The 144,179-nt window shown below is 42.4% G+C and overlaps 6 protein-coding genes and 1 long non-coding RNA gene across 13 annotated transcripts in view; 3 read left to right on the top strand and 4 right to left on the bottom strand.

The window, feature by feature from the left end:
* The window catches only part of LOC129838174 (ETS translocation variant 1-like), an 18,630-nt gene extending 8,136 nt beyond the window's left edge, over positions 1–10,494 (top strand). For 4 of the 6 annotated variants that reach the window (XM_055904951.1, XM_055904953.1, XM_055904948.1 and 1 more), the window contains 8 exons: positions 2,858–2,987; positions 4,043–4,225; positions 4,496–4,743; positions 6,622–6,693; positions 6,796–6,864; positions 7,000–7,169; positions 8,458–8,559; positions 8,731–10,494. In XM_055904951.1, the coding sequence (XP_055760926.1) occupies positions 2,858–2,987; positions 4,043–4,225; positions 4,496–4,743; positions 6,622–6,693; positions 6,796–6,864; positions 7,000–7,169; positions 8,458–8,559; positions 8,731–8,958 (1,202 nt within the window). In that variant the 3' untranslated portion in view covers positions 8,959–10,494. The remainder of the gene's footprint in view (positions 1–2,857; positions 2,988–4,042; positions 4,226–4,495; positions 4,744–6,621; positions 6,694–6,795; positions 6,865–6,999; positions 7,170–8,457; positions 8,560–8,730) is intronic. The other 2 variants (XM_055904952.1, XM_055904950.1) reach the window with 1 other exon arrangement.
* Positions 10,495–51,073: 40,579 nt separating this feature from the next.
* Positions 51,074–52,886, top strand: LOC129837635 (lipid droplet assembly factor 1-A-like). Its single transcript, XM_055903948.1, has one exon. It carries the CDS (start codon positions 51,182–51,184, stop codon positions 51,623–51,625), a length of 444 nt encoding a protein of 147 aa, XP_055759923.1. The 5' UTR covers positions 51,074–51,181; the 3' UTR covers positions 51,626–52,886.
* Positions 52,887–66,194: 13,308 nt separating this feature from the next.
* Positions 66,195–68,741, bottom strand: LOC129837458 (ADP-ribosylation factor-like protein 4A). Of its 2 annotated transcripts, none has more exons than XM_055903623.1 (2): positions 68,638–68,741; positions 66,195–67,623 (listed from the first exon to the last, which is right to left on the bottom strand). In XM_055903623.1, exon 2 carries the CDS (start codon positions 67,520–67,522, stop codon positions 66,920–66,922), a length of 603 nt encoding a protein of 200 aa, XP_055759598.1. In that variant the 5' UTR covers positions 67,523–67,623; positions 68,638–68,741; the 3' UTR covers positions 66,195–66,919. The 2 variants fall into 2 exon arrangements, with proteins under 2 accessions (XP_055759598.1, XP_055759597.1); XM_055903622.1 differs by lacking the exon at positions 68,638–68,741 and adding an exon at positions 68,090–68,565.
* A 14,358-nt stretch (positions 68,742–83,099) lies between these two features.
* Positions 83,100–105,570, top strand: LOC129837704 (von Willebrand factor D and EGF domain-containing protein-like). The gene is made up of 31 exons (XM_055904083.1): positions 83,100–83,479; positions 88,540–88,730; positions 90,180–90,411; positions 91,033–91,098; positions 91,761–91,993; positions 92,432–92,521; positions 92,699–92,861; positions 93,087–93,304; positions 93,784–93,857; positions 93,997–94,270; positions 94,592–94,794; positions 95,157–96,022; positions 96,247–96,383; positions 96,624–96,788; positions 97,083–97,187; positions 98,819–98,933; positions 99,497–99,759; positions 100,135–100,354; positions 100,671–100,805; positions 100,962–101,225; positions 101,506–101,925; positions 102,061–102,156; positions 102,295–102,390; positions 102,638–102,733; positions 102,885–102,980; positions 103,094–103,189; positions 103,361–103,456; positions 103,652–103,747; positions 103,858–103,953; positions 104,071–104,168; positions 104,264–105,570. The coding sequence occupies exons 1-31, from the start codon at positions 83,404–83,406 to the stop codon at positions 104,276–104,278; spliced, it is 5,391 nt and encodes a 1,796-aa protein (XP_055760058.1). The 5' UTR covers positions 83,100–83,403; the 3' UTR covers positions 104,279–105,570.
* Positions 105,561–107,922, bottom strand: LOC129837705 (von Willebrand factor D and EGF domain-containing protein-like). The gene is made up of 5 exons (XM_055904084.1): positions 107,538–107,922; positions 107,255–107,350; positions 106,904–107,008; positions 106,522–106,617; positions 105,561–105,881 (listed from the first exon to the last, which is right to left on the bottom strand). The coding sequence occupies exons 1-5, from the start codon at positions 107,776–107,778 to the stop codon at positions 105,769–105,771; spliced, it is 651 nt and encodes a 216-aa protein (XP_055760059.1). The 5' UTR covers positions 107,779–107,922; the 3' UTR covers positions 105,561–105,768.
* An 11,703-nt stretch (positions 107,923–119,625) lies between these two features.
* LOC129837234 (transmembrane protein 106B-like) lies at positions 119,626–128,587 on the bottom strand. The gene is made up of 8 exons (XM_055903234.1): positions 128,446–128,587; positions 125,803–126,019; positions 125,464–125,527; positions 125,174–125,333; positions 123,506–123,646; positions 123,068–123,117; positions 122,914–122,967; positions 119,626–121,176 (listed from the first exon to the last, which is right to left on the bottom strand). The coding sequence occupies exons 2-8, from the start codon at positions 126,005–126,007 to the stop codon at positions 121,056–121,058; spliced, it is 795 nt and encodes a 264-aa protein (XP_055759209.1). The 5' UTR covers positions 126,008–126,019; positions 128,446–128,587; the 3' UTR covers positions 119,626–121,055.
* Positions 128,588–139,500: 10,913 nt separating this feature from the next.
* LOC129837975 (uncharacterized) lies at positions 139,501–140,557 on the bottom strand. Its single transcript, XR_008756794.1, has 2 exons — positions 140,381–140,557; positions 139,501–139,767 (listed from the first exon to the last, which is right to left on the bottom strand). It is a non-coding gene; the product is annotated as an uncharacterized LOC129837975 (long non-coding RNA).
* Between the last annotated feature and the right edge of the window lie 3,622 nt (positions 140,558–144,179).

The following is a 144,179-nucleotide window of genomic DNA, read 5'->3' as shown; positions in this document are numbered from 1 at the left end:
AAATGCAAATACACTCAAATCTGTATTTATAAAAATCAATGATCAAAGTGTTGTTTTGAATCAAATGTATGGTTTGGTTTCTAAATAAGGAATAGGGCCAAACAAACAATAGTAATTTGTTATCAAAATATTAAAATGCAATTAATGTGGGCAAGCATAACACATGTTCATTTTGTACAGAAAAGCAGCCAAAGAAGTTGACAGAATATTTGAGAAATTCAAATGGAAGCATTCAAAATTATGTAATTAACTGTCAGAAATGCTTGTTCTTAAAAAACACAGTCATTTAGATAAATCAATCTGTAGATAATCACAGCAATTTAACATTGATGGACCTGACATTCAAAAAGGTTTATCTGTTCTCGTTACAGGTGATGTCTTCCATATTGATTGGTGTACCTTGGCACCCCACTGATAAATCTATTGTGACATTTCCATCTCTATTTTAGGTGCCTCTCTTAGAGAGCATGAGCTGTTCTTAACATTGTAGTTCATTCAGTTCATTTGCATATTAACCTACTGTGTTGTATAACAAAAACATAATTTCATAAACCATAATTATAGTGAACAAAAGTATAAATGCAACATGCAACAATTTAAAAGATTTTACTGAGTTACAGTTCATTTAAGGAAATCAGTCACCTGAAATAAATAAATTAGGGCCCAATCTATGGATTTCACATGACTGGGCAGGATGCAGCCATGGGTCGGCCTTGGAGGGCATACTAGGCCCACCCACTGGGGAGCCAGGCCCAGCCAATAAGAATGAGTTTTTCCGCACAAAAGGGTTTTATTAAAGATATAACTACTCCTCAGCACCCCCAACCCCACCCCCCTCAGACGATCCCACAGGTGAAGAAGCCGGATTTGGAGGTCCAGGGCTGGCGTGGTTACACGTGGTCTGCGGTTGTGAGGCCGGTTGGACGTCAAATTCTCTAAAACGATGTTGGAGGCAGCTTATGGTAGATAAATGAACATTAAATTCTCTGGCAACAGCTCTGGTGGACATTCCTGCAGTCAGCATGCCAATTGCACGCTCCCTCAAAACTTGAGATATCTGAGGCATTGTGTTGCGTGACAAAACTGCACATCTTAAAGTGGCCTTTTATTGTCCCCAGCACAAGGTGGATCTTTGTAATGATCATGCTGTTTAATCAGCTTCTTGATATGCCACACCTGTCAGGTGGAGAGAAATAAGCTTTTTGTGTTGTCTGGGATGTCTGGGATTTTTTATTTCAGCTCATGAAACATGGGGCCAACACTTTACATGCTGCGTTTATATTTTTATTCAGTGTATGTCCATTGATAAATACATGTACATCACAAAACAGTAAACAATACGTCTCTGTTACTTATTGTCCCTCTGCCGTAAGCCTTTAATTAGCCAGATAAGGCTGCAGCCTCTGTGTCTGCGACGCCTGTGACGCCGTTCGACCTCGTCAAAGGTCTCCCCTCAGGAGGTACCACTTTGACCACCGATCGATGACCCATAAAGGTCGCGCCCCACCAAGGCCAGCGAGACCTGTGAACATCCCCTGTGCTTTGCCCCAACGTGCCCCGTGCATCAGTCCCCTGGGACCCAGGCGTCAGATGGGGTGTTGACAGATCGCCTCCTCCACACAGAGAGACTGTGACACTGTCACACAGGCCAAGCTGTCAGTCAGCAGTGAGAAACTCAAAACATCCGCTTCTCTCAGCTCCTCAACCCCTAAACTACTTCCTCAGTCATCAGCCCTGGAAAGGACTTGTTTTTTAAGGCCCATTCTAAAAAAACATACACTGGCCCGGCAATCCCCCAGGTAGACAGTTGAGCATGGTTCTAGCCCTAAATAACCAGAGAAAAGACAAGCAATTTTAGTTTTTTGTCTAGTTTGATTGATTTTCACTTCCCTTCATGATCGGTATCTACTTTGTTTTGACGTCACAGTGTGTCTGATGCAGATTTTAACATGAAGATTGACAAACCTCTTCCTTTCAACGGTAACGAGGAAATGATTTTGCCCTATTCTCTGCATAAGTAAAGCACTTTGAGTTTATACTCTCCTCAGTAGTTGTGCATGTGCCTGGTGCAACCGCGTGTGCATGTTTGTGCACGTACGTAGCCTACGTGTGTTTATTAGCGGTGACACGCTAGCTCTCCAGGTACCCAGGACTGACTTGATCCTGACTGACTGGGTTTTCATCACCGTGGCCAATTGAATTAGTGTTGATCATGACTCAAGATGATGGGATGTTAATCAGGACTGATTTGGCACTTAACAGCTTCTTAAATGCACAGGCCACTGTGGGAAACTGGGCATAGGTACAGAGAGTGGGTTCAAATCAATGGGCCTTGTTAGTGTTGTCTGGACAGTATTGGCAGTTAGCTGAAACGTGATAGGGATTTAGTGGAGTCTAGCCCTGCTTTGAGATTGTCATATTTCAGGAAGGAAGAGACTCCCATTGTGTAACTGCGAGAAGTGAGTTACAGTGAGTGATGAAGACTGGGATTCTGGACTTAGAAATAGAAATAGTCTGCATAGATATTCCCGGCCCTGTCCTTAGGGATAGCAGTGGAGTAAGATGAAGTACTGGACATGTATACCTATTACCCAAATGTTGAATAAGGATTTTGTATGTGGTGGAAGGGCCTTTAAAATAGGTTTACTTTTCATGGGGACTATATGACTCTTGTACATTTGGACATATAGCGTACTGATAAATAATGAATTAGTTACTGAAAAAATGTTTCAACGTCACCAATCTAATGTCTCCCCTCCCTCCCTCCCTCCCTCCCTCCCTCCCTCCCTCCCTCCCTCCCTCCCTCCCGCCCTCCCTCCCTCCCTCCCTCCCTCCCTCTCACACATACATGTCATAGTGGCATTCCACGGACTGCAGCTGAAGATCAAGAAGGAGCCCCACAGCCCCTGCTCCGAGCTGGGCTCCACCTGTGGCCAGGAGCGGCCCTTCAAACTCCACTATGGGGAGAAGTGCCTGTACAACATCAGGTAGGTAAGCCACAGCACCAGTCACTTTCCCCTATCTGGAACCAACAGAGCCAGATTACATACAAAGAAATAGACTAACACCCAAAAATGAACATCATAGGTTTTGGTGGTTTGTAAAATATCCTTTGGGATATTGAAGTAGTATTTATTTTACCTGTAGCGAAATCTCACAAGGATTCTGCAGGTAAATGTGGTTTGATGAAAATTTAAATGAATCACATTTTGTACAGTCTTTTTTCATCTCCACAAGTTGTCCAATATATCTCCACGCTGTTAGATGGATAATGACTGCTTCATTATGATTACTTGATAAACTACAGTATTACTGGCTTCCCACCCTGTTTTCAAAGTTGTATTACTTCCATTTTGAGAATTCAAGACATTGGAATTGCAGCCATTCCCTGTGAAACAAAAGGCCAGGTGCTGTGCTAAATGTTTCAAGTGGGATGCACTTGACTTGGGGAATAGATCTAGGATAATATACTGTCTACCTAAGGTGCTTTTTCAAATGAACCAAAATGCCGATGGCACAATAATTGCCTAGTTACGTCAAATCTTGAATTGATTTGACTTGTGATATATGGCACTGTGGTATATGCTTGCGATATTACAGTGCTGTGTACGTCAAGGGTCATCTTGAAGATGTATTCTAGAAGAGGAAACACAAAAGTATTTTAAACCCTAAACATACGCTAAAATATCTATATTTTCTTAAAGAAGGAAAATGTGTCAAAATTCAAATTCAAAATTTGGTGCAAAAAGTTTTTAAACTGTCATTTTGACAATAACTATTACATAAAAGACGATTGGATATGTAAAAGGATAGCGTTCAAATACTAGGCCACACTAATCAAATCAAATTGATTTATATAGCCCTTCTTACATCAGCTGATATCTCAAAGTGCTGTATAGAAACCCAGCCTGAAACCCCAAACAGCAAGCAATGCAGGTGTAGAAGCACGGAGGGGGGGTACAATGGCTTCTGTCAAACGGCATGCGTCGACATAATGTAAAAACAACAACATACTGATCCCTCCACCCCGTGTGTCTCTCAGTGCCTACCAGCAGCACAAACACCCAACAGGCATGAAGCCCTCCAGCCCAGCGACGCCCCCCTGCAGCAACCCCGTGTCCCCCCTTCATAATGGCTCCCCCACGACAGTCCCCACCCCCAAACCAGACAGGACGTACCCCCACCTCCAGCCCCTCCCGGACAGCACCTACTCCATGGACCACAGGTACTGTACTACACAGCTACTGTGTACTGTAGGCTACCACTACAGCATCTTTAAACTGGCACTAACAAAACATGCACATTTTAAGTTTACTTGATAATTTTAGTACATTCAGTACAGCTTACCAGAATCTAGATGTATCATTCTAATTATACACAACGGGTTGTATAAATTGTCAAGCTTTAGGTATAAAAATGTGTATTGATGTCAGTCCATCTGTCTCAATCGGTTATCATGAGAATTTGTGAAAATGTAATTTTTTTGCCTTTTCAGATTTCGACGTCAGCTGTCGGAGCCCTGCCACTCGTTCCCCTCCCCACCGTCGATGTCTCGGGACGGAAGGCCCATGTACCACAGACAGATGTCTGAGCCCAACATCCTGTTCCCCCCACAAGGCTTCAAGCAGGAGTACCCCGACCCCTTGTTTGAGCACCCTGCCATGGTGGGGGCGCCCATTCCCCCCACGTACCCCCCGTCCATGATGATCAAACAGGAGCCCAGGGATTTCACCTATGACTCAGGTGAGTGGGTGTGTTAGTTGTCCTCTTCTTTTTTGGGGAGGAGGTGGTGGTAATAGAGATACAGTAAAATATGTTGTATTTAATATTGTGGTCTTTGGTGTTTTATTAGGATTCCCATTAGCTGTTGCGAAAGCAGCAGCTACTCTTCCTGGGGTCCACACAGAACAAGAAACATGAGATAATACAGAACATTAACAGACAAGAACCGCTCAAGGACAGAACTACATACATTTAAAAACGACACACATAGCCTACGTATCTATACATACAGCCTACAGGACTTGCTTTGTGGAGTGTGGTGTCAAAAAAGCATCTCTTTATTACGGACAGATCTCTCCTCATCTTTACGACCATTGAATCTATAACCTGGGTAAGAGCTATAGAAAAATGTAGCCTACTGTATATTTATATTTTAGAGAATCATTAGAGAAATATGACATATTCGACCAAAAAACACAAATTTCACTCAATAATATAACCAAATACTTGAGCATTTGGACCCACCACAGCATCAAGTCACCCTCTTTTTAATCAGACCAGATAGTTGTCATTTGAGGAATGGGCCTGTTGATTGGATTAACCCATTATTAGTGCAGGGGGTTCTGGTTTGGGTGTCTGTGCCGGGCTCCATTTCCTGTGGTGCTCTAATGTCTGTGCCTGGTCACAGTCCGCCCCCGCAGAAGGGGTGGTGGGGTGTTCTAATCCTGCTGGCTTCATTCATAAGCTAGAGCCAAGGAGAGATTACTGTGGAGTGGTGTAATAGTGTGCCCAGTCAGGGTGGAATGTGGCGTCCACTCTGCTGCCTCATGTAGAGAAATATTTCAATATAAACAGCACTGAGCTCCCTTTGAGTTGGCCTTCTCTCTGTAACATGAGCCCTTTTCAACAGGGACATGTTCATAAGAGAGCGCTACAGAAAACATTTGCAACAGAAAACAAACGTTTCTATATCCCGGTAGTCTTCACTATTTACATTTGAGTTATTCAGCATACTCTCTTATCCAGAATGACTTACAGTAGTGAGCACATACATTTTCATACTGCTCCCCCGTGGAGTAGAACCCACAACCCTGGTGTTGCAAGCACCATGCTCTACCAACTGAGCCACACTGGACAGGTCTGTTATCTTCAGTTTGGTGCCTAATGAACACTACCCTGCAAACATTTACACAGGTTTCCAAGTATCTCGATGGTGTGGATGAACAGAGGGAGCCCTTTTCCAGCATGTTTTATATCCCAGATTGACCATTTAGGGGAATTTATTAGCAGTCATTCTGCAGCTTGTTTACTAGACCAGGCCTGTTGAGAGGATGGGAGGGGAGCCTGGTAATTTCATTAGCAGTAATTTCCTCTACAAGCCCATTACTTTGATGAAGTTCAGAGAAATGTTGATGGCCCTAAATTAACGGGGTTAGTCATTTTATTGACCATTCACTTTGTAACTGTTTCGGCCCTTTGATTGTAACCAGCAGCTGTAATGTTATAGGAGGGCCAGACATATACAGTGCAATATTATACTATTGTAAATAGTACCAGTGAAGTTGTCGGCAGTGAAACAAAGTCATCACAGCCATCATGCTTCACTGCTGAAGAAACAAGCAGAAAACATGCCAAACATTTTATGCTACATTTACTCCAATGCTGCTAATAGGTTATTTTGAGCTTAGCCTAGACTACGACACTGCACTGTTCAGTACTAGTGTCATATTGTGCGCTTTAGTGTTGGCTGAGATCCAGTGTCATGCTAGAAGACATGTTCTTTAATCAGGGGCAGTGGTGCAGTGAGTGAGCAGTAACTGACTGCTCTCAGATAGCTGATACTGTCCTAATGCTCCACTGTCCTAAGGGCTTCTAACACCCATTCTTCCCTGTCTCCAGCAGAAGTGCCTAGCTGCCATTCTGTCTACCTGAGGCAAGACGGCTATCTGGCTCACAGCAGCAGGACTGAAGGTGAGGGATGACGCTCGGAGACATGTATGTTGGTTGGGTTATTCATCCCGTCCAAGTTTCCGTTTTCCTAACGTGATTTCTCAACACTGTCTCGTCTTTCAGGCTGCATGTTCGATAAAGTCGCAAGACATTTCTACGACGACACCTGCGTGGTCCCCGAAAAGGTTGAAGGTGAGATGTCCAAGAGGCGACACATAAACTGCTGCTTTCACTTGTAATTTCAATCAAAGATATTAATTGAAACGTGAAATAACAACCTCCTCCCTTCCCTCCCTCCATCCCCCTGTCCCTCCATCCCCCCTCTAGGTGACATAAAGCAGGAGTCAGGTCTGTACCGTGAAGGTCCAACCTACCAGCGCCGAGGCTCACTGCAGCTCTGGCAGTTCCTGGTGGCTCTCCTGGACGACCCGTCCAACTCTCACTTTATCGCCTGGACCGGCCGGGGCATGGAGTTCAAACTCATCGAGCCAGAGGAGGTGAGAGCATGTCTGTCTCATCATATTCCACATGGAGTATCTTAGTCCCTTCAAGCAACAGTGACCAGATTATTCTGATCATTGAAGTGAGTTTGAGGTGAAATCTGTTCTTCAAACGGTCAGAATAATGTTTTAGGAAACGTTTGAACGAGGCAATGTACCGTACTGACGTTCCTTTTTTATTGCCTCACCCCGTGCTAAAAGTATGAAATCTGATCAAATCAAACAAACTGTCAACCAGAGAGTGGCGTACTAAATATTTCAATGAACCTGTTCCTAAAAATATAAACGGTGTTGACGGTTCTGCCCTTTGAAATGGAACAGGTCTGGGTTTGTGAGCTCACATTACAGACAGAGAGGCACAGTCAGTGTCCGGTGTGTTGGTAGGGTAATGGTTAGAGGAGTGTGTGTATGTGTGTGTTGGGGGGGTAACTTGGCATCGGTCCACATGGCCCAACTCAGTGGAACCAGTCAGCTGCAGCGAACAGGGGGGGCATTCATACCATCAGGTGACCAAACGCGCTAACTTTGGGCTTTGGGTGGCCGTAAATTCTGCCTTTGGCCCGGGCAGGTGTAACACATGAATGAGCATGAGGACATGAAAGGGGGTGCAACGTTTTTAGTGTTGGGTCCAGGCAGAGAGGGAGAGAGAGAGATACAGGGTTAGAAAGAGAGAGAGAGAGAGAGAGAGAGAGAGAGAGAGAGAGAGAGAGAGAGAGAGAGAGAGAGAGAGAGAGAGAGAGAGAGAGAGAGAGAGAGAGAGAGAGAGAGAGAGAGAGAGAGAGAGAGAGAGAGAGAGAGAGAGAGAGAGAGAGAGAGAGAGAGAGAGAGAGAGTGAAAGAGAGACAGGGTTAGAGAGAGAGAGAGAGAGAGGGAGTGGTATACAGAGACAGTGGGAGTAGGGCTTTAGAATTGAGGGTGGGAGGTTGTGTGGTCTGGTAGACAGGTGCTGTAACATCTGCTGCCTGCTCCACTGGGTGACAAGTTCCTAATGAACACATCCCTGTCAAGGGCTGTGGAGTCTGGTTCCACTCTAATTGCTATTAGGAAATATGGATTAGTAAGCTTTGACATTTAGACAACGTCATTGCATTCTTACCGGGAAGTTGTGCAACAGGGGGTGGTTATGTTCTCACCTCTTATTATGCACAAAGAATATGTTACAAGACTGAAGTCACTAATCTGTACAATGTGATCTTTCTATGACATTCTGGTTCTATTCATTTCACCATAACCATTTCCCCTTTGTTTATGTGTGTCTGTCTGTTCATGGATGTGTGTAACAAAGGTTGCACGTCGATGGGGAATCCAGAAGAATCGACCTGCTATGAACTACGACAAACTCAGCCGATCGTTACGCTATTACTACGAAAAAGGCATTATGCAGAAGGTAAAAGAGGCCTAAGGCTGCACCCTGACAAGAGACATATGACGATGGTTCTGCGTTTGATTAGCTGTAATACCTTCTTCTCCATAGTCAACCATGGGCTCTGACAACTGTCCCTTTGGGGACAATAAAGTTAATCTCATTTTATCTTATCTAATCTTATCTTATCTCCAGGTGGCAGGGGAGAGATACGTGTACAAATTTGTGTGCGACCCCGAGGCTCTGTTCTCCATGGCCTTCCCTGACAATCAGCGGCCCGTGCTGAAGACGGACATGGAGCGACAGATCAACGAGGAGGACACAGTGCCGCTGTCACACTTTGACGAGAACATGGCCTACGTGCAGGAGGCGGGGCCCTACTGCAACCCGCCACACCCGTACAGCGAAGGCTACGTTTATTAACGTAAATCCCCAAGACGCCGAACTGGTGTACTTCACAGTCGCTACGAACGGGGGGGAAAGACTTTGTCATTCAGAGGACCCCGAGTCACCCTCTCTCACAAACTCCACCTTTTTTCTTCCATTTCTTTTTTACGTCCAAGCTGTGCTGCAGGTTGGAGAGAGCACTTTATGGACTGACTGACAGTGTGTGAACCTGCGGGGGCTAGCTATGTAATTGGGTCGTTTCAGGTGTTTATGTTGATATTAAAGAAGGGACCCCCCCCCCCGAGCATGCCGTATTCGTATGAGACAGGACTCAAAAGCCAAAGGTCACATATGGACATATTCCTGCAGTCTAGGCAGGTGAATCCTCAGAGCTTGAAGGAAAAAAAATCCTCCTGATCTTTTTGACAGCTACAGGAAGCATCCTCAATTATTTCTTTCATTCCTCTTTTTGTTCAATTGCCCTTTCATCTCCATCATGTGTACTTTCTTACTCATGTAAGTGATTAATGCAATGTATTGTAATGACATGCTTTTAAGATACTTTTATGGTGAAGTGACATAATTCTAGACTTGAAACAGTAATGTAATTATAACAATCTTAGTTGACATCTACATGCTGCCTTGCTACCAGTTTTAAATGTGCCCCTTTGCCAGTACTGACTGACCCACAGTGCATCATGATATGACTGAATGTTGGGTTCCTTTTCAAAACTGCATTGACTGTGTAGACCTGTAGGAATTCGACACGAACGGTCAGATGCAATCAAATTCACCCTAAACATACTTTATTATATGTAATGCAAATGACCTGTATTTAAAAGACAAATGAAGCAGAGACTGTACCTTATTTAGTCTTTGCATTGTTGTGTATATCACACCAGCGGTCAACTTAATGAATTACATATTTATAACAAACATTTCATTCTGATTTGTCCTACATTATATGACACAAATGTTTTTTATGTTAATGATGTGTATTAATTCAGCCATAACACTAGTTATCCGATATTTCAAGGCCACAATGTGGGAATTGTACAAAACAAACATTCATTTTAAATCCTATCACACGATGTTGCCGTCCCCTTTTAAAATCAAATGTAATGTGAGGAATGCATACAAAAAAGAGAAAAACATGCTAACTGAATTCAAATCATATCTAACTTTTTCCTTTTTGTTTGTAGACAAATTATGTACGTGTTGCATACGGGGGTTGCATTTTAATAAAAAGGTATCAGAAATATTTTTTATTTTATAGTATTATAAAGATCCATGTTATATCTGAAATAGGGTTTCCATGTATAATCAGGTAAATGCACATTGGTTGCTGCTTCTAATTGTAACTGTCATTTTATAGTCTAAAAATAATGGCAACTGCAATCTGCAATTCTGCGTTCAATGTTTATGTGTTTTGTTTAGTCATATGTTTTGTTTTATATTCTTCAAAAAGGAAAAAAATTAAGTCACCACGATGAAGTTCTGTAAAAAGTATACAGGTTGGGATGGAATTAGCAATAGCCAAAATTCTGTAATAAAATAGTGCTGAAAAACTGGTATATGCGTGATTGTCACCCATGAAAATATATACATATTTTTTTACCATGAATACAATATTTTCAGATTTATTAGCAAGTAAACATATTTAAAGAGAATTGAAGTATGGGATCTTGGTGAGCTATCTATGGCAACTACTGAAATAGAACATATCATTTTTGTTGTCATTTCCACAGCCAATCTTACCACAAAACCTCGTGTTGCATAAAACACAAATATTCTGTAAGGTTTCAAAACCACATTACTCAGTAAGGATAAGAAGTTGTAGTTCATAGATTTACTGACAGGCATAGACAAATTTAGACCAGTTCAACCAAGCATGAGTGGGTTGGTGTAGAGAAGTGCAATGGAGAAAAGTAACTCGTCAATTTCCAGGTTGGTGGGGATACTCTCTACCGCAAAGCATTTAGCCAAAAGTGACACCCAAAGAAAAATCAATGTCTAATTTAAGACAGTATTTTTTTCATGTTGGACAATTGTTGGTGTCTTTTGTTCCTACTCTTAAAAGCTGGAGTGTCAGTAATGAAAAAGTAACACTGCCTTAAAGTTATTATTGCCTCTTGTAAAGTGTCACTTGCAAAAAATCAATGGCTAATTTAAGGAAGCATTGTTTAATTGGTTTCACTGGGGGAAAAATGAAAACGGATGTGTAGGTAATGAAAAAGCACAGTTTGGCTTAATTTGTCAGGCCAGGTTACAGGCAAACCCTATTATAGGTCCTAGTCTTAGATGTTTTTATTGATTGCCTATAGTGCAATGTATTGCCCCTTTAACTTTATCCATCTGATTGCTTTTTTGAAGCATTTACTAACACCTAACTTTTAATATGATGAATGACATATTATTTGATTACATGGTCGTTCCACCAATTCAGTGCTTTGAGAAGTGTAACTTGGTAAAAAACAGTTGATTTGACATAATTTTTACATTCTGTCATAAAGAACAGATGTTCAAATACACTGAACAAAAATATAAACGCAACATGTAACAATTTCAACGATTTTACTGAGTTACAGTTCATAAAAGGAAATCAGTCAACAGAAATAAATTCATTAGGCCTTAATCTATGGATTTCACATGGGCGCAGCCAATCAGAATGATTTTTTCCCCACAAAGGGCTTTATTACAAACAGAAATACTCCTTTTTGTTCAGTATACATAAAAAACTAGGTTGACCGTAACAGGGTTGGAGATTTCATCTTAAATCAGCCATAAATCCCCTCGTGACAGGAGGAATGGAAGCTTGTTGTGTGCAACAGGGAGTGGCAATTGAATTGCTAAAATATTTCTAGCCTGTCTATCTATGGGTAACAGGGTTAACGTGATATGCCCAACCCGCTCAGTTTTTCACCACAAAACATCAGAAAGTGGCCAAAAAATTGATTTGACACTATGATTTTACTATTGGATGTTCAATGTTTCTTTGGAAAAAATTTTTTCAAAGGAATAGTTTCACCATATTAAAATGAGTGTTCAGTACATGTAACAGGGTTGACCTTAAAATGAGGGACAGAGTCACTAATCACATTAAATAAATAATAGTCTTCAGAAATGACTTTATCAAAGCAACAAAATAACTAGGGCTTTGCAATGATGGCGAAACTTGGACCCTTTTCACTTTAGCAAGCCCTCTGTTCATATTACAAATGTGATTATATGGTCTATATTAAAGGTAATTTCATATAATATAACAGGCTTTTAAAATTAAATATTGATTCACAATTTCTACTTAAAATATCAAAAGAACGTAAAAGGCACTTTTTTCGTGGACCGACCATATAGTCAAACTTGTGCTTCCGGAGAAAATACTTTTAGTTTTGGTGCCTCATCTCAGTTGTATGTTTCCAAGGCTGTGGTTGACTTTGGCTGTTGAAATGAACTTCACGGTTCAAGAGCGGACACAAATGACTGTGGTTTATTCAAAGTTCCACATTGAAATCCCATGCAAACCTCTGTGTTTTAAATACGTGGTGAGCGTTCATGTCATCAGGGAAATTGAATGCCCTACAAAAGAGCACTAAGCAAGAGAGATTATAGAGATCCTATAACATTTTATTTCACTAATAAATAAATAGGTTTCAGAGAAAGGAGTTAATTTTGTGAAGTCCTCTAGGCTTCATGTATAGGAGCTGAAAATCACCATGCTAATCCTGTTATCTGGTTACAATACATAGAACATGGCTTAAAGGGATAGTTCAGCTAATTTATCATATTTCTGTCATTGTCCATATACTGCTTTTCAAAGAGAACGCGTATCTTAATATGTCAAATCACTAAACTATCACTTTAAGATTTTCATTTTTTTTAAACCTTATGCATTGTGTGACAGTAGCTACATTTTCCCCTTTACTACCAGTCATGCTAATATGGGATGATTCGTGTGTCTCTGAACTGTGATTCTGTCCATTTTGTCCTCCCCCACTGGAGCAAGCAGATGGCCCTTGGTTCTTGAGTCATCACAAACCCATTACGGGAGTGACTCGTGTTCACCGTGGCTGCCTTGATTCGTGCCCAATGGTCCTCGCTATACCTCGCCGGTGTTTGCAGAGGCTGTAAGTTCTCTTTGGGCTTCATGACACGCCGTGTTTGCTCAGGTTAAATGGCTTGTGTTGCCAGCCGAGTCGCCTGATTGGCTCTGACACTGTGGTATTTGACAAGTGAAATGACATTGGGCCACCCCCATGTAGCAAATGTGTTTGGGCTTTCGAAACAAGTGTGCTTTTAATATGGTGTGTTTACCCATGAGAAAGCCCCTAAGTGTGTTTCTATCTTTCCTGCCAGGGTGTCTTTCCTGCCAGGGTCCATCAGTGACCAGACCAGTGAGCATAAATCCTTCAGGGGTAAATCAGAGGAACAACAGTAGTTTTACAAGGAAAAGCAGGGAGATAATAAAGCCTCTGTAATAGCGGCCCATTTCAGCTTTTGGTACAGTTAAAGGCACTGTCTGCTGATTCAAAAATATATATTTAATAGCGTGGGAGGGTTGAGGAGGAGGCTTGAAGTGCTTGGCATCTTGCTATGACATGCATTATATGAACTAGGTCTACAGAATTATACCTAGGAGAAGCCACTTCTATAGAGGAACTATAGATGTCCTTTGAGTCAGCTAGCTAACAAGTTTGAGCTAGCTAGCTAGAAAGCTTGTGTGTTCAGAGCGCCACCAGAATTAAAAACACATCTTACCTTTCGTAGTTAATAAATCCAACGTTAAAAGTGATAACTTGACCTATAGTATCCTTAACTAACATTGAAAAAGTTAATCCATTCTTCTCTAGTTTATAAAAAATCTCTCTCCATAATCTCTGACTCATGCTTGCAACGTCAATAGCTACATTAGCCTATGCTTCGGAGGGGGGAGGGGCAGGTAGCCTAAACACGCACAGGCAAAGATTTTCAGCTTGCAGGCAGACACTAGAATAAGTTTCTGATTGACAGAGTGAGGGCTTTACATAGGTGCTTTGTTGTGTTTTGTTGTGGGAATATAAAAAAAATGCTTGGAACATAAAATAACATTATTATCTGATTCCTATGCTTTTAAAATAACGATTCTGTTCCGAAACAGTATGGATCACTTTCGTTCCAGGTTCCATTTCTGTTCCTTGAAAAATGTCATTGTTTGCCAGTTTTTTGTTCTGTTCCCTGAACGGGTTCCATATACAGTACCAGTCAAAAGTTTGGACACACCTACTCATTCAAGGATTTTTCTTTATTTTAACAATTTTCTACATTGTAGTGAAGACATCAAAACAATGAAATAACACATATGGAATCATGTAGTAACGAAAAAAGTGCTAAACAAATCAAAATATATTTTATATTTGAGATTCTTCAAAGTAGCCACCCTTTGCCTTGATGACAGCTTTGCATTCTCTCAACCAGCTTCATGACGTAGTCACCTGGAATGCATTTCAATTAACAGGTGTGCCTTGTTAAAAGTTAATTTGACAAATGTATTTCCTTCTTAATGCATTTGAGCCTATCAGTGTTGAGCCTATCAGTGTTGTGACAAGGTAGGGGTGGTATACAGAAGATAGCCCTATTTGGTGAAAGACCAAGTCCTTATTATGGCAAGACCAGCTTAAAAAAGAAAAGAGGAGGCCTCCCGGGTGGTGCAGTGGTCTAAGGTACTGCATCGCAGTGCTAGCTGTGCCACCAGACTCTGGGTTTGAGCCCAGGCTCTGTCGCAGCCGGCCGCGATCGGGAGGTCCATGGGGTGACGCACAATTGGCCTGGCGTCGTCCTGGTTAGGGAGGGTTTGGCCGGTAGAGATATAGGTGTACGGTGTTTCCTCTGACACATTGGTGCGGCTGGCTTCCGGGTGGATGCGCGCTGTGTTAAGAAGCAGTGCGGCTTGGGTTGTTGGGTTGTGTTTCGGAGGACGCATGGCTCTCGACCTTCGTCTCTCCCGAGCCCGTACGGGCTTTGTAGTGACGAGACAAGACAGTAACTACTAACAATTGGATACCACGAAATTGGGGTAAAAAAAAGAAAAGAAAAAAAAGAAAAGAGAAATGACAGTCCATCATTAATCAATACAGAAAATTTCAAGAACTTTGAAAGTTACTTCAAGGGCAGTCGCAAAAACCATCAAGCCATCAAGATGAAACTGGCTCTCACGAGGACCGCCACAGGAAATGAAGACCCAGAGTTACCTCTGCTGCAGAGGGTAAGTTCATTAGAGTTACCAGCCTTAGAAATTGCAGCCCAAATAAATGCTTCACAGAGTTCAAGTAACAGACACATCTCAACATCAACTGTTCATTGGAGACTATGTGAATCAGGCCTTCATGGCCAAATTGCTGTAAAGAAACCTCTACTGAAGGACACCAATAAGAAGAAAAGACTTGCTTGGGCCAAGAAACACGAGCAATGGACATTAGACCGGTGGAAATCTGTCCTTTGGTCTGATGAGTCCAAATTTGAGATTTTTTGTTTCCAACCACCGTGCCTTTAGGAAATGCAGAGTATGTGAACGGATGATCTCCGCATGTGTGGTTCCCACTGTGAAGCATGGATGAGGAGGTGAGATGGTGTGGGGGTGCTTTTGCTGGTGACACTGTCAGTGCCATATTTAGAATTCAAGGCACACTTAACCAGCATGGCTACCACAGCATTCTGCAGCAATACGCCATCCCATCTGCTTTGCACTTAGTGGGACTATCATTTATTTTTCAACAGGACAATGACCAAACACACCTCCAAGCTGTGTAAGGCCTATTTGACCAAGAAGGAGAGTGATGAAGTCCTGCATCAAATGACTTGGCTTCCACAATCACCCGACCTCAACCCAATTGAGATGGTTTGGGATGTGTTGGACTGCAGAGTGAAGGAAAAGTAGCCAACAAGTGCTCAGCATATGTGGGAACTCATTGAAAACTGTTGGAAAAGAATTCCAGGTGAAGCTGGTTGAGAGAATGCCAAGAGTGTGCAAAGCTGTCATCAAGGCAAAGGGTGGCTACTTTGAAGAATCTCAAATCTAAAATATATTTTGATATATTTAACAGTTTTTTGGGTACTACAGGATTCCATGTGTTATTTCATAGTTTTGATGTTTTCACTATTGTTCTAATATGTAGAAAATAGTAAAATAAATAAAAACCCTTGAATGAGTAGGTGTGTCCAAACTTTTTACTGGTACTGTATATATATATATTTTTTTTTACACACCAATCATATTTCATCCACTGATCATGGGGAATAGAATGAAAGTAAAACATGAAAACATTCATTTTCATAAATACACATTGGCCCTTCAATGTACAATGTAGGTGGGTCTACATCTACAACAGTTTCATCAATTGCATCGAGCCCATCCAGGTCGTGGACTGTATAGGCTGACGTAATTGTTTTCTCCAGTAGCCACTCACTCACAGCGAATGGTTCAAAGGTTTCAGAGAAGCTGCTGACTCCTGAGACGAACAGCGTCGTCTGTAATTGACGAGGAGCCCTCTCAGATCTAGGCATCGCCGGTGGTTCCATCCACACTCATTACACTGTTCCCCCTGTTGATCTGGTTGCCATCTTCCTGTTCTGGACCAGATGAAACACAAAGAGCAGACTGACTGACAGAAACTGACACCAAAATCATGGCAGTAATAAATAGGGGTGTGATCCATGTTTAGAAAGCTGTGAAATCAGATATTGAGATGCTTTTAGGTGGGAGCGTCGGGTCGAAGTAGTTTCTGACTAGACTGTGGGCACAAGATGATCGGATCATTGGGAATGTAAGAAGGGGTAATAATCGCTTAACGGCCCTATCCTTTATCCAGAGGGTGGATCTGTTGTAGAATGGATGCCCTGCTTATTTTCAATGGGGACTTCTCACAATCATCTAATTTTGTCTACTACCATTAAAGGAAAACAAACGTACTTTGCCATTCAAAGTCTATTCTCAATATGTAGGCCTATCTTTATTACCGTTTACACAATATCCTTTGTCAAAATGGGTGATGTGTTTAAACAACCCCTTACTGACACTGTGTTTGTGTCTTGATGATGATCTGTGATTGTATGGCAGCATGGCATCTATTGTTCACATAGCTTTGAAGTCATGATTACTGCCTGCATCTGCAAATTGTTTTTGCGTTTAGTGATGAGGATGAGGATGATGATGATGGTGATCATTTGTTGTTGTACTTATTGTTAGTGTGGCTACTTTTTTTTGTCTCCTGCCTGCACTACGAGTGGTGAGGGTTAACACTCTCACACGACAGCCCCAACACGCCATGTGGTGTGCCACATTCACCGCCAGCCAACGCTCGACTCCGGAGACGTTTTGTACACACAAACGGAAGGCTGTCAAAACCAACAGTCGAGGCAGGGTTGCCACGACGGCGCCTCGTCTCGCATCTCCTTCTCCGGGTGTCACACTGTTGGCCTGGCGCTCGACCCGTCTCTTCACCTTCCACAATGTCGTTTGATCTCTGCCACGCCAACACCACAGATCAGTCTCACGACAGACCCTAGTACACAAAGCCACCCAGTGTCAGTGTGGTGGCCAACCATCTGTCGCCGGGCCCAGAGACCTTAGCAGCATAGGGCCCAACCTACTCACGCACAGTTTCCCCTCCCCTGGACCATTAGCTCTGCTACATACAGCGAGTGTACCTCAGAGGGGCTCTTAATAGGCACAAAATGGAGTCCTAGCTACATAATTCCCATAAGGCTGCTTTTCAGTGTATACATACATAATTCATTTTTCAACCATTTAAATGCCTTTTCTCAGCCGTTTAACAAATATTTTCTGCCATATAGACAGTAGCGTAAATAATAATAATGACAACGCTAAGAAAAATGTATCTGGGAGAAGTAAACATTTTTTAAATAAAAATAAGTCTTAATATAAGAGTCAGGGAATCCACTAATTTAACTCATAGAGAGAGTTTAGTCAGTGCAGAGCCTGGAAAGTACACTAATGTAGTCAGATGATGATAGATGTTGCATGGCTAAATGTAGACCACCTCACATTTATAACGACCTAATGCTCTTAAAATAGACTTAAGAGGAGAACTAGAAATAGGTTCAGAGAAAATGATCAGTTTCTTTCTCTGTGGAGTTTTTACAGACGCGCTCGCTGTGCTAATACATGGCAGCCATATCAAATCTACTAAATAATGCACCTATTAAAATACACCTTAATTTCTTTATGATGAGAATTTATGGGACATTCACCTGAGATTGAGTACAGGTGGTAGTATTCTAGTCATAACTCTCTTAAAGTTATCTTATTCTTTTGTAGCTCAATGTTAAAGTTTCCCTAGTGTTAAATAAGGTAGGCAGAGAAAAGTTTGCTTTGGATTGTTAGCTAAATCCAGGATCTGGCAAGATTCTAAAAATTTGCAGATATTGGAACCTAACAGAGTCAATAAAGTAAGAGAAAACAAAAATAGAAACACTATGATTTTAAGCTTAACAAAATGCTCCAAATAGTGTACATATGAAATGGCACAAGCAAACAATTGTCTGCGGAGGCCTACACAGACCCTGGCCAATGATATCTAAAGATGAAAAATAAACCCAAATGTGGCGCCTGTCAGATTTGGAACACAATCTCAAAATACATGTCATAAACAAGGGAGACAAATATATTCCTGAATGTGTTTCTTTCAAGGTGTAAACAGAAGACAGAAGACCAAGAACCCTCCTCTTCTCGTCAACCATATTGGGAACAACAAAGGCGTTGTGTGATATTGTAACTGGCACACCCAGGCTCCTCCACAAGCTTACATGATGTAACGTCATATATATATGACACTGTAATATATGCCTATAAATGTCACGATCGTGTGGCGGATTAATGGACCAAAATGCAGCTTTTGGAAAATAAGCCATCTTCTTTTTATTATGAAGAAGGCAAGAAACGAAACAAAACACTGACACACTATACAAAACAAGAAAACAACAAAACGACCGTGAAGCTACAAACGTTGTGCACAAACATACAGGCTACTAACGTTCTTACATAGACAATTACCCACAACCAATGAGAGCCTATGGCTACCCTAAATAAGGCTCCCAATCAGAGACAACCGAAATCAGCTGTCTCTAATTGGGAACTCATTCAGGTAACCATAGACTCTCCTAGATAACTAACCAACATAGACAACGCTAGACATATACACTCAACACAAAACCATATACTCCACCCCATAACCCCTTTACCAAATAAACACCCAAAACCAACAAAAACATAAACATTCCCCATGTCACACCCTGACCTAACTAAAATAATAAAGAAAACAAAGAATAATAAGGCCAGGGCGTGACAATAAATGGCATATACAGTATATGATATATACACAAAACCTGAACAAAGCCTGAGAGACAGCCATGGCAGTGAGTTTGAGTTGACCATTACAAACCCACTCATGTGAGAATCAATTCTGCTGTAGACCCCCGTCGTCTTGTTTTGGCAACAGAGGGCCGAAGGATTGGATGCCGAGCCAGGACAATATGTTTTTTCAAATGCCCCTCAGCCAATATTTATTTAGCTACAAGCTGGCATGTCTGAAGAGATTTACAGAGCCAAGGCTACTGTGGAACCATGGTTTAAACACAACGAGACATTAGGATCATCAGGCTTCAAAACCCTACTTGACGTTGACCACAGTAATCTACTGCTCAAAGACTCTGGCAGGAGTCTGTCATTTCTGCCATAGTAAGTAACATGACAATGAGACAAGAGACAACAACACGTATTGTGTGAAGTCAACCAATGAATAATGTTGCGGACAGAAAAAGAGAATCTAAAAAAATATGGGAGGTTAAATAAAGCCTATTAACCAGCGAGGAGAGTCCTGAATCAATGCCATCTAGGTGTCGAGAAGTACTTGTTAAGTCATTCCGTTACGATAGAGACAATAGGCACATTAGTCACTTTTAACGCTATTTCATTGGCTATTCAGTGAAGTATGAGGAGTAGCCCTGTTGTAAAACACTGTTTACTGTAGCATGGCCATAGAAGGATGGGAGGAGGGAGGAAACGGGTGGTATAGAGAGGCTCTTTATTTATTTATTTTTTGCCTTTAAACAGATGGTTCCTTATGTGCCGAGCGGAAGTGTCTGTTAACTCAGTTGGCTCGCTATAGTGATGGCTGCTGGCCAACGCCAACAACAGGATCAGGGAGTGCGAGCAACAGTGCAGTTTGCTATCTTCAGATGCACTGCTAACAGAAGGAAGGCAGGCTGTACATACTGTTGCACGGCCATCCCATGTCTATCTGTGCCAGGGGGACTCACTGTGGGCAACGGCTCATCTTCACTCCTCCTGCAAGTCCAGGCAGGCAAAACAGTGGAAATGGGGAAAAAATAGTAAAAAGTGATGATGATCACAACACTTTGTGCAGAATGTGGGCCAAACATGTCAGCATTAAGTCTGTTGGGAGGCAAGGAGGTTGTTTGTTTTGTCTCTGGCTCTGCCCTTCAGTGTCTGTAGGCTGGAGAGGGTATGATGTGTGATTACTTTATGTGTATGGGTTTATTTTCTAGTGTAGTGAGAAGTAAGTCAAGTATTTATCTACAGATGTAGGATCTTAATTTGATTACTCTTTTGTTGCTGAGAATTTTCTTTGCAGGAAATGCAGATGAGCTTCATGATTTACATAAATTCACTGAACACCCGCACTTCAACATGCTTATATTAACAGTATTGCACTTTTCATGTAGCCTACTTTTGGCCAGCTAATAGCCTAACACTGATCAAGCAACATTATGGACTAAACGTTCAAATCCTGTTGCTGCAGGATTTTGCTGTGACAATATAGGTTAAATTAAGATCTTACATCTGTAAACGTCTTATCTTTAGATAAGATTTCATCATATAAGAAAGATACAGTTGAAGTCTGAAGTTTATATACACCTTAGCCAAATACATTTAAACTCCATTTTTCACAATTCCTGACATTTAAACCTAGTAAAAATTCCCTGTCTTAGGTCAGTGAGGATCACCACTTTATTTTAAGAATGCGAAATGTCAGAATAATAGTAGAGAGAATTATTTATTTCAGCTTTTATTTCTTTCATCACATTCCCAGTGGGTCAGAAGTTTACATACACTCAATTAGTATATGGTAACATTGCCTTTAAATTGTTTAACTTGGGTCAAACGTTTCGTGTAGCCTTCCACAAGCTTCCCATAATAAGTTGGGTGAATTTTGGCCCATTCTTCTTGACAGAGCTGGTGTAACTGAGTCAAGTTTGTAGGCCTCCTTGCTCACACACACTTTTTCAGTTCTGCCCATAACTTTTCTATTGGATTGAGGTCAGGGCTTTGTGATGGCCACTCCAATACCTTGACTTTGTTGTCCTTAAGCCATTTGCCACAACATTGGAAGTATGCTTGGGGTCATTGTCCATTTGGAAAGACCCATTTGCGACCAGCAAAGCACCCCCACAACATGATCCTGCCACCACCGTGCTTCACGGTTGGGAGGGTGTTCTTCGGCTTGCAAGCCTCCCCCTTTTTCCTCCAAACATAATGATGGTCATTATGGCCAAACAGTTCTATTTTTGGTTCATCAGACCAGAGGACATTTCTCCAAAAAGTATGATCTTTGTCCCCATGTGCAGTTGCAAACCGTAGTCAGGCTTTTTTATGGCGCTTTTGGAGCAGTGGCTTCTTCCTTGCTGAGCGGCCTTTCAGGTTATGTCAATATAAGACTTGCTTTACTGTGGATATAGATACTTTTGTACCTGTTTCCTCCAGCATTTTCCTTTGCTGTTGTTCTGGGATTGATTTGCACTTTTCGCACCAAAGTACGTTCATCTCTAGGAGACAGAATGCGTCTCCTTCCTGAGCGGTATGATGGCTGTGTGGTCCCATGGTGTTTATACTTGCATTCTATTGTATGTACAGATGAACGTGGTACCTTTAGGCGTTTGGAAATTGCTCCCAAGGATGAACCAGACTTGTGGAGGTCTACCATTTTTTTTCTGAGGTCTTGGCTGATTTCTTTTGATTTTCTCTTGATGTCAAGCAAAGATGCACTGAGTTTGAAGGTAGGCCTTGAACTACATCCACAGGTACACCTACAATTGACTCAAAGTATGTCAATTAGCCTATCAGAAGCTTCTAAAGCCATGACATAATTTTCTGGAATTTTCCAAGCTGTTTAAAGGCACAGTCAACTACTGGAATTGTGATAGAGTGAACTATAAGTGAAATAATCTGTCTGTAAACAATTGTTGGAAAAATTACCTGTGTCATGCACAAAGTAGATGTCCTAACCGACTTGCCAAAACCATAGTTTGTTAACAAGAAATTTGTGGAGTGGTTGAAAAACGAGTTTTAATGACTCCAACCTAAGTGTATGTAAACTTCAGACTTCAACTCTACATGTTCAAGCCAGACGCTATGAATGAGTCATCTTCATCTTATTTGAGATTTCACTCATTAAAAACGTAATTAATCTCTATGCTAATGAATTAATATTGATACACTTGAACCTACAGTATTGGTCCAATAGCAACAAAAAAAAACTGGCATCAAATGTGTGTACTGGGACAGTTGCTTCGCTAAAGCTTGATTGAATCAAACATCTCCCAATATGTGTTCCCCCCACATTGAGAAAAACAGAGTCTCTCTCAATTCAATTCAATTCCATTTCAATTCAAGGGGCTTTGTTGGCATGGAAAACATACGTTAACATTGCCAAAGCAAGTGAAGTAGATAATATACAAAAGTGAAATAAACAATAAAAATGAACAGTAAACATTACACTCACAGAAGTTCCAAAAGAATAAAGACAATACAAATGTCGTATTATGTATATATACAGTGTTGTAACAATGTACAAATGGTTAAAGTACAAAAGGGAAAATAAATAAACATACATTTGGGTTGTATTTTCAATGGTGTTTGTTCTTCACCGTTTGCCCATTTCTTGTGGCAACAGGTCACAAATCTTGCTGCTGTGTTGGCACACTGTAGTATTTCACCCAGGAGATATGGGAGTTTATGAAAATCGGGTTTGTTTTCGAATTCTTTGTGGATCTGTGTAATCTGAGGGAAATATGTGTCTCTAATATGGTCATACATTTGGCAGGAGGTTAGGAAGTGCAGCTCAGTTTCCACCTCATTTTGTTGGCAGTGTGCACATAGCCTGTCTTCTCTTGAGAGCCAGGTCTGCCTACGGTGGCCTTTCTCAAAAGCAAGGCAATGTTCACTGAGTCTGTACATAGTCAAAGCTTTCGTTAAGTTTGGGTCAGTCACAGTGGTCAGGTATTCTGCCACTGTGTACTTTCTGTTTAGGGTCAAATTGCATTCTAGTTTGCTCTGTTCTTTTGTTAATTCTTTCCAATGTGTCAGGTAATTATCTTTTTGTTTTCTCATGACTTGGTTGGGTCTAATTGTGTTGCTGTCCTGGGGCTCTGTGGGGTCTGCTGGTGTTTGTGAACAGAGCCCCAGGACCAGCTTGCTTAGGGGACTCTTCTCCAGGTTCATCTCTCTGTAGGTGATGGCTTTGATATGGAAGGTTTGGGAATCGCTTCCTTTTAGGTGGCTGTAGAATTTAACGGCTTTTTTCTGGATTTTGATCATTAGCGGGTATCGCCCTAATTCTGCTCTGCATGCATTATTTGGTGTTTTACGTTGTACACTGGGGATATTTTTGCAGAATTCTGCGTGCAGTCTCAATTTGGTCCCATTGTCCCATTTTGGGAATTCTTGGTTGGTGAGCAGACCCCAGACCTCACAACCATAAAGGGAAATGGGTTCTATAACCGTTTTAAGTATTTTTAGACAGATCCTAATTGATATGTCAAATGTTATGTTCCTTTTGATGGCATAGAATGCCCTTCTTGCCTTGTCTCTGTCACGTCTGCTCCCGCTCTTCCCTCCCTCCGACGCTTGGGGCCGCCAGGTTGCCCTGCATCACGCACTCCTACCATCCATCACGCACACCTGCCTTCCCTCGTCACGCGTATCAGCGTTATTGGACTCACCTGGACTCACTTATCACCTGTTTATTTCCCCCCTATATTTGTCAGTTCCCCAGCTCTGTTCCCCGCTCCTCCATTGTATAGTTTTTGTCTTTGATATTAGTTTGCTTACGCTGTTCCTGTCTCGTTCAATATCTGTCTTTATTAAATGTTTTACTCTCCGTACCTGCTTCGTCTCTCCAGCGTCAACTCATGTGACAGAATGCAGCAGCCATCATACGAAGCATTGGGGAGTACTGGCATTCCGGTTGGTATGGTGACAGAGGCTCTGGGTTGCCACCGATGGAACCGGGGTTGCCTAGCCAGCTCATTGGGCTTCCATGCCCTAGCTGGCTCGAGAGGTTTCCTTGCCCCAGTTGGCTTGGATGGCGCCCATCCCACGTCGAGCCTCAGCCGGATCGTCAGTTCTTGTTCGCCCAGCCGATCCAGGAGTTTCTTTTGTTTTTTGTTTTGTTGGTGACGTCGGGGTGGATTCCGCCGCCGATGGAACCGGGGGTGCCTAAGTCAGCCCGTCGGGCTTCCACACCCTGGCTGGCTCAGAGGTTTCCTTGCCTCGGTTGGCTCGGCGACTTCCCATCCTACGTCACTCTCCACCAGATCAGGCTCTCACACTCCTGCCGGTTTGTCGGGCTTCCACTCCCCAACCGGCTTTCCCAGCGCCCATGTCTCGGCCGGTTCGTCCAGGTGGGACGCCGGGTGACGCCCCAAGAGGGGGAGGCACTGTCACGTCTGCTTCCACTCTTCCCTCCCCCTGACGCTTGAGGGCGCCAGGTTGCCCTGCATCACACACTCCTACCATCCATCACGCACACCTGCCTTCCCTCGTCACGCGTATCAGCGTTATTGGACTCACCTGGACTCACTTATCACCTGTTTATTTCCCCCCTATATTTGTCAGTTCCCCAGCTCTGTTCCCCGCTCCTCCATTGTATAGTTTTTGTCTTTAATATTAGTTTGCTTACGCTGTTCCTGTCTCGTTCAATATCTGTCTTTATTAAATGTTTTACTCTCCGTACCTGCTTCGTCTCTCCAGCGTCAACTCATGTGACATTCTCTCAGATCATTCACAGCTTTGTGGAAGTCACCTGTGGCACTGTTGTTTAGGCCAAGGTATGTATAGTTTTGTGTGTGCTCTAGGGCAACGGTGTCTAGATAGAATTATTATTTGTAGTCCTGGACCTTTTTTAGAACACCATTATTTTGGTCTTACTGAGATTTACTGTTAGGGCCCAGGTCTGGCAGAATCTGTGCAGAATATCTAGGTGCTGTTGTAGGCCCTCCTTGGTTGGTGACAGAAGCCCTAGATCATCAGCAAACAGTAGACATTTGACTTCAGATTCTAGTAGGGTGAGGCCGGGTGCCGCAGACTGTTCTAGTGCCCTCGCCAATTCATTGATATATATGTTGAAGAGAGTGGGGCTTAAGCTGCATCCCTGTCTCCCTCCACGGCCCTGTGGGAAGAAATGTGTGTGTTTTTTGCCTATTTTAACCGCACACTTGTTGTTTGTGTACATGGATTATATAATGTTGTATGTTTTTCCCCCAACACCACTTTCTATCAATTTGTATAGCAGACCCTCATGCCAAATTGAGTCAAAGGCTGTTTGAAGTCAACAAACTTAGCCTTTGTCTTTGTTTCGGTTTGTTTGTTTGTCAATTATGGTGTACAGGGTGAATACGTGGTCTGTCGTACAATAATTTGGTAAAAAGCCAATTTGACATTTGCTCAGTACATTGTTTTCACTGAGGAAAAGTACGAGTCTGCTGTTAATGATAACGCAGAGGATTGTCCCAAGGTTGCTGTTGACGCATATCCCACGGTAGTTATTGGGGTCAAATTTATCTCCACTTGTGTGTATTGGGTCCTTGGTTCCAAATATTGTGGAAGATGCCAGAGCTAAGGATGATGTTAAAGAGTTTTAGTATAGCCAATTGGAATTTGTTGTCTGTATATTTTATAATTTCATTGAGGATACCATCAACAAAACAGGCCTTTTTGGGTTGGAGGGTTTTTATTTTATCCTGTAGTTCATTCAAGGTAATTGGAGAATTTACACCTTCACTATTACAGTGGAACCTTTTGTCCAGGAAGTTGCCTAAAAGGGATTTAATTTGTTGTTGCATAATTGTTTTTTGGTAGGTTTCCACACTACATTCCTTCCAGCTATAGCATTTCTTAATATTACTCAGTTCCTTTGGCTTTGATGCCTCATGATTGACTATTGCTCTGTTCAAGTAGGCTGTGATTTTGCTGTGATCCGATAGGGGTGTCAGTGGGCTGACTGTGAACGCTCTGAGAGACTCTGGGTTGAGGTCAGTGATAAAGTAGTCTACAGTACTACTGCCAAGAGATGAGCTATAGGTGTACCTACCATAGGATTCCCCTCAGAGCCTACCCTTGACTATGTACATACCCAGCGTGCGACAGAGCTGTTTTTGTGCTGCATCTGGCCCAGTGAGCGATATACAGTTGCCAACCTATATTTCCAGTTGTATTCTCACCTCGCGATGCTGAGCGGCAAAGTGAAAATTGAAGGCAGAAGGCTCATGTGACAGGATTAATTAGACAGGGCCAAGTGAAGTCACACTCCTCATGGCAAACACACTTCAACCTTCAATTACACACAGTGCACAAAGCAATTAAAAGCTCCTTCTACCCTCCTTCCTATGGAGTTCTACCTGTGACTGGCTCTCAGGCTCCAGGTCTGTCTATAGCACCGGCCCCAGGGGCCTAAGAAGCAGCACTAGCAGCGCTAGGCTAATCCACAGGTAGGTAATTACAATTGATCAATTGGTGTTGGCGGTGTAATGGCTTATGGTTATTTTTAGCAAGCGTTCACCTCGTTTTGGGGGGATGTTGTTTTGCAGGTGAGGATCTGGTGGAGACGGGTGGGGGGATTCAGAGATAACTGTGTTTCTCAGTTCGTGAGACTTTGTTGCTCTAATGGGCTCTGCCTTTGAGTGTGGTAAATCTCATGTTAGGAAACATTTTTATTTTTACCATGTAGTCTATATTTCACCTTTCTATTCATGGCATTTCAGAGGAATGGAAAAATAGTATTTCCACTGTTTTGACTGAAGTATGTACAGTATGTAGGTTCATCATATGTTCATCGATGACCTATTACCACATATCTGTCTTCACAGTATAATGACAGAGATCATGAGCCCACTCTTGCTAAGTCAAACAGCAACTTATTATAAGACTGTAACATGGACATGATGGCTATGACTACCATAAAGTTAAAGCTGCTAAACACAGCAGTCTATAAAACAGTCTCTCCCCCTCTTATCTACTGCACAATACAACACTAATGTAAGTTTTACACTGTGCTCTTCTCATTAGCACTGTCTCTGCTATTCCTCAATAGGGCGATTGACACTGTGCACCATTCACCCTCTCCCTTGGTCCCCCTCCCATGCCCGTGGTGACCCCTGGGCCTGGGGCTGGGTACACCCTGTTACCACCCGCCCACCCTCCTCCCCACGATTGATTTAGATGTCTTGCTGGTGCTCCACCGCCCCTCTAGTGTTCTAGTGACATGTACAGCGCGGAGCTAGACAGACTTAGACAGTACCGGATGGCAGTGATGATGTTTACTATATCAGGCGCCTTTGCACTCTTTCTCTCTCTTTCTATTTCTCTCCCTCTTCTGTTTCTCTCTCTCTCTCCCCCTCTATTTTCTTTCTTTCTCTCTCCCTCCCACGTCCTCTCCCTCTCTTTTCTCTTATTATTTTTTCCCTTCTGTTTCTTGCTCTCTTGTTCTCTCTGTCTCCTACAGCGATTCTTAGCTGGAAGCTGTTTGCAGTGTCTGTCTCCCTCACAAATAGAACGCCTTGGGGAGAAAACCAGTTATCTTACAGATTTACACCTCAAAGCAGTGTTTTTAGAGATTCTGAAAGTCCAGCCAAAAGCGCCATGGGTCCTTTGAGTCTTTATGGTTGTTTTATAAATCAGAGATGCACATTTATTCTGAAAATCAGTTCATTTAGGGATGCATATCCAAATGGAAACCACACGGAGCTCTTTAAAACAGAGTTAATTTTTACAACATTTCAATGGTTGAGTATTTGCACATGCCAGTGCCCAAATAATCAAAGGAGAAAACCATTGGTTTGTCTGTATCTTGTGTTACATCAACAGATTAATAAAGGAATGGACATACATTTTTGTGTCTCTGATTGAAGAATGATGTGACCCTGCGTCTGTCCGCGTGCTGTGTACATAGCTAACAAAATAAGCCTCCTTGGAAAAACAGACCTAACTTGAGCAATCCTTGGGTTAATTCCAATTGAAGCAGCAAATTGACATACTTCCCTTAAGATCTTGACATATTATTAAGATTTAATGGTGGAATTATGATCATTAAAACAACATGACTGATACTGAGGGCAGATGATGAGCTATTAATTTAACCTACTCTTCCTGTAATAATATTGAGACAGACAGTCTGCCAGTTATTAGATCATAATTAGCTGGTGCAATCTGTACGGAATCTGAGGAAATGACGCCAAGTTAGCAGTGCAACAGAGCTCACTCTTCAGTGTGTACCATCACTGTAAGGACCCACAGACATCAGTAACATTGTTGCTTACACAATGACTTAAAGTGAAAAACGTGAAGAAATGATTGCAGTGGATGGGGTAATTATTATACCTTTAGTTTGGTGGCTAATGTAATGAGCAGTATATGAAAGGACATGAGTCCTTCACCGAGCCAATTTGAATTGGAAGGAACACAATTCATGTGGCACCGGGCCAGATGGTAGCTAACCAAAACATAACTGGTCCGGTGCTTTATTGTGATTCTGCAACCACCCAAACATCAAACCTTGTTTTGATTGTGTGCTGTCATAGTGTTGTCCCTCAGCGTTGACTCAAAGCAGAGGTCAATTGAGGGTTGGACTCACTTCCTGCCAGCTTGCCTTTTTCTTTGTCCCCCCAGCTCTCTCTCTCCCTATCTCTCTATCTCCCTCCCTCTCTCTACCTCTCCCTAACTCGCATCCTTTGTCCCGATCTTGTCCACATTCTGATTGTGCCTACATTTTAGACAGGTGTAGGCATTCAAAAGACACATTGTGATCTGATTGTGATTAGATCATCTTGCCCACCACCGGAGGGTAGTCAGACATGCATAGTGTCTGGATATCTTACATGTGTAGATAGATCTGGACAGAGAAACCATTTAAATCATCATTATTCTGACATCTAAAATCATTGAAAGGTGGCACCATTGCCTGATTATATCAATATGTGTCTTACAATAAATACTTTATTTTTTTTAAAGAATAGCTGTGAAATAATTTGCATAAAGGAAGGGACCAGGAAATCTGGACACAGTGGGCGGATAACAGACACATTTGAATTTAAATGTGTAGACACATTTCTGGAAATGTGGGCACGATCAGAATGTAGACAAGATCCGGACAAAGGACCCATGTTAGCACCAGGTATAAACAGGGCTCTCTCGCTCTCTCTCTCACACACACACACACACACACACACACACACACACACACACACACACACACACACACACACACACACACACACACACACACACACACACACACACACACACACACACACACACACACACACACACACACACACTTTGTCATGCATGACTGGCCTAACTCTCTGATTTCCATACAGTGCGTGTTTGCACGTTTGTGTGTGTGTGTGTGTGTGTGTGTGGGTGTGTGTGTGTGTGTGTGTGTGTGTGTGTGTGTGTGTGTGTGTGTTCACTGTGCTAGTTTCAGTAATGTCAAATCTGCACCCTCAGCTGTTTCCCTCACTCACATGAGAGAGCATTACCCTATGGGCGCACTTCTCTCAGCCTCCCTTAGGCATTTCTCCAGGTAGCGTTCGCCAAAGCCACCCTGTTAATAAGCAACATATTTGATTTTCAACATGCAACGTATTGTGTCGGGCTCCAACTCTGATCTGATATCCAACACGGCGACATCAGACGTATGGTAAGAGTTGAATTATTCAGGGAAGATCAGGAGTGTGGGAGAGGTGTCATACCACCCTGGGGTGCACACCATGCTTTGGGTGGGTGAGAATGTGAAACTGAGAACGTAGAGCCTCACTACATACATACTGTAGCCCCAGGCGGACTGGGAGCTGAGCAGGCCAAGTCTTGCAATTAGATTCCATTTTCCTTGTCACAACATGTTGAGATGTAAACCTGTACATCTGGAACCCACTGAAGTGGTAATGTAACTGTACACTGATATCATTGACAGGAATCGTGCATAGCAATATGTTTGTGTTGATCAGAACGCAGAAAAATCATCACATAGCATGGACATTGCACTTATTTCCACTCAGTGCCTATAACCTGTCATGTAGGTATTGCAAGTAACGTCTAATGTGCGTACAATTTTAAAAGAGTACATTGGAATGTCCAACGGTTCAGATCCTACAACAACAACATGAGATTGGTCCATGCTGGTTGCCCCATCGCTGTCCTTGCGTGTCATTGTTTGGGAGTGGTGAGCGAAGGAGAGGAGCTTGTCCTGTGTTGATTACAGTACTGATGGGCCTCCATTTGTCACCACTCTTGCTAGCTCCAGCGCCGAGCAGCGGGGTTCCCTGATTACTTAATTGCTTGTAAGAGCTCATTAAAGCTTCCTATCCATCATAAGTCATATGGTGACTATCAGTTTGAGAGAGAGAGAGAGAGAGAGAGAGAGAGAGAGAGAGAGAGAGAGAGAGAGAGAGAGAGAGAGAGAGAGAGAGAGAGAGAGAGAGAGAGAGAGAGAGAGAGAGAGAGAGAGAGAGAGAGAGAGAGAGAGAGAGAGAGAGAGAGAAGGATGTTACCACAGCAGCTCAGAATTTGGTCAATGGGAAACTGACTAGTCGAGATGTCTATGCATTTGCTGAGAGGCAACTAGGTTAGTGGTGAGCTATAAAGGACAGGACAAAAATGCTACATTGTACCTGATGATCAAGAAAAAAACTGAACTGAGATGGTGGGCCAGAGTCATTTGTCTCGGTTTGGATTTCAGGAGGATTTCACCTACTCACCAAGACAATGATGATCTTTATGGAATTTCAATCCATTGGATCCTTAGCATGTAATAGATTTGGAGAATCTCAGAGACTTAACCAGGTGCAGGACTAGAATTGGATGCTGTTCGTATTAATTGGTGTTCATTTGCAAAGCGGCTGAAAAAAAAAACGTCTTTTGCCAAGAGCAAGTCTTACAAGCCCCCAGCTGGGGTTGTCAGGGGCAGGCTTGTTGGCATTGTGGCAGCATATGTTTGGTGCCAAGAACACCATCGATTTGCATTTCTTTTATATCAATTTCACAAAGCAGAAATGCTCTCTCTCGTGCAGAAATGATCCAAATGTGAGTGTTGCAATTAATCACAAGTGAAATATATCGGCTGATGAAAAGCCGTAATTCTAGTTGCGACATTTTTTGGGAAAGTGGGAGCAATCATTTACGACACGCGTAACATCTGCACCATGCTCGCTTTCACATTTTGATAAATGTGCCGTTAAAGCGGTGTGGCTGGGCTCCATTTGAGACTGGCTGGAAGGATAGAAAGAAAAAAAGCTGTATGAACATTGAGATATTGCAAACACAATAAGTCACAAAGATTGTCTCTCTGTCTCAAAAACATATACTGCAATATGACAAGACATGTAAACTTCAAAAGTGCTTTCATGATTGAAATGGAATTAAAATGTTTGTGATACAGACCAAAGCCTACTAAATACAAAACTGCAAGTGTTGCCTAAGACCTAGAAAGGATCAAGGATTAATTCAAATTCCACTTTAGAGACACTTCATACAATCTTTTTCAACATTTTTGAGTAAACGTTTGGCGGATTTTCTTTTTTATGTAGGTGAATAGTAGCAGAATGGAACGTGTTGTTATATTGCGTTAAAGTTTTCCATGAATTTATAAACCAGAATGCAACAGGGGCAGATCAGTGTGACCAATTGGGATGCCTAATTGATCCAATTACTCAATTAATTGTTTGGTAGGATTAGAGCCTTAAACAGCCTCGTACAGTATGTGTAGAGAGACAGGACTGGCCTTGCCAAGAGCTGTCTAACGAGGTCCAGGTTTCTGCTTCCTCAAAGCAGTCTCCAAATGGGTAGGGGACTCGAGACTCACCAATGGCCAAATGGTACAAACCGCCTACTGTTTCACAGATTTAGTATCATCCAAGGCCATAGGACAATCTTTCTTTGGTGGTAACTGAGGCACATACAGTACAGTACTTCACCAATAATACAAGAGGTGTTGGTAAAACTCAGAGTAAACAGTTTGTTCAACCATCTCTTGCTGATGCTGAGCAGTGGTGGTGGTTTCACTTTACTTCCTGTTTTCCCTGCTCACTTTCTGTCCTCCATAAGATCCCCAGTGATCAATATAGATGAGGGGAAGGACAGGGCTCCACCAAAGGCTCTGTGGAGAAACCAACCTGTATCTCCTCCTCTTGGAGCCCTGAGTAAGATTCATTTAATTAGCTAAGTATCTCACTCGCTCAACACTCCCGTGCAACTCCCAGTTGACTTCTCAACACACATCCCCGCGTGGATTGAAGTTGCCATCACAAACCCACAACAAAAAAATGTATCGCTGGGGATTTTTTTGTTGACAATGACCCCACTTTTCATCCACTTTTTCTCCTTACACCTAGCATTGTTATTCCCAGTTCAACGGCCGAGAAACGCTGCACCCCTTTTTTCTCTTCCTTGGATAATGCTTTACAAAATGCCTCTCATCAAAGAATTCATTAACAACGAACATGAATTAAAAAATAAATGAGTAAACATCAATTTCAAATCTCAGCACTGTGGAAGTGAATACATTATGCACAGTAATGATGTTTGAAAGGGACTTTAGCACCTCTGTGGGACTCTTTAAACCCCTTACCTCTTAGGCAGTTGCTTATTTTGCAACCCTTTGTTGTTAAACAACAAAGAGAATGGGCTCTCATGATGTTATATTAATCAGTGGATTAATATTTCAATTTGATTTGCTTTATAGTTGAGGTGCTGTTGGCATTTCCATTTTCCCTCCATATGTGCAGCGATGTTAAGTGGTATCATTACCATTTTCTACCTGGGGGTTCGGGAGATAACAGGCCCCAGTGATAGCTCTATTCGAAGGAGGGAGAGGGAGGTTTGGGGAGCGCTCATGCATTTTTAAAGGGCCTGTTTGGTGTGCCTTCACATTCATTTTCTATAATGCAACATGGAAACAGCTGAGTCACAGGCTTTCTGCTCGCCACAGGACGGGAAATAACAAAACCCGCCTTAGATTCAAATCAAATGTTATTTGTCACATGCTTCGTAAAACAACAGGTTTAGAGACTAACAGTGAAATGCTTACTTACGGGCCCTTCCCAACAATGCAGAGAGAAAAAAATAAGTAATAGAAAAATAATAAGACAAAAAAATACAAAAATGGGTAATGATAACTCAACTTCATTCCTCATACTCTTGGTTAGTAGTGGTGTTTCCTAGCTTTGGTAGAAGCTAGGAAATATGGTAGGCTTTGGAGGGGACAGGTAGAACTCATAGATGATAAGTCTGATAAAGGCAGATAAATAGTTTCATTCCAAAACACTATACATCCATTTTCAGAAATGTTGATAAATTAGCTTTTATTGTTGAAATAAACTATGAAAGAGATTGGTGTGTTTTTTCCTTATCTAGTCATGGCATGGGGTTATTCAATGACATTGCATGTATTTGTTTTAAAATCAATCACTTGATGGTTTCATTACAGAGACAAATAATCATGTTTTTTTTTGCAAAATGCTATATATCCTCCTCACGCTCAGAGAAATAAGTAGTACTGCTAGGTTTTACAGAGTCAAATGTAACAAATAACTATGTTTAATAAAGAACTATATAATGATACATGTGACATCAATATTCTATATTTTTTTCAACAAATAATTAAATCAATGTATGTAAAACCTTTACATTTAACATTTTAGTCATGTAGCAGATGCTCTTATCAAGAAAGACTTAACAGTAAGTGGATTCATCTTAAGATAGCTTTAAGATGAATGCACTTACTGTAAGATAGTGTAGGATATAGCGTTTTGGAAATAAACTCTTCAATATACACCAATGCAACGAGGCTTGAATGAACTAGATAATAAACGGCATGAGTTTTAACATACAGTGGGAATCATGACCTATAGCTTCGCTGTAATTATACACACACTTTAAAGCACGTATCTAATAGTTTAGATATATAATTTAACACTTTTTCATAGCGGTGTGACACCATTTTTTTTTTTACATTTTCACACGTTGTCATCACATGTTTGATGACCACTTTATAAGTGCAAGGTTGTTTACATAAGGTTGGCAATGTTCGTGTTAACTTTAAGGCTAATTTGTCTCATTATGTCAATCCTACTGCTAGCTAATCATACAGCACACCTCTTAAAGAAAACAGAGGTGCAATTACATAATGGTTCATTTGTCATAAACACCACACTGCCATGCAGTAAAAATAAACATAATTGCCAGACGGATTTTGAGTGACAAGTCATTAGATAATTGTTTGCGAAAGCTGATTAGTATGACAGGCATTACTGGAATATAAACGTATCCCCTGGATGCGCAACTAATGCAAACTATTAACACTATAATAAGCAGTGACTTTACTAAAGTATACCTTTGAAATAACTTGACAACACAATGAGCAATGACAAACAATGCAGTTAATGTTGGGACATATATTGAGGTATTGGTTCGAAATAACATCATCCTTTATGCTGGAATCCAGAGCGGTAAACTGCCATGTCCGTTTGCGATATTAAAACACCAAAGACGTTACTTCAAACAACTAACGTCCGACATCATTGCACGTGAGATAGAACAGCGATGTTTTTTTACCACGACGCTAGATGCTCATTTCCTCAAAACAATATTAAATGCGCCTGGGGCGGACAGTGGCGCTGTTGCACCTATTTCGGATTTCAGCTATAAATACATTTGATAATCCTCAGAAAAACACTGTATGTAATGGAATGAATTCAAAATGTGTGTTTTTTAAAATCATTTTACCTCAGTGTATATTTTAGAGGGGGAGTTTTACCAATGCATCACTTCCTGTCCTACAGTAATCACAGCTGATTGGTTAGAGAGCTCATCCTCTGACCCCTGCTCTTCTGTGTTTATGAGTAACTAATGGGACAGTTAACTAATGCTCCCTAATTACCCCAGTGACCTGTGTGTGTGTGTGTGTGTGTGTGTGTGTGTGTGTGTGTGTGTGTGTGTGTGTGTGTGTGTGTGTGTGTGTGCGTGCGTGCGTGCGTGCGTGCGTGCGTGTGCGTGTGCGTGTGCGTGTGCGTGTGTGTGTGTGTGTATCTCTCACCCTTCATAATCAGGGGTCTAAACTGAAAAGGCCCCTCACTCCCAATGAAATGCTCCCAGCTGTGGGCCCCTCGTAGCGCTGGCAGCCTCAGCCCTGTCATCGAGCGCCTGCCTATCTGACCTGCTAATTTGGATCATATGTAAGTGCTCTTAAAGTGGCGGCCCTTTTGACATGCCACAAACAGCAGCTGTGGCAGCTGCCCCCAAGAAAGCTTCATTTAATTCAATTACATCTTTGGGAGATATGTAAACGAGTCGCAGAGGGGGCGTTAGGGTGGTGGTGGTGGGGTAAGAGGGATTTGTAAGGAGGGTTAGGTAGGTAGAGGGAGTTTGTGTTGGATGGGGGGGTTCACGGAATGTTGAAACAACCCCTCAAACCTCCTAAACCGCAGCCTTACCACCCCACCAGCCTTCCCCTTGCCCCCACAGACCCTCCAAGTCCCCCCTTCCACACTCGCCACCCCTAGTGTCAAGGCCCAGGTGGCTCGATAGGCAAATGATTGGGTGAATATCTGTTGCAACCCCCCTCGCCCTCCCTACCTCCCTCCTTCAACGGGGGATAATCAGGGTCAGGATCCTCTACCACACTGATCAGTGCGTCTCAACCCCCGGGCAGCCCTGCAATTAATGCGCCGTTGAAAGGGAGCGAAAATATTCGCCATCTGGCAATTAGGGTTCATAGGCTTCCTCTCTCTCTCGCTCTCGCTCCCTCTCTGGGCTTTAAATGCAATTGTGATCTTATTCTTACCAGCGCTCCACCAGCGCCTAATACTGGCCCTAGGCCCAGTGGCTGCTCAGTGCTCACAGGGCCTAGCGCTGGAATTAGACACATGTAATCCAGGGCAATTCAGCAGCCCCTCTTAGCCCCTCAATAGAGGTATAATAACAACTCTACCCCTCTGTTTTCTCTCCTCATGTGGAATTCATCCCTCGTTCATCTCGTGCTCTTAGCTCCAGCTGCTTATGGCCTGAAAAGGCCTGAAAGAGCCTGGTGTCATCAAGATCAAATTAACTCTCACTGCTCGGGAGCAAAGGTTGTCAATGACACCGCGTTTGTTGTTTTACACTTCAATGATGTTATGATTAGTCATTTACCCCCCAACAATGGATGCCAAATGCGTGTGAATGCCCTTTTCACGTAAAAGAGTGAGGGGGGCTGTTGAAAGACAGTGATTTTGTGTGACGCCAGATTCTTACCAGGTTTTTTGGAGCACATTATGAGATTCAAATCTGGAGATGACAAATAGAGTGATTAGCTCTGGCATTAATGTAAATGGTTTTGAGTTGCAAATCCTTCACCTCAAAATGTGGGCCCTGAGTGAATCACAGGCACAGACAAAGGAGGTACATATCTGAGGAAGCAATAGGTCACAGTTCATTTAGGTTCCTCAAAACACCAGAGCATACTGTGAACCTGTGAATGTTAAGCAGTAGCCTAGGGCAGTGTCTCGTGAATTGATTGAAATTAATACATTTCCTCCAAAAATATATGGAATTCGAGAAAATGCTGTCATTTGTGCTCTTCTCTATCGTCTGAAGTGGCATGTAAATCATATTGTCAGTCATCCAAAGAATCCCACTGTCCCTTGATAAACGGAGGAAACAGAAGATCAAGTTAGTTTGGCGGAGTCTGTCTCGACGACAACACCTGTACGTTCAACAAAGTCGACTCGACAAGATGGTAGCCTATCATGTCCCCCTTGATCTTGTGACCCCGATCTCTCGCTGTAATTGCTCTCATCATCCCTACAGCGTCCCGCCACCATTGTTGCTTTCCATATTGGGATAATTACACACATTGAATTATTAACAGGCATTATCAAAGCTTGTGCTTAACTTGTTTTGCTGTAGTGTAAGGTTCCTGTGATCTCGGGCAGTCATTACTTATTAACTCACTGGATGCTTTTCCCCAGTCGGAATGTGTAGATGTGTGGCTCTAAACATGCACCCATCCTGTATACTATTTTAACTTGAACTAAACGGCAGAAAAAATATGAGAGTTATTCCGCGCGCTGATAAAACTAAGTGAAAATGTCTATTTATTGGCCCAGATGAAATCATTATCATAAGGGGAGATTAATTAAACCAGTATTTTGAATTGACTGTGTACATAGCTGAAAAGCCGTTTTCTCATGCCCGGTTGTGCTTAATGCCTCTGTTTCTTCAGGGCCACTGATTGGGGTTACTTTATGTTGAAAATACTATTGGGGTTACTTTATGTTGAAAATACTATTGGGGTTACTTTATGTAGAAAATACTATTGGGGTTACTTTATGTTGAAAATACTATTGGGGTTACTTTATGTTGAAAATACTATTGGGGTTACTTTATGTAGAAAATACTATTGGGGTTACTTTATGTAGAAAATACTATTGGGGTTACTTTATGTAGAAAGTACTATTGGGGTTACTTTATGTAGAAAATACTATTGGGGTTACTCTATGTAGAAAATACTATTGGGGTTACTTTATGTAGAAAATACTATTGGGGTTACTTTATGTTGAAAATACTATTGGGGTTACTCTATGTAGAAAATACTATTGGGGATACTCTATGTAGAAAATACTATTGGGGTTACTTTATGTTGAAAATACTATTGGGGTTACTTTATGTTGAAAATACTATTGGGGTTACTCTATGTAGAAAATACTATTGGGGATACTCTATGTAGAAAATACTATTGGGGTTACTTTATGTTGAAAATACTATTGGGGTTACTTTATGTTGAAAATACTATTGGGGTTACTTTATGTAGAAAATACTATTGGGGTTACTTTATGTAGGAAATACTATTGGGGCTACTCTGTGTAGGAAAGACAATGTCCTTTTATTCTCTATTAAAAATATAAATATGATACATCCTGTTGTCTGTTCTTGCAGAACATTTCCTGCAGAAAAGATTGAACAAAATTGCAGAAGGGAAAGTGCTCAGCATATACAGCAATTGCAAAAACAAATTCTAAAAGGGTGGTTACTTTTTTTCTTCACCACTGGTAATTTAAGTGCAATTGAATGATTTTTCTGCAATAATAATATGGGTCACTCATTTTTAAATGGAATAACACAGAATCTGCTAAATAGGTCTTTCACCTCACCATATTTGACTAAAAGTAGTCTTCAGTAAAAGCCACCTGGCTCTAAATCCAGCAGCATCCAAATGTAATCAACTATGGAAATAGCAAGACAAACATTGAGGAGAGAAACCGTGACGGACAACTGTGACATGTACTATTTCTGCCCCTCCCTGACTGTGCACTCAGGCTCCAAATAGTGACTGAAAATAACCTGAAGTCATGAAAAGATGGGACCAGACTAGGTATCGCCTGTCAAAACACATCAGATCAGAGCTAAAGAGAGTTGTGATGAGCCCCTTTCATAAGCACTTACACAAAGCACAAGCAGTGACAACCACACATGCTTAGAGGAGAGGAGAGTGCCACCGCAGCGGATCAACATAACCAGTGACAACCACACATGCTTAGAGGAGAGGAGAGTGTCACCGCAGCGGATCAACACAAGCAGTGACAACCACACATGCTTAGAGGAGAGGAGAGTGCCACCGCAGCTGATCAACACAAGCAGTGACAACCACACATGCTTAGAGGAGAGGAGAGTGCCACCGCAGCGGATCAACACAACCAGTGACAACCACACATGCTTAGAGGAGAGGAGAGTGCCACCGCAGCGGATAAACACAAGCAGTGACAACCACACATGCTTAGAGGAGAGGAGAGTTCCACCGCAGCGGATAAACACAAGAAGTGACAACCACACATGCTTAGAGGAGAGGAGAGTGCCACCGCAGTGGATAAACACAAGCAGTGACAACCACACATGCTTAGAGGAGAGGAGAGTGCCACCGCAGCGGATCAACACAAGCAGTGACAACCACACATGCTTAGAGGAGAGGAGAGTGCCACCGCAGCGGATCAGCACAAGCAGTGACAACCACACATGCTTAGAGGAGAGGAGAGTGCCACCGCAGCAGATCAACACAAGCAATGACAACCACACATGCTTAGAGGAGAGGAGAGTTCCACCGCAGCGGATAAACACAAGCAGTGACAACCACACATGCTTAGAGGAGAGGAGAGTGCCACCGCAGTGGATAAACACAAGCAGTGACAACCACACATGCTTAGAGGAGAGGAGAGTGCCACCGCAGCGGATCAACACAAGCAGTGACAACCACACATGCTTAGAGGAGAGGAGAGTGCCACCGCAGCGGATCAGCACAAGCAGTGACAACCACACATGCTTAGAGGAGAGGAGAGTGCCACCGCAGTGGATAAACACAAGCAGTGACAACCACACATGCTTAGAGGAGAGGAGAGTGCCACCGCAGCGGATCAACACAAGCAGTGACAACCACACATGCTTAGAGGAGAGGAGAGTGCCACCGCAGCGGATAAACACAAGCAGTGACAACCACACATGCTTAGAGGAGAGGAGAGTTCCACCGCAGCGGATAAACACAAGCAGTGACAACCACACATGCTTAGAGGAGAGGAGAGTGCCACCGCAGTGGATAAACACAAGCAGTGACAACCACACATGCTTAGAGGAGAGGAGAGTGCCACCGCAGCGGATCAACACAAGCAGTGACAACCACACATGCTTAGAGGAGAGGAGAGTGCCACCGCAGCAGATCAACACAAGCAGTGACAACCACACATGCTTAGAGGAGAGGAGAGTTCCAACGCAGCGGATAAACACAAGCAGTGACAACCACACATGCTTAGAGGAGAGGAGAGTGCCACCGCAGCGGATCAGCACAAGCAGAGACAACCACAAATGCTTAGAGGAGAGGAGAGTGCCACCGCAGCAGATCAACACAAGCAGTGACAACCACACATGCTTAGAGGAGAGGAGAGTGCCACCGCAGCGGATCAGCACAAGCAGTGACAACCACACATGCTTAGAGGAGAGGAGAGTGCCACCGCAGTGGATAAACACAAGCAGTGACAACCACACATGCTTAGAGGAGAGGAGAGTGCCACCGCAGCGGATCAACACAAGCAGTGACAACCACACATGCTTAGAGGAGAGGAGAGTGCCACCGCAGCGGATAAACACAAGCAGTGACAACCACACATGCTTAGAGGAGAGGAGAGTTCCACCGCAGCGGATCAGCACAAGCAGTGACAACCACACATGCTTAGAGGAGAGGAGAGTTCCACCGCAGCGGATAAACACAAGCAGTGACAACCACACATGCTTAGAGGAGAGGAGAGTGCCACCGCAGTGGATAAACACAAGCAGTGACAACCACACATGCTTAGAGGAGAGGAGAGTGCCACCGCAGCGGATCAGCACAAGCAGAGACAACCACAAATGCTTAGAGGAGAGGAGAGTGCCACCGCAGCAGATCAACACAAGCAGTGACAACCACACATGCTTAGAGAAGAGGAGAGTGCCACCGCAGCGGATCAGCACAAGCAGTGACAACCACACATGCTTAGAGGAGAGGAGAGTGCCACCGCAGTGGATAAACACAAGCAGTGACAACCACACATGCTTAGAGGAGAGGAGAGTGCCACCGCAGTGGATAAACACAAGCAGTGACAACCACACATGCTTAGAGGAGAGGAGAGTGCCACCGCAGCGGATCAACAAAGCAGTGACAACCACACATGCTTAGAGGAGAGGAGAGTGCCACTGCAGCGGATAAACACAAGCAGTGACAACCACACATGCTTAGAGGAGAGGAGAGTGCCACCGCAGCGGATCAGCACAAGCAGTGACAACCACACATGCTTAGAGGAGAGGAGAGTGCCACCGCAGTGGATAAACACAAGCAGTGACAACCACACATGCTTAGAGGAGAGGAGAGTGCCACCGCAGCGGATCAACATAACCAGTGACAACCACACATGCTTAGAGGAGAGGAGAGTGTCACCGCAGCGGATCAACACAAGCAGTGACAACCACACATGCTTAGAGGAGAGGAGAGTGCCACCGCAGCGGATCAACACAAGCAGTGACAACCACACATGCTTAGAGGAGAGGAGAGTGCCACCGCAGCGGATCAACACAACCAGTGACAACCACACATGCTTAGAGGAGAGGAGAGTGCCACCGCAGCGGATAAACACAAGCAGTGACAACCACACATGCTTAGAGGAGAGGAGAGTTCCACCGCAGCGGATAAACACAAGCAGTGACAACCACACATGCTTAGAGGAGAGGAGAGTGCCACCGCAGTGGATAAACACAAGCAGTGACAACCACACATGCTTAGAGGAGAGGAGAGTGCCACCGCAGCGGATCAACACAAGCAGTGACAACCACACATGCTTAGAGGAGAGGAGAGTGCCACCGCAGCGGATAAACACAAGCAGTGACAACCACACATGCTTAGAGGAGAGGAGAGTGCCACCGCAGTGGATAAACACAAGCAGTGACAACCACACATGCTTAGAGGAGAGGAGAGTGCCACCGCAGTGGATAAACACAAGCAGTGACAACCACACATGCTTAGAGGAGAGGAGAGTGCCACCGCAGCGGATCAGCACAAGCAGTGACAACCACACATGCTTAGAGGAGAGGAGAGTGCCACCGCAGCAGATCAACACAAGCAGTGACAACCACACATGCTTAGAGGAGAGGAGAGTTCCACCGCAGCGGATAAACACAAGCAGTGACAACCACACATGCTTAGAGGAGAGGAGAGTGCCACCGCAGCGGATCAGCACAAGCAGAGACAACCACAAATGCTTAGAGGAGAGGAGAGTGCCACCGCAGCAGATCAACACAAGCAGTGACAACCACACATGCTTAGAGGAGAGGAGAGTGCCACCGCAGCGGATCAGCACAAGCAGTGACAACCACACATGCTTAGAGGAGAGGAGAGTGCCACCGCAGTGGATAAACACAAGCAGTGACAACCACACATGCTTAGAGGAGAGGAGAGTGCCACCGCAGCGGATAAACACAAGCAGTGACAACCACACATGCTTAGAGGAGAGGAGAGTTCCACCGCAGCGGATAAACACAAGCAGTGACAACCACACATGCTTAGAGGAGAGGAGAGTGCCACCGCAGTGGATAAACACAAGCAGTGACAACCACACATGCTTAGAGGAGAGGAGAGTGCCACCGCAGCGGATCAACACAAGCAGTGACAACCACACATGCTTAGAGGAGAGGAGAGTGCCACCGCAGCGGATCAGCACAAGCAGTGACAACCACACATGCTTAGAGGAGAGGAGAGTGCCACCGCAGCAGATCAACACAAGCAGTGACAACCACACATGCTTAGAGGAGAGGAGAGTTCCACCGCAGCGGATAAACACAAGCAGTGACAACCACACATGCTTAGAGGAGAGGAGAGTGCCACCGCAGTGGATAAACACAAGCAGTGACAACCACACATGCTTAGAGGAGAGGAGAGTGCCACCGCAGCGGATCAGCACAAGCAGAGACAACCACAAATGCTTAGAGGAGAGGAGAGTGCCGCCGCAGCAGATCAACACAAGCAGTGACAACCACACATGCTTAGAGGAGAGGAGAGTGCCACCGCAGCGGATCAGCACAAGCAGTGACAACCACACATGCTTAGAGGAGAGGAGAGTGCCACCGCAGTGGATAAACACAAGCAGTGACAACCACACATGCTTAGAGGAGAGGAGAGTGCCACCGCAGTGGATAAACACAAGCAGTGACAACCACACATGCTTAGAGGAGAGGAGAGTGCCACCGCAGCGGATCAACAAAGCAGTGACAACCACACATGCTTAGAGGAGAGGAGAGTGCCACTGCAGCGGATAAACACAAGCAGTGACAACCACACATGCTTAGAGGAGAGGAGAGTGCCACCGCAGCGGATCAGCACAAGCAGTGACAACCACACATGCTTAGAGGAGAGGAGAGTGCCACCGCAGTGGATAAACACAACCAGTGACAACCACACATGCTTAGAGGAGAGGAGAGTGCCACCGCAGCAGATCAACACAAGCAGTGACAACCACACATGCTTAGAGGAGAGGAGAGTGCCACCGCAGCGGATCAGCACAAGCAGTGACAACCACACATGCTTAGAGGAGAGGAGAGTGCCACCGCAGCGGATCAACACAAGCAGTGACAACCACACATGCTTAGAGGAGAGGAGAGTGCCACCGCAGCGGATCAGCACAAGCAGTGACAACCACACATGCTTAGAGGAGAGGAGAGTGCCACCGCAGCGGATCAGCACAAGCAGTGACAACCACACATGCTTAGAGGAGAGGAGAGTGCCACCGCAGCGGATCAACACAAGCAGTGACAACCACACATGCTTAGAGGAGAGGAGAGTGCCACCGCAGCAGATCAACACAAGCCTTTTTTGCACATGCAAATGTGGCGCGAGTGGCACGCCGAGCTGCAGCCAGCCGTGATGGGCAAGTGCCAAGTTGCCAACCGGCACCTCACCTGCATGCCCCCCTCTCCTCTCCCTTCTGCCCTCCTCTACTCTCCCTTCTCCTCTCTTGCCCTTCTCATTCCTCTTCTCCTCTTCTTCACTGCTCTTTTTGTCCTCTCCTCTCTACTATATTGGATACTATATCCTCTCACCCTCCTCTTTCTCTCTCATACACCTCTCTCCATCTTCTCTCTCATCTTTCCTCTCTCCACGTTAACGAATCACCAATCACCTCGTCTCCCCTCGTTCTCCTCCCAGCATTGAACAAATGGGTAATAAGCGCCACTTTGTACCTCTCTGTCTCTCTCCCCTTGTCCCTCTCTTAAGATCCAGAGTGAAAAGTCTGATTAAATAATCATTGGAGAAGCGGCGCGCACGGTTTCCCCCTGCTCCTCACCTTGGGGACATATTGTCCCCTGTCACTGGAACCTCGGGGACAGAAGGCGACACCGTGGGGAGGCTCAGCGGGGGAGCGAGGAGCTGATGAAACGAAGATCGGGTAATGAAGGCATGGCCCATGGCTTCCGCGGCTCCACCATATGTTTCACCAAATGCAAATTGCCCCCAATTCAAACAACTTTTTCATCTTGATATATGCAAATGTGTTTATAAATACTGGCTTATAAATATAGCATTACACTTTTAAAGAGGGAGCTTAAATCCTTTCTCTCTCCTTGTTGTTGTTGTCGGTTGCGACGTGTGACATAGGTAATGAAAAGGCTCGGACCCATGGATGCTTAATGGTCATCTGGCCCATAAGGGTGAGCCAATAAGAAAAAACCCAGTGAATTATTTTACCAATCAAAATGGGCGCACTTATCTACTGAACCAATGAACATTTAAAAGACTTCTATTTAGCAATGAGCTATTGAGGTTGTCTGACCTGGACACTATATGACATAAATGACAATATTCAAAACAACATGTCTGGTGTCTGGTGTCATGTCTGGTGTCCTTTTACAAAATACTGCTGGTTTCTGGTAGTATAAACATTTTATGCTTGATTTTTACAATACAGTAATACGTTTCATTTGGGCCAGCAGTATTTCATGGCTGTATTCCTTTGATTTAACAAGGAAAGATAAAGTTGATGCTGTTTACACGGTGTTGAGCCCTGTCAAACAACTGCTTCAGGGGAACATCACCTAAATCTGAAAAAGCTTGGAGTGTGTACAGTTCTTAGCTGGGAGGGATGAACCCGAAACATCAACATCAAAGAGGGAAAATGTTGAATAATGATAAAGCGAGGATTGCACTCTAACTTGATTGAGCTACCCAGGAGCTCAAGAGCCTATATTCCAGCTCCAACTTGGAAAACTTTACACTATGTCATCATATAAGAAAAGCTTACAAACTCAATTCACATCTTATGATATTGCCAAATATGCAGCCTACATAAGTGTCATACTAACCCTGAAGAAGGCACAATGATCCCCAAACGTTGGTGTTTTACCTAATACATTACTGTGTGTATAGTGTGTGCGACTTTTATTTTTATATACTAACTGTGGTCAACACAGTTTCAAGGAAAATCACTCAAGTAAAACATCTTAAACATATTAAACTGAAGCAATAATGAGATAATAATAATCAAATGCAGAACTTTGTGTTAAGTAAATTATCATACATAAAGTGTCCCACAGTCTTTCCTACTTAAAGTAGCCTACATCGTCTTTCCTACATAAAGTAGTGAATGCAGCCTTTTTACCATAACCTTTGTCTTCATCTCCCTTGTCATGACCTTTTATAACCTGTCATAAAAGGCATTGTGTCATTCATACAACAGCCTTATCAGTCTGCTTCCAGTTAGGCAGCTTCGCAGGCTGGGGTTAGCAGGTGTCAGTCGCCTGAGAGGTGATCACATTGTCACAGTGCATGCTGGTTCCCTTGGAGATGGCACCTGAGTCTGTGTTGCTTGTGCCAACATCTTCATCATCACCTGCGGCAACAGCGGCCGGCAGCTCGGGATGGGACCATGTGGCTTACAGGCCAAGTGGGTTAGCTGTTAGCGAGGTCTCTGAGAGCTAACAAGGTACGGTTACGTGCATTCTGCTCTGTCTAGGTAACATGTTTGTTTTGTGTGCACCCGAAAACCATCAGGAGATTGTGACTGAATGGCAAAATAATGCATTTGGTTTGTTTGTAGTATGAAAGAAATAAGAACTACACCGAATGAGTTTGTACAGCTGTCGTTACTGCCACTAGGCTTGACACTGACAGCGCTGGTTGGGGCTCTGGCTGAGACTGGTGAGCTCGCTGGCCAGGTAGTCACTCAAGATGAATGTTTGAGAAAGACCAGCCTGTGAGACAGACAAGGCTATAGGATATGAGAGAAAAGGCATGGGCCATTTCATTAACTGTATTTTACTATGGTCAATGATGTATAAACGGACAAAGAGAGAGCGAGAGACAGAGATTCAGTTAAGTCATGCCTGGGCCTATTTAGCTAAGAGAAAGTTCAGTATTGATAGATGAGGTGTGGTGTGGTTATTGTATCCTCCAGGTTCACAGTCAGCTCATTAGCCTGTGTGCTCCAGCGCTAATTTGGGGGGTTATGAACTGGATGTTAATTAATCACACCGCTCGCAGATACTGACGGCCCGGCGTGCGACTGTGAGCATGCATACAAAGCAGCTGGGAACGCTGCTGCCGCCCGTGTACTCTCTCAAGTGTTGCTGTTTGTTGGAGAAGAACACGGAGCAAACTGCAAAGTGTTACTGCGGTCTGTGGTGTGCCACAATGCCAGGTCGGGGAAAAACAACAACAGAAAAGCAGTTTCAAAGGGCTTAGGAAAGTGACATTTGGTAGAATGACTGAAAGTTGAGTTGACATGATCTTTTATACAATGTATGGCCTGTTATTACTCATTTTTTTTGGTAGAAAAAAATATTATTTAAAATAATGAATTTAATGAATTAAAGTACATATTAATGGTTGAATATCTAAAATGACCGTTTTTAGTTTGAGCAGAGTGCTTGTATTCAGTGGCCCTGACTTCTGTTGGTTAAAAACAAACGTTTCATCGTTGGGCTCTTCAAAGTTAACTCGACACAATATTATACACTTCAGAGAATAATATAGAAGTCCAAAATACATGCCTAAAGCACATAGTATACAGAATGACAGACAGGCAAATAGACAGACATACTGTACATCAACATGTAAAACTCCATTGAGGACTCTCTTCAGTGTTCATAGGAGCTACAATAGCGCCCTCTGCTGAATGTTTGATGGATAAAACCAAAAGACTACTGTGCTGTAATGTATGACGGAGGAATACAATAACGATCACAGTGATGATGACGATGATGATGATATGAAAATAAAGGGCTGAGATGCTCTCAAAAGACATCCGTAATACAACAACGGGAAAACAAAGTACAGACAACACTGTACAACAATGAGAACTCATGCTGCCAATTAAGCAGAGTGTTGATTAGTACAGTAGGAATCACTCGCTAGCACTTTAAAGGGGATGGGGGCTAGGTGCTATGGAGCATCCCTGTGACACACTAACAAAAACAATGAAAGTCACTCATTAACACTACACAAGAAGAGAGCTAGTTTACAGTAACACAATATCAGGCACCCTGCCGTTGACATGACAATAGCATGAAAGGCTGTGACACTGACAACTGATCATATGAAATCAGAATATCAAACTATTTTGATGCATGGGGATTAGTCACCACAGAGGCTTTGCAGTCACGCTACACGGTGAGAACTATATATCAAAAAAGTGTATAACAATGTCATGATACTGTATCTGTCTATGTAAGCAGTACCATGTAAATGTAGGTATATTAGGGACACTTAGGACGAGATTCAATCAAAGGCACGTCGTCGACAAGCGCAGGGCACTGTCGACAGTGTGCCTTTTGAAGGCAATTCCCCTGATGTTCACGGAGATCATAATCATGGTAAACACTGCGATGTCGGCTCACTTGTAACTTACCTTTAAAAGTCTAGTTCTGCGTGTATCTCGACAACGCTCCTTTGATAGAATCCTGGTCTTACTGTAAAGTGGGACCTGACAGAATATCTGCAGCCACACCTTTCTACACTAGAGGGCAGTTTAGCATCAAATAACGGCCTTTACTGTTAAAACCACACTGGGTAGAAAACCAACAACCCTCTTAATATGTATTTTACAACTTTATGTTACATGGTTCCTCACCCTTAAAGTAGCCCATGGGCCCGGATAAAGTGTAATCCATGTTTCTTTAAAGAGCCACTACAAACTTTTGCTAACTTTAGCCACCACAAGCTAACAATCAATGGAAGTGATGGGGGTTGTGAGCATGTAAAAAAAAAACTAAAACATGCTCACATGCCAGTCATCAAATCCATTGATTGTTAGCTTGTTGTGGCTAAAGTTAGCTGAAGTTTGTAGTGGCTGTTTAAAGAAAACTAATCCATGAATTATAGATTCTCTTGGCCCATAGACTACTTTCAGGGTGAGGAACCATTTAACATCAAGTTGTAAAATAGTGAACTAAACCTTTTACTACTTTTACAGAATAACACAAACTAATAAAACTGTATATCTCTACTATTTGCATGTATCTTTTAATTATAGCCAATGGCAATATATAACAGAAATACAGCAAGGGGCTGTGAAGGACTTAACTCATCAGTCTAATTTCATGCCTAAAGTTCACAGGTCCGTTTTTTCCCCACTGTGCTGACCCTGAAGGCAATGAAAGGAGGTTGTTAAAGAGGAAAATAAGCTCAAAAGGATAAAGCCATTGAAATTGTTCTGATTACAATTGAAAAACTGTGAAACCTGCATTTAAATAAAAAATCCTCCCCCTTTCAAAACACAAATATTGGTAGTAGATTATTCCCCAAAGTCTCACAGGGTAATTCCACATAGGCACCAAATATTATTCTGATATCCCCTTACTAAGCTGCCTTAAGAGAATAGCATTAAGAGAGGTTGGGCTGCATGAGAACACAACAAAAACACATTTCTCAAATATGTCTCCCTATAGCACTCAGAGATGTTTACCCCCCACAGATCCTAGAAGTCTCTCTCTCTCTCTTCCCTCCCTCCTACTGACAGTAGAAACATTCCCTCCAGACACTTGGCATAAACCAAAGGAGTGGGAATGTTTGCTTCGGTTGTAATTGCTGAATAATAAATTCCTCTGCACTGCTATTGATTTTACTCTCTCCCAGTTCCCCAGCGCATCCATATCAAAGAAGTTTATCTTTAAGCTTTATTGTTAAAACCACAGTTAATGTTAGTCCTCTGCCCCCTCTACTCCAAGAGCACACACTGTAATTGGGTGTCTTCTAAAGTCATTAATAATGTATGAAGTGAACGGTCTGGAGTTTTGGCCATAGATAAAGTGGGCAGAGGATATGTAGTCTATGGGGATTGATGAAAATATAGGAACGCATTACTCAATGATTTAACCCCATGAGATCATCTTAAAGATAGCCAAAATATGACTTTGAAGGGGAAATTAAACCATTAAATGGTTTAACCCTGTTTTAAGGAGTTTTTCATATTAATGTACCACATACAACTGGAATCTTGCAGTATTACAGCAGATATTATAGTATTACAGCAGAGCCTCATAAGCCACAAATGATCAAAATAGCTTGCTTCACATCTCAACCGTTTTCAGTTATAAGTGTTGAATCGATTCAACTGGATACACTAAATAACGAATGTTCAGTGTATAGCCTACATACTCCTTCACCTGAAAATATACATTTGAAGTGTTCCTAAACTTGACCATCGACCTCCTATTGGAGTGATTGGCCTGCAGACATGTTGACGCCTATTTTGGGAAGACAACCGGATACCCACACTATGAATCATTTTTGGGCTATAAGCAACATTTCTGTTTTAAGGTGCAGGTGTAAGTATCCACATACAAGTGCCACTCCTAATACTTAAGTCCTGATAAACATTGCTCTCTATAGTCATTTGCTGATCTAAGATCAGTCTTGTGCACTGTAATACGTGCTAGCAAATACTGGATTAAGGGAGCACAAACTATTCTAGATCTGTGCTTAATTAAGGGCAACCCAGAGCAGTGATTTAATACAATGCACTCCCTACCCTCACCCCACCTGACCCACACGGTCTGACCAGCCACAGAGTCCTCACACCTCTCTCTTCTGTAACTCTGTAGAATGTAGCTTATGGTACAGCCTTTCACCACTATGCTTCATACACCTCAACTAATAACAAAGGCCGCCATTGGAAGTCCTCAAATTCCAGGAAACTATATCTCTGAAGAATTGTAGTTCCAGGCAAGCATATCTCAGAAAACAGGGAGAGCAACTAGCATGCTATAGTTCAGTCCACAATAATAAAGTATTATTTCTTGATAAGAATCTACTGTTAACTTAGCATTGAACCAGAGCTGGCTATTAAGGATGTAAACAAAAATAGTGGAAGGTTAAGGAATTTCATGCTGCGTTTGTTTAATGCTGTAAATCAGATTTTTTATGTTGCGGTTCAGTAGAATGAGTGATGACTAACTCGTATCGCTCTCCTCCTCGCCCTCTCCTCCTCTTGCCCCTCTTCCTCCTTGCTCCTCTCCTTTATTGTCTCCTTCTCTTTAAGGATCCTTTCTATCTCCCTCCTCAATGGCCCCCTTTCTTTTTCTCTCTTCTTCCGCTGTTTTTCGATGGCCTTTAACGCTTCACTCATAAACATACGTGCCAAGTCAATGACCTTCCTTTCCTTCATATTTTTCTCCTCTATCTTTCTCTTTTCTTTAAACTTCTCTCTCTCCTTGAGCATCTCCTCCTTTTCAAGTAGCATCTCCATTAGCTCCTTCATCTCCAACCTCTCCTCCCTGAGCTCCTCTCCCTCTTTCCCCAACGTCTGCCTGTACGACACCGCCTGCACTCTTGGTCTCCTCAGATCATCGCTTCCTCTCGCAATCTGCCTTTTTTTCTCCTTTTGAATGTTCTCCATCTCCTTCTGAATCCGCTCTCTCTCTTCCTTTAACTGCTCGCTCTCTTCTCTGACCACTTCCAATCCCTCCAAGACCATCTCCTCGCGTTTGTGTAACTTCTCCCACTTTTCCTTCATCCTCGTCATCTCCATCTCTTGTTCCTTTCTGTCCATCGCCGCCTTACTCCTCTCTGTTTTCTCCACTCTTGCTGATAATATTGACACAATGCGGCTTTTGCTTTCTTCATCCGTTCTCCCTCTGTTCTGTAGTAATCTTCCCCGTCACTGTCACTTGTCACCTTCTCCTCCATTCTTTTCTTTGATCGGCCATCCTGGACTTTCTTTTCACTTGTCCTCCTTCATGTGATCCACAGACGTAATGAGCTGCTTGTTGAAAGAAAGACACTCAGTGAGAAAGTGGACACCCAAACAACTGTACACGATAACGTTTGTTTGCGGACCGCCATAATATTATAGAAGAAGAAGAAACCAAACAATGCAGTGCAACAATGTGACAACTATCCCCAAAGGGCTACTGCAGCTTTGAGGCAGTTTGAGTAGCATGATGGACAGCCTGTACTATGTCCCCAAGGTGGCAGAGCTGATGAACACATCAATGGGGCAGTACCTCAATGGCCACCCATTCTTAGCCATGGCTGTGTTGGTATTTGGCGCCATGGCCACTGTACCCATTGGGATTTTCCTGACCTTTGCCACTGTTACATTCATTGGTGCCACTGTGGGTTTAGTTTTATTGGAGGTGTTTCTGCTATCCCTGGGAGGGGTCAGTCTGCTGTGTGTGCTCTCTGCTCTGGCCATCCTCTCCATCCTGGTCTCCTTGGTCCTCGGTGCCTGTTACATTACCTCTTACAATGTGCTCAACTTCTACTACAGCCAGCGTGTCAGTAGGTACCGAGTCTATAGGTTGGAGCCTGCGACAAATGTAACAGTCATGGAACAAGATGGAGAAGAAGATGAAGAAGCCTATGGGAAGCCGGAGGTATAAGGAGCTGCAGCGTCAGTGATGGAGATGGCCTTCTACAGACACAATTGTATACTGATCACTTTCACTGCAGTCCTCTCACTGGCAGATAGAGGTTCCTCTAGACTCGAGAACTAGATAGAGTAAAACCTCAGGTTGACTTTTCATTAAAGGCCCAATGCAGCTGTTTTTATCTCAATATCAAATCATTTCTGGCTAATAATTAAGTACCTTACTGTGATTTGTTTTAAATTAAAACAAACAAAAATTGCTTCTTAGCAAAGAGCATGTTCTCAAGCAATAATTGTTTAGGTCTAAGTGGGGAGGGAAAAACTGAACAATATCTGTTATTGTCAGAGATGTTTGGAACTCACTTTCTTATTGGTCTATTAACTAATTTAACGCCAAGTGATGTCAACAGGCAGCCCACCAAAGCAGGCTGAAATTTCAGGTGGTCTTTTCAAACAGCTCTTGCACTGAAAGGGCATCATTTTCACAATTGCACAGTATTATTCCAACATCATAGTCTGGAAATATTTATAAAACAGAAAAATCATGTCTTTGACTGCCCTGGGCCTTTAACTAGAAAAATCTATTATCCAAACAGCCCAATGGAATCATCACCATTGATACAAGTATTAATATTTCTTTATATGATTCTGGAGGTTGTATAATTTCACCTGACAATGTAGGCACATTGATTGTTGATTTATTTTATTGCATTATAGCATTTGTACTAATATCTCTATTTTCTTGATCTTTCTAAGGGTTAAGAGTACAAAAATGTATATTTTATACATAAACAGTTGAAATTCAAGCTGCTATCGGTTGCTAGTCTGATTGTCAGATGTTACATGCAATGAATGTACCTTGGTTTTTATTGTCCTCATCATTTGCAATGGAGAGGGGACTAAGAACCTGTAATGGTAGAAATGATTTGTTAAACAAAGCCCATTTAGAACATGACAGATGACCAGGTAGCAGTGCAAATAATATACATGTTACTACTACATTGTATTTGACAATAATCTGTGTATTCTGTAAACAATGTGTACATTTGCCAAAGATTTCATTAAATGTGTTAATCTAGTTTTGATCCACATAGGATTAATAACAGGTCAGTCTTTTACGTTTAAAATCTGTGGTCCATTTGAACAGTGGGAGCTAGTTTCTGTGACTAAGGTCATGTCTGTTTTTGTAAACCAGAAATGTAAAGTATGCACTAATAGAGATGATAGTGACTGATGATTTGTATCAAAAATAAAGTGTTTTTATATGTATTCAATTGAATGTACCTTTTCTCTGAAGGTTAGTGGTGAGATGTTACTTTGATGGAATGTTTAAAGTAAATCACTTCAACTGCACTAAATTGATTTGCTCTAGAAAGCCAGTGTCTCAGTATTGTAAGACATTTTTCTAATGTACAAAAGTGTGCTCATTTGTAATGATTGACCCTTCACAGATTTGTAGTTCTGGCCTTGAGCAGTTCTTGTTAAATGTTCTGTATTGTCATGTTTAAGTCGCTCTGGATAAGAGCGTCTGCTCTTGGCCGGTAGGGATATCCTTGTCTCAGTATGTAAAAATGTCATAAAATGTATGCACTCTACTGTAAGTCGCTCTGGATAAGAGCGTCTGCTAAATGACTAAAATGTAAATGTAAAATGTACACACAGAACCAAGCCAATAATCAACAACAAACAGAAGACACACAAGCCCTCAACATAGCTGGTTTTGCACTTGATTCACATAAGATGGCCTCCTTACAGTCTTGTCTAGTGGCCTTTGTTTTGCTCAGTCAGTGGCCTACAGATGTGATGAAGCTAATGCAATATGTATTGTCAAAGGATTACTTAGAAATGGTTGTCATGGTGATGATTTCTAGAATGATGCATGAGTGCTAACATTCTGAATGTATAAACTGTAGAATAAATGGGAAGAACAGGACACGCAACACAGAACAGACACACACACCTGATGTTCTAATCCTGGGTCATTACACTCAAAAGTACCATACTGACAACTGTAATTTTGGCAAAGCTGAAAATGACAGAGGCCTACTGTATAATATTCTCTTTGAATGGCACCACAGGCAGGTAGGTACCTGTAGGAGTCAATGTTTAGCATGACTACATGTAATGACTGTTGTGTTAGACTGCATGGCACAAAACATCGGGTTTAGAGTTAGACTTTGACCATTGTGGATGAGCTAACACCCACTGGTAAGGACAACGTCAACAAAACATCGGGTTTAGAGTTAGACTTTGACCATTGTGGATGAGCTAACACCCACTGGTAAGGACAACGTCAACAAAACATCGGGAAGAGTTTTATTACTTTTAGGTTCTGTTGTTTGTTTAATGACGTCACGGCGGGTTATCTCATAGTGAATGGAGTCTTGTTTGCTTACGAGGTGTAGCTGGTCATTACTGTTTTGAGGGAGGGCTGTTTTCACAGAGGTGCTCCTGAATGACTAAACCAAATCATTGTGAGCATTGACTATCCTTTAAACTTACAGGGCAGACTTGTTATGCATTGAAAATGCAATAAACCAGTTTGAGATTGTTTATTATCTACTGTCTTTACTGTCTTTCCCATTAAGCTGACAGATCTCAATTAGTCAATGTCCACAATGTGAACCACAGAGCCTCATTCCCATAGATCTAAAGGTCCATTAATCTGTCCAGTGATTGGGTTAACAGGAAATTACCTGTCAAAATGTAGCACTGCATAATTCAAGCGTTCATTTAGGGAGACCTCCTGCAATCCGTCAGAAAGGACATCCCCATTTCTGGAGAAAGCTCGTTCTTATAAGTGCCAGGAGGAAGTTGTTGATTTGCTGAGTGTTATGAGAAAGGTTTGTTAGATAACTGAGAACCATATCACGTCTTGTGTCCATGGCGAATAAACAGTACTCAACAAATGTTTGGCTAGTTGGTAAATTGGGTATGATTAGTAACACAATCCTCATTGTGACCTCTCTGTTGTAGTGTGAAGGTGATCTTTTTCTATAACCACAATATCACACAAACTTACTCCACCCCTTCCTTTACTAGCATGGGAGTGCCTCAGGTCCCTGAGGCTCAGAATATCTTTCTTTGTATTGGAGTCCAGGTAGGACACATATCTCTGGCTCTGCATCAGTGAAGGCTCTGCTGTGGGGAGAACGGCTCATAATAAATGGCCCGGAACGGAGCAAATGGAACGGCATCAAACACATATTTGATACCGTGCCACTAATTCTGCTCCAGTCATTACCACGAGCCCTTTCTCCCCAATGAAGGTGCCACCAACCTCATGTGCTCTGCATGGACACGTGTTTTATTGGCTGGGTTATGGCCTACTTCCCTAGCCTATAGCACCGCTTGTCTCTCTGCTTGTGGAGTGGGTGAGTGTGAAAGAGAATGGGGAGAGGGGGAGAAAAGGGGGAATGGGTATCCCCCTACTGTGAGACAGGACAGCGGATGGGGGAACAAAACTAGCCCACATTCTCCCTCTCTCCATTAGCAACAGTACAGAAATAGGACACCATCCACTAATGTAAGCAACAATTGATGGCACACTAGAAATTCAAATGGCTCGAAGCATCATAGACTGTGTGGAATCTGAGTGGTATGTGGACAGGGATTTCCCTAAGCGGTTCAAAGTCAGACTGCTTCCTTATATTCTGGTCTTGCAGCTTTGTTTAGGAATGATGAAATGTGGACTTGACTATTGTCATGACAGACCATGAATATTTCTTCCAGACTTACAGCAAGTCCACAACAATGTTACATTCTATGCCAAAATAAAAGGGCACTGTATTTCTATCATTGATCATCTCCGGGCCTTCCGGTGGTATGCCCTCACATGACAAAAACGCTGCGATGCTGATGTTAACAATAGTTGATGAGGGATTATGTGCAATGGGTTTTCCTGCCAAGAGAGTTCCCGTTCTCCACATGCCTGTTGTTTGTCCTTCAGTGACCGGTGTGCTCTGCAGCTGGTGAGGATTTTGTACAAGGAAGCACCTGCTCTAGTGAAACCGGTCCTGAGCAGAGCTGGTCCAAATCATAACACCAGCCACCCACGCCATGCCTTCTCCCACCGGAGGGGTCCATTGTGAGGACAAGGAGACTGTTGAACTCAAATAATACTCAGGAGTGAGCAAAGTGTCAACAAATACAAACATGTATGTTCTTTGTGAGTAATATGGGGTTTTAGAGGGTTTGGCTTGTACTTTTCTTCAACTTTCTATCAAAGTTTTTGCTGATCCCAACTCAATACAATTATCATTATTTTCTGGGTGTTTGTGAGAACAGCGATGCAGAATAACTTTGGCATTAAAAAACAGCATTTGCACACTTACTGTCTGAGTAATCAAGATGCCAATTGTCATTGTCTTAAGGTCCACGGCTCAGAATACAACATAAACAACACCTCAAGCAGTATGGAATGGGATGTTGTCCCCGGTGACAGATAGTTAGTGTTTTTGCCATCTGCTAGCCAATTGCCTTCCTGTTTCTGCATCATTCACTTTTCCTCTCATTCAAACTTTTCCAGTTACCTGCCAGGCTATTGTGTTGTCCAGAGCGAGTGGGCCACACTTCAAGATCAACGTCAACAAGCATGTCAGCCTTCCAGTGAAGAAGTGAAGTGTTAGTAGCGGGGTATCAAAACTTCCCAAATCATCCAAGTGAAGTACCAGATTCCACAATTGTGGTATTGCACCTGTAGTCATCTCATCTGAGACCACATATGTAGGATGAAATGCACCTGCATTAGTGGAATCTGTATGACAATTACGATCTCTATTGAGCTCATGTTCAAGGGGAGATAGGTACTGACCTGGCCTTGCCCTTGATGAGGGTGGACGATGGACAACCCCTAACTGTCCTCTGTGGTTTCAGGGAGAGCCAAAGGTGGAGCCAGCCCTCTTTTGAAGTGTCTCCATCCTGAGTCAGATTGTCTTTCTCAGCACAGGGCCTCACTGTATCAAAGACCCGGACTGCATAGAGACAAAGCTACATTGTGTTCAGTCAGTGCAGCCAGAGAGATATATACTGCTAATGAGCTTCCAGTCTACAGCCTCAGATCTGGCACTGGGAGGCTCGGCTAGAGTTTCAACTACCATCACAAAGTCATTATCGCTGTGCTTTCATTTCTGGAACAAAGTACTGCTCAAAGGAATCTGTTTGTTTGATCCCATGGTGGGCGCCTGGGCGGAGCAGCTTCTTATGGAGCTGCGGAGAGTCAAGTCCCTTTCAAAGAGACAGACGAATTAAACTTTTATCAAGTTATCTTGACGTTCTCTCATTCAATGGGACGTTCTTTGGTTATAAGGAACACATGAAATAGAATAGAGTTATTGTATTTCTATGGTTCAGATGTGACAATTATGGCGTAAGAAAGCCCAATATACTACTTTATGTGTGTATATCAATTCAAGAAATAAAAAAAGCTTTTGTGTAAAGGCGTTAGAAAAGGTCTACCGTATTGGAAGTGGTGAGAGGTAAAAGCAGGAAAATAACTGTGACCATAGCAGTAGCAGGAAACAGATTGAACAGGAACCACCTGTGCTCATACAATAGAAAATCATAATGGTTTTCCACAGAAAAGATCAGGAAAAACGGCCATAACGATCACAAGGAGCTCTGTGTGTCTCAGGTTGGCAGAGCAGCAACTATTGGATGCATGTCCATTTTAGCATACCAAGTCTAATTGCATTAGGCAAGATAATCACTATCCACTCAGTCCTCTCACTGCACGTAGTTGCACTTGTAGTTCTACCTATTCTTACAGTAGACCTTAAAAATGTATATATTTGTTGGACTGTTCATGCTTGGGTTAGCATGTTCATTGCAATCAAGGACAAACCAAGGTGTGTTCAAGGTCTTGGGTCTAATTCATAGAACAACACCTAACAGCTGACAACATACTGAACTGAACATACTAACAGCTTACAACATACTGAAATGTTGAATTCATATGAAAGTGTTGGTCAGTGGTGTCAGAGAGCTGCATTTGGGTCACATGTCCACACTAAGGATGTCGCAAATCATCAGTAACACTGAGAATATTACCCTTTTTAAAATGGATTATCAGCCATATCTAGGGAGATTAAACCACAGCTTTACTAGGGAGTCCCCTACAGCTTATCAGGCCCTTCACTTTCCTCAATGCCATAGAGCAGCTTCTAGGCAAGCACTGAACATACTGGATGTCTTCACACTGGATAGGTCACAATTGTTCTGCTCAATTTAAATTGGCTCAATTAATTAGCAACTTGCTACTTGTCCATTATTCTTTGGTAACATCCTGATTGTGAAGGTCTTGGGTCTATTTCATAGAACGACACCTAACGTGAAGGGCCTGATGAACAGCATATTAACATGTGTACTATGGTGATTTCGCAAATAACTCTAATTTGGCCTTCACTCCAAGCAGTGGAGAATGCTTGAAGAATTTGGGGTGAGTTGAGAGTGAAGGGTTCATGAAAACAATGGGAGAAAGTGATATGAGGCTTAACTGCAACATAAAGTAATTGCTGCCATATGATCCATCAGAGTGAACGAGAGAGAGAGAGACAGAGAGAGACAGAAAGATAGAAAATCTGAAGAAACCTGAGTTGAAGAAAAGAAGAATCCCCTTGTTTCCTCCTGATAACAGGGTTTTCCTGCCTGCCTGTTGCGCCTTCCTAGACAGGAGTGTTCCAGTGTGTTGGACACAGATGAGTGAGCACACCAGAGAGAAGCAGTGATGAATGCAGAGGGAGAGCAGGGGCAACGGCTGGGCCAGGCTCTGTTACCAGAGGTGGGGCACCAGACGCACTGGGGCTCCTGACTTTAATTTAGTTTGATTTATGACTAAGGGGGTCAGAGGACAATAACCGCCCCACAAGGTTTCACTTGGAGAGAGAGAGAGAGTGTAAGGGGTCCCGTCCCGTGTCTACTTCATATGAAACTACACTATCATTGTAGTTCATGTCTTTTGTAATATTGTATATTTGGGTTCACTAGCTGACCTATCACAGCTGTGTTTCAAAACTGATTAAGCTGATCAACCATGAAACCTTTACTATGAACAGATCAATATACTTAATTCAAAGTACACCACTGGGCACACACTGGTTGAATTTCATTGAAATGACGTGGAAACAACGTTGAATAGAGGTTGAATTGACGTCTTTGCCCAGTGGGACCATTCTTGCAAGTTACTTTAGCACACACATTTTGGTCAAACAACTTTCTTCAAAGCCGAACACAACCCTAATGTTCAAATTGCTAGCTGTAGCCTACAAATCAAGCCCTGGCCCTGTAAGATAAGGGTTTGAAAATAATGTAATTATTTCTCGGAGATTCCGTCAGCCCGCTAACAGTTCCTAGCCCTCCATGCCGACAGCTGAGGACAGAGTGAGAGAGATTAACTAGACATCTCCTCTTACTGCCGTTAAAAAAAAGAGAGACACTGAGAAAGATAAAGGGTATGCTTGAGTGCAGACCCATGAAACACAGACTCCACTGAACCCAATCATTTGCTCTCTTATCTTGACTTTAATGTGGCTGTGGGGCAGATGGCGCATTCGTACACCAGAGTACCGAAGCAGAGAGCCTCAGCCTGAAAGCAAAGGGCTCCTACAGTGAGGGCATCCCTGAGTGCCACGGCAATCGAAACAGATTGAGGGCCCCTGGCCAGTCGGTGGTGGGCGTAAATGATTGGGCAACATCAATACGACCCCTCCTAGACTCTGCTAAAAGCGTCTGGTTCCATTATTCAATCCCAATGTTCTTTGTAGTTAATGAACTCCTCCTATAAAGTCTTTATGGCACGGCTGTTGAATTACCTTGCAGATATTAGGGTGCCCCCACAGTGTCTCATAGAAAAGGCTTGCCAAATGTCAACCTTGACAGTCAACCCATTTCTGAGATGTCTACCCCTTACAACTGGAATGGAATGACATTTTAGTCACTTAGAAGACACTCCTATCCAGGGTGACTTACATTAGCAATTAGGGTTAAGTTGTCAAAAACTTTCTTCTGCACACTGATGTTTAAAAGTTAGATTATGATCCAATGTGATTACAATCACATCCATTAGATATGGCATTAGTGACATACTGTATGGAACAAGAATGAAATGCAATGGGACAAAGAAGAGAACAAAGTCAAGAGGGGCAACTGCATTAACTTCTGTATCGTATGGCACATTACACAAACCTCTCAAAAGAACCCTCTCATGGATTGCAACTTCATTTTAGGCCCGACATCCTTATGACAGGCTGATTTGAAAATCAATGCGAAACAGAGAGGGACCTTCCGGACAAAACAATGTGTCATTTTTCATAAACATAGTTCAAAGTAAACAAGTTGGTGAGACAACAAGTGAACAAAATATTTCACAACTAGCCTATTTAGATTTGAGCTGCCTCCATCAAAATATATTTTCTCCAGCATCCCCCTCACCAAAAGAATCAGTCCTTTGAGTTGAACCCTTGCTTTTACAGGTCACAACTTTCCCTGACGTTTGCCACCAGACAATGGAGCCACTACAAAGCTATGGGGACTTCAGTCTGCCCCTGTCCTAATCCTTCATGCACAAATGAAACGAAAGCCAGATTTCACAGGCTTGTGCTTCACAATGACTAGACTGGCGGGAGTTTTTTCATACATATATAGTGTGTGTGTGAGAGTGTGTGTGTATGGCCGAATGGCAGAGAGAATGACAAAGTAATCTACACATTACTTCTCTCTCTCTCTGTCCCCCTCTCTCACATAGACAGTCTCCCATTCAGATCACAGCTGCCAACATTCAAGCCCTCTCAGTCACAGACAAGTTGACAAAGCAATCATCACCTTGACAATGAGCCTTTCACAGAGCCTTCCACACAGGGTAAGGCAAGGGATGCCATCACATGAACATGCAGGCAGCACTGACTTCTATGCATAGCAAAACAGCCCAGATAGGAATAATAAAATCACATTCACATTCAGTGAGTAGCTAATGAACTAACTCATAGCGATGGCGTTGCCAGCACGATATCCAAACCAACTGAGCAATATTTTATCAAAAATAATCACCACAAGCAACAGCAGCAAGGATAACACAATGTTTATTGGTCTTACTTCCCATGACTTCCAAGACCCAGAATATTAAATGGATCATTTCTAGGAACATATTCATTATAAGAACAATGATACAGAAAGTTATAATCCCTAATGAATGGATAATGAATGAATCTATGGGACCAATGAAAGATTATATGCCAAAGATCATAAACTACATTAAGCCTCAGGCTGATTTTTTTCTTGAGCGGATAGTCAGGAGGCCAGAACATAATGACAAATCATTTGAAGACTGCAAATTTGAAGCCCAAACTGATATATTTGACTAAAACATAATAGTTTCAAACCTTGCTTACATTTGTTTACGATCACATATACAGTGGGGCAAAAAAGTATTTAGTCAGCCACCAATTGTGCAAGTTCTCCCACTTAAAAAGATGAGAGAGGCCTGTAATTTTCATCATCGGTACACTTAAACTATGACAGACAAAATGAGAAAAAAAAATCCAGAAAATCACATTGTAGGATTTTTATGAATTTATTTGCAAATTATGGTGGAAAAAAGTATTTGGTCAATAACAAAAGTTTATCTCAATACTTTGTTATATACCCTTTGTTGGCAATGACAGAGGTCAAACGTTTTCTGTAAGTCTTCACAAGGTGTTCACACACTGTTGCTGGTATTTTGGCCCATTCCTCCATGCAGATCTCCTCTAGAGCAGTGATGTTTTGGGGCTGTTGCTGGGCAACACGGACTTTCAACTCCCTCCAAAGATTTTCTATGGGGTTGAGATCTGGAGACTGGCTAGGCCACTCCAGGACCTTGAAATGCTTCTTACGAAGCCACTCCTTCATTGCCCGAGCGGTGTGTTTGGGATCATTGTCATGCTGAAAGACCCAGCCATGTTTCATCTTCAATGCCCTTGCTGATGGAAGGAGGTTTTCACTCAAAATCTCACGATACATGGCCCCATTCATTCTTTCCTTTACACGGATCAGTCGTCCTGGTCTCTTTGCAGAAAAACAGCCCCAAAGCATGATGTTTCCACCCCCATGCTTCACAGTAGGTATGGTGTTCTTTGGATGCAACTCAGCATTCTTTGTCCTCCAAACACGACGAGTTGAGTTTTTACCAAAAAGTTCTATTTTGGTTTCATCTGACCATATGACATTCTCCCAATCTTCTTCTGGATCATCCAAATGCTCTCTAGCAAACTTCAGACGGGTCTGTATATGTACTGGCTTAAGCAGGGGGACACGTCTGGCACTGCAGGATTTGAGTCCCTGGCGGCGTAGTGTGTTACTGATGATAGGCTTTGTTACTTTGGTCCCAGCTCTCTGCAGGTCGTTCACTAGGTCCCCCCGTGTGGTTCTGGAATTTTTGCTCACCGTTCTTGTGATCATTTTGACCCCACAGGTTGAGATCTTGCGTGGAGCCCCAGATCGATGGAGATTATCAGTGGTCTTGTATGTCTTCCATTTCCTAATAATTGCTCCCACAGTTGATTTCTTCAAACCAAGCTGCTTACCTATTGCAGATTCAGTCTTCCCAGCCTGGTGCAGGTCTACAATTTTGTTTCTGGTGTCCTTTGACAGCTCTTTGGTCTTGGCCATAGTGGAGTTTGGAGTGTGACTGTTTGAGGTTGTGGACAAGTGTCTTTTATACTGATAACAAGTTCAAACAGGTGCCATTAATACAGGTAATGAGTGGAGGACAGAGGAGCCTCTTGAAGAAGAAGTTACAGGTCTGTGAGAGACAGAAATCTTGCTTGTTTGTAGGTGACCAAATACTTATTTTCCACCGTAATTTGCAAATTAATTAATAAAAAATCCTACAATGTGATTTTCTGGATTGTTTTTTCTCATTTTGTCTGTCATAGTTGAAGTGTACCTATGATGAAAATTACAGTCCTCTCTCATCTTTTTAAGTGGGAGAACTTGCACAATTGGTGGCTGACTAAATACTTTTTTGCCCCACTGTATCTATTACGCATGGAAATATTTTGGAACAGATTTCCAAATTAAAATCACTTGGAGCTGATTTGCTAGTGTTTTATTTGCTCAGAAAACTTGGGGAGACAAATAAAATCACCCCCGGGCTAAATTCGGTAAAACCCTGTTATACGTCCATCTGGTCCTGTTCATTTCTTCTCAGTATCTCCTTTCATGCCTCTGAGGATTAATGGAAAGAGAGCTTCCTTACACCAATGATGAGCAAGAGCAAGCTTCTCTAGAGCTCTCTGTCTTTCTTTCCCTCCCTTTTCTTTCCCCTTGCAGGTGGCCCCGTTCACCCTACTTTCAGAGAGGCTGCTAGGACGATGGAAGAATTCACATGTAAATAGGCCACTCGCTCACTAAGACAGGAAAAAGAAAGATGAATCATGATATGATAACCCTGCATAATGAGAAGCAGAGGAGTATGCATTATTGCTACTTCCCTTGAGTACAGTGTACACAGCTTGAAAATACATTTTTACTACACAGGTAGAGGAAATATTTCCACAAAAAAATATTTTATTCCGATTTGCTCCAGGAGACAGACGATGTACATTTTATTGCACTTTGAGAAAGTGAGTTGACGCACGGCATTCCTAATCTCAAGGTTAGCCAGTAGAGTAGTGGAATGAGGAGTGGTTTTCTCCTTTCCTACAATTGTCTTCTAACGCGACACACAGTTGCCAGCGCAGACGTGAGACAATGCCTTTCCTACAGTGATCCTGTTACTGAGGAGAGGGACATACTATCGTCACAGAGTTGACCTCAGCCAGGGCCAAGCGGTCAAATAAAACCCACCACCCAGTAGTTGTCCAGGAAACTAGTTGGGCACAGGGTTATCATGTGACGACAGGCCATGAATGTTACTTTTCCGTTTGTTTATAATTGAGTTAGCAAAAGTAAAGTGTGAGAAAGGAAACCAGCTTTAGGATTTCCAAAGCTATGTCCAATCCTAATCCCTAGTTAATTACATCAGAGGATCAAAGGAAGAGACCCTGCCACCAGGCCTGTATCAGGATCAGACCCCAAAACAGGGATAAGGGGCGACCAGTCCCATGATCAGACTCACACTCACTCCCATTACCCCCCTTTCCTAGAATGGAGAGCAGGAAATGGGAATAGCAGGAATATGTTGCTGCCATCCAACAGGGTTTCCTTCCTTGGAAAACAAACTGGGGAGTTGTTCAACACAGATGAGTTAATCTTGGACCTGAGGCCGTACTGTCTTTCTTTAAAACCTGATGCATATCAATCAAAGACAGACATTGTAAAATGTGGTGTAGGTTTAACATTACTAATATCATTTGAATTGGGGAAAAAAGGACAGTGAAATGACATCTATAACATACAGGACCATTACAAAAACAGATCTAATAATTTTGTCAAATACATCATGTTAACAAAGAGATAGTTCTGCACTTGAAGTGGAGCATTGGAAAGAACAGAATAACAGGAGCAAATATAGGACTATATTTAGTAGGTCAACTGCTGCTCCCCCTGTTGCTCTACAGCACAAGGTTACAATTGTTCTGAAGGGATGGGTGAGCAACAGGCATCACTTCACTGAGCTATGTGACAACAGCCTCTCCCCATCACAAAAATGCTCTGCCTCCCCAGCCCCAGCCTGTTGTACAGGGTATGTCATCTGGCTTGGCATGCACAGAGTAGACTGCCCTGGCTGCATTGCTGATCCTCTTGGCTCCAGAAAACATAAAAGGACTCCAGGCCCTATAATCACACTGCAAGTAAACACTCAACCACCATCACCTCAATCATATCCGTCTTGTTTACTTTCAGAAAGAAGAATAAGGGACATTCATTATCTATCAGTACAAAGTGTGAGCATGAGCAACCAAAAATCATTGTTGATTTACTTCAGTTCCTTTCAAATATGAGAATCAGAGGACATACAGTAGAAGTCAGAAGTTTACATACACCTTAGCCAAATACATTTAAACTCAGTTTTTCACAGTTCCTGACATTTGATCCTAGTAAAAATTGCCTGTCTTAGGTCAGTTAGGATCACCACTTTATTTTAAGAATGTGAAATGTCAGAATAATAGTAGAGAATTATTTATTTCAGCTTTTGTTTCTTTCGTCACATTCCCAGTGGGTCAGAAGTTTACATAGACTCAATTAGTATTTGGTAGCATTGCCTTTAAATTGTTTAACTTGGGTCAAACATTTTGGGTAGCCTTCCACAAGCTTCCCACAATTAGTTGGATGAATTTTGGCCCATTCCTCTTGACAGAGCTGGTGTAACTGAGTCAGGTTTGTAGGCCTCCTTGCTTGCACACACCTTTTCAGTTCTGCCCACACATTTTCTATGGGATTGAGGTCAGGACTTTTTTGGGGGGGGGGGGGGGGTCAGGACTTTGTGATGGCCAATCCAATACCTTGACTTTGTTGTCCTTCAGTCATTTTGCCACAACTTTGTAAGTATGCTTGGGGTCATTGTCCAGTTGGAAGACCCATTTGCGACCAAGCTTTAATTTCCTGATGTCTTGAGATGTTGCTACAATATGTCCACATAATTTTCCTCATGATGCCATCTATTTTGTGAAGTGCACCAGTCCCTCCTGCAGCAAAGCACCCCCACAACATGATGCTGCCACCCCAGTACTTCACGGATGAGGTAGTGTTCTTCGGCTTGCAAGCCTCCCCCTTTTTCCTCCAAACACAACGATGGTCATTATGGCCAAACGGTCCTATTAATGTTTCCTTTTTATGGCGGTTTGGGAGAAGTGGCTTCTTCCTTGCTGAGTGGCCTTTCAGTTTATGTCGATATAGGACTTGTTTCACTGTGGATATAGATACTTTTGTACCCGTTTCCTCCAGCATCTTCACAAGGTCCTTTGCTGTTGTTCTGGGATTGATTTGCACTTTTCGCACCAAAGGACGTTCATCTTTAAGAGATGGAAGGTGTCTCCTCCCTGAGCGGTATGACGGCTGCGTGGTTCAATGGTGTTAATACTTGCCTACTATTGTTTGTACAGATTAACATGGTACCTTCAGGAATTTGGAAATTGCTCCCAAGGATGAACCAGACTTGTGGAGGTCTACATTTATTTTTTTTGAGGTCTTGGCTGATTTTCCCATGATCTCAAGCAAAGAGACACAGAGTTTGAAGGTAGGCCTTGCAATACATCAACAGGTACACCTCCAATTATGTCAATAAGCATCTAAAGCCATGACATATTTTCTGAAAATGTCCAAGCTGTTTAAAGGCACAGTCAACTTAGTGTATGTAAACTTCTGACCCACTAGAATTGTGATACAGTGAATTATAAATGAAATAGTCTGTAAACAATTGTTGAAAAAATTACTTTTGTCATGCATAAATTAGATGTCCTAACCGACTTGCCAAAACTATAGTTTGTTAACAAGAAATTTGTGGAGTAGTTGAAAAACAAGTTTTAATGACTCCAACCTAAGTGTATGTAAACTTCTGATTTCAACTGTACATTTTACACATCTCATCAGATCTGCAGAACTTTTCAAAAAATATTAGAATGACAAATAATCAAAATTGCAATATCCTTCATACAAAACAAAAGCAGTGCTGTAAAGAGGCTTTATTAAAGATGAAAACATGAAACACAAATCCCATCTATTGTCCATGTGGTCAATAGGGACCCAGTACAGTTTGCTTCTTTTGAAGCAACTAAACTCTTTGTGTAATAAGCTCTATTGGGAAACCTCAAGGCTGTAAACTCCATCATCAAAAAAGGTAATCTAAAGTGCATTAACAAACAGACAGAGGTACACTAGACAGACAAGAAGCGCAAGACCGTACCTTCCTTTTGAGAAGGAAAGAAAACTGTATAAAAAAAATACAACATTTAAAAGTAGCTTAGGCACTCTTTACAAGGTTCAAAAGTTCCCTTTGAGGAAGACCACGTTTGTTGTCCTTCCACTAACCTTTGTAAAGAAAAGTGACTTATTTATTCTGTTCATCAAACTTGTCATTTTTGAAGTAGCCATTACTAATGGTCTAATACCAAGGATCAAAACCATTCTTTGTAACGACAACTTACAAATTCCAATATAAAATCATAAACCCCAAATCCTTGACCTTCATAGTGCTTTCTCAACCACTAAAAAGCAACAAATACTGAAGATGAAGCAAGAGACTTTGCTGTCTGAAACACGATAACCTACAGTTTAACATTGACTGATAAAACTCAGTGTGCCGAGCTTATGGGAGAATTCATATATCCATCCAGGTGCGAGAACATCTCCTTTTGTCCTTCATTTAAAACAAGAGATTCAGTTCACTGCTTGATCATCTCTTTCTCGTCTGTTGGCGGAGCATCTTTCTCCGTTTAAGAATCATGTCATGGAGTCTCTCCATGCCATCTTTCAGTCCATCTCCTATGATGGCACAGGTGGGCTGCAGGTGCCAAGGCGTGCCAGGGCCCAGTTCCTTCAACGCTAGCGCCTTTTCAATCTCCGCCAGGCTCAGAGAGTGCCTCAGGTCTTGCTTGTTAGCCACCACCAGCAGTGGCACTCCCTGGTTGTCTCCGGTCTTGGCGATTTTATGGAGCTCCGTTTTAGCTTCCTCCATGCGTTCGGCATCTACAGAGTCCACCACGAATACAATTCCATCGGTACAGCGTGTGTATGACTTCCACAATGGACGCAACTTCTCTTGACCACCCACGTCCCAGAAATGGAAGGTCACCGTCCTGTGGCCGCCCAAAGACACATTGACCTTTTCTGCGTTGAAGCCTTTGGTAGGCACTGTGTTGACAAACTCATTGAACTGCAACCTGTACAGGACAGTCGTTTTACCTGCAGAGTCAAGTCCCAAAATGGCGATATGGAACGACTGAAAGAAGGGGATTCTCGAGAGGAAGGTCTGTGGTTCAGATAATCTATTCCCCATCTTTTCTCATGTGGGGAACAACAGGTGGAATAAAAAGGGATGGTCCACTTCAACAACGATGATTGGCACTGATTATATTCAAATTGGATTGCAGCAGTGACCTAAAAACAAAACAAATATTACTTTGGACAAGCAAAAATCAAACACAAATATAAGTCTACCACAAACTTAAATCGACACAAAATACCTATAGACTACATAAAGGTGATCAAATCAGTTATCCAGGTGTTATTCACTTATTGAGGGCAGCATTTGACCTAAGTACTGCCAAATGCATATGACATTCACTAGACACCCTCAATTATATAGGCTCAAATGAAAATACCATGCAGAAATAACGGACTTTGTCAAGGTAAGCTACACACTTCAATTTTAGGCGGCAGCAACGCACAAGCCTATTTCCAAGGATAGGCGAGTAAATTAATATAAAGTCGATAGGCATACAGATGCTGACAGCCAGTAACGTCACTTGACGTGAAACCAGGCTCTCAAATTGCGGCATGAATCTTTATCATAGGCTACAACCGTTCCATTCAGCCAGACATTTTCGTGCAGGGCATCACTTACATCTATCCACTCTGAATATGCGGAACTGTGTTCACGAGGTCCAGTAACATGTTTTCCAATGTTCACAATCCAGGGCTTCCGATGACTGTCGCGCGGTCAGCAGCGTTCTATTATTTTACTATACGGTTTCATTCCAATAGAAGAATACTGCAGTGCAATTTGTGGAAAACTCCACTCATGTTCTAGCAACCGATTGGTTTAAGGAGAAGTCCATCAATAATGTATCCATTCAAACCACGCCCATCACCTGTTGCTGTAACGTCACTATTCTAGCCAATAGATTTATTATACTATCGTTACACAATACAATGCAACATGAACAATGCCTAAAATAAAACGTATCTGATAGTAGGCTAAGTCAACGTCTATACATAATCATTACAAATGGTTATTAACATAACATAGCAAGCCAAGCATTATGTAAGCCTATATTCGTAAGAAGTCGAAAAGAAACAAAAAGTAAAAGAAAAATCACAAAATAGTTTGTGATACGAATGTATTGAAATGAACAACTTATTGAACTATAAAAAAAAAAATGCCTAACTTACCGTTTCTTTTTGCTGTGTTCGTGTTGCATGCGCTTTGGTTTGGGTTTTCCTGCACGCTAAACAGCGCCGCCCCATGAGGCGTCCTTATCTGTTTACTTTTAAACTGATTGGTCAATAGTACAAAATGTATCCCACGCATACTGATTTTATAATGAGAATAATCACAGGATTAATTGTATAAATTATAATCCTGCGCCGGTATCTATTGAAATAATGTTTATTATATATGATACATGTTATAGTCATTTTAATTCATAATAAATACGGTAGCCTAAGTTTTTATGAATAGCGAAAAATTGTGAAGGTATGGGTTAGGGACGTCCCAGGGATCCCCGATAGCACTGACCGTCTTGTCAGGGGGCTGCGAAGGAGTTAGACGGAATCAGGGGCAAAATGGTGGAATTTATGTACAGGTGAAGAAGGTTAGCTTCATTTTAGGCAGGCAGAGTGCCGACAATTCCTCACACAGCTGATTTAGCAGAGCTCCAACTGGGACAATATGCACCTCCAGCCTAAGTTTTCCCGAAAATGAGCCACCTGAGGCTAATAAAGTAAAAAATAGCACAACCCTTAACACTGGGATAATCCAAAATGAACATAAACAGGTATTTCCTCAATTTAAATAAATATCTCACTCAATAGCCTAATCAATACTTCACTCGTTTCAATATCACTAGCAAATACATAACACATTTCAACACATCAGGACATAATATGACATACATATTCAACGAAGAAAGATATTAGGCAAACACCCATCAACAAAGAACAATGTAATTACTAAGCGCAAGCACCTGTGGGAAAAACATGTGGACGTGACCAAGGCGCGCCATCCAGGTCAAACCAGTTTACAAAGTATCGAATTTGGTGAGTACAGACAGGAAGAGAAAGAGAGGGCCCAACTCGGCGGAAAATCTGCCTCCCTACAGCAGGTGGCGTTTTTTCGTTGTTTCGCTCACCAAAAGCAAGCAGTTTTTGTATGGAGGTAAATGAGGGTCGAATTTAGTCAACAACAAAAAATTAAAGACTTATTTGCTACATGAGGTTTATTTGATCGAATAGAAGTTTTGTAATGCTTAAGTTGTCATGAGTGTACTGATATAAGTAGGACACGTGACATCCCGGCAACTTTGAAAAAACAAACACTTTTTATATTGGAGTTGTCTCGAGATGGCTATGCATACTCAATCATGAGGCTAGTAGCATTGCATCTCTCTCCATTGAATACAGGCGGTTGACATCAACGACCCTAATCAAATATTTTTTTAAGTATTACAATAATGAGATGTATCCACCAATTCAAAGAAAGGATAAGTGGGAGTTAGACAGCCCTCCGTGCTGCTTTGTGGGCAACTGTTTTGTTAGGGCAGAGGGACATGTATCTTGTCAGTATATCCATAGTCTGGTGCAGAGGGGTATATGGCCAATATACCACAACTAAGGGCTGTTCTAAAGCACAACGTCTTACATTTGTACATTTTAGTAGACACTCTTATCCAGAGCAATTTACAGGAGTAATTACGGTTAAGTGCCTAGCTCAAGGGTACATTGATATTTTACCCAGTCAGCTTGGGGATTCAAACAAGCGACCTTTCGTTTACTGGCCTGCGAAGTGCCTTGATTCAGCCATTAGCCGTGGTATATTGACCATATACCACAAGGTGCCTTATTGCTTTTATAAACTGGATACCAACGTAATTACAACATTAAGACATTTTTTTGTCATACCCATGGTATACGGTCTGATATACTACGGCTTTCAGCCAATCGGCATTCAGGGTTCGAACCACCCAGTTTATAACAAGGTTTAGAAACTGTGGGTATACTACAAAACAGGATTACGGAGTTAGCCAGTTAACTTGTCTAAATATTCGGATAACTTTTATTTTGTAGAAAGATGAGCTTGACATGGGCATGGTCTAATTGATTTAACAAACCATTTATTTTTATTAACCATAAACCAAGTTATTTCTTGTTGCTTATAAAAGTTGATGCTGCTTTGTAATATACCCCCCAGGTCACAAATACAATGTGTAGGCTACAACTTCTAAATATACATAACTTTTTTCTTGAATGTGAACTCTTATATAGCCTACAAATGTGGGGCATGTTTAGCAATAGGAATGTGCTTGTAATCGCTAGTACCATGAACAAACATTTGCAATAATTTGGTTCCGGGTTCCGAAATTACTGTGGCTGCTCTCTAATCTCTCGTGGACAGACTACATTAACATAAATGCTACACTAATTTATCATGATACAACGGGAAGTGTGAGATAAAGAGCAGCATTAGTTCTGGTGCTTTAGAATTTCGGAAAGGGGAGGGAGCATTTGGCCCATAGACTTGCCCCTAACTTGCAAAGAGAGAGGGTGGAGCTCTTTGTTCCCTTCTCCCTCCCTCATGTATGGACACAGAATTTAATCGAGCCTCTGACCAATTACTCATGACTTTTGTTCTGGATTAACCGAGATTAGCTGCTCTCCAATTGTGAACTTTAATTGCATATAGGCCAACGTTTTAGAAACGAGTTTCAATGGCATTGTAATGACACACTTTGTTTACATTTTTCCGTTACTGGGATTATCTTTGTTGCCTATTGTCTGAGAGAATAGATTTATACACACACAATGGCTTATTAGGCCTATATTAAAAAAACTGACATATTTCAAAAAGAGTCATGGCAAGGGCAATTGTTTTGCAATGAACTATTGTATTTTCATGATACCTTGGAAGTATTTTCATTAGGCTATAGCCTGCAAGATTCCTTTCTGTGAATGCAACTATTTCGTATTTCAGCCATGTCTTTCACACACCCAGATGAGAACATATTATCTGGTTTAACACACTGGAAATTTTAGGGGAGCCGATGCACATATCACTGCACAGCTGTGGACTCCATAGACGACTTAGGAGGTCAAAGTGTCAGCCAGTTTTCCAAGAGCTGGAGATCTTCTCCTCTACTCTGTCCGTGAAAGCACTGTACACTCCGCGTCTGGGCCTGTGTCTCTGAGAAGAAGAAAATATTTCAGAAAATGTATATCAGTAGAAACTTGAAGCAGAAGATACTATATTTATTATGGGTTTGGCTTATGCTCTAGGCTTTTTAATGGTGGAAAGATGATCCTAAACTGTATAGCCTTTAACAAGTAGTTAAAACAATAATTTTGATATCATGGATGGTCAATCTTTGCATCAATATCTCTGCCTATGAATTTGAGTGGTTACCTTTCTCCAGCCCTGCTTTTTACCGAAACAGTGGCGGGTGGGGAAATGGTTTTGTTTTAGCACTTTTGGGTTAAACAGCATAATAACTTGGTAACTCACCAATTCAACACTCATGCTACTAAAGTGGCCTAAAGTAGCATGAAAGCATTGAATTAAAATGGTGTGGGGCCTATAGCCAGGCTGGGCATAAACCAGCCTACTCACAGTGTAGGAGGCAGATTTTGGGGGCCAGGGCAATTTAGGGAGTGTGAGCCTGGCCTCCCATCTAGGCTCTGTTGGCTTATAGGTGTCCATCTTCCCCGAAGGTTCCATTATAAGTGTCTGTGTCCAATCTGGTCCCCCTAACTGGAGTAGAATGGACACCAGTGTCACAGTTGGCCGGATATTGCTGAGCTTGCTGTGTAATGTAGGCATAGTTTTGATAAAAGGCCATGGACCCGCTTATGTCATGAGTAGGCACAAAATGGTTGATGCTTAGGAAATTTTCTAATTACAGTAATAGAGCGGTGTCTATGCACCAATATTCAGGAAAGCTGACTTACTTATACTCAGGTGCTGAGATCTGCAGTAACTATATTTGGCATGTCATCAGCAAGCTGAAATTAAATGTTTCAGGGCAAAACATTTTTCAATATATTTGTCGCCATCTTGTGTTAGAATCATAAACAGCAAGAATTTAGTACCAGTATTTTGTACAAATCATGGAAATCACAATAAACATGTAAGGAAGGTGTTATGTTATGTTCCAGCACCATACCGGTCTAAAGTTATGTGGTTTAGGGTTCTTGTAGGCCACAGGAGAGTATTTCCCTGTTTTAACGAACATCAGCTTGGATTCTAAAGAGCCAGGAGGTCTGTATGATGTACTGAACTTTGGCAGTGCTTTTTTTATTCTGGTCAATCTCAGGAATTAGAATGTTTGGTGTAAATCTGTCCACTCTGAAGGCTGTTGTAACGATTGTCTGTGGTGGTAGAAGGATCGGACCAAAGCGCAGCGTGGTAAGTGTTCATGATGATGTTTAATTCAAACTCAAAACACTAAACAAAACAATGAACAAACGAAACAATACCGTGTGGCGACAAACACTGACACGGAAGACAAACACCCACAAACCAAAAGACAAAACAGGCTACCTAAATATGGTTCCCAATCAGAGACAATGACAAACACCTGCCTCTGATTGAGAACCATATCAGGCCAAACGACAAACCCAACATAGAAACACAAAACATAGATAACCCACCCAACTCACGCCCTGACCACACTAAAACAAAGAAAATACAAAAGAACTATGGTCAGAACGTGACAGCTGTCTCACTGGAGGCAAGTGTCAGTAATGGTTGATGTGTATTTTTTGTCTTCTTCCTTCGAGGGACACTCAGAGATGTGTAGAGTTTAGGAGAGAAATCAGGCAGCTTCAAGTTCCATGGGTCAACCTAATGTGAATAATGAGGACAGATAAAACCTTTGCTTCTTATGGTGGCCAAGTTCAGGCTGGCAGAAAATACTGTCTTTTTATTCAAATAAACTGATGTCGAACGATCCAAGTAACTGTTAGAGGTCATTGTGATATCACAGTCCTGAAATTGTATGAACGGTAACCTGTTCAGGTGCAAAGAAAAAAATGAAGGGCTATTCAACTTCTCAACAATACAGCATTAGAAAACTCTAAACTGTCTAACATTACACACTTTGCTTCAACCTCTTTTTAAAAACATCAAGCGGTGTTGACCAGGGATAAATAATTTTACTCTTAACCTTGAATTTCAAAGGCACAATCTGTTATAGAAGACACATGTTCAGAAATCACTGCAAGTTTCAAGTTCAGCTTGCACTGTTTGATGTGAAGTAAGGGACGACACAGGACGAAAGTATTAATACAATAGAAGTGGTTGCTAAGTGACCAGGGTCTGGATACTTTACATAAAGAATATGCAAAAGGTCTGAGAACAGCAGGAGACTGCTAAAAGAAAAAAGAGAAACAGGAACTTCCTAGCAACCGATGAACTATGTGCGCTCTGAATGCCAACATTAACCCTCAAATTTAAGGACCTGTCATATTAGTAAAGACTGACTAAGTAATTTGGAGGCATATGAAATAACGCGGCCTGTGCTTGGTAGACTTTCTATCCTGAAGGGTAGTTTTCGAATGTGTAAACTTTAGTGTAGCTTCTTAGAATATTTGATTAAATCTACAGTGTTTGTCTGTTCACAAATGTGTTTGATCACTGTATTGTTATAAGTAACAGAATAGAAAAGAATATGGTAATTTACACAGTCAGGATGTGTAGACAGATGCAGCCTAGTCTCATACACTAGACGTAACATAGTAAATGTAAATACGGAACGCTCAAATTAGTATGATATATTACGTTTGGTATGGTTACAGAAGGTTACTTAGACGGGGTGGGGGGGTGGGCGTATAACATGATAGTCTAGCAACCTAAAGGTTGCTTATTTGAATCTCATTATGGACAACTTTTGCTTTTTAGCTAATTACTTATAGGATTAAGATTGAATCCTACTACACCGGCTTTGACTCTCCTCGTATGTGGCAGGGCTTGACAACTATTACGGACTACACAGGGAAACACAACCGCGAGCTGCCCAGTGACGCGAGCCTACCAGAGGCGCTAAGGCGTTTTTTATGCTCACTTCGAGGAAAGCAACACTGAAGCATGCATGAGAGCGCCAGCTGTTCCGGACAACTGTGTGATAACGCTCTCGGTAGCCGATGTGAGCAAGACCTATTAAACGGGTCAACATTCCCAAAGCCGCAGGGCAAAATGGATTACCAGGACGTGTACTCAAAGCATGTGCGGACCAACTGGCAAGTGTCTTTACCGATATTTTCAACCTCTCCCTGACAGAGTCTGTAATACTTACAGTACATTTTTCAAGCAAACCACCATAGTCCCTGTGCCCAAGGAAGCAAAGGTAACCTGCCTAAATGATTACCACCCCGTAGCACTCATGTCGGTAGCCATGAAGTGCTTTGAAAGGTTGGTCATGGCTCACATCAACACCGTCATCCCGGATACCCTAGACACATTCCAATTCGCATACCGCCCCAACAGATCCACAGATGACGCAATCTCAATCACACTCCACACTGCCCTTTCCCACCTGGACAAAAAGAACACCTATGTGAGAATGCTGTTCATTGACTACAGCTCAGCGTTCAACACTATAGTGCCCACAAAGCTCATCACTAAGCTAAGGACCCTGGGACTAAACACCTCCTTCTGCAACTGGATCCTGGACTTCCTGACGGGCCGCTCGCAGGTGGTGAGGGTAGGCAACAACACGTCTGCCACGCTGATCCTCAACACTGGGGCCCCTCAGGGGTGTGCTTGTCGAACATCTCATTCCAAAATCATGGGCATTAATATGGAGTTGGTCCCCCCTTTGCTGCTATAACAGCTTCCACTCTTCTGGGAAGGCTTTCCACTAGATGTTGGAACATAAGTGAGGTTGGGCATTGATGTTGGGTGATTAGGCCTGGCTCATAGTCGTCGTTCCAATTCATCCCAAAGTAAGTTTGATGAGGTTAAGGTCAGGGCTTAACAGACTGACAGGCCAGTCAAGTTCTTCCACACCAATCTCGACCAACGATTTCTGTATGGACCCCGCTTTGTGCACAGGGGAATTGCCATGCTGAAACAGGGCAGGGCCTTCCCCAAACTGTTGCCAAAAAGTTGGAAGCACAGAATCGTTTATAATGTTTATAGTGTTAAAATTTCCCTTCACTGGGACTAAGGGGTCTAGCCCGAACCATGAAAAACAGCCCCAGACCATTATTTCTCCTCCACCAAACTTTACAGTTGGCACTATGCATTTGGGCAGGTAGAGTTTTCCTGGCATCTGCCAAACCTAGATTAGTCCGTCGGAATGCCAGATGGTGAAGTATGATTCATCACTCCAGAGAACGCGTTTCCACTGCTCAAGAGTCCAATGTTGGCAAGCTTTACACCACTCCAGCCGATGCATGGCATTGCGCATGGTGATCTTAGGCTTGTGTGCGGCTGCTCGGCCATGGAAACCCATTTCATGAAGCTCCCGACGTACAGTTATTGTGCTGACATTGCTTCCAGGGGCAGTTTGTAACTCGGTAGTGAGTGTTGCAACCGAGAACAGATGATTTTTATCTACGTGCTTCAGCACTCAGCGGTCCCGTTCTCTGAGCTTGTGTGGCCTACCACTTCACGGCTGAGCCGTTGTTGCTCCTAGACGTTTCCACTTGACAATAACAGCTTACAGTTGACCGGGGCAGCTCTAGCAGGGCAGAAATTTGACAAACTGACTTGCTGGAAAGGTGCCATCCTATGACGGTGCCACGTTGAAAGTCACTGAGCTCTTCAGCAGGGCCGTTCTACTGCCAATGTTTGTCTATGGAGATTGCATGGCTGTGTGCTCGATTTTATACACTTGTCAGCAATGGGTGTGGCTGAAATAGTCTAATCTACTAATTTGAAGGGGTGTCCACATTCGTGACATATTATACGAATTGTAATTCGTAACATATAATAAAATTGATGATGGACATCCACAAATGAATACATACCATACGAAACCTAACATATCATACTAATTGGAGTGTCCCTGATTTACATTTACTATGTTACGTCTACCCTTGAGTCCAGGTTAACAGAGGACATTTCTAATTATTTCTGAATTATTAATTTGGTTTCCAATAGTCTACCTCTTGTCAGGTGAGGTGAGGTAAATAATAAACCACTAGATGGCACTACATACTCTAAGTGAAAAGTATGTAGTGCGTGTTGATAACATCAGTTGAGGAGGCTCTACTGTGTGTGTGTGTGTGTGTGTGTGTGTGTGTGTGTGTGTGTGTGTGTGTGTGTGTGTGTGTGTGTGTGTGTGTGTGTGTGTGTGTGTGTGTGTGTGTGTGTGTGTGTGTGTGTGTGTGTGTGTGTGTGTGTGTGTGTGTGTGTGTGTGTGTGCAAGAGAAAGAGGAGTCTGCATAGGTGTAGAGAGTGAATGTCTCTTGTTATATGAAATATATATATATTTCAGCAGTTCCCACTATTTCAGTTAAATTCCGAGGCATATTACTATCAGTCAGACACAGTGTATCCTACCTGGTAAGCAAAGAGTTTTGTAATGAATGCTTAATCAGAAACCCTCTCGAGGCAGGCCAGGGCATGCAGAGATTATGCCTCATCCAGACCCTGACTTGCTACAGTATCATTCTCTGAATCAGACAGCTGTTTTATGTCTATTATAGCTACATGGAGATACTTTTACAGACTAAACCTCCCAGACAAGTCAGACTGTCAGCAGCAAGTTCTGCCCTGCACAATACATTTCCATCTTTAATTATGTCTTTGTAACAGCTGTCCCAATAGTAAAATGAGTAGCCCCCTCATCAACATTTTGTGGTCATTGTGAAATGGATCTGGTCGCATCTCAGTGTTTTGTCAGCTTTATCCCCAAGCAAAAATTAAGTTGTTGGACATTACGTTGTATAGAATAGTATGATGAGTTATCTTCAAGACTGTTTCCTCCTTTCAGGTCAGGGCTCTCAAGGCAACTAAGAGAAACATACACAAACCATAACTGCATTCATCATTGTATTCAGTTGCCATGGTGCTATGCTAAGTCAGCCATGTGTAATGGTCAATAGTGCTATGAGTAAAACATTTTTGGATATGCTGAAAGAAACCTTTCTCTTTTTTTTCCTGATAGATTCCCAATATCCTGTGGTTGGAGGAGGATGGAACCTCAGGTCTTGACACAGACAGAGGAGGTCAGAGGTCACAGCTGCAATTTATTGGGGTCAGACATAAAGTGGAGGGTATCCCCTTACACAAATATTTATCTGCATGTGGGAGAGTTTACCCATGCAGTTGTTGTGGTGGCCTTTTTATTTGGGCCCATCAGGACAGCTGACAGGAGAGGCTAAAGGCAACAGGAAACCTGATCCAGGACATACAGCCCCTGTAAAGGAGTTGACCCTAATGCCCCTATAAAGCTGAGATAGAGCACCGTGTTCAACCTTTGCCTTTTCAGCTTTGTCTTAGAATAGTGCTCGCCATTGTATCCAGTATCATTTACAGCTCCCAAGCCCTCGAGGTTCGGTTGTATCAAATTATTGTGGGTTTTTGTTAAAGCTGTCAACCTGAGAGGCCACTGTTGACCCTCTGTTTAAGTGCACTTAAACACATCCCACTTAACCCCACAGTAAGTGTAGTGGAGAGTGCCAAAGCAGAGAACTGTCAACGGTGCCTAATTGCTATATTGTCTGAACACAAACAAGTGAATAGCCCAGACCAATCACGCTGTGAAACCGAGAGATATCTCTGGTAGCTGTAGGTGTACTGAAAGAAAGAAAAACATCCAAAGCTAAATACAGATGGAGAATACAAAGAACAACTGACATCCGATGGTATATGTGTGGACTGTGGAGGTGGGCTGTGGAAATGGTTCTCCCATTAACTGCTTGGGTTCATTACTAAGCTGTCTCCTATTTCCTCCCCAGCCATCCTCCTCCAGCTCAACTCCCGCCTGTCTGCTTGGGCCACAGCCCATGTCTGACCACGTTCCAGGTCCCGCCGTCTGTTTTAACCGTTGTTTAAGCTCGGTCACGAAAGCGACTGGGTCCTAGATCCAGCCATTCCCCCCCATCCCTTCAACTGTCTACCCTCTCACCCTACTTTTATCTTTTGTCTGGAAACAGGATGTTTGGTCTTAAAAATCAAAGAAGCAACACATGCAACAGTGGAGAAGCCGTCTCTCGCCTCGACTGGTTAATTGAGACATTACTGTGCAGCCGTATTCATTGACCTGGCCAAGGCTTTCGACTGTCAATCACCACATTCTTATTGGCAGACTCAACAGCCTTGGTTTCTCAAATGACTGCCTCGCCTGGTTCACCAACTACTTCTCAGATAGAGTTCAGTGTGTCAAATCGGAGGGCCTGTTGTCCGGACCTCTGGAAGTCTCTATGGGGGTGCCACAGGATTCAATTCTCGGGCCGACTCTTTTCTCTGTACATCAATGATGTCGCTCTTGCTGCTGGTGATTCTCTGATCCACCTCTACGCAGACGACACCATTCTGTATACTTCTGGCCCTTCTTTGGACACTGTGTTAACTAACCTCCAGACGAGCTTCAACGCCATACAACACTACTTTCGTGGTCTCCAACTGCTCTTAAATGCAAGCAAAACTAAATGCATGCTCTTCAACCGATTGCTGCCTGCACCCGCCCGCCCGTCCGTCTAACATCACTACTCTGGACGGTTCTGACTTAGAATATGTGGACAACTACAAATACCTAGGTGTCTGGTTAGACTGTAAACTCTCCTTCCTGACTCACATTAAGCATCTCCAATCCAAAATTAAATCTAGAATCGGCTTCCTATTTCGCAACAAAGCATCCTTCACTCATGCTGCCAAACACCCTCGTAAAACTGACTATCCTACCAATACTTGACTTCGACGATGTCATTTACAAAATAGCCTCCAACACTCTACTCAGCAAATGGGATGTAGTCTAACACAGCGCCATCCATTTTGTCACCAAAGCTCCATATACTACCTAACTCTGCAACCTGTATGCTCTCGTTGGCTGGCCCTCGCTTCATATTCGTTGCCAAACCCACTGGCTCCAGGTCATCTATAAGCCTTTGCTAGGTAAAGCCCCACCTTATCTCACCTCATTGGTCACCATAGCAACACCCACCCATAGCACGCGCTCCAGCAGGTATATTTCACAGGTCACCCCCAAAGCCAACTTTTCCTTTGGCCGCCTTTCCTTCCAGTTCTCTGCTGCCAATGACTGGAACGATTTGCAAAAATCACTGAAGCTGGAGACTTATATGTCCCTCACTAACTTTAAGCATCAGCTGTCAGAGCAGCTTACTGATCATTGCACCTGTACATAGCCCATCTATAAATAGCCCACCCAACTACCTCATCCCCATATTTTTTATTTATTTTTTATTTTGCTCCTTTGCGCCCCAGTATCTCTACTTGCACATTCATCTTCTGCACATCTATCACTCCAGTGTTTAATTGCTAAATTGTAATTATTTTGCCTCTATGACCTATTTATTGCCTTACCTCCCTAATCTTACTACATTTGCACACACTGTATATAGACTTTTCTATTGTGTTATTGACTGTACGTTTGTTTATCCCATGTGTAACTCTGTTGTTTGTGTCGCACTGCTTTGCTCTATCTTGGCCAGGTCGCAGTTGTGAATGAGACCTTGTTCTCAACTGGCCTACCTGGTTAAATAAAAAAATAAACATAATTATTATACAAGACCTAAAGTGAAGTAGCAGTTTGATGAAGTGCTCACTGTCTGTAAATAGTTCTCTGTGGCGATCAAAGGGTCAAGGGGAGGTTCATTTCCCCAGTGCATTGGGTTTAAGTAAGCACTTTCCTCCTTCAATTCAGTGAACAGATTTCAGTGTAAATCAGGGTGCTGGGTCAATGTCATCTTTAGATGTCATGTCAGAAAGGGTGGAACACCGTATGCATATTTAAAAAAGTCAGAGGTCAGCAACTGACATGAGACCTGTTGGAGGCATCATATTTTAGGTTGTTTCTGGAGCACAAGCAGTGTGTGGGTTATTTTTTATTTCCTGTGCAGCTAGGGCACCAGAAGCAAGGTCATGTATATCGACAGCTTTAATACTGAATAGTGTCTAGTGAAATAATGGAACTATTTCCATAGTTTTTACCATGTTATCTAATAGCCTTCCATCCTTTTTGTCTGTATAACAATTGACAATCTGCTCAGCAGTACCTCCTCCTTGGCAACTGATTATAATGAGCATCACTTTCTCCATTTCTCCATAGTGCCATCTTTCTGGATGCGTAATCTTTCTGGATGCGTGTGTGGCTTTGGCCTCTGGAGTGGTTCCCTGTTGCAACGCCACTGGGCTACATGGACAAGGTCAGTCCGGTAATGGCCCTGTAAGGCCTGTCACTAGAGCTATCAGTTACTTTTCCTACTGCCATAAATCATGGAGCCTGTTCTGTCTTTATCTTTAGTATTTTGCTTCCTTTGTTTTGTTCTGTTGGTGATTATAGTTTAAACTGTGTGTGCTTTAGTAGTAGGCTTTACACTGTTTTTGAAAAGATTGTTTGTCAGAGGGCCGCATTTTGTGTTGCACAAATTAGGTGCTAAAAGTATAAATACTAAAACCATGTTGTGTGTACATGAAGTAGTGCAATCAGGGTTTGGAAGTGAAGGTCAAGGTAATTACACACCAGTGTTCCATTAGCTATCAGATTTCCCACAGGAGGTATAGGAAGTAGTATTTTCTCCTCCCTCCATCCATGCATAACTGATTGTAATGAGGAAATTTGCCCAAAATGAGGTTGTGTTTAGATTAAACTATCAAATTGTCATTTACCTGTATTTGTTAATGGGTCAGATCACTTATTCTTTCCCAAGATTAGACTTTTACATGATTATATATAGTGTTTACATGGTTGAAAAACGAAGTGATTAGGAATGCACAATCGAGATATGACCTAATTACTTGTTATGGGAGAGAAACTGCATGAGGGGAATATCTGCGTTTTACCTGATAGATTTTCCAGACTCTTACAGGTTGATGGGGGTTTCTTCCTCTGCCTGAGAGTCAAAAGGAGAAAGCTCTGGACAAGATGGTTAGGGAATCTTTCTCCAGCAGAATATAAAGGTCATCATGTGAAAACCATTCTATGACTTTCAGAAAAAAATACCACCCATCTGATTGGTTTGTCTGTTTTTCAAGAGCTCTTGAGCCTACAGAAAATCTTCCCCATTAAGATATCAGTCCTGTCTTTATAGCGTAATTCTGTGTTATGTAATTTCAACAGTTCTCAAACAAATGTCCGTGTGGGATTTCAATGTGTTATTGAATGATATCCACAGCTATGGTAAAATGTCAGTCATTATAAACACAATTCAACAGCTGGTTTCTGGGGATCTGACTCCTTTTTATGTCTCACACACATCACTGAACAGATTTGCCTTTATATTATAGGTTAAACTGGGACTCAGAAATGAATAGCATTTCCCATTTTTCACAAAGATGGATCTTATTTTGATCACTATTGTTGTTGAATTTCCCCGTACATCAGGAAAATCAAACATGTAGTGTATGTGAGGTTTAAAAAATCTTCTAACATGAGTAATTCCCACGTTTAAAATGTCAGACTTGATTTGCCATAACAAAGAAATATAACAGCCCCTACAAAACATTTCCATATTACAATCCACATGTTGCATGATTATTTTCCTGCTATCGCAAACTGGCTCAAATTAAGATCCTACATCTGTGTATAAACAATTCAAACTGAGCGATCATTGTTGGGTCAAATCCAAACACTGAAAGAGATCTTGGAATGCAGTAAGGTATGGTTGCACAATATACCGTTTAGAGTGAGCTATATTGGCCTAAGTGATATCTGGCCTATCCAAAATCTCACTCTTTGGCCGAGTCATTTTCCTGAAAGATACAGTATGACCATCTGGTTTAGTGGATTGGAGAAGTGACTAAACATCCCATGACTGCATAGTGGATGTACATCATTATCGCTTAGATTGTCGCTGGATAATTAGAGAGAAAACAACACATTTTGGGGATGACTAGGGAGGTAAAAAACAATCCTAGGCTGTACACATCTTTGCCTGTGGTAAATTCAGTTTAACATTACTGTTCTGGTCCTACATGGCGTATGGGATGTCTAATTATTGTATACTGCAGAATAATGAGCTCGGGTCATGTTCAATCAACTAATGGTATTGTCATACATTTTAGTGCTAATATTCATTTCCATAGTTGTTTTTGTTTATTATACATTTGTAAATATGATAGTGTACAACAATGTCATCCACTCAGCAGCAACACCGATGACAAAATGATGTGTTTTGGGAAGAGTTCAGTTTGTTGAGTGGTAATTACAGTCCAGAGGAAAAATCAATAATGACTAATAACACTGTACCAAGAACAAACATTGTAATAACAGTCGGTTATTTTCAACAACAAAAAAAGCATACATTCTACTTTTATTTCATTAATTTAAGCCTACCATTTTTAAATTTGCTCAAAATTGAAAGCTGCATTAGTTCTCAGTGAATGAATGACCACAATGATGATGACGACTCGACCACTTTCCTGTTGATGCAGCTGAATAGTCCCCGACTTTAATCCTGTTATCGCTTGTCCTTGTCCAAACAGTCGCTGCTGTAGATTCGGTGGAGATAAGGTTCGTGGACGCTCCTCCTAATATGATGCTGCTATTCCTCGTGGAGTTTGTGGTCACGCGCCGCAGTCCGGTGTGCCGGGGAAAGTGCTTTTATCAGCTCCTGTGAACCTCTTAGAAACGGACTTTCTTTGACTCTCGGCGGTGTCGTTGATTGTCGTTTATTTCTGCCTACCCCTACTCTTTTTTTAGGCTTCTGGAAAAACCGAAGGCAGCTGAACTGCGCGTACCTTTTGAGGAGCCAAGGGCCTTTGTAAAACCGTGGTCTGTCAGGGGTCATTTTGGAAGGCTTCACATTGGGTCGTGAGCAATGAAACTTAAAATAGTTTTGGATCTTTTCTATTTCCTCACAATTTTACTCCCCAATACAACGTTTTGTCAAACAGGTAAGTGATATGCCAATGTAATTAATTGATCATGCCAAATTGGGACTAAATTGTATGTAGACCTTTAAATTAAGTGCTAAAATTACCTGTACCCTACCAATGGGGTTCAAGCTTATTTCTACAACGGACATGGTTTACGATTAATATTATGAAAACAGTAGGCCTACTTTATGAACTGGGTGATAAATGTAGCATAACTATGGAAGAAAAGGTGACAATACCGTTTTTAATGCTGAACATATATAATTTATTACAGCCAGATAACGTCTCGGGTGATTTTTTTGTACCTGCTCTCTACATTCGTTAGTCCTGTCCATCTGGTAAGAATGGTGTAAATCTGTGGCATGCATACTGATAGTAAAGTTCATTAATCGAGGTGCTGTCATCTAAGGGCACATACCTACGACTCTCATTGCTATGGCAGTCTATTGACCTGTCATTGGAGGCAGCAGGGGCCAAGCCTGTCTGTTTCTTCTCCAACCACACAAGCCTTTGAACCCTGTGGCCAAGGTGGGGAGAGACACGTGTCCATGAGGGCCGCCCACTCTGACAGGGATATGGTGATGGAGGGTATCTCAGGACATTGACTATGAGAGTTCCCGTCTTGGCTGAAGAGAGACGGACTGACCAGGCACTGCTGAGAGTGAACGATGATAGGGTAGCTCTGAAAGCTCCTGTCGTCACCTGCAACGGCTTGTCCGACTGTCGTCACTATGTCATAGTTAGTTGGGGCTATGACTTTTCACTTGGCTTTTCACTCATCTCATGTTGGCCTTTAAGTCCCACAGCTCTCACTTTTAGAGTTCTCTTTTTCTCTCTATTCATTTTGTCTTCCTCTTTATTTTCCCTCGTGCTGTTCTGCTCTTCATTAACCATTAGCATATATAAGTCTCTGTCAGAGGTACCCACCTCTTCTGTTTGGGCCTCAATTGCCTGACTTGGAAGATTCACCACATAACCGTCCCATCTCTGATAGTTTGTATAAGAGGCGTCGTCAATTTTGGTTGCAGTCTTGCCCATCACCGTCATCAGTCTCCTATATTTCTGAGTGAAACTGTTAGGGTCTCTTTTTGCCCTCGACCTAACAGCTGGTTACCTTTTATCCTTCTCTCCTTTTCATCACCGTAGAGGGGATGCTGGGATCAACCACTGACACGGGAGGTATAGCAGCACCCACCATGGTTGGAACACAGTGGTATGGCAGTGAGGGCCAGGCTGGACCAATAAGCAACATCGGAAAGGGCTGAGGGTGTGGAGTGTAGACATAATCAATCAATGGAGTAGATGGCTGGATAAAACCTCCAGAGGTGTAGGCCTCTGTGGAAATGTTTGGAAGAACAGCAGAATCTAGGCCCATATTTTGTCCTGTATATTGAAGACAGTCAAATTAGTTTGATATTAAATACTTGAGAAATCATGATTATAGTATATTTTTGTTAGGCTTGCAGTTAATAGTAATCCTATTTGATGGTAGTATGACCTAAGTACACTTTTTCCCTTGTTAAGCAATTTCTGATTGCTTCATAATTTTTTGTTTTGTGGTTACGTTCAACAACACACTTACCATGATCTTGTTGTAATAAGTGTTGTTGGTAATTGAACTGAAAGTTCATTTTTATCCTCTGCTCTTATGCCAGATACATTGTAACGGACACACCTACATAAAATCAAGAGCATCAGTAGCACATTTGAGAATGTTTTTACAATGTTGCTCCACCATTACCTGACTGTGGTGTCAGAATTGTTACTCAGGTGAACACAGCTGGTGTTACTGTGGCAACTACCAAACATTCCTGCTTTAGAACAGCAGTATTTGCAGTAGGACTACTGTCCCTCTCAGCAAAGTTTCGAGAGGATGTCTTTCATTTAGATTCTGTCCAACACCCAAGGGTCTTGCTTCGGTATGCTCCAAAATAAATTCTTTCCCTTCTGTTTCAATTTCACATTTCACCCTAAACTGAGAAGTCAGACTGTCTTTGATGCTGCTTTTAACATGCTTATCGTAAGCAACATTCTGATCACCACAGCAGTTTTTTACCACATGCCATTGAATAGCAAGTACCTCATATTCCTTCCCCCTTTTATGATACCTCTCATGTGAAGGCATATATTAAAACGGAGCACATGGACATTAGCAGTCACATCCTGCCAGAGCTGAAGTGTCTCTACTTGACTTGGAAGCCTAGAAATAATAAGGCTGTTAGCTTTGGCTACGACTTAGTTCCTGATCAATATTGGAGACGCCATGTTTGGTAACGGATTCTTTCATACTAGACACTTCCACTCTGACTGCTCCCAGCTGGGACTGTCATTGGATACATTAAATTACAACATAGATGTAGGGGAAGTAGAAGACAATCACGTTCAAAGTGGATCTCCCCACTCTGCATAGTGGATTTGACAATAACACTTCCCTGTAAATCAATGAATTAGTGAAACATGACTGCCCGTGACTTGCATGCAGTACAGTGACAGTCAATGTAGAAAACATAGACGTGAACCATCTTTACCATCTTTTGTAGTATACCCCGTGCATCACTATAGTTTACGAAAAGATACACAAAATACATGTTCAAACCAAAAAATGTATTTATTTATATTTATTTAATTTATTCCAGATCTCCATGAGTTTTTTTCCAGGCACTCATGGTGCACTTCAGCATGGGTACTGTGGGACTACTCAGGTATTTTCCAGAGTGTACTGGTCCCTGTTGATGAACACGTTGTGGTCCCAGCCCTGTTTGGTGATCCGGGACACCCTTTCTCTCTGCTGCTGGGTCTTCCTCTTCATGTCCTCCCTCTGCCACAGAGAGATGGGCACCGAGGCCTGCCTCGGGCAGGGGAAGTAGAGGGAATCAGGCGGGGGTAACCTCCCGTACTGCCCAGGAGGGGGTGGGTGATGGCACGTGTTGGGTAACGAGGGAAACTGATGGCGAGAACCACGGTACCTTCTCCTTGGTTGAGGGTTGGGGGTGGTGTGAAGGGTTGGGAGTATATTGTTCCCCGTGGTGAAGTTGGTTGCCTACTCTGACAGGATGGGGAGACGGACTTGGTTGTGGAGCTAGCAGACGTCTGTGATAGGTTCTCAAGTGTTATTGGGTTGTCAAAGACAGTTGGTTTTGCAGACGAAGGATGTTCAGCTTGGGATGCCCCAATAGTATTTATATCATCTCGTATTCTTACTTACACCACTGAGGAGTTACTGTTTGCTACGGTAACATGAATTGTCTCAAAGTCTAGCAGATCAAAGTCTAGCAGATTTTCTTCTGTAATTTGTTCATTGGGAATGGACTGGTTGGACTTATTGGATGTCTGGTGCTTTTACCCCAAGTTTCTGGAAGACCTGAACAGACTGCATCATCTGATGACCCAGACAGCTCCTTGAAGGTTGGGGAGCGTTTGGGGTAGGCTCCGCCCCAAACGTACCCCCCTTAATGCTACCTTTCTGCTTCCTGGATGAGGAAATGTCTGAACCTGTTCTGTCTCCACCTCCATCTGCAGCACCGCTCCTTGGACCACCGCTCCTTGGACCACATTGGGACTAGGGTTACTCTCACCTCCCTCTTTTCACTGTTCACGCCATCACTACTGTCACCAACCTCTCCAATGATGGCCGTCTTCTTTGTTGTCTCCCCTCTTCCCTGCTCTGCTTCTTCCACTTTCTTTTTAGTAGCATCCATCACAGGGCTTCCTGTAGCCTCCTCCAATGGGACAGCTGGATTGCCAGTGTTCAGTGTTGTGTCAATAGGTGCCATGGTAATGTTGGCTGCAGGTGCTGGTGCAGCAACACAGATGTACCCTGGTGCGGGGGCATACTGCCCAGGTTTGTGGCACTGGTGGTGGCTGAGGGGGCTGATCTTTGGTAGACAACAATGTGCCATAGATAGCATGTTGATGGGTTTGAGGATGAGAAAGAAGGGGTTGATGGTGATGATAAAGATGGTAATGAAGGAGATTGGGATGATTAGGCGGCTGCTGGAAATGGGCTGTAACAACCATAGGGTTTGTGCTGTGATCTATGACCAGAGTTACCTGCCCTGCCAGCAGGCTGTTTCCTAAAAGGAAACCAGATGATCATTTTTTGATTCACAAAATATTTTGTACAGTATATTATGAATAAATGCATTTGTAAAGTCATTATGCCTTTGCCTTGTTAATTTCTGTCATCCGAAATGATAATTTCATGCTAACTTTGGAATAAAGCATAGATAGTTAGAGAGCTAAAAAGCTAACAGACAGTTTTGAGAGGTTGAAATAGTAATTGAACATAAAATGCTTACCTTGTGTTGAGTCAGGTGTGAAGGCGTTACTCTGGAAAGGGTTATGATCCTCCATAGTTATAAACAGTTATTTTAACTATTTTAACACTATTTTTTGAAAGTACAGTACTTTGTTGTTTAGTCAAGTAATTGTTTAATTGATGCACCTAGAATGTCAGTGTCACTCTATGATGTCACTATTTTTGGTTCTGACTAGAGGGAGTACAGCTACGACCGGAAGTGACTTTTTCGTAGCAGGTTAGGATCATTTACGCAGCAGGTTAAGGTGATTAATGTGGCTGGTTAGGAGACTTAGGTTAAGGTTAGAAAAAGGTTAGGTTTAGCTAAAATGCTCTCCTAACCTGCTGCGAAAAGTAACTTCCAGTCGTAGTTGTACTCCCTCTAGTCACAACTCCTAGACATTCCAACTCCAGAAAATTGTTGTTTTGTTAAGAGTTTAATTTCTCCAAATAAATGTTGTTTTTATGCACAAAAGTACAAACAAGATCACAAGATAAACATATTTTCAACACTAATTTGTCTCATAATCCCATAACTCCTATTTTACAATTGCTATGATTAGGCTAGGCCTAGTTATTACATGGTTGCAACATAGTATTGACAGTGTTTCATTGCTAACTCAGTTGATTGTGTGTGTTGGGGGGGTAACTTGGGATCGGTAACTTCAAATCAAATTGTGTGCATATGCGTGCGTGTGTACATGCTTTGAGGGGAAAACATAGCAGCACCTTATTCAATCATGTTCGTGCTACATGTTTGGCTGCTTGTGTCTATCCTCAGTGCTGCCCCCAGAATGTGCTCCGGGTGGTCACTCTCTGCTCCAGAACCCATACCGCAGCACCAGTTTCAGCTCCCGCAGCCTGCAGCAGTCAGCCCTCCAGGACTTCATCTGTGACCATTCCCTCATACCAGGCTGGTACCAGTTCCAGATCTTTGACAAGCCTGCCAGCATGCCCACACAATGTGTGGAGGTAAATACAGATGATACATTTCATTTTATTGTACTTTTTCGCTCTAGGTCTCAAAGCATGTTACAATGTATGGAGGTCACCCCATACGTGTCGCTAACACCCGTTTCTTGACTGTGTCCAGCTCGCTAATAATCGCCGAAATGAAAGATAGACAGTCAGAAAGCATTGAAAATTCCAAAAACGATGGATAGAGGACTCTTTTAATTTAATTTTGACGCAGAGGAAATATTTTTTTTAAATGTCAGTGCCGCCCTCCGGACCTCCGTTGAAGACTGAATGTTTAGGTGGTCTTTCATAGCAAATGCCATGCCTCAGTCAGAACAGTACAGAAAAATATTGTCCCCATGATATAAGATCTTACAATGGCGCCGGAGGGGCTGCCGTTTTACGGGCTCCTAACCAACTGTGCTATTTTTTAGTTTTTTTGCATTGTTTGTAACTTATTATGCATTAAGCACGGGACCAAAGAGAGCAAGAGACAGGAGAGAGATATTAGAGACACAGGAGAGACAGGAGAGAGACGAGAGAGACTGGGAGAGACAGGGTTAGAGAGAGACAGAGAGATAGGGTTAGAGAGAGACATGGTTAGACAGAGAGCGAGAGAAAGATGTTCCTCATTTTCCCTGGGCTGCCTGCTGTGCTGCAGACTGAAGGATCCATCAGAGGTGTCAGCTTCCTCTTCTTCCCAAGGCATTATCATGTGTCATATTGCAGTTGTTGCCTGCAAAGTGTCGCCCTACCAATCATTACCGATATGGTTGTATTATTACCACCCAGTATAAACTAGCCTGGTTCCAGACATATTTGTGCTGTCTTACTTATCAAATCAAATCAAATTTATTTATATAGCCCTTCTTACATCAGCTGATATCTCAAAGTGCTGTACAGAAACCCAGCCTAAAACCCCAAACAGCAAGCAATGCAGGTGTAGAAGCACGGTGGCTAGGAAAAACTCCCTAGAAAGGCCAAAACCTAGGAAGAAACCTAGAGAGGAACCAGGCTATGAGGGGTGGCCAGTCCTCTTCTGGCTGTGCCGGGTGGAGATTATAACAGAACATGGCCAAGATGTTCAAATGTTCATAAATGATCAGCATGGTCAAATAATAATAATCACAGTAGTTGTCGAGGGTGCAGCAAGTCAGCACCTCAGGAGTAAATGTCAGTTGGCTTTTCATAGCCGATCATTAAGAGTATCTCTACCGCTCCTGCGGTCTCTAGAGAGTTGAAAACAGCAGGTCTGGGACAGGTAGCACGTCCGGTGAACAGGTCAGGGTTCCATAGCTGCAGGCAGAATAGTTGAAACTGGAGCAGCAGCACGGCCAGGTGGACTGGGGACAGTTATATTATCACAATGAGTGGCTAGAAGTTTGCAAGACAGTGCAAACAGATCTAGAACCAGGCTAAATTAGTCTTATTCTGTTCTCTATTGTCTTCATCTGTGTTCACCAGGTGAACCACTGTGGGACCCAGGCCCCAGTCTGGCTGTCTCTGGGGGAGGGCGAGAGCCTTCCGCGGCCCCTGGAGGTGACGCAGCTGACGGCCTGTGCCACCTGGCAGTTCTTCCTCAGCAGCAGTAAGGACTGCTGCCTGTTCCGCATCCCTGTCACCGTGCGCAACTGTGGAGACTTCTACGTCTACCTGCTCCAGCCCACCCAGGGTTGCATGGGCTACTGCGCACAGGGTACACCAGCTCTTTACGATAGTCTGTTTAGGTGGAGGCAATGAGGAGCTCCGTACGCTATGAAAGGGGGGCGGCATTTTCCAGGAAGTAGCCTTGTAGTTTTTTCTTTCTTCAATGGGCAAAAACGGAGCGCTATGGTCTTCAGCGCCAAAATGTCATAAAAGGCAATTCATCCACAAACACAAATATAATTGTGTAAACGGATGTGTTTTCATGAATTTGATGATATAATAGTCAAGCCCATTCAAAAGATTAGGGCTGACCCCAGAAGTACAGTACGATGTAGTGCTGCATCACTTTCATAGCGTATTGCCAATGCTCTATGCTTTGATCTCTTACTGTATGTCTCAATGTAAACATGACATTACTTTAGGTTTCTTTTACAAGTGTTTGCTAAATGCTGTACATGCTCCTAGAATAGGATATAACAAATGTTATCATTATTATAGTGGTAATAGCCTATATAAAGGTGACATGATACAACTGTAAAAACTTAAAAGAATTAGCACTAACTGCATGTAACTCATTAAACTGTTATTTATGTGCTAGTGACTCAGACCTCTGTGGTGTTAACTGTTAAGACCACCATTGTTAATTGTCCTGCTATCGTTCACCATTTAGAGATGTCAGACTCTGCGGCGGTGGTGTGTGGTCCTGACGAGGTGGAGGTTGATAGAGCGTGTAAAGGTGAGTGAGCTCTCTGCCTCCTGACTGTGTGTTGTCTGGCTCTATAGGAGGCCCTTGTTAAAGTCAGGCACCACAACAATCCACGTCAGAATTGCCATGCGGTGTGGAATGCAGCAACTGGCCCCTCACAGGTCCTCTTAATGAGCTAAGCATTTGTGTCGGCGAGGTTGTGAATTATCCCTCTGCCGGTTTTAGGGCGAAGGAGGAGGGGGGCTGGTTTAATGAACTTTTAATCACACAAGAGAAGTTATCAAGTTGGAAGGGATACTATGAATATGAGAAGGTACCTACCGTGTTGGTACCTACTGTTTTGGTTTGTTATGTTTCGCCCCTTTCCCTGATTAGAGTTACAGAAATAGACCAAAATGTTGGGACCCACTGGAAGGCAGTGGCTGATGACCGGATCTTTGCCTGAAATATAGATTTTGATTACTTGGTGGGTCACAGGACAAAAAACATTCAGCCAAGCTTCTATTATACACAACCATCTCATATCACCCAAATACTGTATACATTATTACCTGCTCTATCCATGTAAATACCAGTTACATGTTCAGTAGGAAGAAAACTGAGTGAAACTACCCATTTTGTCCAATAAAATATGTTGCTAAACATTTTGCTTCGGGGTACTCTACTGAACACGACTCCGTTATCCCTTCCAGCCAAACAGCCTCCTTCCCCAGCGGTGCCTGTGATATTAGCAGAACTCTCTGGAAGCATCGTCTACCTGAAGTGCAGCTTCGAGGGCCATAGCCTGAACAGCTCCCTAGGCTATGTGGTTGCCTGGTCTCGCCTCTCCCACCAAGGCATCAAAGAGGAACTGAAACAGGAGACTACTGTCCAAACCGTTGCCTTCATCGAGCTGGACGGGATCAACCTCCGACTGGGGGACAAGGTGGGTAGAAGTTACCCCTAACCACTGACACAGGGTCAGATACTTTTCCTCTCTAATGGTAAAAGTTAAGATCGAGGGTAGTGTAATTTGATCCGCGACTTGTGGTTACGGGTAGCTTCTACCTCGCTTGTAAAACAGTCAAATGCAAAAAATTATGCTAGCTTCCGAGCTCTCTCTGAAAACTGAAGTGAATTTGTTTTACAAGTGAGGTTATAGAGCAATAAAGCTGGCCGTGTTGAAAACCTAGACTGCCACCGGCCATCAAAGTTTTACAGTATATTGTCATGTCATTCTTTTATCTCTTGTTATACATGTTGCTTTTTTTTTACTGTGGTATCATGTCTATCACCTGGCTTCAACTATAAAGGCTTTTCTACATCCTGAACTGTAGCCTCTCTTCCTCTTGAACGCCTGTGGCTGTCCTTCCCTCTCTGTCAGATTTACTGCAGTTGCTCCAGTTTTTTTCTGGACTCGCCGGACATCCAGGGAACCCCAGTGGAGAGCGAAGAGTTCTTTGCCGGGATCAGGGTAAGTCAAAGAGATAGAGAACACTATTTCAAGGATTTGGTGTTTGAGTGTGTGTAAGTTGTGTGTGCGTGCATGCCTGTCTGTCTCTCTCTCTCTGGGTCTGGGTTTGTGTGTCTCCTTTTTTGTTTTAAATAGTCACTGGTTAGTCAGAATTTCTCTTGTGACTTGTCTCTGCAGTTGAAACCAGAGGTGACTACTGTGTCTGAGGATGGGAAGGACTGTGAGTTGACTGTGGAGAGTACCATCCCTATCCCCTGCCCTGGCGATGCCTCCTCCTCCACCTCCTCCTCCACCACAGAGCAGTGTACTCTCTCCTTACACCTGAGTACAAACAATCAAGGTAAAGGCTTCGTAAGTAATCCGGCATACTCACAGTATCACCACAGTAAAGTTAGATTCTTCAATATGTTGTATTTTTAATAACTGATTTTGGCAATACGTTTTATTTACATAGCGTCTTGATTCTCCAGTGACAATGCATATTGACATGTCGATATCCCTACACAATAAACAAAAACAAAGCCAATGACAACAACCATTAAATTATATATTTGTTCCTCTGAAGGAGACCATCTGCTGGGTCCAGACGTGGTGTTGTCGTCGTGCCGGGTGGATCTCTCCCAGAGTCTGGGGTGTCGAAACGGGGTGTGTAGCCAGGCCCTGGTTCACCTCAGCGCGGTCACAGACTTCCTCAAGGACGGGGACAGGACGACACAGATCTCTGTCAACCCCATCGTCACATCCAACTTCCTCTGGAGCGGCTACACACCACAGAGTGTCCAGGTACTGTAACTGGAAAAAACACCCTTGTGATGGGTTGGGAGGAGAGTGGCGGTTGTTATTAGCCTGGTCCCAGGCCTGTTTGTTCTGTATTCTCCTCTGGTCCCAGATCTGTTTGTGCTGTCTTACCAACTCCTATGGTCATTGTCACACTGTTTGGCATAAAACTTTGCAAGACAGCATGAACAGATCTGTGACCAGTCTAGGTTGTTAACAGATCTGGGACCAGTTTAGGTTGTTAACAGATCTGGGACCGGTCTAGGTTGTTACACTTAATTCACTCAATGCAGAATATACGATGATGCTGTATATAATGTATAGTGTACATTTTCTCACTGCCACAGTGCCCATACACAAACTGTAAGTTGCCAACACACTCATATAAGCATGTACTGTATACACTTTATTTTCTCATCTAGATAGCTGAATGTGAAAATGAAATAAATGATATCTGATATGTGATATCTGCTCTGTGTTTTCAGATCACAGTGACGGATGTTCCCTCTGCATACTGCTACTCTTTCACTGATCCTCACATTATCACGTTTGATGGCAGGTACTTCAGTCACTCCTTTATAGTCAGCCATAATGATAGATGCAGTCAAGGCAATGTTAGCCTGCAAATATGATAACAATCACATGAATACACATTAGAGTAGCTGATACTGTTATGTATTTCATGCATTTCCTTCCAGGCAGTATGACAACTACCAGATCGGGACGTTTGTGCTGTACAAGAGCACGCGGCAGCTGTTCGAGGTCCACGTGCGCCAGTGGGAGTGCGGGAGCCTTGTCCACCACGCCTCGTGCACGTGCGGTTTCGTGGCAAGAGACGGCGGTGATGTCATAGCCTTCGACATGTGCAACGGAGAGCTGGGGGACACCAGGCCGCACCTGTCGGTGAAGAACAGGGACGTGGGCAAGAGCGGCATCCGCATCACTGAGTCTTACCAAGGACGCAAAGTCACAGTGAGTGAATAAATAAATAAAAACATTTAAGTTGTCCTCCGATGAGTTGGTGGTGGCAGGAAAAAGAAAAGGTCACTGAGTTGAAGCCCACTCCCACGGGAAGTAGTCATTAGCCAATAGGGTGTTGAGAAAGGCAGTGTAAACTTACAGTGCAAAGTCGGTATTCAATTGTTTATGCTAATTATGAAATGATATAGACTGTGATGATATGGCGACGCACTGGAAAGCAGAAAATCATTTAGTTGTAATAGAATAGAACAAAATCAAATGAAATACAACAGAATACAATAGGATCTAATCCCCTTTCTGTCTGTGCTGTAGATGACCTTCTCGTCGGGGGCGTTTGTGCGTGCCGATGTGTCTGACTGGGGCATGAGTCTGACCCTGAGAGCCCCCAGCTCCGACTGGAGCCAAACCCAGGGCCTGTGTGGGACGTATGACGGACAGACCCACAATGACCTCCACACAGCAGGGGGCGCAGTGCTGGACAACGAAGACGTAGCAGCCTTCATCTCTGAATGGAAGTTAGTCTGATGCCAAGTCTCAAATCAACCTCTGGTCCCTAACGCTATGGAGTTTGCAGATCTGAAGAAGATATGTGGTGATAGTTCTAACCAGCCTATCAGTGATTGCACTGCAGCTTTCATTGTAATTCCTATGCCTGTACAGTTTGTTTAGATCTGCAAAGCAGGGGCTTTGTCCCATTCCAAGTGCAACGACAAAGTCCGGACCTGAGACTGTTCTTTCAAACAATGGATATGAATCATATTGAACATTTTACATGAGCTCTTTCAGCTGTGGTTACTGTTACTGTGTTACATTATTATTTGTTGAATGTATTTCCGTCGAGATCCTAACTGATAAGTATGTATTTCTCTTCTGGCAGACTCCCTCCTGGTAGCAGCTTGTTTGACACCGTTCCGTCCTATCAGAGCGCCCCAAACCCTCACAGGTATTGTAACTGTGAAGAAGAGTCCCGCCCCACGTCCCCGCTAACCAGGTCTCAGCCAATCCCTGGCTTCGACTCCTCCTGTTCTCACCACGGCAACGTGAGACTCCACAGTATCATCCCCACTCTGGATGTCACCGCCGAATACAACTCAGTAGAGCTGTTCAAAGGCCACCACGACCACCCCTCATGGAACTCCAACCAGCACGGCCGGGCCGAGGACACCGCCGCCCAGCCTGTAGAGAGAGGCTCTACCCTAACAGGCTCCAGCCATGGATCCAACAACCAGAGGAGCCGTGGAAGGCGCCAGTCCTACCAGTTCCTCCCCAACATGCCGTACCAGAGCCTGAGCCAGTCCGACCTGGAAGACTTCACCTACTTCTTCCCTGAGGACCACGAGCTGGCGGCCCGGCCCGAGTCCTCCCCTCCCCCCACCTGGCCCACCCCGTCTGGGCTAACACAGCACCAGGCCAGAGTGCAGTGCCAGCGGGCGGTGGCTAACTCCAGCGTGGCCCTGGGCTGCGGCTGGCTGTTAGGCCCGGCCATAGTGAGCCAGGCGGTGGCTATGTGCGTCAGCGACCTCCAGCTAAAGGACGACCAGGCCTGGGTGGGCGCTACTCTGCCTCTGCTTGAGAACGAGTGTGAGAGGAGGCTAGTGGAGGAGAGGGGGAGAGAGGGAGAGCACCAGGAGATGTTGTCCTTCCTCAAGTGTCCAAGTCTATGTAATGGGAATGGCCAGTGCTCCGAGTGGGGGTGTGTGTGCTTCCCCGGGTTCGGCTCCTACGACTGCAGCGTTATCTCTGGTGAGAAGAGGGGAGGGTAGGATCTGTAACACACATCTATACTCTTAAGTCAATCATACATATTGTAAATCAAAACTAGGCCAGGGTTTGGCTCATAGTTCATCAAAATGAAAGACATATCACAGTAATCTGCTAAAATCCTAGTGAAGCGATTTGTTAAAAACCTGCTGACATTTTTTTTGCTTCTCATTTGTCTGTTTCTGGTGTCGTTTGGGATGGTGAAGACCAGACTCCAGAGATCACAGAGCTGGAGAATGAGGGACTGTGTGATGTCAGACAGAGCGACTGCTCCACTGTACAGGTCTTTGGACAAGGCTTCAAAGACTCCTATGAACTCAAGTGTGAATTTTTGAAGGAAAAGGTACCATATTACACCACACACAGAAACACACACACACACACACACACACACACACACACACACACACACACACACACACACACACACACACACACACACACACACACACACACACACACACACACACACACACACACACGCACACACACACACACACCTCCATACCTGTGATATTATTTTCTGTAGCACAGTACTTCTGACCCACGTGTCCCCGCCTGTCTCTTGTCTGCGTGTGTCCAGTTTGTGGATGGTGAGTGGACCCTGGACGAACCTCAGTTTTCCCTGGCTACCTTCCTGCATGTGTCAGGTTTGGAGTGTCAGCTCCCCCTGGAGTACAGACAACCCAGTGCAGGCCTGGACCTGGATACGCCCACCGACAGACCCCTCGCACGCTGGCAGATCAAAGTCAGTGGAACAACGCTATGCAGCACATCTCAGTAATGTTTTGGGTCCAGACTCATTTGGGAATGAGCAAATCCCCCATAAAATACAGCTGGATAACAGAGCCCTAAGCAAGAGTACTGTTTGCAGCAGGGCAGTGTTCTGGCCAAGTGTTGTAATATGGTTTGTTTGCACACCTACCAGATGTTTTCAAGATGGTGCAACTTGGACAAGAGACCCTTACTTATAGTAGGAGCTTCTGTAAATATTTATTACCAGCAGTCACTGATAAGTAAGTCATTAACATTGTCCTGGCAGGTGTCCAACGACGGCTACGGTTACAGCAACGCCAAGATCCTGACCCTGTTCGATGGAGCCTGTCAGATCTGCACGCTCAATGCTGACGTTCTCTGTACCTCCAGGGTGGGTTTCTCTTGGGGTTTTTCTCTGGGTTTTAATGGAATCACAATGTTTCTGATAGCATGATCAGAATGTGTTGTTTAGTGATTAGAATCTGACTTTAAATGATTCAATAATTGTAACAAGGTAACTTTCCCCTTTTTTTCATGTCCTTGTTCCTTGTGTTTTCCAAGTTGATTGAGAACATGTTCTCAGCCTGAGGATGCATGAATTAGCTTTTCGTAGTTTGGGTTCTTTTTCAGCCACTAACATTCAACAGATACTGTACATTATGTTGTGGGGCATTCAACAGATGTTCAGGCTATCTCAAATTGCAGGCCCCTTTCCCACCAGGAAAAACCAGCACATGGGCCCTGACCCTCTTAAAACTAACTGTGAGTGTAGCACATGGGGATCTGTGAAACGTACTCCTCAGCCTGAAGCGTCTTACCAATCGGCGCCACACAAAAAGCTAGCTATGTGGCGCAAGTAGAGACACTTCAGGCTGAGGAGTACGTTCCACACATCCCCATGTGCTATATGAGCACCACTCCTGCTAGTTATGCATGCCAACCAGTTTCTTCTGAAGAACTCAGAAAATTTTTCACCCAAACAAAAAGTGGTCAATGCTCTGTTTGTAATTTAATGTACACTACCGGTCAAATGTTTTAGGACACCTACTCATTCAAGGGTTTTTCTTTATATTTACTATTTTCTACATTGTAGAAACTATGAAACTATGAAATAACACATGGAATCATGTACTAACCAAAGAATTGTTAAACAAATCAAAATATATTTATATTTGAGATTCTTCAAATAGCTAAACTTTGCCTTGATGACAGCTTTGCACACTCTTGGCATTCTCTGCCAAGAAACTGAAGATCTCGTATAACGCTGTGTACTACTCCCTTCACAGAACAGCGCAAACTGTCTCTAACCAGAATAGAAAGAGGAGTGGGAGGCCCGGGTGCACAACTGGGCAAGAGGACAAGTACATTAGAGTGTCTAGTTTGAGAAACAGACGCCTCACAAGTCCTCAACTGGCAGCTTCATTAAATAGCACCCGCAAAACACCAGTCTCAACGTCAACAGTGAAGAGGTGACTCCGAGATGATGGCCTTCTAGGCAGAGTTCCTCTGCCCAGTGTCTTTGTTCTTTTACCCATCTTAATCTTTTCTTTTTATTGGCCAGTCTGAGAAATGGCTTTTTCTTTGCAACTCTGCCTAGAAGGCCAGCATCCCGGAGTTCTTTGTTGCTGGCCATTTTGAGCCTGTAATCGAACCCACAAATGCTGATGCTCCAGATACTCAACTAGTCTAAAGAAGGCCAGTTTTATTGCTTCTTTAATTAGCAATACAGTTTTCAGCTGTGCTAACATAATTGCAAAAGGGTTTTCTAATGATCAATTAGCCTTTTAAAATGATAAACTTGGATTAGCTAACACAACGTGCCATTGGAACACAGGGGTGATGGTTGCTGATAATGGGCCTCTGTACGCCTATGTAGATATTCCATAAAAAATCTGCTGTTTCCAGCTACAACAGTCATTTACAACATTAACAATGTCTACAATGTGTTTCTGATCAATTTGATGTCATTTTAATGGACAAAAAAAGTACATGCACATTTTGTTACTGTGTATCAATCCTCAGGAGAAAACATGCAACATTGACAGTGTGTGTTATGGAGAGGGAGACCTCAATCCCAGCAGCCCTTGCCTGATATGCCGATCAGACTCCTCCAAATACACATGGTCCATCGCTGAGAGTAAGTACAATGTCCTCTTACCTATAATGTACTTTTATTTTACAACTGCTGTTTACATTATACAACAGCATCTCTATACGAATTCATACCACGCAAACTGAAAGGTATTTTCTGCCACCCACTACTGACGACAGCACACAGTCATAGAGAACACACATGGCTGCATGGTCTCTGCAATAGGTCTACAGTATGTCTACAGCTCGCGGTTGGTCGTGCTACCGGGAACAAGGTGTTATTGGGGTCAGAGACATTATAGTACCTTCAGGCCTCTGGGTATTGTAATTGTGGTTGGCTCAATGTGTTCTTTGTGCTGTGTTTTGATTTGAGTGTTCATTCAAAATGAGGCCAAATCACTCCAGATCAATCAGAGTAGATAATAGAAATGAATACAACTGGTTCAAACTAGGAACAGAGCATTTTTACAAAGATAGATAAACACATAAATAAAACAAGTTGAAATAAAGGAAAAATAATTTTATATTTTGTACCGCAGATAATGATATGGACATTAATGATGAAATGATTAACGTTATTACTAAATATGACTATTCTGCTCCTGGAAGAGAATGAGCCACCGGTGTTTCAGTCAGCCCAGGGGCGTCTGCAGACGTTCCAGGGAGAGAACTTTGTGTACCAGCTGCAGGCTCAGGATCCAGAAGGCTCTGTGGTGCTGATCACTCTGGAGTCAGGCCCCAGTGACGCCTCCCTCTCCCCCGCTGGCCTGCTCATCTGGAAGGCTACTGACACTACTGCCTCCTCCTCCACGCAGACCTTTCAGGTCACTATCACAGACGATTGTAGTGCTGAGACGCTTGCCTCTGTACAGGTAGGTTTAAAGAGAGGAGAACACTGTTTAATAAGGATATTCCAAAAAATAAGAAACTTTGGATGCAAATTCCTTGACTGATTCTGTTGACTCTTTGTGAATGGGGATTCTTAGAGATTTCTCTTGATTGTCAGCTTTTCTGTCTAACGCGAGAGGGAGCTCTAGATTTGCAATCCTTATTGTCCAGCCTGCCGCTGTAGTAGTCTTTCTGCGTCTGTTGCTTTGGTATGTCTGTTAGCAAGACATTCAAAACTAAAATGCAGTAATCACTCACGGATTGTCAATCATTCTTCATACTTATATGTTCATTTCAAACTGTTTGTGAAATAAACTTAAGCTCTACTAACACTTCCCCTCGTGTGTGTATGTGTCCAGGTCTCTCTGCGGCCCTGTGACTGTCTGAACGGAGCTTCCTGTGTTACAAACATTAACCTCCCCCCTGGCAGCGGGGAGTACCTGTGCGTCTGTCCCGCTGGCTTCACAGTTGACAGGTGTGAGGAGGACATAGACGACTGTAAACCCAACCCCTGCCGTCTGGTCAAGTGTATAGACGGACCCAACTCTTTCTCCTGCATCTGTCCCCCCGGAATGACGGGTACTGTACATGACAGAAATAGAATTACAACACACACTGTATGTTGTACATGCTAATGCTGCAGCTCATTTGTGGGTCTCAGGTGCTTTTATGACTCTGAGAGCTTACTTTTAATCATTCAATTAGGAAGCTGTGCTTTGACACTCCATTATAGGAACCATACTCCTTATTACCACTCTTTCAGTGTTTGGATACAAGCAGTGCCAGATTTCCTTATCTGGTTGAGTGAATTTAGATGTTGATGTTTTGTTCGTGGATTGCATCCTGTGTGTGTGTGGAAAGCTGAGATTTCATTCATGTTGTTTTTGTGTTCCAGGTCATACCTGTAGAGAGGATGTGGATGAATGTGCCGCAGAGCCGTGCTTCCCTGGGGTGGGCTGCAACAACCCACTGGGCTCATTCACCTGTGGCTCCTGTCCAGAGGGTTACACTGGGGACGGGAAGAGTTGCAGTGGGTCCCACTCTCCCTCTCTCCCTGTCTGTTTCTCTTCCTCCTTCTGTATCTCTCTTTCTCTACCCCAATCCTCTCACCCCCAACCCTCATTTTTTTATCAATATATTTCTACTGACTGTGAATAATTATATTCTACCTCCTCCTCTCCTGTAGTTAAATCGGAGCCGTCCAGTGGTAAGGGTGATGACTATAAGCCTATTCATAGAGTGACCGTGCCTGTACCCGCTGTACCCACAGGAGGTCACCAGGGTTCTGGCACGGTTAAACCATCAAGCCAGGCCCCCTGCTCCAGACAACCATGCTACCCAGGGGTGCAGTGCTTCGAGAGCACACACGTGTCAGTAGGCTACATCTGTGGACCCTGTCCACCTGGGCTCCATGGCAACGGACACACCTGTAGTAGAAGCACCACAATAGGTGAGAAGAGTCACCTGATCACTTGGCTGATGATTGACAGGGTTCATGTGATTAGGTGTTTATTATAATGTTATTAAATATCTGGGCTTAAATGGGATTAATCCATTAGTTTTATTGCTGGCTCATAGCTGGCTTTTAGTAAAGCTAACTGTTATGCCAATATTATTTAGCTAGGTCTTCAGGGTTAGTTGATAGAGGTGATTTGAGTTATACTAGCTCTATACAAATCCTATTTGAGTTCCTTTTCTAGCTCTGTCCTCTAACTTCCAGTGTTTTACAGAACAGAGGCCAGTTAACGCCAACAGAGAAGATGGACGTCCCCAAGTGACAGAAGACTCCAGTAGGGAAATTACTGGCACCACCTCCTCCTCTTCTTCCTCCACCTCCTCCTCCCAGGACAGGAGGATAACTGAGGGGCCCTCATCGGGTAGCAAGAGAGTCCCCTCCGTGGAGAGAAAGACACCTATTAGCCCCCAGGACCGAACTATCACCAGAGTCTCCACCCCCACCAATCACAACAGAGGTCAGAGCAGCAAGGTGGACCTGACCCCTGACCTTAGGTGGGGGTCATCGTCTCCCATAGTGACCTGTGCGGACTCGCCCTGCTTCTCCGGTGTGCCCTGTGAGCCCACAGTCTCAGGCTCCTTCAAGTGTGGCCGCTGCCCGTATGGTTACACTGGCGATGGGTTCACCTGCAAAGGTTAGCGGTTAGCACTCTTGTTGTCTGTTTTTCATTCATATAGTCTTTGTTCTTTTTTTATATGTTTTTAACATTCAAATCCTTACATGGACGTATACTGTAGGTTCCCATGAAACTGTTTGTGGTGTTTTCCAGCTGTGTGCCGGTATCCATGTGGAAGGAATATGGAGTGCTCTCTACCCAACACCTGCACTTGTAAAGAAGGCTATACCGGATATAACTGCCACATAGGTGGGAACAACAGTCAGGGTTGGACGAGACAGATGAGTTTCTACAAAATAACTTCTGCAAAAATGTCTGTAAATTAGAATAAGTTGTTTTCAGTTACACATAGAAGTTGTAGATTCTATTAACATTCTACCTTCTCAGCTGTCTGCCGACCGGACTGCAAGAACCAAGGGAAGTGTGGCAGGCCTGATGTGTGTGTCTGTCCCGTGGGCTACAGCGGACCAACATGTGAGGAAGGTAAACATATCATCCCACACATATTTGAACTCTAACTATGTACTCTATATCCTGGCCCCAAATCTGTTTGTGCTAACTTGCCAACTCATTGTCACTCATTGTGTGGCTTGACAATGATGTAATACGAGTTGGCAAGATGGCACAAACAGATCTGGGTACAGGCTATATGTTCTCCATTGTAAATATTGTATATATTCTTCTTTTCTGACTGGATGCTCTGTACACCCCTTGGTTGCTGTGTTTGTAGCTAACTGTGAGCCATCTTGCCAGCATGGAGGAACCTGTCTGGTCAGGAATCTCTGCACCTGTCCTTACGGTTACGTGGGGCCAAGATGTGAAATCAGTGAGAGATAATCCATTTGATCCTTTCTTGCGTATATCATGTTTCCCTACAATTATCTAAACCAGTGTTGGCTTGCCTAAAAAAAATGCAATGTGTGTATAAGGGTTAGGAGTTGTCGTGTGTAACTGTGTCTGTGTGTGTCTCTGTTCAGTGGTGTGCAACAGGCACTGTGAAAACGGAGGGGAGTGTATTTCTCCCGATGTGTGTAAGTGCAAGTCTGGCTGGTACGGACCAACATGTAACTCAGGTAACGCCAATCAACACCACATGTTCCTACTTAGAAGCCCATGACGAACATATCTCTTTTCGACAACAGTATGTTTAGCTATGGGCTCAATATTCCATTGTCTTCACCTCCAGCTGTCTGCAATCCAGTGTGTTTGAATGGTGGGACTTGTATCAAACCCAACATCTGCGCCTGTCCCGGTGGCTTCTATGGCTCCCAATGTCAGATTGGTAAGAATAGGTGTCACACTGACAATCAATAACCTCGATTGAATATGACACATTCTACTGGTCCCCTATTAGTGAGTGATCCGGCAACTTGCACAGAAGTCTATTGCATGGTGGTACTTTGGTTTAGTGAGGTATAACTGTAGCTGTGTCACTGTGCGCCGGGCCCTCCAGCTGTGTGCAGCCCTCCCTGTAAGAACGGAGGTCAGTGTATGAGGAACAACGTCTGCTCCTGCCCCGGGGGCTACACAGGGAAGCGGTGTCAGAAGAGTAAGAGCCACTGCCACCCAACACAACCAAACACCCCACATCACTGTCTATGCATGCAGTATTAAATAGTTATAGGCCCTATACCAACATAAATGCACATGAAAGGACCTAATTGTAATAACCCTGTAGCAAGCTAGTATGTACATGCAGTTATGTTAATTGAGCCAAAAATGCATGTTGCATTGTGTCTTTCAGGTGTGTGCGACCCCATGTGCATGAACAAAGGGAAGTGTGTGGGGCACAACTCCTGCTCCTGTGCCTCTGGGTGGAGGGGAAAGAGGTGTAACATTCGTGAGTGTCAACATAATGTACAACCACTGTTAACCTGAACCTGTCACCATTTAAAGATGCCTTTACAATGCTGTTTGTGTGTGTGCGCGTGTGTGTGTGTATGTATTTAGCCGTGTGCCTGCAGAAGTGTAAGAACGGTGGTGAGTGTGTGGGACCCAACACCTGCCACTGTCCCACAGGATGGGAAGGCCTACAGTGTCAGTCCGGTGAGTCCTTCTCACATTCAATATGATGTATTGCCAAGTTTCAATACATAGCTATATACTTTTATCCTGTACTTATATTGCGTTCTATACTATTTCCTCCTTCTGCCTGACGGACAGCCATCTGTAAGCAGAGATGCCTCAATGGGGGAAGGTGTGTCCTGCTCAACTTCTGCCACTGCCGCAACGGGTACACTGGCGTCACCTGTGGGTTAAAGGTGAGCATTGGGTCACAGTTTGGATGTTCATTAACAGTTTTTTAAAATTATTGTTGGGAGATTATATACTGTAAAATCTCTTTGCTTTTTTCTAGGCCCCACTTGCATAAGGGAAATGACTGAAGATGCAGAAGTTTTACAAAATACACAATGCAAATGGAGTCTTTATTAGGCAGTATGTGATCGTGGAGTGTGTGTGTGTGTGTGTGTGTGTGTGTGTGTGTGTGTGTGTGTGTGTGTGTGTGTGTGTGTGTGTGTGTGTGTGTGTGTGTGTGTGTGTGTGTGTGTGTGTGTGTGTGTGTGTGTGTGTGTGTGTGTATCTTTGTACATGAACAGGGGGACTGGATATATTGCACGTATCTAATTGTCCCTGTTTTGTTTCTACCTCAATGCTCAAGGTAGCACATTGATGTAAAGCCCTTGCATAAGAAATGCATAACATATTCATAAACAATGCATTATACTGTCTTAAACACTGCATATTCATTCAGAAATGTTTATGCCAATCGTGTAGATGTCTCAAAAGCTACGTTTACCCAGGTAGCCCAAGTCTGATCTTTTTCCACTAATTGATCTTTTGACCAATCAGATCTGCTCTTTTGAAAGTAATTGGGCAAAAGATCAGAAATGTGCTGCCTGTATAAACGCAGCCAGACTATGTCATCTAACATAGACATTAATTCATGTATTTTAATGCATAAAGTCCTTATCCTAGGCTTTTATACAAAAGTGTTACTGCACACGGCTATGTTGGAGTAAGAGAAGAGAATCAGATGAAAAACTAGTTGATGGTTTATTGAAGAACAATCTAGCTTTATATGATATTAATACCCACTTTTCTATTTGTTTTGTTCCTTGTTAGTGATTTGACCTAAGTTTTTTCCACTCTGGTTTATTGTGGTACTGAAAGTGTATGTTTTTTTGTCTAAACTATTGTGCACTGTTGTTTCATACTTAATATGTATGGAGAAATAATTATATTCTTCTTTTTACATCACACCTGCTTTGGAAATGGTATTAGCTTGTTTGATTTTTAGGGCCACTTGTCTGCAATTGTTTTGTGACTGTTGACGAGATCTGTTGTAAGTATTAATTCAGTTATACTTGATCACTTCTGTACATTATACTGTACATAGGTCAAAACATTTGTTTTTATAACATTTACACCGTGTTGTTGTAAATCACGCATATGGAAACAAAATAAAAAGGTATTGTGTAACTTGCATTAAGTAACACGTTGAATGGTTGAAATACAATACGGTAAGGGATGGACGAACACTTTTGTAACAGTTTAGTTGTACTATTAATTGGCTACAGTATATTGTTAGTAAAAGCAGTTCGCTAAGTGTTGTTTTACTGTATATCATCTGACTGCATAAGAAAATAACAATAAACCTTTTATCCACATTTTATTCATTATATAGCACAAACCCAAAATTGTATAGTAGATATTAAGTTAACAGTCAAAAGTTATTGTTAACACAAAAATCTGTGGTTCTTTAAAAACTTTTTTTTACGATATCTAAAGCACCAGATTTGGAATGAATACAGTTCTACATGGCCTCTGACTGGCCCTCTTTGACTTCTGACCCCTAAAGGGTTAAAACACCTTTTTCCTCTCCTCGCAGCGTGGTCCAGAGTAAGGAGGGCGACAGCGGCACGAATCGGGAGACAAACACTTGCCTCCATTCAGACAGGGCCGGTGACACACAGCTGCAAGATAGAGAGAGGGGAAAGAGACAGATGGAAGGGGAAATGAGAAAAAGAGATGTTACATTAAGAAAGAGAGGAAGGAGGGCTCATTATGTAGTCTGGTGGCCTCTTCACATCTGGGGAAACATCTCCGAGAACAAAATCTCAAAACAGTCATTTTCAACAGATATCTCACATTGACAGGTTTCTCACTCAGTAGATTCTTTCAGGATAAAAAACACTTCTGTTAACAATTTCTCAATTTTCTGACAGTCTGATTTATATTTGTTATTCTTTAGCATGCCTGATTAACTTCTCTGCTATCTATTGTTTGACCCAAGTGTGTCAGTGTGTTACAAATTAACACACTTGACACACATCCAGAACAGATCAGTGATTAGGCTCCAGTTATGGGTTATACATTTATTTGGCCTGTTGCCTGTTTCTGTGCAAGTGTGTCTGCAAGTGTGTGCATAATTTACCGTGTTTGTGAGTCTGTTGGAGTGAGAGTAAAAAAGTGCATGTCTGAAAATGTGTATAGTTTATGTTGGTTGTGTGTGTGCCAAATCTGTAAGATTTTACATTACATTTTAGTCATTTAGCAAACGTTCTTATCCAGAGCGACTTACAGTTAGTGCATTTATCTTAAGATCTCACTCACCAGTGTGGCAGGCTCCACCCAGCCAGCCCTCTGGACAGCTGCAGATTCCTGGGGCCACACAGCTGCCCCCGTTCCTGCACCCCTGGGGACAGATCGCTGGGGAAACATCGCAACAACGCATTCTCAACATTCCGGGAACCAATAAATCACCATTATACCTTTGGCCATGTGAAGTGTTTTCTTTGTCCCATTCGATAGTAATTAAATCAACTATTCTTTATTGTTTTAGTACATGTGAAGGTATCTTGGCATTTGAATTAAGTTTTCAGAGGGTTCCGGAGAGGATTAATAAGCTACTGTTGATTAATAGTCCAGCTGAGCAACCAGTCTCACTGCTGGTTTCACCTCTGTGTGGATTAGGCTAATTAGGAGGTAAACAAACCCTCTTGGCATTTGGAGCCAGTCCAGCTGGAGGGACAGATGCACTTGGCCACTCCGTTCACAGCGATGCAGTCGCCACCGTTCCAGCATCCACTATCACATTTCACTGGAAAAGACAGACATGCAATCAAATCATCCCCTAACATGTCCATGCTCCTAACCTATACTATAGGACTAAGACGTAACTCCCTACCCTTTTCAAACCACACTCAATCCAAATAAAACATTAGGCTACTTGTACTAGCCTACTGTAGTTATCAATAAATATATATTATTACAATATTTAATCAGATTTGTAACATTAACCAAGCACCAACATACTGTATATCTAGAAGGTTAACAGAATTAGTACCTTTATGACAATATTTTCCTCCAAATCCAGAAGGACATCTGCATTTTCCAGGGCGAAGGCACTCTCCTCCATTCTTACATTTGGGGTAGCAGTTAGCTGTTCAAAACAACAGACAATATATTCATCAGCACTCATTCAGTAAAGTCATGCAACTTTTCCATACATGTTGTGAAAAATAATATGATATACATATTTCATACATTCTTCAATGCATCACTTTTCTTTTCTAGTTTGGCTATTTTGTTTACTGTTTCCTTTCTAGGCAAATATAAAGTAACATCACCATACTGGCAGGTCTCTCCCTCATACCCGCGAGAACAGAAGCAGGTGTTGTTTCGGATGCAGATGCCAGCATGTTGGCACGGAGGGTCACACGTCGCTTTGAGGTCAAAAACAAACGGCACCGCCACCCCTCGCGGAGCGTCCGAACGCGCTAAGCAGATGCCTACAAGCGCAACCGAGCAGGCCAGCAGCGCGAGGTCCACCTTCATCAACGCGATAAAGCAGCAGCGAGAGAGCACCATCCTCTTCACTTAGTGGACAACGGGAACTGGGGTTGAAACCAAGTCCTTCGAGCATTGACACCGCAAGGCTTCTCTCCACGTCGCCCCCACTGATGAACAGAGAAACTACAGCAGATGTTAGTCAGCCGAGAGAAAGGGTATGGAGAGGACGGGACCTATGTGAAGCTAGCCACAATATCGATTAACAACAGTAGTAGATATTGCTGTTCGGCTTTCAAATAAAAGTCCCTAATTGAAAGTGACGCAAACGGATACAAATAGTGGTTTTCATGACATATTTGGACTAGGTAATGCAAAAAAAAAAAGTTGATTATAAAATTTAAATAAATACAATAATTTGACAATATGCAGTAAAAAGAAACTGTTGAAATCTGACTGTGGATGTATTAGGCAGCATAATTGCATTGGGGGCATAAGAATGTGGACACCTATCCGAACCTCTCATTCCAAAATCATGGCCATTAATATGGAGTTGGTCCACCTTTTGCTGCTATAGACGAACGATTAAAATGGACGAAACAGATTCGTCCTCGGACTGCCAGATAGTGAAGCATGATTCATCACTCCAGAGAACATATTTCCACTGCTCCAGAGTCCAATGGCGGCAAATCCCCTCCTCATTTCATGGGTGCACACTACATAGGTAAGACTATACAGTTCAATATGAATGTTCAATACACACAATAGATTGGCTGGGGAGGTGATTTGCCATGGTCAAAGTCCTGCAATATGAGCTATGACGCTAATATTTTTGACTCCAACACCATCATCAAGTTTGCTGATGTCACGGCGGTGGTAGGACTGATCACCGACACCAATGAAGCAGCCTATAGGGACGTGATCAGAGACAACAACCTCTCCCTCAACATCAGGGAGACAAAGGAGCTGATCCTGGACTACAGGAAACAGAGGTGCGAGGACACGCCCATCCACATCGATGGGGCTGTAGTGGAGTGGGTCAAGAGTTTCAAGTTCCTCTGCGTCCACATCTGTAAGGAATTAACATGATCCATACACAGGAGGCTGAAAAGATTTGGTATGGTTCCTCAGATCCTCAAAAAGTTGTACAGCTGCCCCATTGAGAGAATCTTGACTGGCTGCATCACCGCTTGGAACGTCAACTGCAATGCACCCAAACGCAAGGCACAACAGAGGGTGGTGAGTAAGGCCGGGGGCATCCCTGGGGCCGAGCTCCCTGCCATCCAGGACCTCTATACCAGCCGGTGTCAGGAGAAGGCCCAAAGAATTGTCAAAGACTCCAGCCACTAAAGCCATAGACTGTTCTCTCTGACACCGCACTGCAAGCAGTAAGTCTGAAACATTTTACATTTGAGTAATTTAGTAAGTACATTTTTCCTCAATAAAGTTGCTATCAGGAAAGTCAGAGCTAGTAAGGGGGAAGAAAGTCAAGTGCAAGTGTTAGTTCACAAAGGGCTTTTTGTGTTGGGGGGTGAGGAGTGGGTGCTGTGGGATTATTTAAGAAACTCTTCGAATAGGTAGGGTTTCAGATGTTTTTGGGAGATGGGCAGGGACTCTGCTATCCTAGCTTCAGGGTTAAGCTGATTCCACCATTGGGGTGCCAGCACAGAGAAGAGCTTGGACTGGGGTGAGCGGGAGTTGCCCTCCCATAGGGGTGAGAGGGCCAAGAGACCAGAGGTGGCAGAACGGAGAACTCGGTTGGGGTGTAGGAGTTGAGCATAGCCTGAAGGTAGGGAGGAGCAGTTCCTCTTACTGCTCCGTAGGCAAGTACCATGGTCTTGTAGTGGATGCGAGCTTCAGCTGGAAGCCAGTGGGGTGTGCAGAGGAGCAAGGTGTCATGGTGGACTTGAGAAGGTGAGAGGGCCAAGAGACCAGAGGTGGCAGAACGGAGAACTCGGTTGGGGTGTAGGAGTTGAGCATAGCCTGAAGGTAGGGAGGAGCAGTTCCTCTTGCTCCTCCGTAGGCAAGTACCATGGTCTTGTAGTGGATGCGAGCTTCAGCACCAAGGTGTCATGGTGGACTTGAGAAGGTTGAACACCAGGTGTGCTGCAGTGTTCTGGATAAGTTGCAGAGGTTTCCTGGCAAAAACGGAGGGCCCAGCCAACAGCGAGTTGCAGTAGTCCAGAAGGGAGGCGACAAGTGCCTGGATTAGGACCTGCGCCGCTTCCTGTATGAGGTAGGATCATACTCTACGGATGTTTTTGAGTGTAACCAATGTGAAATGGCTAGCTAGTTAGCGGTGGTGCGCGCTAATAGCATTTCAATCGGTGACGTCACCCGCTTTGAGACCTTGAAGTAGTGGTTCCCCTTGCTCTGCAAGGGCCGCGGCTTTTGTGGAGCGATGTGTAACGATGCTTCGTGGGTGACTGTTGTTGATGTGTGCAGAGGGTCCCTGGTTCGCGAGGGGACGGACTAAAGTTATACTATTCAATTGGTGCTGTTGACCCGGATCACTGGTTGCTGAGGAAAAGGAGGAGGTCGAAAGGGAAGTGAGTGTAACCGATGTGAAAAAGCTAGCTAGTAAGCGGTGGTGCGCGCTAATAGCGTTTAAATCGGTGACGTCACTCGCTTTGAGACCTTGAAGTAGTGGTTCCCCTTGCTCTGCAAGGGCCGCGGCTTTTGTGGAGCGATGGGTAACGATGCTTTGTGGGTGACTGTTGTTGATGTGTGCAGAGGGTCCCTGGTTCGCACCCGGGGCGAGGGGACGGACTAAAGTTATACTGTTACATTGGTCTCGGCTGCATGATCCTGCAGGAGTGTGTCACTGCTTTGATGTTTGCAGAGATGGACAGGGTGTGGTCCTAGGTCACACCAAGGCTCTTTGAGCTCTAGGAGGGGGACACCATGGAGTTATCAACCATGATGGAGAAGTCTTGGAGCGGGCAGACCTTCCCCTGGAGGAAGAGCTTGAGGTGGTGGGCCGACATCCAAGCTGAGATATCTGCCAGGCACGCAAAGATGCGTGTTGCCACCTGGGTGTCAGAAGGGGGGAAGGAGAAAGATAGTTGTGTCATCTGCATAGAAATGATAGGAGAGAGCATGTGAGGACATGACAGAGCTGAGTGACTTGTATAGAGAGAATAGGAGAGGTCCTAGAACCGAGCCCTGGAGGACACCAGTAGTGAGAGTACATGGTGCAGTCACAGATCCTCTCCACGTCACCTGGTAGGAGCATCCTGCTAGGTAGGATGCAATTAAAAAGTGTGCAGAACCTGAGATGCCCAGCTCTGAGAGGGTGGAGAGGAGGACCCTGAACAGCTTCTACCCCCAAGCCATAAGACTGCTAAACAAGACTACTAAATAGTGGCAAGATAAAGCATGTGAATCCATTATAATTACCTGGATTTCTACATATATTTGTCATAAAATTTGATCTGATCTTCATCTAAGTCACAACAATAGACAAGCACAGAACTAATAAACTAATAACACACAAACAATTATATGTTTTCATGTCTTTATTGAACACATTGTGTACACATTCACAGTGCAGGGTGGACAAAGTATGTGGACCCTTGGATTTAATAACTGGTTGGCCCTCCTTTTGCAGCAATAACCTCAAACTAACATTTTCTGTGGTTGTGGATCAGACCTGTACAATGGTCAGGAGGAATTTTGGACCATTCCTCTTTACAAAACTGTATCAGTTCAACAATATTCTTGGGATGTCTGGTGTGAACCACTCTCTTGAGGTCATGCCACAGCATCTCAATCGGGTTGAGGTCAGGACTCTGACTGGGCCACTCCAGAAGGCGTATTTTCTTCTGTTGAGGCAATTCTGTTGTTGATTTACTTCTGTGTTTTTTGTCGTTGTTCTGTTGCATCACCCAACTTCTGTTGAGCTTCAATTTGCTTCAACAGATAGCCTTACATTTTCCTGCAAAATTTCTTGATAAACTTGGGAATTCATTTTTCTGTCCATGATAGCAAGCTGTCCAGGCCCAGAGGCAGCAAAGCAGCCCCAAACCATGATGCTGCCTCCACCATACTTTACAGTGGGGATGAGGTTTTGATGTTGGTGCGCTGTACCTTTTTTTCTCCACACATAGTGTTGTGTGTTCCTTCCAAACAACTCAACTTTAGTTTCATCTGTCCACAGAATATTTTTCCAGTAGCGCTGTGGAACATCCAGGTGCTCTTTTGCGAACGTCAGACGTGCAGCAATGTTTATTTTGGACAGCAGTGGCTTCTTCTGTGGTGTCCTCCCGTGAACACCATTCTTGTTTAGTGTTTTACGTATCGTAATCTCGTCAACAGAGATGATAGCATGTTCCAGAGATTTCTGTAAATCTTTAGCTGGCACTCTAGGATTGTTCTTAACCTCATTAAGCATTCTGCGCTGTGCTCTTGCAGTCATCTTTGCAGGACGGCCACTACTAGGAAGAGTAGCAACAGTGCTGAACTTTATCCATTTATAGACAATTTGTCTTACCGTGGACTGATGAACATCAAGGCCCTTAGAGATACTTTTATAACCATTTCCAGCTTTATGCAAGTCAACAAATCTTAATCTTAGGTTTTTTGAGATCTCTTTTGTGTAAGGCATGGTTCAGATCAGACAATGCTTCTTGTGAATAGCAAACTCAAATTTTGTGAGTGTTTTTTATAGGGCAGGGCAGCTCTAACCAACATCTCCAATCTCGTCTCATTGATGGGACTCCAGGTTAGCTGACTCCTGATTCCAATTAGTGAAGTCATTAGCCTAGGGGTTCACACACTTTTTCCAACCTACACTGTGAAAGTTTAAATGTTGTATTCAGTATAGGCAAGAAAAATACAATAATTTGTGTTATTAGTTTAAACATACTGTGTTTGTCTATTGTTGTGACTTAGACGAAGATCAGAACACATTTTATGACCAATTTATGCAGAAATCCAGGTAATTCCAAAGGGTTAACATACTTTTTCTTGACACTGTAGCTAATCAAATGGCTGCCTGCTGCTGCTACTGTCTGTTATTCTATACTGTTGCCTAGTCACTTTACAGTAACCCTACTTATATACACATAGCTACCTCAATTACCTTGTAGCCCTGCACTCCGACTCGGTACTGGTACTTCCCGTATATAGCCCTGTTATTTTTACTTGTCATTGTTATTCACTCTGTATTTATTCCTCATGTCACTATTTTTTATTTTATCTTTAACTCTGCATTTCACTGTTAGTCTACACCTGTTGTTTATGAAGCATGTGACAAATAACATTTGATTCGATTTTTAATATGTGTTAACTCTACAGTTGTAATCTGTGGGTGTCACTGAGTAGGCTGATACTGAAATTCAGTTAAGGCTGTACAGTCCAATATGAATGAATGTTCATTACGCACTATGGTTTGACTGAGGAGGTAATTTGCCACAGTCAAAGTCCTGCAATAAGACGCAAATATTTTTGACTCCAACACCATCATCAAGTTTTCTGATGACACAACGGTAGAAGGACTGATCACCAATGACAATAAGAGCTCTGACGCTAATGTTTGTGTAAACTGTACTGAGTTGTAATCTGTGGGTGTCACTGAATAGGCTGAGACCCCATTCCATGGGTGCACAGACAGTGCACACTCCATATGTAAGGCTGTACAGTACATATACTGTATGAATGCCCCAAATGCAATTATGCAGTCTAACACATCCACAGTGGGATTTCATTTTATTTTTTTGTATTTATAAAAAACAATATTGAATTATTATAAAAAAATATATATTATATTACCATAAGCCATGCTTGTTTAGCATTATCTAGTCCAAATATGGCATAGTTCCACTATTTGTATCCGTTTCCGTCATTCTGCAGAGAGGAATGCCTGCCATTCAAAGTGAAGACTTGCTGAATTAGAGAATTTAGATAGCCTGAACACTGAACATGTACAATTTATTTACCGTTGCACTAATCTCTCGTGGGTGGGCAGCTGACAAATTACTTGAGACTTTAGTTCTGGGTTAACCGAAATGACCATTGCACAGAAGTCACTCTGTTTTGAAGTGATTTATTGACAGCTGTCTCTGAACTCTGTCGGGGCTTTTTCAGCTAATGTGAAAGGTCAACAAGGGACTTCCTTGATGTTAGAGAAACCCAGTAGTGGTCCTTTTCCAGTTCACACAAACATTTGAATACTTATAGCTACTATGTCAGGTGTTCATAGTCTGTGTACCAGTCTTTTTAGCTTACATTCCACTCCTTGACACTCCTGTCAGTTTCCTACATAAACAGCCAGGGTTTAATGAAATATGCCTAGGTATTATACTTTTTTTTATTGCACATTTAATTACACTAACGCATTTGGTGATGTTCAACTTCAGTTCATTGGCACAAGACGTGTGCCAGACAAAAATATTATTGTGCAATTCATGCATCTCCGCTGGCATCTCCACTGGCCTCTCTTACACCCATCCTCTCTCTATTCCTCTTATAACTCTTGAACCAGTAGTCTAGCCCAATGTGTGTCCCAATACACTGAGTGTACAAAACATTAGGAACACCTTCGTAATGTTGAGTTGAATCCCCTTATGCCCGCAGAACAGCCTCAATTCGTCGGGGCATGGACTGCACAAGATGTCGAAAGCGTTCCACAGGGATGCTGGCCCATGTTGACTCCAATGCTTCCCACAGTTGTGTCAAGTTGGATGGATGTCCGTTGGGTGGTGGACCATTCTTGATACATATGCGAAACTGTTGACCCAGCAGCATTGCAGTTCTTGACACACTCAAACCGGTTGGCCTGGCACCTATTACCATACCGCTTTCAAAGGCACTTACATCTTTTGTCTTGCCCATTCACCCTCTGAATTGCACACGTACACAATCAATACCTCAATTGTCTCAAGGCATAAAAATCCTTCTTTTACCTGTCTCTGCCCCTTCATCTACACTGATTGAAGTGGATTTAACAGGTGACATCAATAAGGGATCATAGCTTTCACCTGGATTCACCTGGTCAGTCTATGTCACAGATAGAGCAGATGTTCCTAATGTTTTGTACACTTAATGTAGTTTGGTCACCTATTTTGAGCAATTAAAACATATATTCGACAAAGAAGCACCTTGCTCTTGCTTGCTGGATATAAAATATGCTACAGTGTTCACAGTGGTGCGGAAGTGGTGGGGAAGCTTCTCTGGTGTGATGTGATCACATTGGCTGGTGGTAAAAAAGCAATGAACAGGAATACTATATTCTCCCGCGCCAAATGTTTATGTTTACAATTCAATGAATTATGTCAGAATGTTGAATGTTATGTTTCCAATCAAATGTATGAATTAAGTTTTAAAAATGCAATCTAATTTGTATGAACATTATGATTGGATAGCTGTGAGGGTTACCGAATCCTCTGATCTCCTCGAGCTCATTAATGATAGAATGTTCATATTTGAAGATTGACGAAAGGCCGGTCTCTTTGGCAAATGACAAGTGGCAAGGAGTGGAATGTAATAGCTGAACAGAGGCTGCAACCTGGCTAACGTGTTCACATGATAGACTTCAATAGAAGTTTTGTCAACAAAGCCCCATATACTACCCACCCCTGCGACCTGTATGCTCTCGTTGGCTGGCCCTCACTTCATACTCGTACTCATACTCAAACGCCAAACCCACTGGCTCCAGGTCATCTAGAAGTCTTTGCTAGGTAAAGCACCACCTTATCTCAGCTCACTGGTCACCATAGCAGCACCCGTAGCACGCGCTCCAGCAGGTATATTTCACTGGTCACCCCCAAAGCCAATTCCTCCTTTGGTCGCCTTTACTTCCAGTTCTCTGCTGCCAATGACTGGAACGAATTGCAAACATCACTGAAACTGGAGATTCATATCTCCCTCACTAACTTTAAGCACCAGATGTCAGAGCAGCTCACAGATCACTGCACCTGTACATAGCCCATCTGTAAATAGCTCATCCAACTACCTCATCCCCATACTGTTATATATATTTTGTTTGCTCCTTTGCACCCCAGTATCTCTACTTGCACATTCATCTTCTGCACATCTATGACTCCAGTGTTTAATTGCTAAATTGTAATTATTTTGCCACTATTGGCCTATTTATTGCCTTACCTCCCTTATCTTACCTCATTTGCACACACTGTATATAGACTTTTTTTCTATTGTGTTAATGACTGTATGTTTGTTTATTCCATGTGTAACTCTGTGTTGTTGTTTGTTTCGCACTGCTTTGCTTTATCTTGGCCAGGTCACAGTTGTAAATTAGAACTTGTTCTCAACTAGCCTATCTGGATAAATAAAGGTGAAATAAAAAACAAAATAAAAGTTTACAAGTTATCAATGCTTCATTATTACGTTCTATGCATGATGTGATAGTTATTAGTCAGAATGTAGGCCTAATGTAGGGTATAGCCTGTAAAGTATAGTCTGCTGAGCTTGAAGTAGACCTAATTCACAATGGTAGGTACACTCTTAGAAAAATCGGTTCCCCATTGGGGAACCCTTTTGGTTCCAGGAAAACCCCTTTTTGGTTCCAGGTAGAACTCTTTTGGGTTAAATTTAGTACCCTCTGGAAAAAGGATTCTACATGGAATGCAATAGGGTTATACCTGGAACCAAAAAGGGTTTTTCCTGGAACCAAAAGTGAGAATGCTATTCATTGACTACAGCTCAGAGTTCAACACCATAGTGCCCTCAAAGCTCATCACTACGCTAAGTACCCTGGAACTAAACACCTCCCTCTGCAACTGGATGCTGGACTTCCTGACGGGCCGCCCCCAGGTGGTAATGGTAGGTAACAACACATCCGCCACGCTGATCCACACAACAGTGGTAGGCCTGATCACAACAACGATAAGACAGCCTATAGGGAGGAGGTCAGAGACCTGACCGTGTGGTGCAAGGACAACAAGATGATTGTGGACTACAGGAAAAAGAGGACCGAGCACACCCCCATTCTCATCGAAGGGGCTGTAGTGGAGCAGGTTGAGAGCTTCAAGTTCCTTGGTGTCCACATCACCAACAAACTAACATGGTTCAAGCACAACAAGACAGTCGTGAAGAGGGCACGACAAAACCTATTCCCCCTCAGGAGGCTGAAAATATTTGGCATGTGTCCTCAGATCCTCAATAGGTTTTACAGCTGCACCATCGAGAGCATCCTGACGGGTCTGCATCATGGCCTGGTATGGCAACTGTTCGGTCTCTGACCGCAAGGCACTACAGAGGATAGTGTGTATGGCCCAGTACATCACCGGGGCCAAATTTCCTGCCATCCAGGACCTCTATACCAGGCGGTGTCAGAGGAAGGCCCTAAAAATTGTCAGAGACTCCAGCCACCCTAGTTATAGACTGTTCTCTTCTACCCCCAAGCCATAAGACTCCTGTACAGCTAATCAAATGACTACCCAGACTATTTGCATGCACCCCCCCTCCCCCAATTCTATGCTGCTGCTACTCTCTGTTATCTATACATAGTCAGTTTAATAACTCTACCTACATGTACATATTACCTCAATTACCTCGACACCATTTAGCTCGACACTGTTGTATCCGGCACGTGGGACAATTAACATTTGATTTGATCATGGAAGGGAGAAAAGGCTAGAGGTAGAACATACATGTTTTGTTGGATTTCTCTGTAATGGAAGTCCATCGACAGCGCACCTGGAAAAGTCATTTCCTTACATCTGGAAAAGGGAAAGTATATATGATCTATGGGGAAAGAGATTACATTTATACAACCAAACTAGTCTAGTCTGCTCCCCTTTCTAACTTCCTAGCCTACCTTACACTGATATCTAAATGTCCTTTTCGGTGTGCTATGATATTTAGGGTTTGTAGAAACACAATTGTATTTAGATAATTATTTCACATACTTGTCGTTTGTCTAGGCTACATCCCTGAAACATGAACCCATACCCTGGCATCCATACATCCCTGAAACATGAACCCATGCCCTGGCATCCATACATCCCTGAAACATGAACCCATAACCTGGCATCCATACATCCCTGAAACATGAACCCATGCCCTGGCATCCATACATCCCTGAAACATGAACCCATGCCCTGGCATCCATACATCCCTGAAACATGAACCCATGCCCTGGCATCCATACATCCCTGGGTTAATGTACTTCCTCAATGGCTGTAAAAGCATCATGTTACTTTCACCATTTGCACATTATCTCCCTGAAGAACAACCATATTTCCGCAAACTCAATTTTGTGAACATTGCATGAACTGCTTAACCCAGAAGTCTGAGACCAGATTAACATCCTCACACAGTCTACTTTACTTTCCAGATGTCTTGTATCATGCTGAGGAAACACAGTAGCCTGCACACCATTACAAATAGCTCAGAATCTTGGCTGTTTGTTTCAATACACTCTGAACACAGTAAAACTCAATCTCCCTCAGAGTTGGTGGTTATAAATGGCGCCAGTGAGCACAGCACGTGACTGCATTTTATCTGTGTCTGGACCCGGTTTCCCGATATGGATGGAACTTAAGCTTACGAGTCGCGAACATGTTGTTACACATCATGAGATATATTGAGGCCCAAAAAATTGAGACAGTAGCCTTCAATTAGCAAAATAGAACTCAATTGATTGAACATGAACTTGATTTCAATATGATTGAAACACAAAGGCCTATGAAGCCTATACTGTATTTACATTTTAATGCAGTCATCTCAGTTTTCATTTGAAGAATATTTTTTATCCTCTGCTTGTTTGTAACAATTGCAAAGCCATTGGCAACTTTGTATTTCTGTTGAACTTTGTGGTCACAGAGGTGTACAAACATCCTTATTGTATGTTTAGTGGAGATCTTCTGTGTATACAGGAAGGGCAAAAAAAGCATCTAACGACTCACTTAGCTTTCTACGAGTGGTCTGAGGCAGTCGGTAAATAACGCGTTTTCAGGTGAAACTTTAGTAACAATGGTTTTGGGAAACCATTGAGGCACGAATCCCATTGAAGTCATTGGAACGACATTAGCATTTTTGCGCATGCTAATATTGGTCCCATGATTTGAATGGGATTTGTACCACAAATGCTAGAACGTTAGCATGTGGAAACAGTGCCAGGGAAACTAAACCAAATCATGGATTGCTGTCATACCTTTTCCATAGACTGCTTACAGGGTAAGGAAACCAATGTGCAATTTTGTAATTTGGGTGAACTATCGCTTTAAGATGCTTTTGGGAAACTGGGCCCTGGTTAATTAGGAACCGCTCCAAGTCCCTGACCTGAATCGTGGATAGAGGAAGTCAACTACTGTTTAAACGACAGCAACAGATGTGAGGTAAGCATACCGGTACACACTGGAGACCTCAAGCACCGGCAAGCATCTGGAAGCAAACAAAGTAACACACTGACACACATCCAGAACAGTCTACAAATCAATTCCAAGGTCATACAGGATTAGTAGATGCATTACAATACACATGCATTACAATACAGCAAAAAAAACTGTTTAGGATCTTGTAGAACAGAGTACCACATTGACATAATACTGTATGACAGAAAACACATGCTGTATACTGTCCATTTAGAGTAAAAATAACACATTTGTTCACTAGAGCACGCTGTCAAACATACCTAAGCCTGTCTATTCTGTGGGACTTTAAATGTAACGTGATGCTATTTTTAAGATGCTAAATATTGGACTTGGTGTGTTTTACACATGAATGGCATGCGTTGTGTTAATTACTTGCACTTCAATAGTGAGTAAGGTAAGGTTTTTATGCAAACCTGTGCATATGGTCATTGGTCATTACAGAAACTATATTTTCATCCAACACTTACTAATTTCTAAATGAATTTAGTTAAATTAGGCGCCACCCTGTGATAGTGATTGGAATTGCACATTTCTCCAACCTTTGAATTCTCCTCCAACTACAAACGATCAATAAATGCACCGAGCAAAAACCTCAAAACCAACCACTTTTAATCCCAGTTTCATGCAAGGAAAAACATTGTTACATGTACTGTATGACTGGCAGTGGCTTACAGTATCCACAATTACACAGTAAACGTACCTCAGTGAGGATTCAGAACTGACTTTAAACTGATGAAAGTTTTCTTCTTGGATGATTTGGGACATATGGCACTTTGACATATCCAACAGTATATAGTGTGATTGTTCCTCCACAGAGTAATTCCTCCATAGAGTATATCAGATCATTTAAACAATGTAAGCATCTGATATTTTATATTGGCCATTTTTATTGTCCTCAGTTCAGTCTTCTGTACATGCACAACATACTTTAAAGCTATTACAAATGTTTAAGGAATATAACAAATGGATACTTACAGTATCTTGACATTTAATAATCTCAGAAATGAACACAAACTCAAAAATCACAATTTACTTGCAAGTTTCAGTGATCAACTATGATGAATTAAAAAGGGGCAAAGGGCATCAAATAAAGAATGTAAAGACAAAATAACCTCTCAAAATCAATTTTCAAAGATAAAATAAAAACCTAATTTTACAACACCATTGAGGGTATTTATGTAATATCATATTTCGAAATAGGTAGTCGTCTACTACCCAAGTTAGAAAAAAAACACGTAACATTCCCATTAAAATAAACAATTCAGAGGTTTACAATTGAAGAGTAATTCACATCAAAAACAACACATCTAATAGTTATAGGTACTGTTTTTAATGATATAAAAATACAAGATTCCTCTCATTAAAATACCTAAATGTTGCAATCTAATTAAGGTCCGTAGTCATCATAATTACTCTGGCATCACCCCGACATGATATGTCACCTCAGAATTAGATGTAAATCTAACTATCATTACAATGAAAATGTAAGAGTAACGACACACATCAGGAAGTACCATTATGTACAAAACAATCCTTGAAGAAAACAAAATGGCTGCTATAAAAAAAAGAATGGAATAAAATGCCATCAAAAAGTGGTTTGGGGTGATTCATGGTGCTGATAATCAAAATGAGGATGCTGTCCTATTACTTTATTTGTATTGCATGTCCCATACCTAGTGGTCTGGGAAGGTTAGTGGTACAGATTACATTACATCAACAACTCTGCCGTATAAATACTTTCTTATGATTACGTTTCCCATACAAAGCTAAAGTGCATCTATCTCAAATGCCTGTACACATTGGATTGGATCATTCTATTAGGAAGAATTTGCACAAAAGGTTTTCTACCTGCAACATTATCAAACCCTCATGAAACTGTATATTGGCACCTTGCTAACTTCACTTTTTCTGAGACATGGTTCCTCCTATTCTACAGTAGACGTGTGCCCAAAGGAACTCCGTAAAACCCTTTTGTCTGCCTTTAGATCGATGGGCTTCCATTATGGCTGTGTTTTCACTGCCTTACTGATACATCTTCACATGTCCATGCAGTGAGGTGGTGTTGCCCCCACAGTCCACATACTGGTACATCTCCTGGGAGACCTGCTCCGAGTGCCCAAAGTAGGATGTGGTCACAGTCACCCTGAAAACCAATCAATAGACAGTAGTCAGTTTCCCAAAATGGCTGCCCACATGGGCGTGTGAGGTTGGACAAAATAAATAGAGTAGGTACAGTAACATGTGTAAACTCAATGTATTAGTAGATATTTGAAAAGGTACAATGCATTCAGAAAGTGTTCAGACCCCTTGACTTTTTCCACATTTTGTTACGTTACAGCCTTATACTAAAATGTATTAAATATTTTTTTCCCCCTCATCAATCTACACACAATTCTCCATAATGACAAGCAAAAACAGGCTTTTAGACATTTCAGCAAAAATATATATAATACTATTGAAATATCACATTTACATAAGTATTCAGACCCTTTACTCAGTACTTTGTTGAAGCACCTGTGTCAGCGATTACAGACTTGAGTCTTCTTGGGTATGACGCTACAATCTTACCACACCTGTTTTTAGGGAGTTTTTACCATTCTTGTCTGCAGATCCTCTCAAGCTCTGTCAGGTTGGATGTGGAGTGTCGCTGCAGAGCTATTTTCAGGTCTCTCTAGAGATGTTCGATTAGGTTAAAGTCCGAACTCTGGCTGAGCCACTCAAGGACATTCAAAGACTTGTCCCGAAGCCACTCCTGCGTTGTCTTGGCTGTCCTGTTGAACGTTGAATCTTCGCCCCCAGTCTGAGGTCCTGAGCGCTCTGAAGCAGGATACATTCAATGATCTCTCTGTACTTTGCTCCGTTCCTCTTTCCCTTGATCATGACTAGTCTCCCAGTATCTGCTGCTGAAAAACATCCCCACAGCATGATGCTGCCACCATGCTTCACGTAGAGACGGTGCAAGGTTTCTTCCAGATGTGACGCTTGACATTCAGGCTAAAGAGTTCAATCTGGGTTTCATCAGACCAGAGAATCTTGTTTCTCATGGTCTGAGAGTCTTTAGGTGCCTTTTGGCTAACTCCAAGCTGGCTGTCATATGCCTTTTACTGAGGAGTGGTTTCCGCCTGGACACTCTACCATAAAGGCCTGATTGGTGGAGTGCTGCAGAGATGGTTGTCCTTTTGGAAGGTTCTCCCGTCTCCACAGAGGAACTCTGGAGCTTTGTCAGAGTGACCATCGGGTTCTTGGTCACCTTCCTGAACAAGGCCCTTCTCCCCGATTGCTCAGTTTGGCCGGGCGGCCAGCTCTAGGAAGAGTCTTGGTAGTTCCAAACTTTTTCCATTTAAGAATGATGGAGGCGACTGTGTTCTTGGGGAACGTCAATGCTGCAGAAATGTTTTGGTATCCTTCCCAGATCTGTGCCTCGACACAATCCTGTCTTGGAGCTCTACGGATAATTCCTTCGACCTCATGGCTTGTTTTTTGCTCTGACATGCACTGTCAAATGTGGAACCTTATATAGACAGGTGTGTACCTTTCCAAATCATGTCCAATTAATTGTTTTTGCCACAGGTGGACTCCAATCAAGTTGTAGAAACATCTCAAGGATGATCAATGGAAACAGGATCCAGCTGAGCTTTATTTCGAGTCTCATAGCAAAGGATCTGAATACTTATGTAAATAAAGTTTTTCAGTCTTTTTAATTTTTATACATTTCCGAACATTTCTAAAAGCCTGTTTTTACTTTGTTATGATGGGGTATTGTGTGTAGATTGATGAGCAAAAAATGTTTGGGGACACATTTCAGAATGAGGCTGTAACGTAACAAAATGTGGAAAAAGGGAAGTGGTCTGAATAGTTTCCGAATGCACCGTGTACTTACTGCATCATGACCACAATGTTGTGAACCTTTATGGACTGCAGGGTGCAATAGTCGCTGCAAACACAAAACATTTATTGAAGAAGTGTCACGATTTGTACTGTAAACCACAAAATAAAATGTAGTTAGTTGTGAAATACTTACAATAAATACTTACAACATATAACTCATCTCATCGGCAATGACTGTGGGAACTGTGTAGTCAATCTGAAATAAACAATATGCTGTAATGCAGCAGTTATCCATCTCCCATATTGAACAGGGCGGTTGAGTGCTGACTAACTAAGTAATGAGTCACTTTTGAGGGCAACAGTCCAAAAATGCCATCCTTATTCCATCCTTGCTTCTACTGATGCCCTCAGAACAGGGACAGGTGTTACAGTGGATTCAATAACAACAAGGTTCATTATCAATGTTGCCTGATTTTGTTGCTAAATTTTGCAGCAAAGCGGGTGGAACAAAGAGCTGCTGTGTTGGGGGATAGAAAAGCACTTCAAAGTACAACTGCGATGCACACGTCATACACTGTAATATGTTTATAACAAGCCGTTATACCAAGGCGTGTTATTCTAAAATACACACGGTAAAGACCCACCTGCTGCATATCCAGTGGTATGATGGTCGTCACATTGCTAATACGGGCCTTCCCAATCACCGTCTTAGAGAACTGCACCTGGGCTGTGATGTTGGTCAGGGATACAGCGTAGTAGTTGTTATTGGTGATGTTCAGAGTGGTCTAGAAGAAAAGCCATACGGCACAACAGTTGTTGGAAAGAAAAAAGAAAGACATTACGTTGGACCCACTGCAATTTGCATACCGCCCCAACAAATCCACAGATGACGGAATCTCTATTGCACTCCACACTGCCCTCTCCCACCTGGTCAAGAAGAACACCTATGCGAGAATACTGTTCATCGGCTACAGCTCAGCGTTCAACACCATAGTACCCTCCAGGCTCATCACTAAGCTCAGGACCCTGGGACTGAACACCTCCCTTTGTAACTGGATCCTGGACTTCCTGACGGGCTGCCCCCAGGTTTAAAAAAATTAAAGTATTTTCCAGGTGGTGAGGGTAGGCAACAACACATCCACCACGTTGACCCCCAACACTGGGCCCCTCAGGGCTGCGTGCTTATTTCCCTCCTGTACTCCCTGTTCATCCACGACTGAGTGACCGCACGTCTCCAACACCATCATTAAATTTGCTGAATGACACAACGGTGGTAGGCCTGATCACCTCCTCCTCAGTGACCTGGCAGTGTGGTGCCAGGACAACAATCTCTCCCTCAACGTCAGCAAGACAAAGGAGCTGATTGTGGACTACAGGAAACGGAGTGCCCGAGCACGCCCCCATCCATATCGACAGGACTGTAGTGGAGCGGGCCGAGAGCTTCAAGTTCCTCTGTGTCCACATCAGTCAGGAATTAACATGGTCCACACACACCAACACAGTTGTGAAGAAGGCACGACAACACCTCTCCCTCAGGAGGCTGGAAAGATTTGGCATGGGCCCTCAGATCCTCAAAAAGTTGTCCAGCTGTACCATTGAAAGCATCTTGACTGGCTGCATCACCACTTGGTATGGCAACTGCTTGTCATACGACCACAAGGCGCTACAGAGGGTAAGGTGCAACAGAGGGTAGTGTGTACAGCCCAGTACATCACTGGGGCTGAGCTCCCTGCCATCCAGAACCTTCAAACCAGGCGGTGTCAGAGGAGGCCCTAAAAATTGTAAAAGACTCCAACCACCCAAGTAATAGACTGTTCTCTCTGCTACCACACGGCAGGCGGTACCGATGCACCAAGTCTGGAACCAACAGGACCCCGAACAGCTTCTACCCCCCAAGCCTTAAGACTGCTACATTGTTAACCAAATAACTACCAGGACTCTTTTGACTCATCACATACGCTGCTGCTACTGTTTATTATCTATCCTGTTGCTTAGTCACTTCACCCCTAACTATATGTACATATCTACCTCAATTACCTCATACCTCTGTACATACACTCAGTACTGGTACCCCGTGTATATAGCCAAGTTATTGTTACTCATGGTGTATTTATTCCTCGTGTCATTGTTGTTTTATTCTTTTTCTATTTTTCTCTCTGCATTGTTGGGAACGGCCGGTATGGACGCATTTCACTGTTAGTCTACACCAATTGTTTACGAAGCACGTGACAAAAAACGATTTGATTTGAATCCATGTCAACCCTAAGATGGAAACACAAGAAGGACAACTAACACCAGAGAGAGGAGCTTACCGTGATATTGAGATAGACAATCCGTTTGTCCTGGTCATAGGAGACGAATGAAGACTTCACGCCCACATAGGAGACGTCGATAGAACGAGGGAACAGGAAAAACACAGCCAGGCCAGACAGCAGAAGGCAAAGAGACACGGACACAGTGACATAAAGCTTTCTGCAAGAAAAAGGGAGGAAGCGCCATTAAAAGAGAGAAGTTGGGTATAGACCATAGTCAACCACACTTGAATCATTCAATTGCACATCTTTCAATAAAGAGACGTCTGGCTGAGTGAGATGAGACTTACGTTCTCCTTGGCTGGAGCCTCTGGTCACTGTATGGAATCAGAGCCACAAGCTGGTTCTCTTGTCCTGCAGTAGAGATGCGATGACAAAGCCATTTACAGAGGAAACTGATATTGTCTTTTCCATTTTCAATTCATGTTGGAAGTCAGTGTTTCTAGGTAGCCTAGTTTCTGACTTTGCATTCTTGTTTGAATATCAAGTCAAAATGCAAATTAGGCAAAATGATTAGCAGCTCATGAGGGACAGTTTTACTACAGATGTAGGTGTGTATTGTGTCAGTGAGTGAGGGTTCATGTTTATTACTGTGTAGGAATGTATTTGTTTCGTGTTTATCCCCTCACCCCGTGGTATTCTGCCAGTCCCCTGGCATGTGGGGCATGTGACACTGTCTCTGCCAGTAAATTCCACATAGGGGAACTGAGACACATCTCCATTCTTTCCATCCTCTTCACTCTGTGTATCTATGTACTCTGGACCAGTCGTCAGGCCACTCTGACTGCCACGGTCGTCTTTCCCCTTCGACAAGTGCGAGTGTGACTTCCCCATCACTAGAGCTTTCTGTGAATAAAACATGTAAGATCTAATAAGTAGGTGTGGTCGGTAGTGAAAACTCATGCCATATATTCATTTGATATTTACATGGTCGTTATGGTCAGTTTACACAAATTGTTTTATACTACTTCTGTACTATAACAATGTACCTGTCTATGTAAGGTTTTAAAGCCATTTTATATTGAATAAAGGATACCATACTCCTATTACATTTTACATTACATTTAAAGTCATTTAGCAGACGCTCTTATCCAGAGCAGTAGAGTGCATACATTTTTTACATTTCATTACATTTTACATACTGAGACAAGGATATCCCTACCGGCCAAACCCTCCCTAACCCGGACAACGCTATGCCAATTGTGCGTCGCCCCACGGACCTCCCGGTTGCGGCCGGCTGCGACAGAGCCTGGGCGCGAACCCAGCCCAGCCTGGGCGCGAACCCAGAGACTCTGGTGGCGCAGCTAGCACTGCGATGCAGTGCCCTAGCAGTGCCCTAGACCACTGCGCCACCCGGGAGGCCATCTATTACATTTTTGCATAGATGATTTTGTTTTGTTTAGACCAGTTTACACCAACTCCCCAAAAGCTCTTATCAAGTGTGCACCATTTATGTAATTCATGTGTGTTTGAAACAATTACTGTCAAACAAAAGACACTTGTTCTGGCCGTGGCATTAGGCAGGGCTAACCAATTAGCCCATTTTTATTTGTATTGGTTACTCAAAGTGTGGCTCTTCATATCAAGAAAGGGAATTTTCGAGGTGTTTCAGTACTTGGCAATGAATTTGAACTATGTCAACTGGCTGATGATACGACCATATTATCGAGAGACAGGAATGACGTTTCTAAAGCAGTTTCCTGTATTGAAGACTTTTCCTTAGTTTCGGGTTTGAAAACTTTGATTAAAAAGTCAGTCTTATTACCACTCAAGGATTGTGTTTTACAGGAAGTATATATGGTATCCCAATTGGATTTGGTATCCCAATTGGAATGGAATTGTTATATGCAAGGATGAAAAACAAAGGAGTGAATTAAACTTTAAACCCATTATTGAGGAAACAAAGAAGAAATTGAACCTCTGGTTGCTGAGAGATATTTCGTTATACGGTCGGGTTTTATTGTCCAAAGCTGAAGGGTTATCCAGATCGGTTTGTCTCGTTATCACTTGAATTATCCCCAAAAATGTAAAGGACTTAGATAAGATTCTTTATAATTTATTTTGAGGAACAAGCCTCACTATCTACAGAAAGATATTCTCACTAATACCCAAGGCCAAGGAGGTCTTGAGGTTTTAGATTTCAATACTCTAAATAATACTTTTAATATACTTCAGAATCCAATTTATTTTAAGAACCAGAACAGTATTTGGAATGTCTTCCCTAAGTATTTATTTGACTCTGTTGGTGGTTTAGAATTTTTGCTTCAATGTAACTTTGATGTTGATAAAATCCCAGTAAAATTGGCCAAATTCCATAGCAGGCAATTTTAGCTTGGATGTTAGCGTATAAAACACAATTTTTCCCCTCAGATACTGTCTATGGAACAACAAAGATATACGATTTTAAAATAAGTCTCTTTTTTTTCGTAACTGGTTTGAGAATAAAATTATTTTGGTTGGTCAGTTACTGAATGAGGATGGATATCTACTCTCATATGGGGAATTTCTTGAAAAGTTTAAATACCAATAAATAATTCTGACATGATAAAGATGTAGTATATTTATTTCAACTGCTAATAATACTAGGTAAATTTCAAATTCACAAATGCAAATGATCTAATTCAAAACATAACTTTTTTCCACTTTATAAATGAATTTAAACAATATGGCACTACTTTAACTAAAATGAAAAACAAAAAGGCAATTAAAACTTGTTGTATTATTAATGAATATGATTTGTTTGTTTAGGATTCCTGGCAATGTAAATAGTATGTATGCTTGTTTGCATGTGACTATTCCTCTTTTGTTTGTTGATATTTCTTAATAAATTATTATTATTATTTCTTAAAGAGACTTGTTCTGACTAAAGTTTGGTCTGGACCAAATATATGTAGCCTAGCCAGAAAAACACATCGCAAAATCACGGTCGTGATACTGTGCTGATGTGCAGACGACCATTATGCTACATGGTACACAATGTTACTTCCAGAGCAACTCTTCGCCCGCCTGCCATTTTAATCCAAAACGAATACATTGTTACATTGTTGCGTATTTGCTCCGATATCCTGTTGTATTTTTATTTGGTGTCAAGTTATTGATGTAAATCATTGTGTAGAATACTTGCATAGTGCATCGACATGGATAAAATGTTTCCATATTGCAAAATGTTGCCCGGCTCCTTTGACAACATCAAAGCACCACTGTGCGGTATTACACACGCACGACGGATATGATCAAAATGGCAACATTCGATATTGGATTCATCTGCTTACCTTTGCGTATATTCACGCAGAATTTCTTTACATATGCTTGGTCACGAACAGCAGCTGTTAATGTCAATATAGTACTGACATTAGTACACGCACTAGTATTTTGCCAGCAGCTCAGACGATGACGTCGCTTTCATATGACAAAGTAAGAAACCTTCAAAATAAAAGCCCGCATTTGAAAAAAATGTCAACGTGTATAACTCATTCAAATTATATTTAATTTTAATCAATGGCCACTTTTATTGTGCCAACAAGAAATTGCGATGTCATTTCTGAAAACAAATGTAAAAATATATTTTCTAAGACCAATAATGAAAATACAATGTTGACACTAGTATGTTGAGAATATTGGGCTGTAAAGAGAAAACGTTTCTACCTGTCTCAGCTAAAGTGTGGTGAAAAATACTCAGTAGGGTCTCTACTAACCAAATATGGTTAGTTTTGGAGGGGGACAGTGTCATACATATCCAGCAGCACTTCGTTCTCCACCCCCTCCATAGCCCCCAATGCAATAGACTGTACATGGCATACATATTGGCTTGTAGAGAGAAAACTGCCTTGTTTGTTTCCAGTGTGAAATCAAATGTAAACAAAGACAAAGACACAATGTAAATAATAATGGACTGGCATACCTGTTAACGACCTAGATTAACCTAATGGTTAATGCATCAGCTCAATCGCTTGGCCTGACAAATACAACTATTTTTTAGGTAGTATCCAAGTAAAATCATGTTGCTATAGGTTTATATCACCACAATTATGCATAGCCTTCCAATAATTTTCTTAACCCCATCTCTGTCACAATCAATCCAAAGGTTGGCTTCTTGGACTTGTGTTTTGGACTGATTCATGGATCACAGCACATCTCTACTCATTAGAAACTTCAATGTTTAGCATTCCACTTCCAAACATAAAAGGCACGCTTGATATTCTTTTCAAGCAAATGATTGCAAAGGGAGAAGCATCACACACATGCAGTAAATGTGCAACCGTACTCAGTAGACAAACTATTTGAACCAGCACTACAGATATTCTTGTACTTTATGTTTCTGGTGGAAGGTCAAAAGTCATCCACAGTAATGTGAAACCTTGTGTCCCTATCTCGCTTTATTGATCTTTCAGCAGTTGGCAATGAGAGGTTGACCTACATATTGAGCTCAGTTTTTTTTTTATTTTTTATTATTTAACCTTTATTTAACCAGGTAGGCTAGTTGAGAACAAGTTCTCATTTGCAACTGCGACCTGGCCAAGATAAAGCATAGCAGTGTGAACAGACAACACAGAGTTACACATGGAGTAAACAATAAACAAGTCAATAACATAGTAGGAAAAAAAGAAAAGAAAAAAAAAGAGAATCAATATACAATGTGTGCAAAAGGCATGAGGAGGTAGGCAATAAATAGGCCATAGGAGCGAATAATTACAATTTAGCAGATTAACACTGGGGTGATAAATCATCAGATGATCATGTGCAAATAGAGATACTGGTGTGCAAAAGAGCAGAAAAGTAAATAAATAAAAACAGTATGGGGATGAGGTAGGTAAATTGGGTGGGCTGTATACCGATGGACTATGTACAGCTGCAGCGATCGGTTAGCTGCTCAGATAGCAGATGTTTAAAGTTGTTGAGGGAGATAAAAGTCTCCAACTTCAGAGATTTTTGCAATTCGTTCCAGTCGCAGGCAGCAGAGAACTGGAAGGAAAAGCGGCCAAATGAGGTTTTGGCTTTAGGGATGATCAGTGAGATACACCTGCTGGAGTGCGTGCTACGGGTGGGTGTTGCCATCGTGAACTGCCATCGTGAACTGACCAGTAAACTGAGATAAGGCGGCGCTTTAGCTAGCATAGCCTTGTAGATGACCTGGAGCCAGTGGGTCTGACGACGAACATGTAGCGAGGGCCAGCCGACTAGAGCATACAGGTCGCAGTGGTGGGTGGTATAAGGTGCTTTAGTAACAAAACGGATGGCACTTTGATTTACTGCATCCAGTTTGTTGAGTAGAATATTGGAAGCTATTTTGTAGATGACATCGCCGAAGTCGAGAATCGGTAGGATAGTCAGTTTTACTAGGGTAAGTTTGGCGGCGTAAGTGAAGGAGGCTTTGTTGCGAAATAGAAAGCCGACTCTAGATTTGATTTTGGATTGGAGATGCTTGATATGAGTCTGGAAGGAGAGTTTGCAGTCTAGCCAGACACCTAGGTACTTATAGATGTCCACATATTCTAGGTCGGAACCATCCAGGGTGTAATCTGTCAGTCAGGAATAAATGCCAAAAAAGGACACTACAAGGCACATCTTATATTTGACTCTTTTAAGATTAAGATGATCTATATAGAGAATTGACTTCTATAGAATATACAAACATTCAGGACACAGCAAGAGTTATATATTTTTATGAATTATTTAATGAGGGCCCTTAAAGAATCTCTGAGCAAGTACATATCTGTGAGTCAGATTCAGATATTGATGTTATTCCAACACAGAACTATTTCTCCTACCTTTCCTGTTGTGACATTTCTGAAGAAAATATCCACTTTCAAAGAATGTCACAAAATATTACTTAAAACGAACAGTATGAGTCCAAAATCAACAATTCAGCAAGTAATTTCACAGTTGGATGCAGTGAAACCAGGACAGACAACAGCACCATTGCTTCAACAGAGGCTTCAAAACAGCGATATATGTGACATTATAGAATATTTTGTGAAGGAAATGCTACCTGCACATTTCTTAGCCAATGATCTCCTCCATATTCACAGTTTATGCTCTCAAAATTGCAATCAGTGCAAGTAAGCCATGAATAGCCAGGCTAAAAATGAATAGTTCAACTAGGGCATATTTCAGAAAGAGGCATCAAAGAATTGCTTTCACTGCAAGCATCCAAAGAAAACAAGATTTGTAAAACATGTAATACTGCAAATAACTTTCAGCGGTCAAGCTTTAATGTCATCCATGTTCCAAAGACATTACTTGTGAAGATAGACAGGCCAGCAGAGAGCTGTTTACCCAAGAGCTTGAATCTATCCTGCATATATAACATACACCTCTTATCTAGAATTATGGCATTTTCAGATAATTACCCTTTTGGGAAATCGTAAACACTACATGGCAAGCTCTGGTATATATCGACTGCACTCAAGTATCAAAATCAAGTGTGGGCTTTACCTTAGAGCAGGGGTGTCAAACTCATTCCACGGAGGGCCTAGTGTCTGCAGGTTTTTGGTCTTTCCTTTCAATAAAGCCCTAGACAACCAGGTGTGGGGAGTTCCTAACTAATTAGTGATGTTAATTCATCAATCAAGTACAAGGGTGGAGCGAAAACCCGCAGACACTCGGCCCTCCGTGGAATGAGTTTGACACCTGTGCCTTAGAGAAAGACCAAGAATTCCTGAAGCAAGCTGTGTTCTATTTGGTATCAAAGTACTACCTTTTCTTTTGAAACACAAAAGTACTCTGTGCTCTGACAAATGCACAAAGAATGACTCATCTGTGTCTAAACTTCTAATTCCAAAGACAACCAAAACTCTTCCATCTCCACTTACTAAAGAGGATTATAACATATGACAACAAACATATGACAATGACAACAAGCGGTTCAATGACCAAATAATTGAAGGGTACAATTATCTTTTGATGTCACATCTGAAGGAACAATTTGTGTTAATGTCCCCTGTGTCTTTTGCGTGTCAGGAATGACAGAGTCTGTTTTGTGACAGCAATGAGGTTATGCCAAATGTGCCTGGAACCGGAAAGGTGCACTGTTGGTGACGTTTTGATCATGTGATAGTGACTGTGAACTAAAAGTCACATTGGACAGTTATAGCCATAGATATGCAACATATAGTTAGTAGCAGTAATTGTATTACATTACATCTTAAAATTATGGATTCCTTAAGCCAGCATGAACGCATGTATTTGTGGTGTATGTGACTCTAAACTATGATTTTGTTGTGGTGTTAATGTGTGCTTATTCTGTAAAGCAGTCTTATTAGAGGGCAATGTGAATACGCTTTGTCACAATGGCATGTGAGAGTATGTTTTCTATCAGTTATCAGAGAGAAAATGACTACGTAGTACATTTTAATCTCTACAGAAAAGGCCTTTGCTGGCCTTGACTGATAATCACAAGTGTGTGGTATATGGCCAAGGGGGTGTGTTATATGGCAATCTCATGCAAGACCAGGGATAAATCTCATCACCTGTTCATGTGGGAAAGCCTACATAGGACAAACAAAAAGACAATTACAACAACGCATAGCTGAACACCGCAGCTCAATCAGGTGTAAACACATTGGCTATCCAGTAGCAGCTCACTTTGTTGAAGCTAACCATCCTATCTCCTACCTCAAATACACAGGCATTGAGCGTGTTGCTAAAAAAATGAAATAGGAAACTATTAAACATATATGTGAAATTGAATTAAACAATAATGTATGTTGATGCTAATATTATGTACAATATTTAATTATGTTTCCATATGATAACAATAGCCTAATATATTCAATATGCTATAAAATATTGTTTTTTTTAACAGTTTCACTCAATTCATTCTAATTTACTTAATAATTATGACACACCCCTCACTATTGTCATTGGTTGCACTAATTGCACTGTTTGTCTACATAACCTGGTTCAAGCATTCATGACATTACCCTGAAGAAGGCACAGTGATGCCGAAATATTGGTGATTTACCCAATAAATGACTGGGAGTTTATATATAGAGTGTGCGACTTTCTTTATTTTTATAGCTTAAAGTGTATTAGCCATTAGTCATCACCACTACATAAAATAATTGTCTCTGTTTGTGCTCCAGCTCAAGTTTTTTATTCGACATACCAGAAATCTAACAATAAAAATAATATCCTCAGTCTTAACAGCATAGAAAATTCCCCACTATGACATACTAACATGCATCAGGAGATCGGTTTACCAGTGACTCCATGATCTAAGTTTAAACCCGGCTTTTATTCTTCCAAGAGTGCCAACTCCAAGTATCTCCTATCCTCTAATTAACATCACTTTGCATGGCCCAAAACATTAAAACAAAGGCATGAAAACATTATTGGATCTAATGATCACAACTCTTATTGTCACGTTCCTGACCTGTTTTCCTTTTTCTTGTATTTATTTAGTTGGTCAGGGCGTGAGTTGGGTGGGTTTGTCTATGTTTGATTTTCTATGTTGGGATGTTTGTGTTCGGCCGGGTTTGTTTCTCAATCAGAAACAGCTGTCAATCATTGTCCCTGATTGAGAATCATACTTAGGCAGCCTGGGTTTCACGTGTGTTTTGTGGGTGTTTGTTTCCGTGTCTGTGTTTGTTGCACCACACGGTACTGTATCGGTTTATGCACTTTGTTTATTTGTTTTGTAAGTCAGTTTCAGTTTCGTTATAATAAATCATTATGAACCCTAACCACTCTGCGTATTGGTCCGATCCGTCTCGCCTCTCCTCGTCCGAGGAGGAGGAAGAATGTGACGATAGCCGTTACACTTATCTAAATTATACTGATGCACCCCTGTGTCTCTCCTCTTTGAACTATCCGCCTTCCGACGAATATAACTATAACTATAAATCCAAAGCACTTACAGTGCAATGAAACATATCAAAATGCATAGCTCTTTATGAACTCTTGAAACAATCCAAACATGACAATTTAACTCACACAGTAACATTAATTTCCTCGATTTTATCAGTCTTCACCTTGTCGTGGAAATTACCACCAGAAACTCAAAGTCAAACTTAAATGAATAATTCTTTATTATCAGCAAGCTGGAGAGGTTAATGCTCCATAGTACACGTCAGCCGGGAGCTCTGCCGGAGCAGTCCCGTTAGTTCTCTTATATACTGCTTAAACACAAGTTATATTTGCATGATTTACATGATTCATTATTAATTCATCATTGACGTTTGGTTCCTGCAATAGACCAAACAATACCTCATGAGGCTTCTCCTCTCCAAGCTGAGACTTTGAAACTAAGATATAATTTTGGTTCCCAGAACAATGTTCTTGGTGTACTGCCAATTGGTCTGAGGGGGAGGTCACAGTCACCTGCACGAACCAAGTTAGAGGGAGAGGAGATGCTGTGTACAATTCAATGCTATCTCTTCAGACAACATTTTCTGTCACAATCTCTCCTGGCATCAGTGACCCTAGGACTTCTGTGGGAATGTGTCTTCATCGAGATTGCCACAGATAAGGTATGTTTGTCCACTGTGATAGCCTACAGATGGTCTGTCATGCAAACAATGCCATAAATCGGGATTGAGTCATCACACTGTGCTCCCACACCAGCCAGTCGCTAGTTGCGAGTTTCACCTTCTCTCATTATTCCACTACACTATAACTTATAAATGATGTTCTCCATTATTGTTCTGAAAGATTGATTATACTGTGTAGCCTTGGTTAGCCTTGTAACCTTGTTGTCTCTTGTACTACATTTGAATCTCTACAAAAAGTGTTTTTGCCTACCTTGATCAATAATCATGTAAATAATCTTGTCTCTGTTATAATGTTTTTAAACTAGGTAATAGGCCTTTACTGTGTACTGCAAACCTTGATAGAGAAGAAGCACATATCGGCCTACAACTTGTAAATCATTAAGTCCATTGCTGTTCAGAAAGTGTGATTATACTGTGTCCTAATAGCCTGGTAAATATTCATTAAATTGAACTCGTAAATAAATTAGATTTAGTTTCGATAAAAACGTTCAGCTTTGGTGTTTCATTTTTTGTTGTTGTTGAGTGTGTATTGATTTCAAGAGCATGGATAGTAGCAGGTGATTTATAGCTGTGTTGCTGGATATGTACGACACAGTCCCCTACAAAACTACACATATTTGGTTAGTAGAGACCCTACTGAGTATTTCCCACTTCACGTTAGCTGAGAAAGCTAGAAAAGTTCTCTCTCTACAAGCCAATATGTTTCCCATATACAGTGTGTTGCACTACAGAGGGGACTACAGAGGGGACAGAGTGAAAAGCCAGCAGCAGGCCGTGCGACACAGTCCCCCTCCAAAGTAACCATATTTGGTTAGTAGAGACAGTGGTGTAAAGTACTTAAGTAAAAATACTTTAAAGTACTACTTTTGGGATATCTGTACTTTACTTCACTATTTATATTTTTGACAAATTCTTCACTACATTCCTAAAGAAAATAATGTACTTTTTACTCCATAAATTTTGACACCCAAAAGTACTGGTTACATTTTTAATACTTAGCAGGACAGGAAAATGGTCCAATTCACGCACTTATCAAGAGAACATCCCTGGTCATCCCTACTGTCTCTGATTTGGCATACTCACTATTCATACATGCTTCATTTGTAAATTATGTCTAAGTGTTGGTGTACCCCTGGCTATCCGTACATTTTAAAAACAAGAAAATGGTGCAGTGGTTTGCCTAATATAAAGAATTAGAAATTTGATCCTTAAGTATATTTTAGCAATTACATTTATTTTTGTTACTTAGGTATATTTAAAACCAAATACTTTTAGACTTCTACTCAAGTAGTATTTTACTTGGTACTTTAGTAATTTTCTATTAAGGTATCTTTACTTTTACTCAAGTATGACAATTGGGTACTTTTTCCACCACTGAGTAGAGACCCTACTGAGTATTTCCCACCCCACTTTAGCTGAGACAGGTAGAAACTTTTGGAGTGGGTGGAGTAAGGAGTCATCAGTACTCTGTACTACACCGGTTGCTCAGCACAAGAACCATTTCAAATTTGCAGAGTCTATTGAGTAATTCCAATAACATATATTTGTATTTTATTCAAAGTTTTTTTTAACCTGTCTGGGAACGGGGTTCCCCTCGCCAACAGCCAATGAAATTGCAGGCCGCCAAATTCAATCAACAAAAATCTCATAATTCAAATTTCTCAAACATACAAGTATTAGACACCATTTTAAAGATAAACTTCTCGTTAATCTAACCACAGTGTCCGATTTCAAAAAGGCTTTTCGGCGAAAGCAGAACATGTCATTATGTTAGGTCAGCAACTAGTCACAGAAAGCATACAGCGATTTTCCAACCAAAGAGAGGAGTCACAAAACGCAGAAATAGAGATAAAATGAATCACTAACCTTTGATATTCTTCATCAGATGACACTCCCGGGACAACATGTTACACAATACATGTATTTTTGTTCGATCAAGTTCATATTTATATCCAAAAACCTCAGTTTACATTTGGCTTTGCCTCCAAAACATCCCGTGAATTTGCACAGAGCCACATCAATTTACAGAAATACTCATAATAAACATTGATAAAAGATACAAGTGTTAATCACAGAATTAAAGATATACTTCTCCTTAATGCAACCGCCGTGTCAGATTTAAAAATAAAACTTTACTGAAAAAGCAAACCATGCAATAATCTGAGTATGGCGCTCAGACAACAAATCAAGCCAAACAGATATCTCCCATGTTGGAGTCAACAGAAGTCAGAAATAGCATTATAAATATTCACTTACCTTTGATGATCTTCATCAGAATGCACTCCCAGGAATCCCAGTTCCACAATAAATGTTTGATTTGTTTGATAAAGTTCATCTTTATGTCCAAATACCTCCTTTTTGTTCGCGCGTTTAGCCCAGTATTCCAAATTCATGACGCGCGATCACTAGGAGCAGACGAAAAGTCAAAAAGTTCCGTTACAGTCCGTAGAAACATGTCAAACGAAGTGTAGAATCAATCTTTAGGATGTTTTTAACATAAATCTTCAATAATGTTCCAACCGGAGAATTCCTTTGTCTTCAGAAATGCAATGGAACTCAAGCTAACTCTCACATGAACGCGCATGGTCAGCTCATGGCACTCTGGGAGAGACCTTACTCAATCCACTCTCATTCACCCCCACTTCACAGTAGAAGCATCAAACAAGGTTCTAAAGACTGTTGATATCTAGTGGAAGTCTTAGGAAGTGCAATATGACCCCATAGACACTGCATTCGATAGGCCAAGAGTTGAAAAACTACAAACCTCAGATTTCCCACTTCCTGGTTGGATTCTTCTCAGGTTTTCGCCTGCCGTATGAGTTCTGTTATACTCACAGCCATCATTCAAACAGTTTTAGAAACTTCAGAGTGTTTTCTATCCAAATCTACTAATAATATGCATATATTAGCAACTGGGACTGAGTAGGAGGCAGTTTACTCTGGGCACGCTTTTCATCCAAACGTGAAAATGCTGCCCCCTATCCCAAACAAGTTTTAAAGGTGGTTGCAATACTGTGAAAAACAGTTACACTACACTAGAGTTAAAAAAAATGTATTCCCAAATTTTTGCAAGGGGACTCTTATTTTGAAAGAAACATTCCGTGATCGTGCTGCCAGCATAATATCCTGCTGCTAGGAGAACGATATTCGTACACGCCCCCACTCTCTTCATTGGACTGACTTTGTTGTTATGTAATTGTGTGACAATTATAGGCCTAAATCCTACATGAAATGTGTTTACAATACTAGTGCGATAATGTAAATAATCTTACATCGATTTTGCATTTCAAATATGTTAGTTGCTGTGTCTCATATGGCTGGTGTAGTCTGTATACTATATGTTTCTAGAACAAACAGGCAATTCAGATGGGAGTGGGACATTTAGAGCATACTTAGTATTATAGAATGACTTTAGTTCTACTGTCAGATTCCTGGTAGCCTATGTCACCTGATGGGAGAGATTAACCACATTTTTGCCAGCATTGTAACCGGACTACAAGTTTGTCACATGATTCCAATACTGACATAAGGTTACCGTGTGTGTACTCCTTGAAGGAGCCCATGTCCTACTGATGGTTAGATGGTTAGATTATCTTGTTATGTCAGTCACTGACAGTCACTCAATTAGCCATGTCAGCTAACAACGTTTAGATTGGTAATTTAGTTTAGCCAGCTATCTAAACTTGTAGTAATCATGGCTGAATACCGACCGGTAACTTGCCCAGCAGCTCTGACCTCCAGGGGACCCCCATTGATATTATTAGTCGCTTTCACTCAGATGTCATTAACATGGCTTTAGTCTTTTAATCTCCACCCCATGGCAAAATGAGTAGAATTGCATGAAATTTGTTATAAAATTACTAAATGTTCTCTCCGCCCCATGGCAAAATCTGTAGAAATGCAGAAAACTTGCTTTAAAACTGCAACATTTTGTATTTATTTTTTTGGAACTCAGTCAGGGTCTCAGGGCTCCTGAGTGGCGCATCGGTCTAAGGCACTGCATCTCAGTGCTAGAGGCGTCACTACAGACACCCTGGTTTGAATCCAGGCAGTATCAGAACCAACCTTGATTGCGAGTCCCATAGGGCGGTGCACAATTGGCCCAGCATTGTCCGGGTTTGGCCGGTGTAGGCTGTCATTCTAAATAAGAATTTGTTCTTAACTGACATGCCTGGTTAAATAAATAAAACTTTTAACTGTTGAGAGTTAGAATAGTAGAATATACAAGGTGCAAGTTCGAAATGTGGTTGTGCATCAGCAATTTTTATCTTGTTATGTCAGTCACTAACAGTCATTCAATTAGCCATATTAGCGGGGAATAAAACATTGGTAATTTATTCTAGCCAGCTATCTAAACTTGTAGTACTCATGACCAAATATCGATCAGGCCCAAGGGCTCTGACCTCCAGCAGGGCCCCATTGATTTTGTTAGTCACTTTCACTCAGACATCATTAACATGGCAAAATGTGTAGAATTGCAAGAGATTAGCTTTAAAATTGAAAACAATTATCTACACCCCATGGAAAATTGGGTAGAATTGCAGTAAATGTAGGTTTACTTGGGTGCGGCCAGCTGTGGGCATGTAGGCAGGATTAAAATGCCCTTCATTCTGTGACATACACGTATTTCCTATCATCTCGCAAATCTCACTTTTGGACGAGACTGACAATATGACAAAAATTATCCTATTTAAACTTTATAGTCAATTTTGACACATGAATAAATGTTTCTGACTGATATAGATGCCTCGTAGGCCGTTATCAGAACGATAAATTGCATTTTAGGCGCAGTCGCTCTTGAAAATAAATTATGGAAATGAACTGAGACTCAAATAATTTGGTAGACAGTGCGCATTTATTTGTATTATCTAGACTAGAGGATGATGAGAGATATATAGACAACACATTATTCCTTCAGATAAGAAGACATGAGGTAATACACACTTTTTACATTTATAGAATTGCCTGGCAGGAGGAGGATTATTGTAGTTGATAACCACAGGAGGGCAGTATACTGTAAATATTGCAGATGACTGGATGGTGCCTCAGATAATTGTAGCAATAGCTTCATTTCAATCTCCGTACTTATTCCCAGGAGCTACTCTAAATAATGTGGGGAAAACATTGGATTAGTACAACTGTCAAGTAGCAACATTTCAAAATATTTTGCCCTGACAGTGTTTTAGTTGTGGCCTACTTGGTATTGCCACTAGTTTCGTCATTGTGCCCACACTAAGTAAATTAGAGGCAGCTCCGAGCATGACGAAATCAGTCGATGCTAATGAGTATAATGTACAAAATATTCCTAAAATGCAGACCAATGCAGAAGGAGTCTTGAGGTGCTCAAACACATTTACATGTACAGATTTAACAAGCCCAGAGAGACCCTTACAAAAAAAGATTGCCGTTTTGAAACTGCAGTAAAAGTGCAGTAACAGCAGTCAACTGTGGTACTGCAGTGTTATTTTGGACGCAGTATTTGCAGCATACTGCAGTTATACTGCACCCTAACTGCAGTTATACTGCAGTGTACAGCAGTTATACTTCACTCTGACTGCTATCTTTTTTGTAAGGGGAGCAAGCCCTACTTTCCTCCACCTCTTATTAGAGCGGTGGCTTCCTCTTACTCAGTCTGAGTTCCCTGTTACCGTACGACTACAGCATTCTAAGCACTCAGCTCCCACTACAAACACAATCATATTTGTACATAACTTACTCTGGATTACCGTAAGGGGTATGGAAAACCCTTCAGTTCCCGTCTTAGGTGGAGAGTTAAGAGTCTTCTGGCACTGCGGTTCCAGACAGGCTACAGTCTGAGGCTGCCTGTGTGTCTCTGATAAGACCTTAGGGAGAGCCTTGTAGACACATCCGCCCTCTCCCAGTGTCAGCAAACTATCAGCATCTGTGCAGAGGGTGTGGATGAAATCCATACTGCAAAGGGGATTTCTGAAGTCCCTTAAGTCCATTTTCTGCTAAGTTCATTTGCGCCTGTCAATTTCAACTGCCAATCATAAATCCGTAACGGGGCATTAGGCAACCAATGTTAATTGAAATGATCAACCACATAATAAGAATGTGGAATTTAATCATGTAAATAACCAAGCATGCTTTCTCTCTTTACATTTCTGGAATTGGCCTCAAGAGGTCTGGGCGTTATCAATCCCAGCCATAAGCCGTTAGAATTCTATAAAGTAAGCACTGAGGTTTAAAATTAATAGTCAAGCTTAAACTGGGAGTATCGATGCTACGTTAGGGACGAGGCATAACTCCAACATTTTCCCTAAAGCAATATCCTCACTTGAATTGCCATGTGCTTGTTTTTAATTGCTCAGTAAGTTATCAATATCGAACTGCAATGAAATATTAACATTGCCATTCCCTCTGCGATTGGTTAGAAAAAGTTTACATGAATTGGTAATTGAAGGCAAAGTCGAAGGCCTCCAAGATACAGAGCCCTTGGAAATTCAGGAAACATGAACATTAGTCATTTTGGTTGAATCCTCCTAATAATTATGATAATCTGTGATTACTCAACATGCAATCATACAGTTTCAGATGAATCCTAGGGGTATTTTTGCCTTTTTTCAACCTCATCTCTCAACAGTCTCAAAGAATATTCACTGGCTTTTCAGACAAAAGTGATATTGCTGCACAGTTCTATATTGTGGTTCAAATAACTACTACACCACTTACAGAATTATAGATGATCAATGTAAAATGGGATCAAGGAGTCAACTACAAGGAGACATGTAATCTTGAGGGGATCTACAGTATTGAAACAGTTTAACTCCGTATTGAAATTTGTCCTGTATAGTATAAACTGTTCAGCATACCGGGTGTGTTGAGGTTGTTGTCAGACATAGCTAACCCTAGATTGATCTTGGTTATGTACAGTACATCTGTTTCCACAGAGGATCATCCAATCACATTCTGACCAAATTGAGAAAGGCTCTTATGATCTTATGACAATGTGTGGTTGTATGTGGGATTAGACAGTGGTTTGCATGAGGCTTTTAGTGGTTTGCATGTGGTTAAATGGTTCGTTTATTGCCCTCCTTTTTCTTGCCCTCCTTTGAACGAATGAAACGGGCCACTCCTTGTAGTGCTGACCTGATTTGGTTGGCTTTGCTCTCTCCTAGAATATGACTCTTTAGATCAGTGATTGCTCAGGGGGCTTAGTAGAGGCCACTGCAGACTTTCCCCTTGGGCTATTGGGGTTTTGGCTGATGCTTGATGCTCAGAATGGCTCTTTAAGTTAACACATTAACCTTTTCCAAATTGCTTTTACCCTCATATGTTTTTGTTGTACTTAATAACTGTATTTGTTGACATGTTATGGTGACCTTATTTTGCTGAGATGTTGTTTGTGGCAGTAGATCACCTGTAATATTGGTCCCCAAGGTCAATTACTTTGCCCATCAATCTGTAGGGCTGCACATTAATCATGCCACACTATCTGTGTTTCATCACAGCTGCTATGCTGTAGCATTAGCCTCCTGTAGCAATTGAGAGTCTAGGAGAGGAACTGACTGGTGCATTGGGAAAGACTTTAGACAGATATGGATGGACTAGCCAGTAGTTTGTTGAGCATCGTTTTACCATTATTTAACCAGGCAAGTCAGTTAATTAAGAACAAATCCTTATCTTCAATGACGGCCGAGGAGCAGTTGGTTAACGGCCTTGTTCAGGGGCAGAAAAACAGATTTTCACCATGTCAGCTCAGGGATTCGATCTTGCAACCTTTCACTTACAAGTCCAACACTCTAACCACTAGGCTACCTGTCGTCATGAGGGTTTTGAGGTCACAATCTGTATTTCAGTGATTATTTTTGTGTTATGTACGCCTGTGCAAGGTAGATACCATGTTTTGACTAGTAGGCTGGGGGGAAATGGAATGTGATTGAAGTCTCTCTAATCTCCATGACAACATTTTAATTGATCAAATTGCTGTGTGTTTTGAGACCACTAGAGTATAAGGAAGTGGCAGGAGATGGAAACAGAGCAGACTGTGTGATTGTAGGTCATGGTAATGCCTGGTGAACCTGACCTACTGGACCTCTCTCTGCTTGGACTCACTAAGGAGTCACCCAGGGGCCCAATGTGATGACTGTGGGGGCAAAACCTTGGCTGTGCCCTCCTGCTTTCTATGTGACAAAAAGACAGTTTATTTTTTTATCTACATGAATTTGTGTTTTTAGATAAGCATTATTTTGTGGGGAATTCATCAATGTTTCTGATGTCTAATAAGGATTATAAAAATGTAATTGAGGTAAAGCACTAATTTACATAACAAAAATGCTATTAGTAAAAGTTGCTTTATATTGGCCAAAAATGATCTTTCATAATAAGAAAGGGACAGAATGAGATGATGAGATGAGACTTCAAAAAGTCATCTCATCATCTCATTCTGTCACTTTCTTATTATGAAAGATCATTTCTGGCCAATATAAAGCAACTTTAACTAATCAAGTCATCTCAACATCTCATTCTGTCACTTTCTTATTATGAAAGACCATTTTTGGCCATCTCATCATCTCATTCTGTCACTTTCTTATTATGAAAGACCATTTTTGGCCAATATAAAGCAACTTTAACTAATAGCACGTTCATTTAAGTGGCAGCCATACACGTGTGCGCACACACACACACACACACACACACACACACACACACACACACACACACACACACACACACACACACACACACACACACACACACACACACACACACACACACACACACGCCCTGTAGGAGTGCTTCAGGACTAGCTATAGTGTATACCTGCTCCAATGTCTTCCCAAGTCTCTCCTTCTGAACAGCAAAAACAAATGAGTGGTGTTGAGTAGTTAATGAGTATGACACACAGGCATGCACACGGGCACACGCCGGCATACACACACACATACACACACACCCTGCCATCCTGCCTGCTTGTCACAGACATTACCATTGGGTCAGGTTGCTCTCATCACCGTTGCTATGGCAGCACTCATTGAAAAGTGTCTGGCTGTAGGCCTGTCCTCTAGGCTGCTCCTTCAAAAGAAAAAACAGCCACAACATCCAGTGGTGTCAGAATTATACTCCTAGAAAGCATTATCACCAAAAATAACACATTCAGGCTCCTGCTGTTACTGTATTACTCAAAATGACTAAATACCCTTACTGTAAAAGCATGTAACCTCTTCACTTATTTCACCATTTGCATGGTGTTAATGGTTAATCTTCAGTTATTCAACCTACAAACTTTGAGAAACCTACATCGATGATTCCGTCCATGGTTGTGATTTGATATGTACCGTACATTATTGAAACTCTGCTAAATGGTCAGCCATGCAGGTGCTCTACATGCTGACATGAAGTGTAGACTGTGATATGACATCTGGGTCATTTCCTCTATTTTGGGTGGATTGGCTGGGAGGCCACTAAAAAGAACTGCATCTGACCTCGTTCTTTCCTGGCTTCTTTTGGCTTGTTTTTTAATGCTACTGACCCATATTTACTTTGACTCCATC

This window comes from Salvelinus fontinalis, chromosome 38 (genome assembly GCF_029448725.1).
Source record: "Salvelinus fontinalis isolate EN_2023a chromosome 38, ASM2944872v1, whole genome shotgun sequence".
NCBI classification, from domain to species: domain Eukaryota; kingdom Metazoa; phylum Chordata; class Actinopteri; order Salmoniformes; family Salmonidae; genus Salvelinus; species Salvelinus fontinalis.
Note: the sequence above shows the minus strand (reverse complement) of the source record. Positions and strands in the feature narration are given on the sequence as shown.

What these genes read in the sequence shown, in the direction of transcription:
- LOC129837234 (XM_055903234.1), bottom strand. Translation starts at nt 126,007, where the DNA reads ATGGGGAAGTCACACTCGCACTTGTCGAAGGGGAAAGACGACCGTGGC. An exon ending in TTGTCTATCTCAATATCACG is followed by an intron (nt 123,647 to 125,173) that starts GTAAGCTCCTCT and finishes CTTTTCTTCTAG; the next exon opens with ACCACTCTGAACATCACCAA. An exon ending in TACCACTGGATATGCAGCAG is followed by an intron (nt 123,118 to 123,505) that starts GTGGGTCTTTAC and finishes TGTTTATTTCAG; the next exon opens with ATTGACTACACAGTTCCCAC.
- LOC129837705 (XM_055904084.1), bottom strand. Translation starts at nt 107,778, where the DNA reads ATGGTGCTCTCTCGCTGCTGCTTTATCGCGTTGATGAAGGTGGACCTC. An exon ending in GGGAGAGACCTGCCAGTATG is followed by an intron (nt 107,351 to 107,537) that starts GTGATGTTACTT and finishes TGTTTTGAACAG; the next exon opens with CTAACTGCTACCCCAAATGT. An exon ending in TGGCTCCAAATGCCAAGAGG is followed by an intron (nt 106,618 to 106,903) that starts GTTTGTTTACCT and finishes ATGTTTCCCCAG; the next exon opens with CGATCTGTCCCCAGGGGTGC.
- LOC129837635 (XM_055903948.1), top strand. Translation starts at nt 51,182, where the DNA reads ATGATGGACAGCCTGTACTATGTCCCCAAGGTGGCAGAGCTGATGAAC.
- LOC129837458 (XM_055903623.1), bottom strand. Translation starts at nt 67,522, where the DNA reads ATGGGGAATAGATTATCTGAACCACAGACCTTCCTCTCGAGAATCCCC.
- LOC129837704 (XM_055904083.1), top strand. Translation starts at nt 83,404, where the DNA reads ATGAAACTTAAAATAGTTTTGGATCTTTTCTATTTCCTCACAATTTTA. An exon ending in CGGATATAACTGCCACATAG is followed by an intron (nt 102,157 to 102,294) that starts GTGGGAACAACA and finishes CTACCTTCTCAG; the next exon opens with CTGTCTGCCGACCGGACTGC. An exon ending in GGGAAAGAGGTGTAACATTC is followed by an intron (nt 103,748 to 103,857) that starts GTGAGTGTCAAC and finishes GTATGTATTTAG; the next exon opens with CCGTGTGCCTGCAGAAGTGT.